Source organism: Cetorhinus maximus, chromosome 4 (genome assembly GCF_964194155.1).
Source record: "Cetorhinus maximus chromosome 4, sCetMax3.hap1.1, whole genome shotgun sequence".
Classification (NCBI taxonomy): Eukaryota; Metazoa; Chordata; class Chondrichthyes; order Lamniformes; family Cetorhinidae; genus Cetorhinus; species Cetorhinus maximus.
The window spans coordinates 30,033,254-30,177,432 of NC_135882.1; the positions used below are offsets into that span (position 1 = coordinate 30,033,254).

Sequence of the window (144,179 nt, forward strand, 5' to 3'; positions counted from 1 at the left end):
ACTGCACCCATGTGCGCCTCACCACATCGTAGCTGCTGACCTTGGATGCCACCTCCTCCCAGGCCTTTCTGGTGAGGTGCGGGGGCCTCCTCCTCCTGATTCTGGGGACAAGGGTTTCCCTCCTGGCTGTAACCTCCTCCAGGAGGGCTGCGAGGTACTCATCCAAGAAATGCGAGGCCGACTGCCCCCAAAACCTGCCCTCCCGCCTCCATGTCCAAATGCAACAGGATCCATTTTCACTACCGCGTCCATCTGTGGCAGCCTTTCAGGGGCGGCCTGGGCCAGTTTTGAATGGGCCTCCAGGTTGGCCATTGGACCCGGAGGACATCAAGACCCTGCCTATGCCCGTCCCTTCTCGCTGATTCTCCAGCCACCTTTCTTGCTGGGTGGGTCTTAATTGACCCACCAGCGTGAAATCCCAGTGCGCTGCTGATCGCAGGCACCATGGAACAGCACAGGGGGGATGGAACAACACAGTGGAGGATAGAATGGCACGGGGAGGGTGGATCAGCGCGGGGTGGGGGAATGGGACAGCACGGGGGAGAGGGGATGGAGAGTGCAGGACGGCAAGCCAGGAGCAAAAACAGGCATATCTAAAAATGAGGTGTCAACCTGGTGAAGCTTTAACACAGGGCAACCTGTGTGCCAAAGAGCATAAGCAGCAAGTGATAGACAGAGCTAAGCAATCTCACAATCAACGGAGCAGATCTAAGCTCTGCAGTCCTGTCACATCCAGTTGTGAATGGTGGTGGATAATTAAACAACTCACTGGAGGAGGAGGCTCCACAAATATCCCCATCCTCAATGATGGAGGAGCCCAGCACATCAGTGCAAAAGATAAGATTGAAGCATTTGCTACGAATTTCAGCCAGAAGTGCCAAGTGGATGATTCACCTCTACTTCCTCCGGAAGTCCCCAGCATCACAGATGCCAGCCTTCGGCCAATTCGATTCACTCCACGTGATATCAAGAAACGGCAGATAGCACTGGATACTGCAAAGGCTATGGACCCTGACAATATTCCGGCAATAGTACTGAAGACTTGTGCTGCAGAACTTTTTGCACCCCTAGCCAAGCTGCTCCAGTACAGCTACAACACTGGCATCTACCTGGCTATTTGGAAAATTGCCCAGGTATGTCCACAAAAAGCAGGACAAATCCAACCCGTCCAATTACCAGCGCATCAGTCTACTCTCCATCATCAGTAAAGTAATGGAAGGGGCCATCAACAGTGCTATCAAGTGGCACTCGCTTAGCAATAACCTGCTCACTGACGCCCAGTTTGGGTTCCACCAGGGACATTCAGCTCCTGACCTCATTACAGCCTTGGTTCAAACATGGACAAAAGAGCTGAACTCCCGAGGTGAGGTGAGAGTGACTGCCCTTGACATCAAGGCAGCATTTGACCTAGTATGGCATCAAATAACTCTAGCAAAACTGGAGTCAGTGGGAATCAGGGAGAAAAATCTTCGCTGCTTGGAGTCATACCTGGCACAAAGGAAGATGGTTGTGGTTGTTGGAGGTCAGTCATCTCAGCTCTAGGACATCACTGCAGGAGTTCCCCAGGGTAGTGTCCTCGGCCCTACCATCTTCAGCTGCTTCATCAATGACCTTCCTTCCATCATAAAGCAGAAGTGGGGATGTTCACTGATGATTGCACAATGTTCAGCACCAATCACGACTCCTCAGATACTGAACCAGTCTATGTCCAAAGTCCTGGACAATATCCAGGCTTTGGATGACAAGTGGCAAGTAACATCTGCACCACACGAGTGTCAGGCAATGACCATCTCCAACAAGAGAGAATCCAACCATCACCCCTTGAAGTTCAAAGGCATTACCATCACTGAATCACCCACTATCAACATCCTGGAGGTTACCATTGACCAGAAACTGAACTAGACTAACCATATAAATACTGTGGCTACAAGAGTAGGCCAAAGCTAGGAATCGTGTGACGAATAACTCACCTCCTGACTCCCCAAAGCCTGAATACCATCTACAAGGCACAAGTTAGGAGTGTGATGGAATATTCCCCATTTGCCTGGATGAGTACAACTCCCACAACCCTCAAGAAGCTGGACACTGTCCAGGACAAAGCAGCCTGGTTAATTGGCACCCCTTCCACAAACATTCACTCCAACCACCACCAATACACAGTAGCAGCAATGTGTACCATCTACAAGATTCACTACAGGAATTCACCAAGGCTCCTTCGACAGTACCTTCCAAACCCATGACCATTACCATAGAAGGACAAAGGCAGCAGACAGATGGGAACACCACCACCTAGAAGTTCCCCTCCAAGCCACTCACCATCCTGACTTGTATCGCTGTTCCTTCACTGTTGCTGGGTCAAAATCCTGGAACTCCCTCCCTAACAGCACTGTGGGTGTACCTACACCACATGGACTGCTGAGGTTCAAGAAGGCAGCTCACCACCACCTTCTCAAGGGCAACTAGGGATTGGCAGTAAATGCTGGCCCAGCCAGTGAAGCCCACATTCCATGAATGAATTAAAAACAAGGAACAGGAAGATGGGGGGAATCCCCCTCTGTGCTGTTACATCCCCTTCCGTGCTGTTTCATCCCCCCACCATGCTCTTCCATCCACCCCGTGCTGTTCCATGCACCCACCCCTCCCGTACTGTTCCATCTGCCCTGTGCTGTTTTGAAGAGCACAGGGGTTATGAAACAGCGCAGCGGCGGATAGAACAGCACGGGGAAGAGAAGGAATGGACAGCACGGGGGGGAATGGAACAGCACGGGGGGAATGGAACAGCACGGGGGAGAATGGAACAGCATGGGAGGGAATGGAACAGCACGGGGGGAATGGAACAGCACGGGGCGGAATGGAACAGCACGGGGGGGAATGGAACACATGGTGGGGGAATGGAACACACGGGGGGGGAATGGAACAAGCACGGGGGGGAATGGAACAGCACGGGGGGGAATGGAACAGCACGGGGGGGGAATGGAACAGCAGGGGGGGATGGACAGCATGGGGGGAATGGAACAGCACGGGGGGGAATGGAACGCACGGGGGGGAATGGAACAGCAGGGGGGATGGACAGCATGGGGGGAATGGAACAGCATGGGGGAGAATAGAACAGCATGGGGGGAATGGAACAGCATGGGGGGGAATGGAACAGCAGGGGGGAATGGAACAGCATGGGGGGAATGGAACAGCATGGGGGAGAATGGAACAGCACGGGGGGAATGGAACAGCACGGGGGAGAATGGAACAGCATGGGGGGAACGGAACAGCATGGGGGGGTGGATAGAACACCATGGGGGGGGAATGGAAGAGCACAGGGGGGATGGAACAGCACGGTGGGGGGTGAAATAGTGTATGAAGGGGTGGAAATGCATGGGGGGTGGGGGTGGACTGGGGTGTTGGAGGGGTGGGGCATGGGGTGGGCCAGCATGGGAGGGAGGAAAGGTGGGTGGGGGGAAACTGTATTGGGAGGGAACCACATGCAGGTGGGGCAGGGGAACGGCATGGGAAGAGGCAGAATGACATGAGCATAGGGAATGACATGAAGGGGGCATGGCATAAGGGGGAAAGAAGGGCATGGGAGGCAGGGGGAACGACACAGGAGAGGGGTAGGAGTAGGAGGATGGTAGGCCTGGGAGTGGATAGTGACATGAATGGGTGCGGGGACGCCATTTTGCGGGGGGAGGATGGCATGGAGTGGGGTGACAGCATGGGAGGGACAGCAATGGAGGGGGAGAAATCATGAGAGGTACGGAATGGGAATGGTATAGGAAGAATGGGTGGGATGAGGCATGCGATGAGAGGGACTGCGTGGGAAGAATGGAATTACATGGGATGGGAATTTAAATAAGTATTGTTGCAATAGAGGTACTAATTGCAACACAAACATTTTGCAGGCCTTTGTCAGTTATACAATAATACATAGCACTTTGTATGGTCTACCTTTTCTGCTGTTATAATAAATGACTTACCATGAATTTTATGAATTATTGAAATATAAGAGCAGATGTGTGGTATTTCTGGTGGCGTGTTGGAAGGTTCACTGTTGCAAATAACTACAGACATGTTGGCATGGGGATAGTATATTGAGCAATATGTTTTGAGTCTTTAGAAAATGAATAAATAGAGGAGAATTCCTATGTGGGTTTTTCTGATCACCTGCCACAACATTTAGCGGAGGATTGGTGAAATCCCTGGAGATTGTGAACACAGCTGTTTTTCTGGGATTCAGCCCTTCTTCTGCTGAGCTACACCAGTGGGTTGGAGAACCCCACCCAAATTCCAGCTAATAATGTTCTCCTTATTAACTAAAGGCACACACATTAATAAATTGGGCCCCTTCATATGCCATAGTTCTATGCATAATTCTTTACATGTAGCAATGGAGATGCTACACTGCCCACCTATTCAGGGTACTAGTTTTATTCCAAGGGCCAGGAAATATATACAATTTAAAGGGGGAAAAAATGTTTCATCTTTACCAAATATTTTTGCAAAGTGTTACAAAAGTATTCTTTTTAAATGAACTTAATCAAATTCAGAACTTTCATTCCAAACCTCTTGGCAAATGTTAATAACAGTAAATCCTTGAAGGATTTGCTGCAATAATAATGATAGCTTTTCTGGTCTTTTTCAAAGCACATAAATAAAAAAAAATACAGCTGACCAAGAGCTATATACTATATTTCACATTTCAATGTTTCATTTTTAAGATATGTAAAACCTTATTGGTGATTTATGCTGGAAGTATATATGTGGGTTTGGGTGGGGTGGGGGGAAGGGTGCTGGAGGTGAGGGCTGGTAGCAAAGGTGAGAAAAGGTGTAGGAAGAGGAAACAGGATTAAGTTTTACCATGGTACTATAACTTGCCAGCACTGTCCATACTCGTTCTTCAAGCAGGTAATCGGGGGTGGTTGGAATGTGGAGTTGAGACCACAATCAGATTAGCCATGAGCTTATTGAATGATGGAGCAGGCTTGAGAAGCTGCTTGATCTACTCCTGCCCCTGTTCGTATGTTAGTATGTAGGAATTATTTTCTGTCCCAAACCTACATGACTATTCTTCATGTTCTGAACCTCATGATTGATTTGAATAATAAAAACTGATTATTTAACAATGAGTGGCATCACAACCACTGGAAAGGCTGGAAGAGATTTGACACCCTGGGATATAAATTTAGCTTAGGGTACAGTGAATCAGATTCACTATCGCCTGTTTTGTGTGAACACTGAAAATTAATTTATATTCTATCATATCCGATTACTGTGATGCCAGCCTTCTGTCTCATGAGATGATGGTTTGTGCTGTAGTGGTCAGCTCTGTATTAAGCAGTACCTGGTGTAGCTCAGGAACTCCACCCTGGCATGGCAGTCCCTGCCTTATTTGTTGCAGAGGAAGACAGTGGGCTGAGAAGGTGTATGATTCACTGCCTCTGTTTTCTATGAGCCCTCTTCTCATCCAGCTGAACTTTTTGTTTCTGCTCACCTCTTCCAATGCCTTTCCTACAGCCACATTCCAGAGGTCACGGCCATCAGCAACTGTCTCTCAGTTGTCAGTATCAATATCCGCCATGTTCATATCTCGCTTGTAGGTGTCCTTGTAGCAGAGATATGGCGCCCAGGAGGTCATGATCCAGTGGCCAGTTCACTGTACAGAAGGTCTTAGTGTATATGGCTGTCATCCATCCAATTAACATGGCTGAGCTAACACAGACATCATTGGCTTAGCAATGAGTGCAAGGTGATGAAATTGGCACACTCCAGGACATCTGTCGGTGACCGGTAAGCAGCAATCAACAAAGCAAACAGAACACCGTAGCCAAATATTGCCAAATCAGCTAAGTATAATTCTGAGATTATTGTATTGAAGTTGTTGATGTTTACCCTACACTCTACACCTTAGCTACTGCAGTGAGTCATGAAGAGGTGATTTTTTTCTTGCCATCGCCCTGATTTGGGGCACTGTCATGACAGCAGAGATCTAGAAATCTGATGGTGACCCTGAAGCAGGTTGGAGTGTCATTAGTGTATATACAGGGGCTTGGGAAGGGTGCTGCACTATCTTCAGGCCTATGGGCATTCTGGGCACCAAGTTTCCACTGCACCCAGTGAAATCAGGTGGGTGCAGGGCAATGATGCTGAGGCTCAGTGGAGGCTTTCTGAGTCTGAAGTTTGTGGGTTTGTGTCCCATTCCAGAGGCATGAACATGTAATGAGGGTAGTATTGAGGAGCGGTTATGCTGGCAGAGATGCTGACTTTTGGATGAGATATTAAACCAAGGCCCCATCTGCCCACTTAGGTGGCAGTAAAAGGTCTCAGCGCTGTTTTGAAGAACAGCAGGGGAATTGTTCCCAGTGTCCTGGCCATCATTTATCTCTCAACTACTAAAACAGGTCATTTTCACATTGCCGCTGTGGGATCTTGCTGTGTATGAATTGGCTGCCTTAAGAGGGGACCTTAAATATATACAAGAGACAAAGTGAAATAGAAAATGGTAATAGGGAGTTTCATTTGATGTTAAATTAGGACTGCTGGACAACATGGCAAAGGCTTTTTAAAAGAACAGGAGTTCTGGATTAGTTTTCCTCTCTAGCCTGAAACCAGCCTGAAACCAACTATGGTGCATCCATTTCCAACTAACTCCCCATTGAACACACATGGCACACAGGATCTTCCTGACCTGTTTTGCTGAATACCACACCATGTGCAGCAGTTAATTCACCGATTTGGCTTGTGATTTATTTAAATTATAAAACAGTTACCTATGCCATTTTAAAGATGATTTTACCTTTTCTTTCATACTGCGGTTTTACCAGCCTTTCAGTGGACAAGACCACGTGGGTGGTTGCCATCATGATGTAATCCACAAACTATAACGTTGAAGTAGTAGTGATGTTTTGAATAGAGGGAATCTTTCACTATGCTCTTTACTGGTGTGTATAGTGCTGACATGATGCTCAGAGGGGGAGAATGTGTGGTAGAGTGGTGTGGTGTACAGTACAGTGCTGACACGCCCTGTTTAGAGTGCGGATGTGTGGCTGGTCTGGAGTAGTGTAGTGTATTTGTCTCACTGGGTGATGTTTTGAATATTGAAGCTTTGCTCTATGCTGTGACGGAGTGGTTTTATGCTCCGCTCAGTGTTACATGGAGGGAACTCTGCTCTGTTGACTGATGAATCAATTGCGTTTATGTAAGTTCAGCATCATGTTACAGGCAGCAGAACCCGCCCCGCTCAGAGTTTAGTAACTTGCTGGAGGCGGTCTCTTCCCTGTTATAAAAGCTAGTAATTTATTTTTAAAAATCTTATGCAACGTCAGCAGTGGTTTTTTTTACATTTACTCTTCCGTAGATACATTGCGAAAAGTGGTAACAGTGCGCAGTTTCTGTAAAGTCTTTTGCCAAAGGATATTTCACTGAAAAGTTAGTGTTTACTCGAGTGAGTATTACTTTTTGCTTGTAAGCTTCTAAATGTGCCTATATTGCCAAATACAAATGCCCAGTTTTGCTTACACTATTGTAGATGGGCGGTTCTTATTGACTTTTATGTAGATTTCTTATTACGTTCATAACAGATGCAGGGCAATAAGGGTGTCTTGATGACCCCAAACTAAAAGTATTTATTTTAAAATTTCATTTCTCTTTTTCGCTTTAATTATGACCCATTTGAGTCACATCTTTTCTGTGCTCTTTCCTCCATCTCCACTCCATTTCCCTCTCCTCCCCTCCGGTCCCTCTGAGGGTTCCGGATTCAAGTCCCATTCCAGAGACTTGAACACAAGTGCGGTAGTGAGGAAGTGCTGGACTATTAGAGGTGCTCTCTTTTGGGTGAAACGTTAAACCAAGACCCTGCTTCTTTCCATGGTGGATATAAAGAACCCATGGCATTATTTTGAGGCAGAGGAGTTATCGCCAGTGTCCTGGCCAATATCACCCTTGATCAATATCACAAAAACTGATTATTTGGTCATTATCGTATTGCTGGCTGTGAGAAAATTGGTTGTCACATTTCCTGCCTTATAACAGTGACTGCACTTCAAAATGACTTAATTGGCTCTTAAACACTTTGGGACATTCTGATGGGCGATATATAAATTCTGATAGCTGCAGAAAAACCAAGACCCCTCTTGGGTGGATGTAAAGCATCATTTGAAAACAACAGATTAGCTCATCTTTATCACATTGTTGTTTGTGGGAACTTGTCGTGCATAAACTGACTACAACAGCGATTACACTTCAAAGGTGCTTCATTGGCTGTAAAGCACTTTAGGACATCCTGAGATTGTGAATGGCATTTTTAAATACATATCTGTCTGTCTGTCCTTCTTTAACCACTTTCAGCCTACAGCTCTCAGATCTCTGCACACCTCCTTTTGTGCAATCCCTGTTTTCTTCAATCTTGGTTTTAGGTCTCATCTGATAGACGGCATCTCCAATAGTGCAGCCCTCCCTCAGTTACAGAGATAGGGAGGGGAAAAGCATGAAGCAATGTGAAATCTATCGTTGCCGGTGTTGCCTTCAATTGCCTGGGCCCTAAGCATTGGAATACCCTCCCTAACCCCTCTACCCTCCTCCTTTAAGAAGCTCCTGGAAACCTATATCTCTGACCAAGCCTTCAACCTGCCTTAATCTTATGTAAATGGGTGTTAAATTTTGTTCACTAACCCCTCCTGTATAATGCCTTGGGACATTTTACAAGGTTAATAGCATTGTGCAAGTGAAAGCTCTTGTGGTACTGCTATGAAAGCTTATTTTCTTTTATTATGCTTTCTTTTGCTTCTAATTTTCCCTTCCGAATCCTTTGTATGTAGGTAGTGTCTATTTATCAGGTTATGGTTCCTTGGCACTGGCTGTACCTCTTTCAAGTTACTATTCTTTGTGTGTGTGAGCCTGGACTGCCAGTAAACCAAATCCATACAAAAATCATATGCACACGGATGGCTCATGCTTGTGAGGAAGATTCCTGGTACTTTATTGGACGCAGATGGTATAGCATGGTTTCCTCTGGTGAGCAAGTTCAATATATTGTGGATCCAACCAGGGATCAGGCTGTTTTGGATCTGGTAATGTGTAATGAGGCAGGTTTAATAAATGATCTGAGTAAAAGATCCCCTTGGAAACAGTGCCCATAACATGGTAGAATTCGGCATTCAGTTTGAGAGTGAGAAACTTGGGTCGGAAACAACTGCACTAAATTTAAATAAGGGTAATTATAAAGGAATTAGGGCTGAGTTGGCTGGAGTGGGCTGGGAAGGGCGTGTAGCAGAAAAGCGGCTGATGAATAATGGCAGTAGTTTAAGAAAATAGTTCATGACTCATAACAAAGTTATATCCCAGTGAGAAAGAAGGATTCTAGGAAGGGGATAAACCAACCACGGTTAACCAAGGAAGTTAAGGATAGTATCAAATTAAAATAAAAAAGCATACCATGTTTCAAAGATTAGTGGTAAGCCAGAGGATTGGGAAAGTTTTAAAAACCAACAAAAGATGACCAAAAAAAATAAAGTGGGAGAAAATAAACTTTGAGGGTAAACTAGCAACTAATATAAAAACGGACAGTAAGAGTTTCATTGAATATATAAAAAGGAAGAGAGAGGCCAAAGTGAACATAGGCCCCTTACAGAATGAGGCTGGGGAAATAATAATGGGAAACCAGGAAATGGTAGAGGAGTTGAATAAATACTTTGCATCAGTCCTCATGGTAGAAGATACTAATAGAATTTCAAAAATACTAAATAATCAAGGGGCAAAAGGGGGGGAGGAAATAATTATAATAATGATCACTAGGGAAACTAATGGGGCTAATGCCTGATAAGTCCCCTGGACCTGATGCATTACATCCTAGGATATTAAAGGGAGTAGCTACAGAGATAGTGGATGCACTGGTAGTAATCTTCCAAGTATCCTTAGATTCTGGAAAAGCTCCAGAGGATTGGAAAATTGTCAATGTAACACACTTATTCAAAAAGGGAGGGAGACAAGAACAGGTAACTTTAGGCCAGTTAGCTTAACATCTGTCATTGGGAAGATGTTAGAGTCTATTATAAAGGATGTAATAGCAGAGTATTTAGAAATACATAATCTAATCAAGCAGAGTCAAATGGCTTCATGAAAGGAAATCATGCCTGACAATTTGATTAGAATTCTTTGAAGAGGTAACAATCAGGATAGATAAAGAGGAACCAGTAGATGTAATATATTTGGATTTCCAAAAGGCCTTTGATAAGGTACCACACATAAGGCTACTTAATAAGATAAGAGCCCATGGTGTTGGGGGTGGTATATTAGCATGGATAGAAGATTGGCTAATAGAAGACAGAAAGTTGGGATAGGGGGCCATTTTCAGGATAGCAACCTGTAACAAGTGGAGTGCCACAGGGATCAGTGCTGGAGACACAATTATTTACAATTTATATTAATGACTTGGATGAGGGAAGTGAATGTACTATCGCCAAGTTTGCAGATGACACAAAAATAGGTGGGAAGACAAGTGACACAAAGAGTCTACAGAGGGATATAGACAGGTTAAGTGAGTGGGCAAAAACTTGGCAGATGGAATATAATTTGGGAAAATATGAGGTTATGCATTTTGGTAGGAAGAATAGAGGAGCTGAATATTATTTAAATGGAGAAAGACTGAAGAAAGCTGTAACACCGAGGGATTTGGGAGTCCTTGTGCATGAATCCCAAAAAGCTAGCATACAAGTTCAACAGGTAATAAGGAAAGCAAATGGAGTGTTGGCCTTTATTTCAAAGGGAATGGAGTATAAAAATAGGGAAGTCTTGCTAAAACTATACAAGGCACTAGTTAGACCACATCTAGAATACTGTGAACAGTTTTGGTCCTCTTATCTAAGGAAAGATGTGCTGGCATTGGAAACAAAGAAGCTTCATTAGGTTGATCCCGGGTATGGAAGGATTTTCTTACGAGGAGCGATTGAGTAGATTGGGCCTGTACTCATTGGAGTTTAGAAGAATGAGACGTGATCTTCTTGAAACATATAAAATTCTTAGGGGGCTTGACAGGGTAGATGCTGAGAGGTTGTTTCCACTTTTGGCAGAGTTTAGGACCAGAGGGCATAATCTCAGAAAAAGAGTCGTCCATTTAAGACAAAGTTGAGGACAAATTTATTCTCACAGAGGGTATTGAATCTGTTGAATTCTTTACCGCAGACGGCTGAAGAGGCTGGGTGGTGAAGTATATTCAAGACTGAGATAGACATTTTTAAATTAGTAAGGGAATCAAGGGTTATGGGGAAAAGGTGGGAAAGTGGAGTTGAGGATTATCAGATCAACCATGCTTTCATTGAATGGCGGAGCAGACTCCTCTGCTCCTACGTCTTCTGGTCACCCTGTTCACAGACAATCTAAAGCCTGCATCAAGGCTTGAAACTGTAAGGTAGAGAGCAGCCATGAAGGTTCCAGTTGAGTAGTGTCATCAGGAGTTGAAATGTGAGGTTAGATCAGTTATGTCTCTTACTAACTCTAACTTCTGTTTAACTTTTAAAGTCTTTTACTTTGAAGCACACCTCTAGGCAGTGGCTTGTCAGCAATGGGTCTGCACATTTCATTTATTTTCCTTCAGTATCTGTGGTCAAGTTCCTCTGGTGATCTGTCCTTCTCTCTCATTGTCTTTGTACAACATATAGATCAATGATAAAAACAAAAAACTACTGCGGATGCTGGAAATCCAAAACAAAAACAGAATTACCTGGAAAAACTCAGCAGGTCTGGCAGCATCGGTGGAGAAGAAAAGAGTCGACGTTTTGAGTCCACATGACCCTTCAACAGAACACTTCTGAACAGAACTGTTCTGTTGAAGGGTCATGTGGACTCGAAACGTCGACTCTTTTCTTCTACACCGATGCTGCCAGACCTGCTGAGTTTTTCCAGGTGATTCTGTTTTTGATGTAGATCAATGATCCTTTTAAGAGACCTTTAATCTTTACAAGAGTCATTTTTTCCCTTCTGCCTGCTGGAGCCAATCTATTATCAAGCTTTCATTTAGAAGTAATGCAAGTACTCAGCTTTGTTATCTTACCAGCACAAAACAGGGTTCCTGGTCTCTCTGTCTCAAACCGCACTTGTGCATTCACCAATCTAGTCACGAAGGAAACCATTGTGATATTAATCAGTGACACAATGAAAACATTGCTAAGGCCACAGAATGGAAAATTCTGTTAATTGTGTGTAGATGTCATTGTTTTCTTCTCAAGTACCAATTTGTACCATTATGTATAACTAATTATACATATATTATTGCTACAAAAGTTGTGTGACTGCTCCCCACTGGATCACAGAATCACAGTGATTTTCTTTTATATTTTCACCTTGTTCCAAATTAAAGCTGATTTTAATTCTTTGTAGTATTCAATTTCAAATGTTTTACTAATGCTTGATCCTGATATCTCACACACCACCGTGCATGTGCCAGCTCCCACACCTTTCCCTCTACATGTCTCTGTCTTGTAGTCACACTCAGCAGGCATTATCATGGGCGGGATGAGAAAATTTGGAGAGTGGCTCTCCAAATTTTTCCATCCCGCCCATGATGATGCCTGCCATTGGCAGGATCGGAAAATCCTGGCCCAGGTCTGGCCTCTCCACATAGATACTACACCACATTTCCCATTTCACTGCTTGTCTAACTTCCTGGAATAACTACAGTTTCTGCATTAATGAACAACAACAATTTCTGATTACAGGATATTGCAGTTCTTTGCTGATTCTAGTTGAATCAAATAAACTTTCAATTTATTGCACTTGCATATTGCTCTATAATCACAGCTCAGGGCTTGCTCCTTTCTCACTTTATTTCCCCCATTACATGATTCCCCTATGAAAATTGCCCTCTTGATAACAAAAGTCAAAACAGAATGCAAATTGCTAAAATCTTCCTCACAGTCAGGGTGTACAGCAGATGACTTGACATAGCACACATCAAGTATGAGGAAACACATGGCCTACAGAGAACCACTATTCACTGCAAGCTAGCATATCAAATTTTCACTTTATTTCCTTAAAGTGAAACCACTTGTACCTAGCTTAGCCTCTTCCTTAATGATATTAATTCATTACTAAAGGGCACCAAACTGCACTTGACAATTACTGTGTGTCAGCTGTGGCTCAGTGGTAGTAATCTGACCTGAGTGTGAAGTTTGTGATCCAAGACTGACATTTTGGTTCACTACTTGGAGGGTGCGGTATAATCGGAAGTGCCATTTTTCAGATGTGATGTTAAATGGAGAGCATAATCTTCCATCTTGTGTGGTTGTAAAAGATCCCCTGGCACTATTTTGAAGAAACCTAGAGGTCATTATCGCATTGCTGTGCACAAATTGGCTGCCAGGTTTCCTATCTTAGAAATGACTACCCTTCAAAATACTTACTTGACTGCAAAGTTGATTGGGATGTTGTGAAAAGTGCTATATAAAAACAAATCTTTCTTCTCTCTATACTACTTTCTCACAACCATTTTAGCATTAAATTAGCAATAACAGAATACCTCAGCATATCTCTCATAACATATCTTGCATATCATACTATCGCAAATCAACAAGTAATAATAAAATGGTATGCAGCATGCAGAGAAATCACATCAGCATGCAAGACGTAAAACAATCTTAAAAGATTGATTAATGCAGTTTGAAACTGGCAGGCCCATCCTAAACTGCAAAGGTTCCCTGACCAAACAATAATTAAGTGCCCTTAACCTGGGTTTATTAATGACAATTAAACATAATGACCTTAAAGTACTACACATTTCCATTGTCCTAAAACAGCATGTAACCTGAATTTCCATGAGCAATGTCAAAGAAGATCCATTAATCACTAATCAAATGCCAGCAGACTAGATTGTGAATGTTGTGGTACTGAAGATGCTTCGGAGAAATGGGAATAGACTCAAACCCCTAGAAAATATATTTGATATTGGTCACAGGGAGCATATCTTTACATAAAGAGTGATCACTTGGAATACACTTCCAAGCCACATGAAAACCTTGGAATCGTTCAAGGGTCAGTTAGATGATATGCTGGGACATTATACAGAAGAATTTACTGATGCCAGTGCCAGCAAATGAATGCTTTACTTGTTCAGATGGTGTTCCTCTTTCTGTATTTAACTGAAGCAGATTAACATCTTCATAAAATAGGAATGTTATATGTACAAATGAGTGAAGTTTTCATCTGACATGCCAGCATTTTTTTATAGGCTTTTGCATTTTCTTTTTGGTTGGCTAGCTAAGATAGTCCAGATGACCTTCATTATCTGTACGCTTTTCATCTGGTTACAACAAGAGGATCATGTTTTCTACTGTACTGATTACCTCTGTATATTGGGTCTCATAGTAAATCAATAAGTTATAGAAACTTTTTTAAAAAACAAGTGACTCCCAACAATTAACTGTGCTGCCAAACCTGCCACAAGATGAAATGAACAAAAATCTTGTGGGGACTACAGCCACAGTCAGTTGATGTAATGCCTTTGCAGTTCTTCATTAACAGTGGACTTTTGGACATAAATTGCACCTGAAGCTGGGTTTGGTGGGGGGGGGGGGGGGGTGGTGATGGGCGGCTATTTTTAGCATAGCTACCTTATTGGAAGCAGTGTTGCTTCTATTTTAAGTAGTATGAATGGGATTAATGAAATGAAGATATATGGGAGGTGAGGATTTCCTCTGGTTACTAGATATTAATGACATCCTTAACATAATAAAGATTTCCTGTATTCCTAAAATGTTTAGAATTTCCCTGGAAGTAGTAATCTGAGATGCAGAGGGATCTAGGTGTCCTAATGCACTCTCTCTCTCAATCCTATATTTCCCTCTCTCTCTTACACTTTCTATACATGATTTTACATGGAATTAGCTATTCTAACTCATACTTCACTGTCTAGATTCATCTTGTCTCAGTGAGGATTCTTAACTCTGATTGGTTGAAGAGCCACGCTGTTGCTTGCCCTACTCACACACGCCATTCCCGCTGGAAGGCATCATGCTGACAATGATCTTCAAATACCATACATTGCCCACAAAAGCTCACAAAGTCTATGAGCATCTGTAAATGTAGTGAGTGGCCGCTGACTGCAAATTCTGGGTCATTAGTTTTACAATTTGAATAATACGTAGACTTTGTTTGCTCAACGTGATGGAGGGACTCATAGTTTGAACAAAGAGCAAAGAACAAAGAAAAGTACAGCACAGGAACAGGCCCTTCGGCCCTCCAAGCCTGCATCGATCATATTGCCCGTCAACTAAAACATTTTGCACTTCCGGGGTCCGTATCCCTCTATTCCCATCCTATTCATGTATTTGTCAAGCTGCCTCTTAAACACCACTATCGTACCTGCTTCCACCACCTCCTCTGGCAGCGAATTCCAGACACTCACTACCCTCTGCGTAAAAAACTTGCCCCGTACATCTCCTCTATAGTTTTCTCCTCTCACCTTAAATCTATGTCCCATAGTAATTGACTCTTCCACCCTGGGAAAAAGCTTCTGACTATCTACTCTGTCCATGCCACTCATAATTTTGTAAACTTCTATCAAGTCGCCCCTCAATCTCCGTCACTCTAGTGAGAACAATCCGAGTTTCTCCAACCTCTCCTCATAGCTAATAACCTCCAGACCAGACAGCATCCTGACAAACCTCCTCTGTACCCTTTCCAATGCCTCCATATCCTTCTGGTAATGTGGCGACCAGTATTGCATGCAATGTTCCAAGTGTGGCCTAACCAAGGTTCTATACAGCTGCAGCATGACTTCCCAGCTTTTATACTCAATACCCCTGCTGATGAAGGCAAGCATGTCATATGCCTTCCTGACTGCCTTATCCCACCTGGGTTGCCACTTTCAGTGACCTGTGGACCTGTACACCCAGATCCCTCTGCCCATCAATGCACTTAAGGGTTCTGCCATTTACTGTATAATTCCTGCCTGTATTAGACTTTCCAAAATGCATTACCTCGCATTTGTCCAGATTAAACTCCATCTGCCATTTCTCCGCCCAAGTCTCCAACCTCTATATCCCGTTGTATCCTTTGACAATCCTCTTCACTATCTGCAACTCCTCCAACCTTAGTGTCGTCTGCAAACTTACTAATTAGTCCAGTTACATTTTCCTCCAAATCATTTACGTATACTACAAACAGCAAAGGTCCCAGCACTGATCCCTGTGGAACACCACTAGTCACAGCTCTCCATTCAGAAAAGCACCCTTCCACTGCTACCCTCTGTCTTCTATGACCAAGCCAATTTTGTATCCATCTTGCCAGCTCACCCCTGATCCCATGTGACTTTACCTTCTGTACCAGTCTGCCATGAGGGACCTTGTCAAAGGCCTTACTGAAATCCATGTATATTATATCCACTGCCCTTCCATCGTCGATCATCTTTGTCACTTCCTTGAAAAACTCGATCAAGTTAGTGAGACACGACCTCCCCTTCACAAAATCATGCTGCCTCTCACTAATACAATTAAAATAATTAAATGTGTGTGAACGGTAGCACTGGAATAGGTATTTATTTCAATAACATCATTATAGATTTTGCTGGAGCAGGTCATCTCACAGCATATCCCATTAGACAGACTTTTAAAAAAATTCATTTGTGGGATGTGGGCTTTGCTGGCTAGGCCAACATTTATTGCCCCTCCCTATTTGCGCTTGAGAATGTGATGGTGAGCTGCTTTCTTGAACCGCTGAAGTCCCTGTAGTGTAGGTACACCCACAGTGCTGTTAGGGAGGGAGTTCCAGGATTTTGGCCTGGCGACAGTGAAGGAACGATGATATATTTCAAAGTCAGGATGGTGACTGGCTTGGAGGGGAGCTTCCAGGTGGTGGTGTTCCCATTTATCTGCTGCCCTTGTCCTTCTAGATAGTAGCAGTCATGGGTTTGGCAGGTGCTGTCCAAGGAGCCTTTGTGAGTTTCTGCAGTGCATCTTGTAGATGGTATGCACGGCTGCCGCTGTGCGTCGGTGGTGGAGGGAGTGAATGTTTGTGGAAGGGGTACCAATCAAGCGGGCTGCTTTGTCCTGGACAGTGTCAAGCTTCTTGAGTGTTATGGGAGCAACACTCATCCAGGCAAGTGGAGGGCATTCCATCACACTCCTGACTTGTGCCTTGTAGATGGTGGACAGGCTTTAGGGAATCAGGAAGTGAGTTACTCATCCCACGATTCCTAGCCTCTGACCTGCCCTTGTAGCCACAGTATTTAGATGGCTAGTCCAGTTCAATTTCTGGTCAATGGTAACCCAAGGGTGTTGATAGTGGGGGATTCAGTGATGGTAATGCCATTGAATGTCAAGGAGTGATGGTTAGATTCTCTCTTGTCCATGCATGTTTAGGTTTTAAAATGTTTTGACCAGAAAGTTGCCGATAAAGGCGCAGTCTGAGCAACAGAGTATCTGGGACCTAGGTCAATAATGGTACAAACAGTGCATCTTCCTAAGCAGTTAGATTTAAGGATTGAGAACTAAATAGAGAAAAGATTGAGAAGGGGGGGAGGGGGTGAATTAAAGTGGGTGAATTCAATGTTAAATCAGTTACAGAAAGAAAGATTAGATTAAGATAAAAGGAGGGAAAAAAACCTGTTGTGGTGAATTTGAAACACATCGGAGACTCCGGGACGTCTTTCAATCGTTTATTCAAGCAAAAGCAGGGAGAGCCTGTTTTAGTCAATCTAATCCAAGTCAATACTCTGCCCTCTGAGTTTTTACATTGTCTTTTATTCATTTAGACCTTCCTTTCGTGACTGAAGATGCATTCTTGGTCACATAGGCTCATAATCTATTGCGATAGGTGCAAAATGTTTCAGATCAACTGTCCCGTTTGCTGTGTATCTTAGCATTCCAGTGACTGACGTCTTGTGTAATCACTGTCACAATCTATCACAATAAGTGCTAAGTGTTGTAGACCAACTGTCTCGTTTTGCTTAGCATTCTAGTGACTGACACCTATCTATAATCTCTGGGTTCACACCTGCTTCAGGCAAGTCTAGTTTTTGCTGTGTCCTTTGTCTAAAATATCCTTATGTCCTTATGTAAAATATCCCAGCAGCCTTTGCTTTACTGATACCTTTTCATGGCTAAAACTCCTATTGCTGTCATGCTATGCTACTGCTATCCTAGGTAGCCTTTGCTAATAAATGACAAAACTCTTAACAATAACGCAAAGGAAAAACACAAAAAACGCAAAAATTTAAATTGTGATATTTATAAAATCTCCTAAAATAGTTCATAGGAATGAAGCTGTATACTTAGTTGTTCACTTTTTAGACAAGAGAAGTTAATTGGCAATCATTAACTATTATCAGGTCATTAAAAGCTTACTTGTCTAATTAATTGCAAGACATACTTCTGTTGTGAGTTTAATGGGCAATTAATTTGCTAGCTTTTTTTCATTTTTGCAAAGCTAATAACACAATTAACCCAGCAACTGTGGTGATTCACAATTCATGCAGTATAATTTCTTTGCTACCAGTTGCTGGCTGACTTACACATCATTAACGGTGTGTACCGTTCATGTGCTGGTATTGTTCCAACAAAATCTAGCCCAGCATTTCCAGCAAGGAAGCCTGATCCCTAAGGACCATGGGTTGGAAATAGGTCTTATAACATTGCTGCTAGTGACTCAGACCTACAGTCCAGAATTCACCTTCAATTTCCACACAAAATATATAGGTAGAAATTTCCTATTCATTTCAATCATATGAATTACGGACTCGAAACGTTAACTGTATTCCTCTCTGCAGATGCTGTCAGACCTGCTGAGTTCTTCCAGGTATTTTTGTTTTTGATATGAATTTCCTTCCCTTTTCTTCCTTCACTGAAAGTGATAGTGTCAAGGGATGGAGGGATGGTTTCACATGATACTATGAGATTATTACCTCATGTCTTAGTTCAAGCATTGTACGCTGGTAGTCTATTCAACCAAGAGAGTGTCACGATCATAGCTGACCCTGTTCTTGCCCGACATATAGATACATTTACTTTCCACTGGATAGAAATCAAGAGTGAGATTAAATTGATTTTTAAAAAAATATCATCCCTTCCCTAGCCTGGCACACAGATCAATTTTAGTACTTCACTATTGACCCAACTAAGATCAACAGCACCGTCCCATTTGGTCTTGATAGCTCAGTATCACAGTATATTTTGTACTAAATCAGTAAGCCATTGTAGGCACTAATATCTACATTTTAAAATATTTTTCTCACCTTCCCCTTTTGCACCCCTTCTGCTTGTGAGTGGATAACAGTGAATTTATTAAGTGAGTAGCAGAGTCATAGAAGTCAGGGATATCCCAAGTTCCATCATTATTCTGCTCTCAGATGATCCTAACCAGTTCAGAGGTAGAAAAACTGGGGATTGGGTCCACCACTGCTGGCTTATGCAGGAGAAGTTCTTGCTGCTGACCACCATCCACCAGCACCTGTTGGAATTGCATGTCAGTGAACACTGGGTGAAGGTAAAACCAAGATTATTGTGCTTAATTAGCTGGGCGTTACTTACCTTCAAAACTTACACGTGAATAATGAATACTCGAAAGAAGCTGCACTTATGGAACCTTACACAACTAGGAGTCAATGCTTTCACAGGGATATCAGAGATAATTTTCAAAGAAAAAATGAGTAGGCAGGCACCCCAGTGGCAGAAAGGATGGAGAGTAACTCACAATTCTGCTAGACAGTGACTTCCAATCCAATATTCCCACCCTGTGGTATGATGTCAGGGTTCTGCACAGTGCCTGTCACATAATTGCATGGCAAAAATGTGCAGTGAATTATGAGAATGAACTATCACTATTTAATAACTTGGGTGGAGCTTCAGCATACTGAACTATTACAATCTATGCCTTAAAATTAATTTATATTTATATTGGTACCTAAAGAAGTCAGAAGAACATGGTAATAGAATAACCACAAATGTTTTTTCTTGTGCATTTCTTTCTTTGCTTCTCATTTAATGAAAATGTTTAATTAGGATTCCCCAATGGCCAAGATGAGCACATGTAAGATGTTTCTTGTGGTCCTTGCCTTGGTTGTCTACAGCGTCACTATGGTTATGAACACTCTTGCAGGGAGAGGATCAGAATCAGGTAAGGAATATCCAAAACTGGCCTGGGTCAACTTTTTGAAGCTAGTGAACACCTGAGCACATAATCCAGATGCATCTGAGGTCACTTAAACCACTTTCATTAGTAAAGTAAAGCATAATGGTCTGGAGCTGCCGGTGGATTGCGCTGGGTTTCTTTGATGCAACCGATGCAAAAGATGGTAGAAATTTAAGTGCAAGTTAGTTCTGCCCAACTCAGGTTTCTGTGACCTTTTGCTCTGGTTTAAAAAAAATTATTGCTGGAAGCAGGCCTTCATCACAAAACTGGCCATGTTTCCAAGGGTAAATTAATCACCATTGAGAGTTTCCACTAATTGTGCTTGATTGCAGATCTTTGAGGAGGCTCCAAAAGTTAAGCTGGAACTTTTGGGTGCAAGGGCACTAATTGATAAATTTTCAAAGGCTTCAGATTATTTTCTTTTAACCTTGAAGAATTTATTTACTTTACTCCAATATATAAGAGATTTGTGCATATTTCAAATCATTTTCAGTGCAATTTAAAGTATTCATTTTTTGTGATAAACCCAACATCAACTGTGTTAACTAAACTTTCTCAAGTTACCTGAGGCAAGGTCCTTTTTACTACAGCCAGATTGGGAACATTTTAACACTACTAAAAGCATAAACTATCTCTTTCCATTATAATATTTCTGTTGGGGTTTTCAAAAAATATATTCGTTCATGGGACGAAGGCATCATTGGCCAGGCTGGCATTTATTGCCCATCCCAAATTGCCTTTGAGAAGTTGGTGATGAGCTGCCTTCCTGAACCGCTGCAGTCCACGTGGTATAAGTACACTCACAATGCTGTTAGGAAGAGAGTTCCAGGATTTTGGCTCAGTGACCTTGAAGGAACAGCGATATATTTCCAAGTCAGGATGGTGAGTGACTTGGAGGGGAACTTCTAGGTGGTGGTGTTCTCATGCACCTATTGCCCTAGTTCTTCTAGGTAGTAGAGGTGGCAGTTTTGGAAGATGCTGTTGCTGCAGTGCATCTTGTAGATGGTACACACTGCTGCCACTGTGCATCAGTGGTGGAGGGAGTGCATGTTTAAGGTGGTGGATGGGGTGCTAATCAAACAGGCTGCTTTGTCCTGGATGGTGTCGAGCTTCTTGAGTTTTGTTGGTGCTACACTCATCCAGGCAAGTGGGGAGTATTCCATCACAGGCTTTGGGAAGTCAGGAAGTGAAGTACTCCCAAAGGTTTCCCAAGCAGTGTGCTGTTCTTATAGCCACAGTGTTCATGTTATTTATGTTGCTAGTCCAGTTAAGTTTCCGGTCAATGGTGACCCTGCCCCCAAACCCCGACTCCCCCCCACCAGCCCCTTAACTCCCCCGCCAGCCCCAAAGAAATTGGTAGGAGATTCAACGATGGTAATGCCATTAAATGCCAAGGTTGGATTCTCTTTTGTTGGCAATAGTCTTTGCCTGGCACTTGTGTAGCACGAATGTTACTTGCTATTTTTTATCCCAAGCCTGGTCTTGCTGCATGGGGTATGAACTGCTTCATTGTCTGAGGAGTTGCAAATGGAACTGAATTTTGTGTAATCATCAGTGAACACCCCCACTTCTGACCTTATGATGGAGGGAAGGTCATTGATGAAGCAACTGAAAATGGTTGGGCCTAGCACACCTCTCTGAAGAATCCTGCAGCAATGTCTTGTGGTTGAGATGTTGGCTTTCAACAATCACAACCACCTTCCTTTGTGCTAGGTATGAGTCCAACCAGCAGAGCGTTTTCCCCCTGATTCCCATTGGCTCCAGTTTTGCTAGTGCTCCTTGATGCCACACTCGGTCAAATGTTGCCTTGATGTCAAGGGCAGTCACTCGCACCTCACCTCGGGAACTTAGCTCTCCAGCCAATATTTGGACCAATGTGGTCTGGAGCCAAGTGCCCCTGGCAGAACCCAAATTGAGCTCTGGTGAGCAGTTACTGCTGAGGAAGTGTACTAATGGTGACAGCTTCCATCACATTGCTGTTGAGTGAAAGTAGATTGATGGGGTGGTAACTGACCAACTGGATTTGTCCCGCTTTTTGAGGAAAGGATATATCAGAGCAATTTTCCACATTTTCCGGTTGATGTCAGTGTTGCAGATGTACTGGGACAATTAGGCCAGGAGTGCGACTAGTTCTGGAGCACAAGTCTTCAGTACTACAGCTGGTATGTTGTTGGTGCCCATAGCCTTTGTTGCCTCCGGTGCATTCAACCGTTTCTGCATAACACATAGATTGAATCAAATTGGTTCAGAAGTCAGGTTTCTGTGATAATAATTGGAGGAGGCCAAGAGGGATCATCTACTTGGCACTTCTGGCTGAAGATGGTTGCAAACCCTTCAGCCTTGATTTGCACTGAAGCACTGGGCTTCCCCACCATTGAGAATGTGATTGTTCATGGAGCCTCCTCCTCTCATTAGTTATGCAATTGTTCACCACTATTCATGACTGAATGTGGCAGAATTGCAGAGCTTGATCTGATCTATCGGTCATGGGATCGCTTAGTTCTGTGTATCGCATGCTGTTTGGCATGCATGTAGTCCTGTGTTGTAGTTTCACTAGGTTGGCACCTGGTGCTGCTCCTGGCATGCTCTCGTGCACTCCCCATTCAACCAGGGCAGGTCTCTATGATGGTAATAGTAGTGTGAGGGATAAGTGGATGATGGGGTTACAAGTTGTGCTGAAATACAATCCTGCTGCTTCTGATGGCCCACAATGCTCAGGGATGCCCTGCTTTTAGATACAAGGTCAGAATCCCATTTAACATGGTGGTAGGGCCACATATCATGATGGCAGGCATCCTCAATGTGAAGGGTCTTTGGTGTGCAGTGGTCATTCCTGCCTATACTTTCAAGGACAAACGTGTCTGCCACACCTAGATTGGTGAGGATGAAATCAAATGGGGCTTTCCCACATGTTAGTTAAGAACTTAAGAAATAGGAACAGGAATAGACCATTTGGCCCCTCGAGCCTGCTCCGCCATTCAATAAGATCATGGTTGATCTTCTTGTGTTTCGATTTCCACATTTCCATCTAACCCTGATAACCTTTAATTCCCTTGCCTAACAAGAATCTATCTACCTCTGCCTTAAAAATATTCAATGACCCTGCCTCCACCACCTTCTGAGGCAGAGAATTCCAAAGTCGCACAACCCTCTGAGAGAAAAAAAAATCTCCTCATCTCTGTCCTAAAAGGGTGACTCTTAATTTTAAAACAGTGCCCCCTAGTTCTAGACTCTCCCACAAGAGGAAACATCCTTTCAACGTCCACCTTGTCAAGGCTATTCAGGATCTTTTATACTTCAATCAAATCACCCCTCACTCTTCTAAACTCCAGTGGTAACAAGCCCAGTCTGTCCAACCTTTCCTCATAAGACAACCCACTCATTCCAGGTATCAATCTAGTAAACCTTCTTTGAACCTCCCCTAATGCATTTACATCCTTCCTTAAATAAGGAGACCAAAACTGCACACACTATTGGATGTACGGGCTCACCAAAGCCACATATAACTGAAGCATAACACCCTTACTTTTATGTTCAATCCCTCTCGTAATAAAGGATAGCATTCCATTAGCCTACTTAATTACTTGCTGTGCCTGCGTACTAACTTTTTGTGACTCACGTACTAGAACACCTAGATCCCTCTGCACCTCAGAATAATGCACCCGTTCTCCATTTAAATAATACTTTGCTTTTTTGTTCTTTCTGCCAAAGTGGACAACTTCACATTTTCCCACATTAAACTCCATTTGCCAGATCTTTGCCCGCTCATTCAACTTATCTATATCCATCTGCACATGTCCTCTTCACAACATACTTTCCTACCTATCTTTGTGTCATCTGCAAATTTAGCTGCCAGGTCTTTACTCTCCTCCTTGTTATTGATATAAATCATTAAAAGTTGAGGCCCCAATACAGACCTCTGTGGGGCTCCACTCGTCACATCCTGCCAACCTGAAAAAGACCATTTATGCATTCTCTGCTTTCTGCCAGCCAGCCTATCTTCTATCCATGCTAATATATTACCTCCTACGCCATGCGCTTTTATTTTCCGTAATAATCTTTGATGTGGCACCTTAGCAAATGCCCTCCGGAAATCCAAACTACAGGCTCCCCTTATCCACTGCGCATGTTACTCCTTCAAAAAACTCCAATAAATTGGTTAAACATGATTTTCCTTTCACAAAACCATGCTGGCTCTTCCCGATTGCTTTGAGTTCTTCTAAGTGCCCAGATATAACCTGCTTAATGATCGATTCTAATAACTTTCCCATGACAGACATCAAGCTAACTGGCCTATAGTTTCATGCCTCCCTCCCTTCTTGAATAGAGCAGTTATATTTGCTACTTTCCAATCTGATGGAATCTTTCCAGAACCTAACGAATTTTGGAAAATTAACACCAGTGCATCGACTACCGCATTAGCCACCTCTTTTAAGACCCTAGGATGTAGTCAATCGGGACCCAGAGACTTGCCAGCCTGCAGCTCCATCGACTGGCTCAGTGCCATTTCCCTAGTGATTTCAATTTCACCAAGTTCCTTTCTCCCATTCACCTCCTGATTTACAGATATTACTGGAATGTTTTTTGTATCCTCTATAGTGAACACAGAAGCAAAATATTTGTTCATTTCTTCCATCATTTCCTTACTATCTACTATTAACTCCCCACTGTCACTCTCTAGAGGACTAACACTCACTTATTCTTTTCCTTTTAAATACCTGTAGAAACTCTTGCTATTCATTTTTACATTTCTAGCTAGCTTCCTCTCATACTCTAATTTCTTTCTCCTGAACAATCTTTTAGTTATTCTCTGCCGTTTTTTATATTCTGACCAATCATCTGTCCTGTCACTCATCTATGCGGAATTGTATGCTTTTTCCTTAAGTTTGATGCTTTCCTTAACATTTGCAGTTAACCTCAGATGGTGGGTCCTCCCCTTAGAGTTTTTCTTTATAGTAGGAATGTACTTATTCTGAATACTCTGAAACATCCCCTTAAATATCTGCCACTTCTTCTCTATTGATCTATCCTCTAGCCTAGTTTCCCACTTCACTTCAGCTTGCTCAGTTTTCATCCCCACATAGTTGCCCTTATTTAAGTTTAAGGTACAAGCCTTAAACCCGCTCTTCTCCCTTTCAAACTGGATGTAAAATTCAATCATATGGTGGTCGCAGCTACCTTGGGGTGCCTTTACTCTGAGGTCATTAATTAATCCTGTCACATTACACAATACTAAGTCTAATATAACCTGCTGTCTGGTCGGTTCTAGAACATGCTGCTCTAAGAAACTATCTCGAAAGCATTCTAAGAACTTCTCATCCAGGCTACTACTGCCAATCTGATTTTCCCAGTTTATGTGTAGATTAAAATCACCCATGATTATTGCCGTCCCTTTATCACAAGCACACAAAATTTTCTCTTGAGTACTTTGTCCTACACTGCTGCTGTTAGAAGGCCTGTAGACCACTCCCACTAATGACTGTTTTCCCCTGCCAATCCTCATCTCCACCCAAACCAATTCTATCTCCTGATCTCCTGAACCAAGGCCATCTCTAACTATTGCACCAATGCCCTCTTTGATTAACAGTGCTACCCATCCACCTTTACCCAGTTTCCTATTCTTCTTGAATGTCATGTACCCTTCAATATTAAGGACCCACCTACTGCAGGCCATATTTATTTGATACCATGAGACTTCTCATGGCCTGGAATCAATGTTGAGGGACTCTTGGGGCCACTCCCTCCTGTTTGTGTACAACTATGCAACCACCTCTGGTGGGCTTGTCCTGCCAGTGGTATAGGACAGACCCAGGGATGCTGATGGAGGAGTTAGAGATTTTGATTGAAAGGTGCTATGAGTATGGCTATGTTAGGCTGTTGCTTGACTATTTTGTGGGACAGCTCTTGCAGTTTTAGCGCAAGTCCCCAGATGTTAATGAGGAGAACTTTGCAAGGTTGACTGGCTGTATTTCTAGCACACCAGGTTCAGGTCACTTATCATCACCATCCTCTCACAGTTCCAATTTTCCATCCGGGCTCAGTTCCAGTTTCCCCAGTCCTCAAACATCTCAACTTGAAAATGCCCTTCATTGTCTATAAAGTCATCTCTGATCATGCCCCCTCTATTTTTGTATATGTTTCAGCTCTACACTAACCTCTAAACCTGCTGTTCCAGCCCCTGCGTATTCCCCCTCCATTGCACCCCCCCCCCCCCCCCCCCCACCCCATTGACAGTGTGCCTTCAGCTGCCTAAGTCTCAATCTCTGGAGTTTCTTCTCTCAACTCCTCTACCTCCACAGCTCACCCTTCCTTCAAACCCAAAACTTTGAGTGACCCTTTGGTTACTCTTCCTAATTACTTTTTTTTAATGACTCAGGATCCATTTTCTTCATGTTGGGCTTTTTTTCCTCTAAATTTAAAGATGCTATATAAATGCAAATTGTTGTTAATGATCATATTCCCGCAATAAGTTAGAGGTAAAGCAATACATGCATATGTTTGTGTTTAATATTGGGATAGTTGCTAACTTTTGGATAAGGGGCACAATCTCAAGCAGTAACTGACCCTGTAGCCACTCTCTCAGTGAATCTGCAATGTGGCCCATCAACATGGGTCAATCGAAGTGTGATGTTTTCATTCACAGGTCAGATGCGTACCTGAGGTATTGCCTTATGCCAGTGAAAGAGAGATGCAATATTATGTATATTTTTAAATCATTTCTCACTTTATCATCTTTAATTCCTCTGTCCATCATAACTTTTTCTGGTCCTTCTTTGTTGTTTATCTTTTCTATCATTTTACTTTTTTATTTCTAATTACCTCTCACTTTTGCAAAAGTTACCTTTATGCATTTTCTCTCCCTTATTTTATTTTCTGGTTTGTCTTCATGGTCTACTTGACTGTGTTTGAAGGAGGTCCCAATGCAGTCTCCTTGGTGGAAAGCAAGTTTAAGTAAAATAATGCGAAGAAATCACCAGCATTCACGTACTAATGAAATCCCATGTCAAAATCTACAGGGCCTCTAGGTTTAATAGACAGCTTTCACTAATCTTTGGATTCTGGGAAAGTACCAACTCCATGAATTTTCTGGTTGGCCTGTGGGGGCAGGCCCCGCTCGCTGACACGTAAAATGAGGCGTGGCGACATCGGGCGTGCGTCCTGACGTCACCGCGCATCATTCCGATCTTCAGTTCAGTGAGCACGCACCAAGTCAGCTGCGCACCCGCCAAACTGTCAAAGGTCTATTAAGGCTATTTAAAAATCACTTGAATCAATTAACAGGGCTGCCCGTCCAAGGTTGGCGGGCAGGCGAAGAGCCCAGGCGGCCTTCGATTTAATATGAAACCTCATCCACGGGCGGGATAAGGTTTCATGAAGGGTTTATAAATTTAGCAAAAATTTTAATTAAAATGCATTGACATGTCCCAGGCCCTGACCCTCCCTCCTACCCCTGCCCGCACAGGGAGCGCTCAGCTCTTCCTGATGCGCGTCACGTTGGGCGGGCCAAAGCAAAATGGCTGCGTGTAGCCGATCGCAGACACGCCCGCCTGCGCCCAGCCCCAAACCGTCTGCCTGAAGGGAAGAAAATTCTCCCCCCTGGGTAGGATTTTATATATCGCAAGGTTTCCTGGCCCCTCGGTGAGAAAGTTGACAATGAACCCACCCCTCGCTCCAGCGGGCTGGCTCGCAGCCAACTAACACTTGGAGGGGCATTAAGTGCCTTAGGGTAAGACTTCTGCCCCCATCGGGGGAGGAAGCTCCATCTCTGAGAGCTGCTGGCCAGCCGAATGGCCAGCAGCTCTCTGATCTCAGCAGTGCCACCAAGAGCAGTGGCCACTGCTGGGACTGCATCTGCCCCAACAATGATTGTTGCCGGAGCCAGATGCAAAGATAACTTGGGGGTGGCATTGGTGGGGTCAGGATAGGAGGCCATGGCAAGGGGAGCGGGGGCCGTGATGCATAGTCTGGGGGTGAAGGGAACCCTGGGGAGCCAGATCTTGGTCAGGGGGGTCCTGAATTGTGCCTAGTAGGTATGTGAGGAACCCCATCCCACACCTTTTCCTGCCAGTACCACCAGGCATGGGACCAGGCAGGCTTCAAACCTGGCTTCCTCTGCCACCCATCATGGGGCAAATTGTGGCAGGGCAGGGAGCAGGCCACTAGAGTGCGTCAATTGACTCAACAGTGGGTGGGTCACCAGGTGCCTGCCCTGGCACGCGTAAAATTGCAATGAGGTCAGGGGTGGGTGGGTAGGGGTTAGGGAATGCCACCCATGGCATTATGCCTAATCTTACGTCTACTGCCCAGCTGTAACCTGCTCCCTGGGGAGCATAAAATTCTTCCCCATAGCATTTTTAGGTGTCTCTTGCTCTCCAGTCAGGTCACAGTCTCAGATTCTTCCAAATCTATGAGATGGTCTACCAGAGCCAGCAATGGTATTCTGGCTCCAAAAAGACCCAAGTCCAAAGTATAAAAAATGTTCTGAATTCCCTTATATAATATTAAGTGAAGCTGATTTTATCTGTTAAAAAGCCCTGAGCATTATTCTGCACCAAGCAGCTCAAGTGTTAGTAACCACAGCAGAGAACAGAAAGCTGAGGGGGGATTTGATAGAGATATTCAAAATCATGAGGGGCCTGGACACAGTAGATAGGGAGAAATTGTTCCCACTCATGAAAGGATGGAGAACGGGAGGGCCCAGATTTAAAGTAATTGGCAAAAGAAGCAAAAGTGACATGCAGAAAGACTTTTTCACTCAGCAAGTGGTTGAGGTCTGGAATGCACTGCCTGAGATTGCGGTGGAGGCAGGCTCAAGAGTCATTCATAAGGGAATTAGACTGTTATCTGAAAAGAAAGAATGTGCAGGAGGGTGGGAGAACAACTTAGGTGAACTGTTTATTTGGAGAGGCAGTGTAGACATGATGGGCCAAAATGCCTCCTTCTGTGCTATAACAATTCTGTGATTTTGTTCCTGTTTTGGCTTAAAATTTCAGTGTTTTGCTTCATATTACAAGACTGCGCTAAGACAGACCTTCAGCCATACAATAATAATATTTGTCAATTTACTAGGCCTCTTTCTTCAGTCCATTGGAAATGTATCAAACAAGTACAGCACTGAAATCACCCCTGCGGGATGGACCTTCTCTATTTGGGGAGTCATTTATATATGGCAAGCTGTATGGCTTCTCTATGTATGCAGTGGATTGTGCCGAAGGTAATACTGTGCTCTAAATAATGTCTCTATTATTGTCTCTATCCTGCTGCATTAAGACCACTCTTTGAATATCATCTCATTTTGTTCAATTTATACCCAAATGAACAGTGATGCATTAGATGGATGTGGAACAATTTTATCTATGAAGTCAGGTTCAGGGAACTATACATGCTATTTTACTTCAGCATAATATAGGCTATCAACTGTACTCAATACAGCCTGACCTGCAACCTCTACCTTCATAAGGAATGAATGGAAGGTCACATAACTGAGATTGAAGGTAAACGGAAATGTTACATTCGTGATGGTGTAAAATCATTTCTCTTGAGGCATAATTGAGGTCCCAGTGACAAAGAGAAGACTTATCTCTTTAAAAAATGGTAAATTCCTAGATGGCCACATTCTACAATTTAATGGGGTTTGGTAGAATATTTTAGGAGTAATTTGCACTGGAATTACCAATTCGATCCATAGCATAAACTTTACCCTACTGTTTCTTTCAAAGTCAAGCATATGGCTGAAAGAACTAGTATCAATAATGGTGAGCATACAACTATTGGATTGCCATGAAAACCCACCTTGTTAATTAATATTCTCTAGGGAAAGAGACCTGCCACTCTTATCTGTTCTGGCCTATATGTGACTCCAGATCTACAGTAATGTGGATGACTGTCAGATAACTGCCCTTTAAATGGCCTAGCAGGTTGTTATGGGCAATTAGAGATGGGCAATAAATGCTAGTCATGCCTATACCACACACAGCCCATGACCGAATAAATAAAACAGCTGCTCATCCATTTATTTTCCTTCTCTTCCATATTAATCATCTTCCTCAAACTGGAAGGAAGGTAAATGAGCTTCTCACCAAATAAACTCATTAGCAAGTAGGATCTGTGCTTCCCTTCAAATGAAAGTGAAATTCCTCTGTTCAATGCAAATATTTCACACTCTGGCTCTGATAAAAATGAAGCCTCTATCTAAAGTTATACTTAATTCAGTCTACATACACAAGGACTGCAAAATTTACCTCCTTACTGCCTGTTTTCTCGGTACTATGAGCGTTGTTTTGGCTCCGAAATGGCATGCACCCTCACATTTCCGGTGAGAGTTGCGCCAGATGCCATTTTGATGAGGTTGTTTGTGTAACACCCAGGGAGCATGCAGAATAGGCAGATCGAGACATCACTAGCATGTAAAGCTGATTTGATGTCAGCACTGCCATTTTGGAGCTAATGCTGTCTCTTAAACACACAGCTGAACACATCTTCAGCAGCTGGAAGAATCACTCAATGGTGCTATCTAAAGTAATCAACTACTATCAAGTTAGCTCTTGATTGATTTCTAGTGGCTATTGCTGCAATTGTAGAAGTGTTTGGTGATTTCTAGAGTTCTTTTAAGTTGCTGAAGACTAAAGGAACCGCCTGAGGAGCAGAAGGAGAAAGAGAAGTTGGAGGGAGGAAGGGAGGAGGCAACCAACATTCTTTTTTGGGTGGGATGTCCACGATCAACTTATTTGGTTACGAAAACACTAAACACAACTCTAATTCCCCAATCACAAACACTCAATACACCTCATCACCTCTCTGTTACTGACTAACACAGCATCCACTTAGCCACAATGCTAAAACAAAAGCCACCACAAAATATACATTCAAAACCAAATATATAAAACAAACACTGCCTTGTGCCTTCCCTTAGTGCCTGTTCCAGTGCCTTTGTCTATTCCTAGTGCACCTGTGTAGTGCTACCCCAGCATGGCTAGTGGAAAGGCTGCCAACTTTCAGTGGAGGATCACAGATAGTCCTGCAGGATGCCCTCGAGCACTTTGCACCACACTCACTGACTTCCCTCTCGTGGGACAAGTTGGTGGTTAACTAAAGGCATCAGGATATAACTAGCAGAGAACGAGCACGGTTGTATGTCCTGCCCCTGATGAGGAGAAGGGTGGTTGTTATCTTTGAAGCAGCCATACATGATGCTGTGGCCAGATTTGGGGCTGAAATAGTCAAAGATGACGGAATCCTCATACGTAATCTTCATTCTCACACCCCACTTCCCCCTCATCTCACAATCTCTTCCAATTTATAAGCTGCAGATGGCAATGTTATGACTGGTCCCCATGCGAGGTCCCCCAATTTGTTAACATTTCGAGTCTGTATGTCTTCACTGCAAGGAACCTGGGTTCTGAAGAAGAGTCATATGGACCCGAAACGTTAACTCTGTTTCTCTCTTCACAGATGCTACCAGACCTGCTGAAATTTTTCATTGTTTTCTGTTTCTATTTCAGATTTCCAGCATCTGCGATATTTTGCTTTTATCTCCCATGGGGACCCCAATTTTGTTATGCTCCCGGTGAGGAGGGATGAGCTGGTTTCCCTTCTTTGTTCAACCCCCTCAGTTGGTCGCAACAAGATTAATTGAAAAGCGATCTCTTTCCCCATGGATACCTTTTCCCAGTCCAGATGTATTTATTTTTTAGAAGGAGCCAATTTAACCAGGCTTTCTTGAATCAAAGAAAGAAGTTTATTAGTTACAAAAATATGAGAAAAATAATAAAAACATAACACATATGCACACAGAGCAGAAATGAGAAGTTAAGGGTTCAAATCAAAGTTAAAAAAGATATACGAATCAGTCTTTGGCTTGATCGTGAGGCATAGATAGTGAAATGATGCAGCCGTTAAGTTGGATGATTCTGGTACAACTGACTTTGGCAGTTTTGCATTTGGTTTGGAGACACTTGGTTCTGCAGGTTAGCTGAAGAAGCTGTCCTGTTTACTTTTTGATTACGGCCTCTGCTTTAAGTGCCTGCACCTCCAGCAACAGAGAGAGAGAGAGAGAGAGAGAGAGAGAGTGTAGGGGTGACTAGTTGGTCTTTTTGTGCTGTCACTGTCACAACACATCAGCACACAGCACTGCCCTGCAACCTATTTTTCCCTGTGTATTTCTGTAAGGGGAAAAAAACCGATGTCTTGCGCCCGGAGTCTGTTTTTCTTGATCTCTGACCATTTTACATGTTTTGAGATATGAATCAAAAGGAGATAGATTTTAGATGACTGCTGAGATGTGGTAATCAGTCTTTTGTCTCTGCCATCACAGGAGATTAAAGTTCAGTCTTTTGCATCTTTCCTACCTCCCTTTTAAGTGTCTTTGCTTGAAGAAGGCCATGATCTTGCGACATTCCATGTTCCCTCAGGACAGCTCTGTCAGTATGACCCACATAAGAATTTTTCCAGAAAGTGGTCACTTTACATTATCAGCCATCTTTTGCTCAGTGTCTTTGCTTACATTTCTTTAAAAACACACAAGTCTTCCTTAAAAAGTTCAATATGCCCGTAAGTAATCCATGGCTGTAATTGGCTTTCCAAAACAGTATAAACATGCATCTCTTACTTACCATCCCTCCCCTCACCACGACAATACTTTGTACCCTTCTCCTTTCAGATATCAACTGCCACTTGGCTAGGCAATGTTGGAAGAGCAAGACATGGCAGAGCAGAAGAAACACAGTCACTCTCAAACCAGTTCAGATACCAAAATGTAAATATTTTAAAGAGTAATTTAGAGGTGGGAACTGCACATGTTGAAGTACAGACCACGAGTAGCCTACAGTCTGGGCAGGGGGCAAGGGTAGCACAAATGCCACTTTGCTGGAAGGTGAGGTCACACACAGTTTCTGCTGCAGAAGACTCAGATGAGGACTTTGATGGGGTGGCATACCAAAGTAAGTTGATGTGTATGCACAGTGATGGTGCATTGCATACAGGCTTTCTGGCAAGTCTGACAATGCCAAGGATCATGGAAGAGTTCAGCACTAACTTGGCCCAGCAATTTGTGCAGAGCTTGAAACCCATCCTTTCGAGTGGAAGTGGTGAAGAACATCATTACCACACTTGCAGAGCCATCTATGATGCATTGCAAGATTGTTTATGCTTCAGCTTCCATTACAACACCAGCAGAAGCCTCACAAAGATTGGATACTGCACTGGAAGCTCAGTTTAAGGTCATGCAAGGCCAACTTGCTGCCATGGAAGCTCAGACTACCCTCACACAAGATAGACTTGTGCCATACAAGCTCAGACTCCTGCCATCATTGTTGTGTCCATCACACTTCCAAGGGGTGTCCAGGGTATCACAGCAATCCAGTGGTTTGTCCAACTGATGCCTCTGGTTAACCGTCAACTTTTCACACAAGAGACATGGAAGTCAGTGAGTGTGATGCAATATGTTTGGATGATGTGGTAGAATAGCTAGCAGTATGTGGAAACTGTTAAATGTGGGTGTGAGGCTTGCAGCAGTGCCAAGTCTGTCAGTCGAGGTGAAGGTATAAATGTTGAGTGTGAGTCGCGATTGATGAACATTGTTGGTAGGTGAGTGATGGGCGTGTGGTATATTGAGTAGGTTTTGAGGCTAGTGGTGCAGTTGGTGGAAGACGGCATTTGAAGATACATTTACTGACCTTGACTACTGGTCTGGGCTCATTGAACTCCTTGTGGCACTGTATTCAGGTCCTTGGAACTAGAGTCCTGGCGTTAATTGTCAGGGCTACCTTCTCCCACTGCCTTCATAAAGTTGCCTCCAATGGAAGGTTACATCTCTCCTCCGTCAAGGCCTCCAGTGCAGCGTCAGAGAAACTTGGAGTACAATCTCTTCCCTGTTGCACCATAATTTGCTTTTCTTTGTTTTTTTTTTTTCGAGTTATCAACAGTCACGGATTGCAACTCCTTTGAGTACAATCACAGTTCTTGGTTTCCAGGAGTGGGACATGAACCCACAACCCTCTGATTCAAAGGCGAGGGTGCTATGAACTGATCCACAGCTCACATAATTTGCTTTTCTTTGTGCTCAGACTCTCTTCCATGATAGTTCCAGCACCTGCTCCGGTTTAAGAAGCGCAGGCTGCCTTTAAGTAGTGCTAAGCCTCCCATAAACCTGGGCTCCCTGCTGACACATGCTCAGCAGTCCATTTAGTGCTGGCTGTACAGCTCAATCATGCAAATTAGCACCAAATTGTTGTGCTGCCTGCATCAGAAGTAATGTGCTAATCACCGATCACAATTCCCGTGCCTGTTTTTGGGGGCTGTCCAATTTAGTTCCCAAGGAGTTTAATATCCAGCAATTAGACCCCCAAGCTAAGCCAAGGCAACTATTTTGAGGATTTGTTTAGCTGTCTCTAAAGCAAAAGGTTGGAAAGAGGAGCTAAGCCACAACCAGTCAACATACCCTTGTGATTAGTTCAGTTATTTGTATGACTGGCTGTTATGTTTAAATTTAGCTGGCAGTTATTGAAATCCATAACTGTTAGGCAGGAAATAGTTATGCGCAATCCAAGGAACAGGGTTGCAACTTTGAGAGTGAGGAGATTGACTGTTAGCACCTGCAGTTGTTAAGAATATCAGAGGGAAAAAAAATAACTGCATGTGTAAAGTGCAACTATAAAATAATAGGTTAGCATATGGATTATGACCATTTAGTTTCCTTTTGATTAATTAATATATAAATAATATATATTATATATATATTATATATATATATTTATGTACTAGGAGGCTGTGTCCTGTGATTTTGCAAGCAATAAGTCGAGACCAAGGCCAGGATTTTCCCCTCGGCGATTTGGGGGCGGGGCCCGCTCGCCGAGGGGAAAATGACGTGGTTTGACATCGGGAGGAACCCTCAACGTCATCCCGGTCCATTTAAATCTTCAGGAAGGTGGGCAGACAGCGAAACCAGCCATTTGAGGCCATTGACAGGCTAATTAAGATAATTAAAGACCTGCCTGTCCAAGCTTAAGTCTGGCGGGCAGGCCAGGAGCCCCAGCGGACTCCAGATTATTCATGAAACTTTCCGTTTTTTAAAAATTTAATAAACTTGATGTGTTTTTTATTAACATGTCCCATCTCATGTGACATTGTCACATGAGGGGACATGTTAATAATTTTAATATTTCTCTATTTTTAGACTTTTCTTACCTGTCAGTAAACTCCCTAAGACTGGACTTTGCCTCAGGGAGCAGTGCACACTTTGACAGATGGGGAATCCCTCCAACCCCTGCACAGGAAGTGCACAGCGCTTCCTGTCAGGCAGGCCGCTGGGCGGGCCTTAATTGGCCCGCCCACTCAAAATGTCGGCCGGCCCCGTTTCAGCGGAGGAGTTCGGCTGCCCGCCTGCCACCGAGCCGGTGGGGCCCGCACGTCATCCAAGGGCAAAGTTCTGCCCCAAATCTAGTCTACACATAGATCAAGAGTAACTATGATTGCTAATGGAAGCTTGCCACACCAACAACACATGAATCCTGTTATTTAATTTTTAAAAATTGGAATTAGAAGTTAAGAAATAACTAAATCAGGGTAATCAGACATGATTCACTCCCCATATTAAAGTCATGCATTCTGTTCTTATTTTTATATAATAATTTGATAATGTGGGCAAAAATGTGTAAAAGACTCAAAACTTGGAAGTATTGTGAACTGTGAGGAGGATGGTGATAAACTTCAAAAGAACATAGACAGGCTGGTAGAATGGATGGACAAATGCCACAGGAAATTTATTGTAGAGAAGTCTGAAGTGATACATTTTGACAGGGAGAATTAGCAGAGGCAATATAAAATAAAGGATGCAATTCTAAAAGGGGTGCAGGAGCAGAGGAACCCGGTGGTATATGTGCAAAATCAGCGTAGGTGGTGAAGCACATTGATAAAACACTTATAAAAGCCCAGGCTCCCATAAGCTTTATTAAATAGGAGCATATATATAAAAACAAGGAAGTTATGATAAACCCGCATAAAATACTGGTTCTGTCTGAACTGGAGTAGTGACCAGTTCGGGGCACCACACCTTAGGAAGGATGTGAAGATATTCGAGAGGGTGCGGAAAAGATTCACAAGAATGGTTGGTACCATTGATGAGGAATTTGGATACTTGGGTAGATTGGAGAAGCGGGGGCTGTTCTCCTTGGAGAGGAGAAGCTTATGAGGAGATTTGATAGAAGTGTTCAAAATTTTGAGGTGTCGGGACTATTCCTGTTGGTGGAAGGACTGAGAATCAGGGGACACAGATTTAAGGTGATTTGCAAAATAAGCAACATTGACATGAGGAAAAACATTTTTAAGCAGTGGGTGTTTAGGATCTGGAATGCAGTGCCTGAGAGTGTGGCAGAGGCAGATTCAATCAAAGCTTTCAAAAGAGAATTGGATAATTATCTGGAGAGTAAAAAATTGCAAGACTATGGGGAAAGGTGGGTGAGTGGAATAGGTGAGATGCTTTTGTGGTGAGCCAGCATGGACATGACAAGACTCCTTCAGTGCTTTAACCATTCTTTGATTCTATGGAAAATTAGGACAATTTGGGAAGGAGAGAGTTAGTTGGAGCATAGGAGCTTCTCTGCATTCGAAGGAACTGTGAGATGCAAAACTGACGCATTATAGATCCATCTTTGGTGGTTGGCACAATTACAATGTGAAAAATTTACATAAGCAGTTTTCATAATTTATATAACAATTATAGGAATGGTTTACAGAGATGATTTGATATATTATAGATATTGATATATATATATATCATTCATATTTGCTTCATCTATCATTTTAATAAATTCATTTGATAGTTAAAGCTCAAATTAGATCTGGTTATGATGCTCTGCTACTTTTTGGAGAGGTGGGAAAGATTCTATGGGGACATAGGATAGTTCTAGAAGTCAACAAAAATACTAAAGAGAAGTTTTCTGTTCATTATCCTAATATGTTACCAAAGCTAGACATCAGGCCTAGTGAAGATATTCTGAAGGCCTTAAGGCTCATCTATCAGAGTGATATAAAATAGAAAAAATGTGCTTTAAAAAGGACCAGAAATGTCCAAAAAGAATAACAATGTCTATTATTAGGGGCTCACCATGTGGTGGGATCTGCAACGCAATCCCAAATTCTACCCCTTTGCTGTATAACATGTATTGTTAAACCATTGAGATGTACATGATACATGTTTGTAAAAAATGAGAGGAAACAGTGAAAGAGACTTTGTAAATTCTTTGGAAACATTGAATCAAGGAAGGAGCCTTCAAAAGTAAGAAACCAGAAATTAAAATGGAGTTTACGGGGTACGTATGTAATGCTGCACCACATAAGGTTGATTTAGGGGCTATAGGTCATGTCAAAAAGTGACTGATGGATTTTGATTGCAGAAATGTTGAGGATTGAGGTATATCAGCACGGGGAGAATTTTCTGTGTGTCAGGCTGGGAGGGGGTGCGGGTGGGCGCGGAGTCGACCGCTGCCTGCCAATTAAGACCTGCCCAACGTGAACCATGGCTCCCGAGGACAGCGGGAGGGAGCAGGCGGCGGTGGGACTACAGTGACCGCCGGGTCCAATGGCGACCCGGTGGCCTGTTTAAAGAGCACACAGGCAGCCTTCCAAAGGCTGGCAACGATGGCACACAGAAGGGTTCCCGAGAGCGTTCTCGGAGATCAGGCCAAGCTGGTCAGCAGGGCACTGTGCCCCTCAATTCTCAGATGAGTGCCTCGCTGCCTTCTTTGAGGAGGTGGCAGCACGGCGTGACATCCTTGTGCTGAGGGACGGGAGGAGGAGGCCCCCCTACATGATGAAACGTGCCCGGGAGGACGTGGCAGAAAGGTTCAGTGCGCACAATGTGGTGTGATGCACCTGGCTTCAGTGCCGCAAGCGTTTCAACAACCTGTTGCGATCGGGCAGGGTGAGTACCGTGTTGGCATGGGTCACTTAGCACAGAAGATAGTTTGGCACCCACCCCCCCCCAACTCTGAATGTAGTACTGCATTGAATCATTCACAGCATGTGGCCTTCACACCATCTCAGCCAGGCAGGCACCAGCGCAGATACTAACACCTCGGTGGAGATTAGATCATCGGCTAGTGTCTCGGTGCACAGTGGTGAGGGCACTTCACACTTGCTTGAGGTGCAGGTGGAGACAGAGAGCGCCCAGGGCGCTGGCAGTCGGAGGACTGCAGGGGACCAGGAACATGCTCAGTCGGTGGCTGATGATGGGCCTCTGGAGTCGTCCCTAAGGCAGCAGATTCTGGATGTCCAGCAGGGTGTGCGGGAGGATCTAGCGGAGATACATGAGGGAATGTGTGCCGTGGTCTCTGTGATGCAGGAGTCCATGCGGAGAATGAGCAATGCAATGACCCTCATGGCCAAGCACAATGCCTCCTCCATGGAGAGAGTGACGACTCTCATGGAGAGGCAGCTCCAGCAGAACAATCAGGGCTTCCTGGGGATGCGCTCGGACCAGCAAGCCCTCACAGCGGCATTGACCTCAGCTGGTCAGTGTCAGTGTGGGAGATGGATTGGGCACCCATTATCCCAGCTAAGTGCCCATCCATCAATGGTGAGCAGGGACATCCAAAGCGACCTCACATTGGCACACAAGCTGCCTGTCCTCTCTGTGGGCTCCTCTCAGGGCACTCCAGATGAGGGCAGCAGCTCCTCCGCCTCTCTGCCAGTGACCGTGGGATCCAATGAGGCTGCAGCGACTGGGGAGATGCCAGCTGTGCCACTGGACGCTCCCTCCCAGGTGGGACCATCACAGGCTCCACGGGCCAGAGGACGCCCGCCAAGGTCATCAAGGCCAACAGGACAGCAGAGTGCGCAGGCTTTCTCGAATGCCTGTGCCAGCAAGGAGGGAGCACCTAGAGGTAGAACCCGAAAACGTAAGCGTAAGGCACCTTAGGCACAACACGGGCTTCTCACTGGTGGTTTTCTGTTGCCCCGGTGTTAGTTGTTATTAGTCGGTGTGCAGCTCAACACCTGTGAATGAAGTTTATTTTCAGTTTTGTTTCGTGAATTCATTAAATGCTTCAGTTGTGAACAAGGCTCAGGGTGTTTCCTTCTGCAGGTGAAGGGGAACCCATGATGTTATGAGTGAATTGTTTGTCATTGAGCTTTATTGACAAGGCACATAGTTAATGTTCCTAACCAGGCAGATGTTGCTCTCAAGTATCAAATATGGAGCCTGCAGCCCTGGCATGTGCTGAAGGTCCATCGGTGGTGGGCTAGCTGAAGGTCCGTTGGATTAAAGCCTCCCGGAGTATGCCCAGGTCAGTATCTACCCCTCAGCGTTCTCCTGTGTGTGCTCATCCTCAGTCTCACTACTCGACTCATCATGTGCAGCCAGAGCATCTGAGTCTACATCTTCTTCCTCCACTACGTGCCCCCCTTTCCAGCACCAGATTGTGGAGAGCGCAGCATGCAACCACTATCATTGACACATGATCTAGGGGGTACTGGAGTGCGCCCCCTGAATGGTCCAGGCATCGGAAGCGCATCTTGAGAAAACTGATGGTTCTCTCTGCCACAGCCCTTGTGGAGGCGTGGCTCCTATTGTACCCCTGCTCAGCCTCTGTTCTTGGATGGCGGAGAGGCGTCATGAGCCACCTTTTGAGGAGATAGCCCTTGTCACCCAGCAGCCATCCATCCAGCCGGGCTGGAGCACTGAAGAGCCTCAGCACCTGGGAGTGTCTGAGGATGTTGGCGTCATGGGAGCTGCCTGGGTACCTTGCACAGACTTGCAGAATCTGCATCCTATGGTCACACACTATCTGCACATTCATGGAGTGGAAGCCCTTCCTGCTGGCAAAGGCACCCGGCTCACCCACTGGCGCCTTGATAGCGACATGTGTGCAGTCTATTGCACCCTGGACACGGGGGAACCCAGCAATCGCTGCAAAGCCTCTGGCTCGCTGTGTCTGGCTTGCCTGGTCCCAACAGTAGTGAATGAAAGTCAATGCACGCCTGAACCTGCTTGACGTGTGGACAGCTGACCGGGATACTCTGCGAAGGTCACCCACCGACCCCTGGAAAGAGCCGGAGGCACAGAAGTTGAGGGCAGCCGGGACCTTCAATGCTACTGGCATGGGGTGCCCACCCACACAGTTGGCGTTGATCTCAGGGCCTAACATCTGACAAATGGAGGTCAACTGTCTCCCTTGAGAGACAGAGCCTCCTTCGGCACTGCACTCAGGCATATTGAGGTCGCTGCTTCGCCACCCGTGTGTCCTGGCAGCAGGATAGTGGTGTTTTCTGTGTCCCCTTCCACCTTGGTCTACCTCTTGGCCCTGCGCCACTTGTGCCTGCGCCTGTCCTCCCAAAGGTGGCTCCCCTGGAGGCTGAATATGGACTCCTGGCCTCCTCGACCTTCTGGCCCTCTTCAGAGGAGGTGCCTCCAGTGGAGAGCACAGCTCCCATTCCCAGGGTAAGGGAAGGCGCCTGAAATTTGCAAGGCCCCAAGAATGATGTTACTCCAGAGTCCTGACCTGAAGCCTGTTATTCCTGTACAAGCAGCTCTGAAGAGATTTGAAGTTCTCCTGTTCACACAAGCAAGGAGCAGTAAGTTTAAAAAGTAAATGTCTAACAAATACCACTCGCAAGCCCACTCACCCCTCCTATCCAGCCCGTGGATGAGGTTTTTAAAAAGTGGCCTACCCGCCTGCCCATTGTGCCTGTGCGACGCTCTGAAGATTGCACGGGCTCCGAAAAATCCCAGTCTATTAATGCCTCAAGGGCCTTAAGTGGCCTGTTAATTAATGGTGGGTGCACATCGGAGCTCATAACGCGCCCGCCCACCGAAATATAGCGATGGCATGCGGTGACGTCAGGATGCACGCCTGACGTCACCACGCGTCATTTTGCGTGTCGGGCCCGCCCCCGCACGCTGTCGTCAAAATTCTGGCCCATAATTCTGGATAGTTTTCCCATATCATCAACTCAATTGTGGAATTGGGTTATAAGTCAATTAATTGAACTTCATTCACAGCTTATTGGGTAAGGAAGTTATTTATTCTTCATAAAATAAATATTTGCCTACATTGCAGCACTGATTGATGTGATAAGATGCTATATAAATGCAATTTATCCCATAATATATAGAGATTTTCCTGTACAAACTAAAACATCATTGTTATTAATATCCAGTTTCTTTTTGATGTTTGTTCACTCAGGAATGCCCTTACATGGATGCCATCTGTACTGTCCTGCCAATTTTATATTGTTTGGATTATAAACAATCTTTTAAACATAGCATGGATTTTCCTTTGGGACAGAGAGTAAGTAACAGAGAGCTACTTCAAATGAATCCAGTAAGATTATCTTGATGGTTCTTGTAGAAAATGCTGTTGCTTGGAATATCGCATAATATGTGAATACTCTACCGAAATGCTAAAACTTATATGGTTACTTTCTTCATCAATTTTAGCAGGGCTCTCAGGAAATAACGCTTACACTTTTAATAAAGCCGTTTGTAGTGCAAAACCTTGCTGTCACTCAAAAGACTTACATTGAGATGGAAGGAGGAAAGAGTACTCCCAGATGGATACCAGTTAGATTAAACAATGATGGAGTCATATTATGGTCCTATAGCAACAGAACCAAGTACAATGTAATTTCTCTCAAGTTATGCATGCAAAAAGCCTGATAGCAAAATGAAGTAATTTATGGTCTGTCCTGTAAAGCAATAGTTCTGTTCAAAGCACAGAGGAACATCTTAAGGTATGGGTACTCCCTGGAAAGTTGACCTCTGCCTTCTTTTTCCATTCTACCCCCACTGAGGAACGGAGAAGAAATACACCCCTAGAAAATTCAGTTTAATCATATGTGATCTACCTATTAGTTATGTTATTCAGAACAATGGATCAGACCCAAGATTGGGCCTAAGGTCTTAATTACTCCATTCCCCGTGAAAAAAATAGTCTCCAATTTGTTTTGTAGTGAAATGCAGGTTGACCTCTGTGCAATCTCCTGTTCCAACACCAAATCATGATCACCGATTTAGTCCGGCAAACTAGCCGATATACAGGAGTAAGACCAATGCAGATAATAAGCATTCCTTTATTTAGCAGATTGAAAACTCAGTGGATTAACTGTGAAAGTGCCAGATCAACACAACTGTGATATCTTGTAGTTGAAATCTGGAATTCTCTGGCCTAAAATGCTATGGATGCTCAGACAATTGGGTGTTTTAAGTTGAACAGCCATAGCCTTATTGTTAGGTAAGGGTAATGACCCAGAAGGAGGAAACAATTCGAACCAGTACTCTGCTATCCCCGTTTTTACTGGTGTTCCACTTTAAGATATACAAGACAAGTTCGGACCAGTATTTTTATTTCCCAGTTTTTACTGTTTTTTCATTCTGGGGAGGGATATTGGATTAAGTTGAGTAAATGGAGTTGAGATAGAGATCAGCCATGTTCTAATTAAATGACAAATATATCCTTCCAGAGGTTTGATGTCCAGAACTGAATCTAATATTTCACATAGTGTCAAACTAAGGACCTGCTTGCAGATTTTCTTTCCCTTTTCCTCTGAAGTCCAAATGTACTAGTATAGCAATCTTTTCTTATCATTGATCTTTAGCCATATTGACTCTGTGTGAATTTTTTTTTATTTACACCAGTTCTCTCTATGGCAGGTGTTACTACCTTCATCATTATAAGCACTTTCTTGCCAATTGTATTCCTCCTGTAAATATTGGCATGTCAATAACACACCTTTATTAATGTACAATTTGACCAGCATCTTGAGGCAGTTAAGAGTTTTTAGAGATTTTAAAGAGATTTTAGGTTCTCCTTGACTTGCTGGTCAGTTTAATATCCTGCAGTTTTGCCTCACACAGTCAGCATCTCCCCCTTAGCCTTCCTGTTATTTTTAAGAACTTTCTGGATTTGTACATCAATTTTCAATTTCGGTTTATAATGTAAGGTACTTTTTCAATGACAAGATAATTAATGCAATGCCAATCAACCTCTCTAGCTCAAAATGCAAACAGTTTAAGCTGTTCAATATTATTCTTGCATGTGATCATGTTGGGATTTTTAAAAATGTCAAATTTTAAATTAATTTTTTTCTTACCTTTCCTTAGTCTCTTTTTTTTCTCTCTTAAACTAATCTTTCTTCCCTTTAATTTATCTTGCTGTATCAGATTCTAATTCACCCTCCTTCTCTCTGTTTCTTTCTCAATTCTTAAGCCTTATTTGTTTTAAGGAGACACACTGTTGGTCCCACCATTCACTGAGGTCCCAGTTGCCCATTGCTCTCACCGCACTGTTACCAGCTCGCAGTAGTGGAAGGTTGCAGTGCAAAAAAATGACAGGCTGAAGGGGACTGGAAAAAGATTAACTAACAGGGTGTGCCATAAGATCCTCCACCCGGAAGGTCTGGCTTAATTTTTGCAGTCAGTTTTTATCAGTGCTATTAAATATATAATAAGTGAAAACAGAAAGTGCTGGAAATACTCAGCAAGTTTGGCAGCATCTGTGAAGTTAACGTTTTGAGTCGTGTGTAATTTTTCTTCAGAACTATGGGGTGGGATTTGGTAGCACTCTTGCCTTGGAGGCAGAAGGTTGTGGGTTCAAATCCCACCCCAGGACTTAAGTACAAAAAAAAGGCTGACGCTCCAGTGCACTGGAAAGTGATCTCTTTCAGGTGAGATGGTGAACTGGGACCCTGCTCTCATAACAATTCACTGAGGAAGAAAAAATTCCCTTTATCTTCCCTCTGGTTCTTTTGCCATTTTTAAAAAACCTGTGTCCTTTGGTTACCAACCCACCTGCCAGTGGGAATAATTTCTCTCTATGTACTCTATGGGCATGTAAACACCTGAAAATTTTGAACATCTTTATTAAATCTCCGTTCTGATGAAGGGTCATCCAATCTCGAAACATCAACTGTGTCCCTCTCCATAGATGCTGTCAGACCTGCTGAGTTTTTCCAGGTATTTTTGTTTTTGTTCTAGATTTCCAGCATCCGCAGTATTTTGCTTTTATTAAATCTCTCTTTGTCTTCCTTAGAGCAGAGAAGGTTAATCTCAACTCTAGTCTCTCCACATAACTGAAGTTTCTCATCCCTAGTAATATTCTAGTAAACATCTTCGACAGGCTTTCCAAGATCTTGGTATCCTTCATAAAGTGCGGTGCCCAGAAATGGACTCAGTACTCAAGCTGAGATCTAACCTTGATTGAGGTAGTAGGTAAACAGAGCTTGTGGAATTTGGCATTATACTGGGGCAGAGTTTTTAGAAAGTATTGTAAAACAGTAGAATCATTGAGAGCAAGCTATTAATATATTTTGCATAATGGGTCTTTTTTAAAAAAAAACATTGTAAATTTTGTTTTCCACTGAATGTCCTTTTCACATACACTTCTAACTCTTCCCTCAATCAGATATTATAATGGCATTGGTTGAAATAGCTTATGCTATTTATAGGCATACTGTTTCAGAAGGTTAATGTTCAAACATATTGATGAGACAGAGAGAGCTGTTTTCTTCTTTCATAAAAGATGAAGTAGGGAAGCTGAAACCCAATTGTGCATAGAAGGGACCTTCTAATAAATGTAGGAGTGTTTCTAGGTAAATTGACAGGATAAATGTGTTCCTGCTCCTAAAAATTGTCAATTATTTGGACTTCCAACCAGCACTGAGTTCCACTAAAGTCAGCCGCTCTCTATATCTAATGTCTGAGCTGAATTTTCTTTTATTTCAGATACATTATCCCTGCATTAATTTTCCTGGCTTTAGTTACGTTCACCAGTTACGTGGTTTTATTCCTTTCCTATCGTGCCCTACATACTCAGCGACCCTGGATGCAAAAGTACCAGAAGGTTGATTTGTGGCTTGTCAGAATACTGGTATGTGTTTACAGAATGTCATAAAACTGTCCCACTTAACATTTCGTAAGATGGAATGGGAAAATATTTATTATTGGTTTAGTGTATCCATGGGGAAATAACAGGTCAGTTTTCACCTGTTTCCACCCAGGGAACATTGATCCCTGGATGCAAAACTGAGGAAGGTTGGGCAGGGGCCTATTATGCCTTTTTGCATTGCACAGGAGCTTCCAGTGGTTGATGGAGAGGAGAAGGAGGGTAGAGCAGGAGAAGAGGTGCCCAATACCTGGAGAAGAGGGTAAGGGTGGTAATAATGTATAAGTTAGGTGGGATCGGCATCATCATGCCCCCTTGCCTCATTTTCCTGGGTCTTTGCTTTTTGGGGACCCAAATGGTGTGGCCCTGCTGATATCAGACCATGCAACACTGACTGTGGACCCTGACTGGAAAATTTGAGGATATCTTGGATCATAACTTGTGTGGTTTAACCAGGTAAGTTTTTTTTTGTTGTCCACAAAGTCAGGAGGATGGGTGTAGGAGGCACTTTACAGAAATATTATAAAGTAAAATTTGAAACTGCCACATAAAGATATTAGGGCAGATGGCTAAAAGCTTGGTCAAAGGGAGGGTGTTAAAGGAGGAAAGAAAGAGGATGCAGCAGAGAGGTGTACAGATTGAATCCCAGAGCTTGGGGCCGAGGCAGCTGAAAGTATGATCACTACCCACCTCCCAATTGCCGGCGGGAGATTGAGGAACAGTTATGTAGGCAGATTTTGGAAAGATGTAAAAGCAATAGGGTTGTTGTGGTGGGTGATTTTAACTTTCCCTATATTGACTGGGAATCACTTAGTGCTAGGGGTTTGGATGGTGCAGAATTTGTAAGGTGCATCCAGGAGGACTTCCTGAGACAATATGTAGATAGTCTGACTAGGGAAGGGGCAATACTGGACCTGGTATTAGGGAATGAACCCGGCCAGGTGGTCAAAGTTTCAGTAGGGGAGCATTTTAGGAAAAGTGACCATAATTCAGTAAGTTTCAAGGTACTGGTGGATAAGGATAACAGGAGTCCTCGGGTTAAGGTGCTTAATTGGGGGAAGGCTAATTATAACAATATTAGGCAGGAACTGAGGAATCTAGACTGGAGGTGGATGTTTGAGGGCAAATCAACAACTGACATGTGGGCGCTTTCAAACGTCAGTTGATAAGAATTCAGGACCGGCAGGTTCCTGCTAGGATGAAGGATAAGTATGGCAAGTTTCAGGAACCTTGGATAACAAAGGATATTGTGAGATTAGTCAAAAAGAAAAGGGAAGCATTCGTAAGGGCTAGACGGCTGGGAACAGATGAAGCCCGTGGAGAATATAAAGAAAGTAGGAAGAAACCTAAGCAAGGAGTCAGGAGGGCTAAAAGGGGTCATGAAAAGTCAGTGGCAACCAGGATTAAGGAAAATCCCAAGGCCTTATATACATATGTAAAAAGCAAGAGGGTAGCCAGGGAAAGGGTAGGCCCACTCAGGGACAGAGGTGGGAATCTGTGTGTGGAGCCAGAAGAAATGGGAGAGATACTAAATGAGTACTTCTCATCAGTATTCACCAAAGAGAAGGACTTAGCAGTCGATTTGTCTAGGGAAGAGTGTATAGATGGCCTGGATCATGTTGAGATCAAAAAAGAGGAGGTGTTAGGCGTCTTGAAGAATATTAAGGTGGATAAGCCCCCAGGGCCAGATGGGATCTACCCCAGAGTACTGAGGGAGGCAAGGGAGGAGATTGCTGGGGCATTGACAGAAATCTTTGTATCCTCACTGGCTATGGGTGAGGTCCCAGAGGACTGGAGAATGGCCAATGTTGTTCCATTGTTTAAGAAGGGTAGCAGGGATAATCCAGGAAATTACAGGCCGGTGAGCCTTATGTCAGTGGTAGGGAAATTATTGGAGAAGATTCTTCGTGACAGGATTTACTACCATTTGGAAGCAAATGGGCATATTAGTGAGAGGCAGCATGGTTTTGTGAAGGGGAGGTCGTGTCTCACTAACTTGATCGAGTTTTTTGAGGAAGTGACAAAGATGATCGATGATGGAAGGGTAGTGGATGTTATCTACACGGATTTCAGTAAGGCCTTTGACAAAGTCCCTCATGGCAGACTGGTACAGAAGGTAAAGTCACATGGGATCAGAGGTGAGCTGGCAAGATGGATATAGAATTGGCTTGGGCATAGAAGACAGAGGGTAGCAGTGGAAGGGTGCTTTTCTGAATGGAGAGCTGTGACTAGTGGTGTTCCGCAGGGATCAGTGCTGGGACCTTTGCTGTTTGTAGTATACGTAAATGATTTGGAGGAAAATGTAACTGGGCTAATTAGTAAGTTTGCAGACAACACTAAGGTTGGAGGAGTTGCAAATAGTGAAGAGGATTGTCAAAGGATACAACGGGATATAGATCGGTTGGAGACTTGGGCGGAGAAATGGCAGATGGAGTTTAATCCGGACAAATGTGAGGTAATGCATTTTGGAAGGTCTAATACAGGTAGGAATTATACAGTAAATGGCAGAACCCTTAAGTGCATCAACGGGCAGAGGGATCTGGATGTACAGGTCCACAGGTCACTGAAAGTGGCAACGCAGGTGGATAAGGTAGTCAGGAAGGCATATGGCATGCTTGCCTTCATTGGCAGGGGTATTGAGTATAAAAGCTGGGAAGTCATACTGCAGCTGTATAGAACCTTGGTTAGGCCACACTTGGAATATTGCATGCAATTCTGGTCACCACATTACCAGAAGGATATGGAGGCATTGGAGAGGGTGCAGAGGAGGTTTACCAGAATGCTGCCTGATCAGGAGGTTATTAGCTATGAGGAGAGGTTGGAGAAACTCAGATTGTTCTCACTAGAGCGACGGAGATTGAGGGGCGACTTGATAGAAGTTTACAAAATTATGAGTGGCATGGACAGAGTAGATAGTCAGAAGCTTTTTCCCAGGGTGGAAGAGTCAATTACTAGGGGACATAGATTTAAGGTGAGAGGAGAAAACTTTAGAGGTGATGTGCGGGGCAAGTTTTTTATGCAGAGGGTAGTGAGTGTCTGGAATTCACTGAGGAGGTGGTGGAAGCAGGTATGATAGTGGTGTTTAAGAGGCAGCTTGACAAATACATGAATAGGATGGGAATAGAGGGATACGGACCCTGGAAGTGCAAAATGTTTTAGTTTGACAGGCAATATGATCGGCGCAGGATTGGAGGGCCGAAGGGCCTGTTCCTGTGCTGTACTTTTCTTTGTTCTAAGAGTGGAACTATTAAAATTGAGGCATTCCAGGGACCAGGGTCAGAGGAACCATTTTTAGGCCTAGGAGCACAGACATGACTGGTGAATGGAAGTTGGTGTGAGTAAGGACCAGGGCAGCAGAATTTTGGATGAACCCCAAGCTTACGGATGACCCCCCTTACTACTGACTGCCAGAGCATTTGAGGGCACAGAGAGTTCACCTGCTTCATATAATGCTGGCAGAAGTCCAATCCACCAGGTGTGGATCACAGGTGCCCACACACTCTGGGATACCGCTGAATCTGGTATTACATGTTTTCAGTGTATACTAAGTAACCCCACCAATCTCCACCTTGGAAAGTTGTAAACTCTGCAGCCTTGGCACCCTTTTTAAGAGGGCTGCAGGTAATTTTTTTAAACAAAGCTGCAATTTCACTGGTCCAACCAAAGGAAAAGGCTAAGATAAAAGCAAAATACTGCAGATGCTGGAAATCTGAAACAAAAACAAAAATAAAAATAGCTGATAAAACTCAGCAAGTCCGACAGCATCTGCGGAGAGGAATATGGTTAACGTTTTGAGTCCGTATGACTCTTCATCAGAAGTAAGGAAAAAAAGTAATGAGATGAAATATAAGCTGGTTGAGGGGGGTGGGACAGGTAGAGCTGGATAGAGGGCCAGTGATGGGTGGAGGCAAAGAAGAGATTGCCAAAGATGTCATAGACAAAAGGACAAAGGGGTGTTGATGGTGGTGATATTAGCTATGGAATGTGCTAATGGTGACATTAAGGGTAGAAAGCAGGACGAGCAAGTGACAGATAGCCCTAGTAGGGGTGGGGTAGAGGGAAGGGATCAAAATGGGCTATCAGGTGGAGATAAAACAATGAATGGAAATACATTTAAAAATAATAGAAATAGGTGGGAAAAGAAAAATATATATATAAAAAATATATAAATTATTGGAAAAAGCGGGATCGGAAAGGAGGTGGAGGAGAGAGTCCTTACAGTAACAATTACTTTTTGTGGCTGCTTTTGCCGAATCGCAGGAGAACCAGGAAAGCAGAATAATATCCTGCGAAGTTAAGCTGTTTCAAGACACAACTGAGCTTTTTGTCAGAGTGCAGATCCTTTTCATGCTTACCAAGCACTTTTAGCAACATAGCAGCCTGGAAATTAACTGTTGACCATACTAGCAGATGAACTCTTAATGTGCTTTTATCATCCTCTATTAAACAAGGGCAAGAATGATCTGAAGTTGTTGAACTCAATTTTAAGTCCAGAAGGCTGCAAAGTGCCTAATTGGAAGATGAGGTGTGTTTCTCCAGTTCGCGTTGAGCTTCACTGGAACATTGCAGCAGGCCAAGGACGGACATGTGGGCATGAGAGCAGGGTGGAGTGTTGAAATGGCAAGCGACAGGGAGGCCCGGGTCATGCTTGCGGACAGACCGAAGGTGTTCCGCAAAGCGGTTTTGTTACTGACTGTAGTGGCCTCTAGAGGTACCTGATCTTCAATCCTGCCAGAGTTACAGTGGGAATGCATCAGAAGGACCAAGGAGTTTTGGGGAATATTTAAGCAAATGAGGGAGGGGTGGGTTAAATCTCAGGATATATAACAATTCTATATTGGAGAGGAGTTAAGAATAGGGAAGGGTAGAAATATCAAAGATATTAAGCAAATATTAAAATATCAAATTGGGGTTTTGTGAGACATGCCTTAGGGCAGTTTTTTTTTTAAAGGAAATGACCATGGGCGGTATCAAAGTGCAGTGTTTTTATATGTGAATGTTCAAAGCATAAAAGCAGGAATCTGGAAGCAGTAGTTAAAATGGGCATGATGGTCTTGACAGAAACTTGGGCCTGGATTTTAGCCTGGAGATAGATGAGGGTGTAGGAGGTGCTATTGTCAGATCAGGAAATCTGGAAAAGCTATTTCCTGAATATGGTGCAGAATTTAATTACAGGGCTGCCCTAAAGCTCTTTCTAAGGGATTTCCACCAACAGCCTTAGTACTTTTGAAGGGAGAAAGTGAAAATTTTTATAGCCTATAAATTACTGCTGAGCACATTTGTATGAAATCCTGCTGTCCACTACTTTAACATGGTCATTAATCTGTTTATTTCAAGTGGGTCATGCCCTTGTTTAATAGAGGATGATAAAAGCACGTTAAGAGTTCATCTGCTAGTATGGTCAACAGTTAATTTCCAGGCTGCTATGTTGCTAAAAGTGCTTGGTAAACATGAAAAGGATCTGCACTCTTGACGAAAAGCTCAGCTGTGTCTTGAAACAGTTTAACTTCGCAGGATATTATTCTGCTTTTCCGATTCTCCTGCGATTCTGCAAAAGCAGCCACAAAAAGTAATTGTTACTGTAAGAATTTACATACTTTACTGAGAAAGGCTGTCTTCCTTACCATTACTGCATTCCATATTTTATAGGTACAGAATGGATTGACAGTTTATGCAACGTGGACAACCATAGCAACACTGATTAATTTCGCCGTTGTACTGACTTACAGTGGAGGTATTACAGTGGAAACGTCTGGTACAGTTTCTCTTTCCATCCTGGCCTTTGAAGTAGTTTTATGGTATGCACGGTTACAATTTTAATAATTATCTGTATCAATTTATCATTTATCAATTATCTGGTAATAACATTTTCATTACGTGGCACTAGGGGCAGCATCCCAGATTTGCGCTATGTGCAGTAGCAGGAGGGGAAAAAGAAGATATTTCCCGCCGGCCGCAATGGTGGGTTTTCATGCCATATCGTCCCAAACGCATCTCATTAATTATGCATTCCCGGGAAACACACTGTATCAATGGCGGGCGGGCTCTCATTCACATGCCACGCCATTATCTCACCGCTTCCTCATGCCGGGCGCCATATTTAAAGTGCAGCCGTGCGCTCACCTCTCAGTGCTTCCAGCCCAGGACTGCTGCACAGAAGACATGGTCCCAAAAGGCAAAAAGACTGCAGCCCCCTTGTTTAATGATGCGTCTCTCAAGTGCCTTTTGGATGTAGTGGAGGCTTGTCGTGATGTCCTGTACGCCACTTTGGCCACAGCAGGGGCAGCACCATCACGAATCCAACATGGGAGGCAGTGGCAGTGGTGGTCAGCACCAATGCCCTGCAAAAGAGGACAGCCACCCAGTGCTGCAACAGGATGAGTGGTCTCATCCATTCTGCCAGGGTAAGTCACTCTTTTCATCACTCTCAACTCACACACACACACTCACAAACACATCACACATCCACAGGGATTTCATACCTCAAGGGACAACACCACTAACTCACACACACCCTCACATCTCCATCAGGCTCATATCCTCTGGAGCTCACATCCTCATCCCGCCCATGTCTCCACTCACCACACAAACATTCCACGCAGTGTCATGCATCCTGCTCACACTCTCGCCATCTGTTTCCATGCAGGAGAAGCTGGCTCACAACAGCAGGGAGAGGTCCCAGACCAGGGGTGGAGTGGCCCACATGAGGCCCCTCACTCACTTTGAGGAGTGTGCCATCGCGTTGACTGTGCCTGCGGGAGTGGTGAGGTCGGCAGCGAAAACCCTCGTGAAGATCCTGCACCACATCATCCCCCTCTCAACGCAAAGCTGAGCGTTCTCTCTCCTGCTTTTGACTCTGCTGCCATGCACTAATTATCTGTTCGGTTCAGAGGGAGCTTTGCCAAGTGACTGACACCCTCAGCCAGTCAGTCTCTCAGCTCCATCCACGTCCTCACCTCCAGCCAAGACGACGACTCCTCCATTGAAGAGTTGGAAATAAGCAGCCTGGAAGACCCATCACAGCGCTTACCCACACCCTCCACCAGCGCAGAGATACACACAACCTCACTGGAACATAGATCTAGAGCAGGCTCGGGTTCACAATCTGGTGGTCACCGCACGGACACGTGTCTGCAGCAGGAGGAAGCAGGTTCAGCCAAACTCCCCGGCACTCGGAGGACTGCTGAGGAAGAAGCATCTGTGAGGTCCGAGTCAGATGACGAGCCTCTGGATTTGGCCTTCCAATTCAGTCTGGAGAATCAGCAGAAGGCGGGGAAACATCACGCAGAGCTGCTGGAAGCCCTCAACAGAATGGCAAGTGAGTCGGAAGAGTGTATCTGCCTGCTCTCTGATGAAGCGGTGCCCACATGTGCAAGTATGGAGGTCTCCCTGGCGAGGATGGCAGACACCATGAAGACCCTGGTCCAGCAGAATGCAGAGATGTGCACAGCCCTGTACCCCATCATGATGGCCATGGGTGAGTTCCTGCAGTGGCGATGCGAGAGGGAAACGAGGTGCCTCGACTTCCTCCAAGGTGTTCCTTCCCCTCAAGGAGTCAGGCCGGGGCCCTGGGGCAACCGAAGGGAGGATGAGCAGCAGCTGGACACCCCTGGGTCATCCACTCAGTAATCTCCCTCCGAGTCCCCTTTGCCTGTGACCCCCTCAACCTCATCCTTGTCACCGCAGAGGGAGCAGCTGGCCCACTGGAGGACAGCCAAAGCAAGCTGGGACCCTCAAGGCCTCGGGTCTCCAGAGGACCCATGCCAAAGACATCAGGGGCAACAGGGCCAGCCACTGCACAAGCTGTCTCCACCCCTGCTGTGGATGTCAGGGCAGCACCTAGAAGTCTAAGACGCTCAATAGTTAAGAAATTCTGGTCAAAGTTGGTTGCACGGGTGAACACATTTTGTCATTTTACAATCTGGAAATATATGTGAATAATGTGTAATGGTGTCCTTCAGCTTCATTGACAGGCTTTGTGAGTGCCCCCACTGCACCCCCACCACTGGCAGTTCAGCTGCACGCAGCTGGCCCACGAGTGATTCTGGAGGGAGAAGTTGTGTGTGACAGGGCTTCTCAGAACCTTGTGCAAGCACTCTCTAACGCACGTGGATCCTTCCCATATCACACTCATCTCAATGTCCTGAGCATTTTCAATGCTGCCTGCTGGGGTTCGCTTTCAGTTGTCCATCTGAGCTGAGCTGCATCTCCACCCACCCACTGATCACACTCCCATGCAGCACTTGATCTCACCCACCTTTCGTTTCACTTTTGATTTAGCAAGCATGGTCCAGCTACATTTTTTCCTACGCTCCCCCGTCCTTTCCCCTCCCCCATTCACCCATTTACTTTCCTCCATCACTGTCAACTCCCCCTGGCATCACCTTACACGTCACTTCCGTGACCTACCATCCACAACCCTTTTCCTTCGAGGATGTCCAGGTGAACATGCACGTTCCTTTCCTTCCTAAAAATCACATCACCATGCACATTAACCTCCCCAACCTCCTCCTTCCCACCCCCAGGGTCCGTGTCTGCCTCTGCATTCCAACCACCGTCACTGTCCCTTCTACCGATACTGTCGAGCCCTTAACCTCCCACCCTACAACCTCACTCTGCCTTCGGTCATTCTTACCACTCCCTCATACCACACCCAACTTCAGTTCGCTCCCCAGGAAGCTACTATGAGTCCTCCCTTGCACATTCCCTGAACATCCACCCCCACCCCCGGACTCCTTCCCCCCTCTGCACATATTCCCCTCTTGAAACTCCTTCCCCCCCACCCCACCCCACCCCCTGCCCCCCCAACAACCTCACCCCACCCCCTCCCACCCCGACACCTTGTCCTCTCCCAGTCGATCCTAGACCTTCCTCTGCCACTGCGCGGTACATTTTTCCTCTCCTAAACACAGCTGAACCTTCCTCTCCACCCTCTCCACCATCATCCGTTGTGAGCAGACCCACAACAGTGACTTTTCGCCTTCCATGAGCTGCTTCACAGCAGAGCCATGTCCATGGGAATCCACCCAGCATGCCATGGACATTCCTCCAATGTGCCGTTGCTATCGGGCTCCAGCATCTCCTGCACCTCAGATGCCCACGATGTGAGCGAGGTCCTGGCGGTAAGTCCCGACTTCTGCACGTCACACTTGTCAAGACATGTTCTGCACTGGTGTGTTTTTTCCTGCAGATGCGAGCAGGCAGTCCAGCGGAGGAGGGGGTGATTCCAGCGGGCTGGCCTTATAATGATATGCAGGTGTGTTATGATGAGGTTCCTGACGCCGGACAGTGGGAAATGCGGCCCGCTCTTAACAGGCAGAGCAGATGATTGCAAACTTGTTTCACGACGTTGTGTAACCGAGTTTTGCCCTTCTTGCCATATTGTCTGTTCACGCTGCCAAATATGCCTGACAGCAGCGGGCAGGGAAAAGCAGAAACCCTAGGATTGCTTTGCAATCTGTGCTGAGTTCACTGATCGCAGTTGGAACACTTTTGGCTCCAGTACCCTCGGACTGGGGAGAGGAAAAATATGTAGGGTTTCTGATAGTTAATTAAATATTCTGGTAAAAATAAGCAGGGTTTCTGATTATTAATTTAATTTTGAGGTTTAAGATGTTTCAAAGACTGTCTTATGCTAGTAAAGAGCTTTCCTGATGGCCTAGTTAGTTATGGAACTGCTGATAAATGTCAGGCACTTAGATCAAAGCCGAGAAAGGTTTTCATTATCATTCCGACCAAAATTTCATAACCTTTGCTGAATTTGCAAAACCGCAAAGTACTTACTGATGACGAAAGCCATTTGGCCCATCTTGATATGTCTATCCAAAACAACCTTTCAATCTTTTCCCATCCCCCATCACTGCAGTTAACTGTTTCTTAAATAATTCCAGGGATTTTGCCTCCACCACTTTGTTCAGAGGTCCATTCCACTCACTGGTCACCCTCCAAATGGAGGAGAACCACCTGATATCTCTCCTAAGATTGCCTTTACTAGCTTTGAACCTTGAACTACTCCCATAGGTTGATTTAAAATAATATTCTAGACTAATTTTTTCCACACCATTTACTATTTTGTATTCATTTATAAGATCGCTTCTTCCAAACTAAGAGCCTAACACATTACTCTTTCAAACTCATAACATCATGGAGCAGTCTCATGGCATTTCTCCATACTTATTCCATTGTTTGAGAGTCTCCCCTGTTTCTTGCCGATGAGAAATGGACACATTATGCAAGATGTGGTCTGACCAGAGCACTGTACAGTTTGGACATGACTTTTTCTGGCTTATATTTTTCTGTCTGGCTCTGTGTAATTCATTATCCTATTAGCTTTGTTGATTGCTGCTCTACATTGACTGGACATGTGGGGCAGTGAGTCCACTAAGATTCCTCAGTCTCTTTCAACTTCGTCCTTAGCTATTTCAACACCATTCATTAAATGTGTATTTTTTCCAATTTTTACGCGCAATATGTCTGCATTAAATGTAATCTGCCACTGTTTAGATATTTACATATTTTGTTCAGTTCACTCTGTAATTTCTGAGATGCCTCTTAATTCCACTGTCCCTCCTAGTTTCTTATAATCCTCAAATTTAACAAATTTGTGTTGAATTCATATTCCAAGTCATTGGTGTATATTAAGGGCAACATTCCCCCCCCCCTCCCCTGTCGTGGAGGGAAGGGTGGGAACGGGCAGGCGGGCTTCCGATCGGCAACCCCGGTTGGGGGCGTGCTGCCATTTTATGTGGGCGGGCCATCAGCATGACATCCGCCAGGAAGTGCTATGTGCTCCCTGTGCGGGCAGGGGGGGGGATTCCCTCAGCCGGCATGCGCACGAAAGAGCGCACAGATCTCCCTGAGGCAAAGTGCTGCCTCAGGGAGATCGGCTCCGATTTAAAACTTTCAATAAAGGTGATTGAAAAATTTCGCTGCCTTGTCCCCTCATGTGACACTGCCACATGAGTGGGGACCTGTCCATAACTTTTATTTAAACATTTAATAAAAACTTAAATACCCTCATGAAACCTCATCCCACCCATGATGAGGTTTCATGTTTTTTCCGAAGCCCGTCTGGGCTCCCGGCCTGCCCGCCAGCCTTAAGGTTGGACGGGCAGGTCCATCAATCATGTTAATTAGTTTTTTAATGGTCTTAATAGGCCGTTAACAGATATGGCAGGTGCGCAGCCGATTCGGCTGCGTGCCCGCCAAACTGAAAACCTAAATGACACGGGGTGACATCAGGACACACGCCCGACGTATCCCCATGTCATTTTATGTGTTGACGAGCGGGCCCCGCCCCCACTCACCGACCGGAAAAACCTGCCCTAAGAGTCATTGGCCCAGCACTGATCCCTCGAGGATAACTCCCAGTGCTTGCCTTCTATCAACCTGACAGTACTCTTTTAGTCAATGCCTGTTGATTTCTATACTTTAGCCTGTATCTTATTGATCACCTAGCTTTGTCCCAGTTGATTTTAGCTGAAGAATCATTTGGAACTGCCCCAAAAGATGGAGAAGAAAATTGACCAGGAATCCTGTTTCCTCCATGTAAGGGCCCTCCATGTAATCCATATAACGTGGATGTTGGAATGAGACTAGCCTAACATCTAGCCCATTGACACTCACTAGGGTCATTTATGAAGAATGGGATGGCACTAAATGGTGAGCTGAACCCATACCACAGATAGAGCCAGTGCCTTCAGCAGATGAGGGAGGGGTGAGGATGGAAGAAAATTGGCAGCTTGCTGATCACTGCATTAAAAAATTCACAGATATTGGATGACAGTTAGAAAAACATTGCACATGCAAGTAACGTGAGCAGTGCTGTGCTGTCCCTTTATTGGAGGGTGCTGTAGAGCTGCAATATAATTCCATATGGCTAGTTCATGCCACCATATGCTAACTACTTATGTCAGATTAACTATAGCATTAATAATATTTTATTTTTTCCTGCAGGTTCAATTTAGAAAATCTTTTGTTTGATAAGTATGTGCGCTACACACTCACAGTCTATCCAGTCATCATTGTAGCATTGTCAGGAGCTTTAGACAAAAATTACAATTCTATATCTCCAACCAGAAACAACATTTATATTGGTAAGTGATATGGACAAAATAAATATTGGTAATATACCAATGGCCTTCAATTCCTTCTGCAAACTGTTTTCATAGGGACTAATGCATCTGCATAAATTTCTGTGTGTGCAATTTCATGTCATTCTGTGGAATTTTATGCCAGTGGGATTTTATGGCCCCACTGAAATCAATGGACTTTTGTAAAATGCTCATTGCATTTTACATCCCGTCCGTCCCCCCACCGTGAGGGGGTCATAAAATTCCACCCATTGACTTGTTGAAGGAATAACTTAAAGTAGCGCATGCAGGAATTTATCGCAGCCAGAATATCCAAGGGCCCTAAAAATAATGTACAGAAGAAGTCAAAGATCATTTTTTTTTGTCAACAATGTGATTTATGTCACGGTGGCAATAGCTGAAATGGAACAACTGTTTAATATTCTCCCCTAGGGTGAATTGTAAAGAGTTGCCCAAGGATCTTAAGAAAATAAAGTTAGTAGTTAGTGATCTGGTGGACATATGTCCCTCAGGTGATTTTATTTCCAATATTAGGCAGAAGACAAGTTTGAAGCTGGCTTTATCTAAACCACAGCAGGTGGTTTTTTTGACCACATTTTGGTCACATTTTGTGACCTTCTTTAAGTCATTAATTTACAGCGCTATCCTGGTATCAACAGGACAAAACCTCGACTGTAACATTTAAGTGTACTCTTCTCTTACGCCCCCCGGGAAAAATACACTTAACTGGTTCAAGCCAAATACTCACTATGAGGGAAGATATATGTTCCACTGTGTGTGATGATTGCACTACATTCAGCACACGGAGGACCTCTTCCTCTGTAGTTAGTACAAACTACAGCTACCAATCAGGTATTTAAATTATTACAGTTTTATTTTTCTGTCTTATTCATATTAGTTAGTCACCCCTTCTTTTTCCAATAAATAGTTCCTCAGTGCTTTTTGTTAGCATAATTCATTACTGGAATATGTCTCATTCATGACATTTCCTGAGTAAGATATGGTATATTCTAAATGCAGTGCCTTCAGAAGTTTTTTTAGACAGCAGCACACAATTGCCTTTTAGTTTATTACAGTCGACAATGATTGCCCGATCACAAAAGCAGACCATAAGAATAGAGGAAATGAGAATTATTTGCAACATAGCACTGAGGGGATGTCCTTTTGATGTTCTTGGGAGGTGAAAAGTGGAAAAACATTCAAGCCCCAATTTTGCATGAACTCAGGCTGCTTCTGGGGCTTCAAGCATGACCATCATGCCTCACATTGTTAGTTGTCAGACACCATGGGCCCAATTTTTGTCTTCTGTTCAGGAACCACAAGTCGCGGCATTTCCCGATGTTATGGTCCTGACTTCTAAAACTCAGCTCACTCAGTGTATGCTGATGGAATTAGCGAGCTCCAGGATCTCGGAGTTGGTAACCTTGCCTTGTCAAAAGAAAAGGAGAGAGAGAGTATGGAGAGGTGGAGGCCCTCTCCAGCAGGAGTTAATTGAAGAACTGTATGCCATATTTGCGGCTGAACATGACACTGTAGTAAAACCAGCAGTGCCAGCTGCATGAAAGTAGTTTGCCTGTAGAGTTAATGCAGCCACTCATCTACCTCGCACCTGGCTCTAGATAAGGAAAAAGCTTACTGGTGCACACACACAAATCAGCCTCTAAGAAGTCAGATGGGATGAACTGTTTGTTTTTAGTATTTGTCTAGTGCAAAAAGAACATAAGAGACAGGAACAGGAGTAGAGCATACAACCCCTCAAGCCTTCTTCACCATTCAGTAAGGTTGTGCCTGATCTACTGTGACCTCAACTCCATAATTTCCCATCCTGCCTTTATTCTAAAATGAAAACATTCCAAGGAAACAAAGAGTTAACATGTCTCCAGAGACCACATGAATAGTGATAGAATTAAAACAATGTTCTTTCTGTAGTTTAATCATTTCTCCTCACTCTACATTGTATTATTCATTGTGCAATTGAAATACAAAGTGTTAACATTGATTATTTCTTTCCTTTCCCAGCTGTGCTGCTGGCCGCTGCCTGCGCAGCCTTTGCAGCACGCGTTGTCATAGTTACTTGGAGACATTTCAAACACCCTCTCCATCAGAATGGAGAGAATTGAGGTTTTTCTGGGAAAGTGATACAAGCAAAACAGAAAAAGGTTCACTTCAAAACACAAAGTCGTACCAGGAAACCCAAGCTGTAACTGCTGAAAGGCAAACACGTTTTAAGGAAAAGTTCAGACAATTATGAAATCATTGTTTATTAAAATTCAAGTGTCCAAAGGTTTGTGCTACTCACCCTGCTATCCATTGCAATGTTGTACTGATGATTCATACTCAGCCAGGCTCCTCACTTTATCCATTATGGCTTGTCCCCACTTCATCCAGTGAAATAGTTTCATCAATAAAAAGGGAGTACCTTAGTTCTGGCAATCAAATAAATTGAAGTTTGAGAACATTTGTACATTTGAGCCTAAATTTTTCTCTAGTTGGTTGATAATACATTGTTAACAGCAACAAATCTGTGTATTTATCTTGGCTGAAAATTTAACCCATTTGATTGCATCCAAACGAATACCTGTGAAATGAAAGCAAAATACTGCAGATGCTGGAAACCTGAAATAAAAGCAGAAAATGCTGGAAATACTCAGTGGGCCTGGCAGCATCTGTGGAGAGAGAACGAGTTTGCATTTCAGTTCAGGGATGTTAACTCTGTTTCTCTCACCATAGACGCTGCCTGCCAGACCTGCTCAGTATTTCCAGCATTTGCTGTTTTTAATATCTATTAATATTGCTTTACTTTTGGCTGGGGTACATTTTTGTGACAGTGGAAACATGTGAGTGAAATAGTTCATCAGGGCTACAAATACGTTTGGAATGATCAATGGTTATAACAACTGCCTTCATCACTACTGAGTTCATTCTGATTTTAAAAAATGTAATAATAAATAAAATCATGAATCCTGGAAAACTGAAGATAAAACAGAAAGTACTGGAAAGATCATAAAACCATAAGACATAGGAGCAGAAGTAGGCCATTCGGCCCATTGAGCCTGCTCCGCCATTCAATGAGATCATGGCTGATCTGATTATCCTCAACTCCACTTTCCTGCCTTTTCCCCATGAACCTTGAAGAATTAAGATTTGCAAACAACATTGCATGAATCAACCTCAATGGCTGGAATTTTTCAGCCCCTCACGCACTTCCGATCCTGCCGATGTGAATGGAGATTCCAATGGCTCGGTGGCACCTGGCAAAAGGCACCACACCAGGGTGCAGGAGGAGATGTCGGAGTTAGAGACATTTGTGCACAGCCCCCTTTGGAGGAGAGGGATTTTGCCACACTGATGACATTAAATGTCAAGGGTTGCTGCTAGCATTCAGCTCTTATTGGGGATGGGCATCTCCTGGAAGGTGTGCCTATGTTAATGGGCACTTATGTGGCAATAGCTCGCCATTACTTGCTGCTGGATTTGTATTCAGATCCGATAGACTGTTTCGGTGAATGGTCTCTTTAATAAGAGGTCCCTGGCGACACCACAAAGTAGGCTTCATAATCCAGTGTACGTTAACAGCAAGCCTTTATTAACAACTCATAACTATGTACATATTTACAGTAGAAGGTACAGGTATGGAGCTGACCCCATTCTAGGTCATAACCTAATTGTATCCATTTCCAGACTGAACCTGGCTCTGGGTCAGGTGTCTTCTTACATCACTGTGTGGGCAGTACTGTACTCAGTCCCACATTAACCCTTTATGTACCATACTTTTTTTTACTACATCTCCCCCCAAGTCTTTATCCCATGGATATAGAGTTACTTTAGTTTACTTCCAAGTATTACATTGCTATAAGTCTTATGTATCAACCTTACTGTTACAACCTTAATGTTAGTCTAATATTTTTGCTATTACAGTATTAACATTCACAACATTTTCACTACCTCATCTCCCCCCTTCAAGTCTTTGAAGTTAGAGGTTCAGGCAGTCTGGAGATCTTATAACCCTTCCACATCTCATTCGCTCTTCTGTCAGGAGAGTGGTAGGCTCTGGTGGTTCTGGCTCATGCTGGCTTGGAGGTTGGACTAGTGTTTTGGCTTGGTTTCATCCATTTCTTCCATTGCTTGATGTTAAACCACACCTGGTCTGGCTGGTTTGGTGGTGCATGGTTGTAGTGACTGTTGGTCGTTTCTTGCAGGATGGATGAAAATGATATTCGTTTACTTGGCTTTTCTTCTCTTCCTTTTTTGTTTAGGCCATCTGGAAGCTGTCTGAGGCTGAGGAAGAGCATTCCTGTGGCAAGAAGACGATTAGGTATCATGCTCACCTCTGCTTGTTGTTGTTGATGGTATGCAACGACTATCAGGTTCCAGCATCCCTTGTGGTTTTGGCACGCTGGTTGGAAGTTGCTGTGTGTGCACAGTGGTTGGTGTGTCAACCGACTGTACCGTCATCATGGTTGGAAGTAAAGGTTCCTCAGACTGTTGGTCCTTCTCTTGTACCACTTCCACTGAAGATGTATTGGTAATCTCGTGTGTGGTATTTTAGTTTGATCACTGGGGACTTTCCAGGACCTATAACAATGATGGGCAAACGTGCTCCACAAAAAGAGAAGAGGAATCACAGGTGAAATATTCTTTAGTCTGAATATTCTTTAGTGTTTGAAGACTCAAGACCATGCTGTTCTGGCCAACTAACAACTGTGGTGGTCTTGATATCTTCTGCTGGCTGGGTAAGATCGATGGCTATGCAGGCATCTCGGCTCAGTAGAGAGAATGGCTGATTGCGGACAATATACATCAGCTCAAACGTTGTTCATCACCATATGTCAGTGGTTCAAGGATCATGCCGAGGACCAGGAATCTGACTTCCCCTGCTCCATACAGTGGAGCGTCTAGTGTTCAAATTCAAAGACCTTGGAGCCTGACAGAACTGTCACGTTGGCACCTGAATCTAATTTAAGATTTGTTAAATGACCATTACCAAGATGTCAGCATCCCTAAAACGAAGAGCTGTTCTCTTTAATCTCACCCAAGAAGAATAACTGTGTGCCTTTTCGACCTTGTGGATAATCTTTGGGATTTGTGCAGCGCTGGGGATTTGAGTTGCACAGTTTACCAAAGTGTCCCTGTCAGTTGCAGTGGAAGCATTGTGCAGTACTCACAGGACACAGATCTCTTCTGTGAGGCGCTTTTCACCACAACGCTGGCAAGGTCACTCTGCTGGGTGGCTCAGGAGTTTCTTTCCCTGGCTTGGGTGGTCCCTGCATTTTAGTGACCCGATAGGGTGGATAGGATAGGGTTGGTTTCTGCCCCATGAAGTATTCTCTCCCCTCAGGATGGTCCTGTGTTGTTCATGTAGCTCAGACAGTCTAGCTAGCTGGATAGCCTTGTCAAGGGTAAGATCATTTTTAGAGGTCAGAGTGAGAATTGTCTGCAACACCCACCACAATTCTATCTCAGGTGAGCTCAGACTTTAAATCGCCATATTCACATCTCTCTGACATCCTATAGAGATCGTTAATGAAGGAATCCACCGATTCCCCAGGGAGCTGGACTCTCCTATCACATTTAGCTTTCTCCAGCATCTTATTGGATCTCAAGTTGAAATAGATGTCGAAAGATTTCAAAACATCATCAAATTTGGCAGATGATGAACAATTGCTTGTCGTGCAATGATGTCATCTGCTCTTGGCCCAAGCAAGTAAAGAAGTGTACTAACTTTTTCTGCCTCTGAGTTTTTTATTGAGACCTGCAGCAGTGCTGTATCTTAAAAATCTTCTCCTCCAAAGATTCCAATTCTGTGACTGGTCTGGGCCATGGGCGAATCCCAGTGGAGCTGGAAGTGTGGAATTGCAATCTGCTGTTGAAGGTTTTAAGAAGTGTGGGTACAGCTTTAAGAGGTTACAGGCTTCCAAGATGGCATTGCCAATTAGTGCTGATAAAAGGATCATCCCGCGCTTGCCCAGATTTTGGCGGGCTTTTCAAAATGGCGGCGGTGTGCTTCTGCATGAAGAATAAGGGACTGTAATGGTGGCATAGGCCTGCTGGCCACAGACTTAATCTATTCAGCGGTATCGCATTACGAGTTGGGACTATTGGAAAAGAACAGCGCGCTCGCTGTTTCCGAACCTGGACAGCCGTGAGGTAGCCGAAGCGGACAGGATTAATTATTAATGATTTTTTTTTTGCCGGATGAGGAGCCACGTGTTGAGACTTGGGCCTGAATTTTACCTTTGGCGGGCGCACGCAATCGGTGGGCCCAGAATCGGCCGGAAAACGGACCGTCGACCACAATCGGCCCCCGACCATGATTTCACATTGGCCTGCCAGCATGCTGAAAAGCTCAGCGCTGCCAGCGTGGGGTGGGAAGAAAGCAGGGGACCATGTCACCGCGGGTGCGGATGAGCGCTGCGATAGAACTCCCTGAGGCAGCCGTCTGCCTTCAGGGAGCTGCAGACTTTCATATGATTAAATGAAAGTTTAAAAAGCTGCAAAAAAAAATGTCCATGCATCACAAACAAGCCCCTGAAAATACACCTCATAAAAATGCTGTCCACAGATATTTATGTTTATTTTATTTCATAACAGAGCTTTCATCCCGTCCTCGGACGAGGTTTGATGAAAAATGTAAAGGCTGCCTGGCTGATTCGCCCGTCCACCAGCTGTATGGTTTGACAGGCCACGAAAAATCGAAGAAACTTGCGCCGTTAATGGGCTTAATTGCCCTCTTAATTGTTAGCGGGCGCACTTCCAACTTTTGCGCGCGCCGGCCGAGCGAAATGTAGCGCGCGGACGCGATGATGTTGGGATGCTTGCATCATCTTGTGTGATTTTACGCCCAGTTGGGTCAGGCCTGCGCCCGCCCATGAGACTTAACATTCTGCCCTTGGAGGCTGGGATCGGGCTTAGTAATGGGTTGTTTTCAAACGGCACTTCTGACTGAATTACTTAAAAGAGGTTTCTCAGGACTAGCTGGCCTAGCAGTAAAAAAACTTACCTCACCCTTGCAGTTGCAAGCATTGCTTGCTGAAGCTGGACTTCCAAGGAGGATGCAATGAAGTCTTCTGTTTGAGTAAAATTTCTACCTTTCTTATTTGCTTCCAGGTTCGTTGTCTCTGGAACTTTTTTCTTTCCGGTGAATTTTCTCAGCATCTGTAGCTTCATTTGGGAGTTAGGTTCAGTGTAGAATCTGTTGAAGGTGTCCTTTTTCTTAGTTTCTCAGCATTGTTGTGAGGATAGGGGATTTAACCCCATGGCTGCCACCATGAAGAGTCCTGTTTTGGACAAGGTAAAATAGGCTTTGTAGTCTGGGTTATGTTAACAACAAGCCTTTATTAATAATTTATAACTATGTACATATTTACAGTAGAGGGTACAGATATGAAGCTGTCTCCATTCTAGGTCTTAACCCAACTGTGTCCATCTCCAAGCTGACGCTGTCTCTGGGTCCGGTGTCTTCTTACATCACTGTGTGAGTGGTACTGTACTCAGTCCCTCATTAACCCTTTATACACCAGACCCTTCTACTACAGCACAAGATCTTCCTCCACCATAGCACAGATGTCTCTAACCATTTCTCTCGAAATTCAAAGCCACTGCCTGTACTACCTAGTGTCCTATGTGTACTATTGTTCAGAAATTGCATGCAAGCCATTTTTCAATATTTAAAAGGAGGTTCTGATCTCTACTTTACACGGAACTGTGAATCTAGTGTAAAAAGGGAAGAGATTCTCTTTTCTCTGGTCCTTTACACCTAATGCATGGGTGCATAATAGGTGCAATAGCCACCAGCCTTCATCTCTATCTTCTCCAATTTAGCCTCCTGCAATGGATCTACAGAGAGTGATGAAACAGGACAGCATTATTTCTTTGTTCAGAGAATGTTATCCTCTGTAATGTGCTGAATGCAGGTTTTGCTTTTGTGCCTGTTTAATCTGATACAAAGCCAGTCCCATTGCACTATGGTAGTATTTTGCAGCATTGTGCAAACTTGGCCCATTTCGTGGGTCAGAGAATAAGACTATTGTTCTGGTGTTGGATAAAGAGGTCCATGATGAAATGGGTCACTGTTACCTTTGGATGAGTGGAGGCTGACTCATTTATATTTTCTTGTTGATTATTTGAGGTCCACAGGTCAGATATTGATGGCACTAGAGTGATACAAAATAACAATTTTTACTTTGTTCTACAAAGGGACTGAGATAAAGGTTCCTACCTTAACATTAAGCTATGTTTCCCCTTCATATGCCAGTTATCCTTCTCTGCATGTTCAGCATTTTCTATTCTTATGTTAACTGCAGATGTAGCTGCTCAAGACTGGATTTGCCACTTTGTCTAGGTGGATCATTTGAAAAATACAAAGGCAATTTTTTTTTTCATTATTCCTTCATGGGATGTGGGCGTCGCTGGCTAGGCCAGCATTTGTTGCCCATCCCTAATTTCCCTTGAACTGAGTGGCTTGCTGGCCCATTTTAGAGGATAGTTAAGGGTCAACCACATTGTTGTCAGTCTTGTGATGAGATTAAGATCTCATGCTATATTTTTCTGAAATAAATGTATGTATATCATCATGGCTAATTCCTAAAATTTAAAAACTGGACAATGACCTTTTAAAATGACTGAAGCTATATCTGGCTGTGACCCTCGAACAATAAGAGCTTTTTGCCAGTATCGTAGAGAAATGCGCCCCATTGTCTCTGAAGAGATGTTAATGATCCCTGGGGCCTGCAGAGACCACATTCAAAGGGAAATATACGAAGCTCATCTCCATTTCATAAGCCAAGCCTGGCCAACCGGCACCAAGTTGCCTGCTAGGACAAAGGACCCTGCAACCCTTCTTTCAAATTCTTGATGGTTGGAACATTAACAATCCCAGGAACCCAGACAAAGGAATATACACCCTTTGTCAAAGCCAAAGTGGAGAGGTGGGAGTCATGTGACATGACCCCTCCCCTAGCTAGCTGGAAGAAACAGTTATACTCTCATGCTGTACTGAAAATCAGTCTGCCATCCTCCATCTCCCAAGCAGCAGCTCAGAAAAGGGGGTCTGTCCATGTTTAAATGCCTGCCTGCCTGCCCCCCCCCCCCCCCCACCACCACCCCAACATCTACAGTGTTTCTGCTAGAACTTCTGTACGATCACCTACAAGATTAATTCACCTCTGCATGCCTATCCCATCGTGGAAGTCACCTCTACTGGAAAATTGAATTATCCAGCATCAGTTTTCAATCTGCAGACCTCTGTGAAGGAATACACCATTGAACTTTCATTCTGGACTCTGAACACATGAAACAATAATTCTTTACACTGTGGTCTTTGTCCTGTAAATCTTTCTTTCTCTATTCCCTCTTTTATTGTATGAGTGAAAAGGAGGCCATGTTGCTACCTTCCTCCCACGTTTGAGTGTATGCAAATAAACTAACCCTCTGAGTTTACCCTTGAGTTTGTTGCAGGGTATTGAATCACACCAAAATTGAGGGGTTGGAAAAATATGCCACTGCTTATAAGGGGGGAAATAAAAATCAAAACATCTTTCTGTTTACAAATGGGTGGTGAGAGGAGAAATCAGGGCTGTTTAAATTAAACCCCTACTGTTCGTAACAATCTGGAGTCACACGTAGGCCAGACCTCGTAAGGCTGACAGATTTCCTTCCCGAAAGGACATTGCTTGTGCAAAGTTGACCCTTGACTTGATGTATTTTAAACGTGGGAAAACTAGGAGACAGCTTGATCATTCCCCCTATGATAGTTTGTTTCTGATATTTACTCTCCCTGTGAGTAATTCATTGTCACCAGCAGAGGAGAAGATACTTAAACCACAGATGCCTATAATCATTAGGAAAAGTAACTTACCATTAATCAACACCATGCAGCAATCCTGAAAATTCCTTCACACGCTCTTTGTCACGATATTTGCTGCACAAATATCACAATTTTTGAATAAGAAGTCTCGGTGGGAGAGAAAATGCTGTCTCTCTGAACATTAATCGCTTCCCTCATCATTTTAAGTAAAAATTGTTCTTACCCCCCAGAGCACTCTTCAGATCTTGATTTCAACACCAATGGTTGATATTGTCCATATTTTAAAAGTGTGCAGTTAACAAGAAAATTGCTTTGCATCCATGAACAAAATGCCAACACTAATGGAATCAATATTTTTAGCAGTAAGTCTTGTGCCATCAATCAAGCAATTAAGCACCTTCCATGAAATGACACTCATGACATTTCCAGGTAGAAAAGTGATCAACAGGTTTGTATGCTTTAAATTAATAAGTTAACTAAATATTCTTTTCAACCAAGTGCTTTCTTTAAGACTTTAAAGATTTTTTTTTGTTGTTTAGGAAGTTTAAACTGTAGTTTATCTTAGGGTCCCATGATCATTATTTACAGCATTTTTATAGGTTTGACAGGAGTAATTTGATTTCTTGGCTGGTAAAAGATGATGCACTGGGAGAGTGGGCAGAAGATGAATGTCCGAGGATTTTTGTGTGAAGTGTGATCCTTCTTATATGTTGACTTAGATATTTCATTATGACAAGTCAGGCCACTCTGAAGTAAAGATTACATATTTGTACAATAGCATACTCTAAAGGTTTTGAGCTTCCTGGCACAGGGAAAATTGGGACACAAGTGCTGGATCCTTCAAACAGAACATAAACTGAAATAAACATATTGGAAAATAAATTATAACTTAAAAGTATGGCAAAGTTAGAGTACATCCACGTGCATGCCCAATTGCAAGGGCAGAGTCAGTCATCCTGTACAAAATGCCTTCTTAATCAGACAGCGAATGGGATGTGATAAGTGACAAAAGCAAATCTTAAAAAAAAAGAAATTTACATATTTCCGCCATGAAATTTGGCAGAGGTCCTGCTGCAACTGATGGGAGACTGGCAAAATGCCTGAAAAATTATCTTTTTCAAAGGTTTACAGTGTTTTTCTGGGGATTCTGGAGTTATGGCATAAGACCATGGAATTTCAGAGCTTCAGGATTTCCATACTTGCATTAGCTCACTGCCATTAGTGTAAGATCAAGAAAGTTCATGTGGCCATTTAATACAGAATGAATAACTGTATTTATCTAGTGTCTGTGTCTTCCCACAGAATGATTGGGTTTGCTCAATGATTGACCAAGCCAGGGTTCAGGTCTGGCATTTGACTAACAGATAGCTCAGCTTGCTAGCTGGTCAAATCATTGTTTTTGTTCTCATGTTGCTCCCACGTTGAAAATGAATTGTAGGGGAAAGAAGACAGAAGAATAAAGCTAGGTTAAAAAATTGAAGGTTTAAAAAGGGGGGGTAATTGTTAGAATGCTTGTTAGAAGAAGAGAATACGATAAAACGAAGGAGAGGTGTCAACCTTGGGTTGGAGCCGAGCACTCTGGCCTCTGATTCAGAAGGTTTAGAGTTTGAGCTCCACCCCAGAGATTTGCTCACATCAGCTGTTACTTCAGTGCAGTACCGAGGGAGCGCTGAGGCGGCATCTTTTTGATGAACTGTTAAATTGAGGACACGGCTGCATTCTAAGCCATAAAAATAGCCCATGGCTATATTCAAAGAAGAGCAGGGGAGTTCTCTCAGTGTCCTAGTCAACGTTTATCCTTCAACCAATGTCACTAAAATAAATTACATAGTCATTTATCTCTGCTTTTTTGTGAGACTTTGCTGTTCAGAAATTAGCCATCACATTTCCCTATATTGCGACAGTGTATACACTTCAAAAGTAAGTCATTATCTGTAAAGACCTTTAAAATGTCCTGATGTCAGTTCTTTCATTATGGTAAATAGGATGGAAAGAAGAAGAGGGAAAAAAAGAGCAAAAGAACCGGGAAAACACTTGTAATAAAAACAGAAAATGCTGGAGAAACTCAGCAGATCTGGCAGCATCTGTGGAGAGAGAAACAAGGGTTAACGTTTCAAGTCCATATGACTTTTCTTCAGATTATTACAGAATCACAGAATTGTTACAGTGTAGAAGGAGGCCATTCGGCCCATTGTGTCTGCACAGATTCCCTGAGCATTTTAACTTAGTGCCAATCTTTTGTCTTTTCCCCGTAACCCTGCACATTGTTTCTATTTAAATAGTCATCCAATGCCCTCTTGAATGCCTCAATTGAACCTGCCTCCACCAAACCTCCAGGCAGTGCATTCCAAACCCTAACTACTCACTGTGTGAAAAAGTTTTTTCTCACCTCGCATTTGCTTCTTTTGCAAAACACTTTAAAATTGTGCCCTTTGGTTCTCGATCTGTTTATGAGCGGGAACAGTTTCTCCCTATCTACTCTGTCCAGATCCCTCATGACTTTGAAAACTTCTATCAAGCCTTCTATTAACCTTCTCCTCTCCAAGGAAAACAGTCCCAACTTCTCCAGTCTTTCCTCATAACTGAAGTGTCTCATCCCTGGAACCCTTCTCGCAAACCTCTTCTGCACTCTCTTCTGCAGAGCTCTGAGGAGGGGTCATAAGGAGGCGAAACGTTAACTCTGTTTCCCTCTTCACAGATGCTGCTAGACTTGCTGAGTTTTTCCAGCGTTTTCTGTTTTTGTTTCAGATTTCCAGCATCCGCAGTATTTTGCTTTTAAAGCTCTGGGGACATGGGTTTAAATCCCACTGTGGCAGCTGATGGAATTTGAATTCAGTTAATAAGCCTGGAATATAAAGCTAGCCTCAGGCATGGTGACTGTGAAACTATCATCAATTGTCATGTTAAAAAATGCCCACATGTTTCACTAATGCCCTTTAGGAAAGGAAATCTGCCATCCTTACCTAGTCTGGCCTACATGAGACTCCAGACCCACGGCAATGTGGCTGACTCTTAAATGGCCTAGCAAGCCATTCAGGGATCAGCAACAAGTGCTGGCCTTGCCAGCGATGCCCGCATCCCATGAAAGAATAAAGGAAAGAACAGAATTAACTGGTTAACCATTTGTTGTTATTTGCATAAGGTTACTGCTGCATTGGCCTTTCATTCTGTAAAGTCCTTTGAGATATTTTGTTATATAACTGCAAACATATTATTATAATCTCTTTCTTTAAAAAATTGATTTGCTTTGTTTCCTGTTATTGCATTCAATGCGTACGATCAATCTCTGTTGAAGTCTGAAATGTTTTACCCTGACTCACATCAGAATAATATTAACATTCTCCTGGGGCAGAAAATGTCTCCTAGTGAAAATTTTTTCATAAAAGTTTATTATATTGACAAAAAAAAGATATTTTGAAATAATCAAGCAACTATTGAGAGCTTTGTCTCTCAGGAAAATTTTACATTTGGGGGAAAAACAGGAAAGCTTAAAATCAGTATCAGCCTTCATCATGTGTCAATGATGATCACCATTTAAAGCTGGAACCTAGTAATGGAACAGTGTCACTATGATAATCTAAATATGTGTTGTGTTCTGTTACCTGCTCAGCTGCTTAAAGTTTGAGAATAAACAAATGAAAAATTGTTCACTGTTATTTGTACTTAGGGGGAGGTGGGGACGTTGTGGTATTGTCACTAGACTGGTAATCCAGAGACCCAGGGTAAAGCTGTGGGGACCTGGGGCAGGATTTTCTGCCTGTCGAGCGGGAGGAGCAGGAGCAGTCGTGAATGGATCCGCGCCGCCATTTTGCGCGGGCGGGCCAATTAAGGCCCGTCCAGCACATTTCCCAACTCCCTTGAATAGCGGGAGTGTGCGGGTTGCAGCAGGCGTGCACAGACCGCCAGGTCCAATGGCGACCCGGCTGTCTGTTTAAAGGAAGGTCTGGCAGCTTTCACGTTGGACCATGTTGGACATTTCTCATACGCTGGGTGGGCAAGCAGATAGTGCCCATGCTTACATCAGCCTGAGTGGTTCATGAGGAGATGGGTTCTCCCCCACACCATGTGTTGCTCTTAGTTGCACATGACTAGTATGGGGACAACCGGCAGGAGATGCAGCTCGGCGCATACTCAGAACTCCAACTATGTCCTATTCACTGTGATGAGGTGGTGGAAGGGGAGCCTCAAGGTGTTGTTGTCAAGAGCCATCTGCTCCCCTCGATGCTGCACGTAGTTGTGCCTTTTTGCTATGGGAGCAAAGACTGTGTTTCCTAAAGTGATGGACGCAGAATGTGTCCAAGGTGGCCGTTGGGAGGGATTGGGAGCAGGTGTACTATCTTTGTGTCACTGATCAGCAGTAGCGGGGAGAGGAGGCACTGGAGGCCTGATATGGGCCACTGTGGTTGGGGTGCGGCATGTGTGTGCAGAGTCCATGTGCAAATTGCCGCAATGCCTCTTGCCTTTGCTGTTTCTTGTCTCTACCCGTGCTTATTCTGCATCTTGCTCTTTCAAGCCGAGGTCTTCTCCCACTGCCTGGGAGGGTGGTGGAGGCGGGTTGCCTCACATCCTTTAACAAGTACCTGGATGAGCACTTGGAAATGACATAACATTCAAGGCTATGGGCCAAGGGCTGGTAAATGGGATTAGGTAGGTAGGTCAGGTGTTTCTCACGTGTCGGTGCAGACTCGATGGGCCGAAGGGCCTCTTCTGCACTGTATAATTCTGTGATTCTGTGAATGTTTTTCAGGAGAAGAATGCTCACAATGCTTCTGAGCATTTGAGGACTGGAGGCGGCCAGGCCCAGCTCCTGGTGTTAAGCCGCTTCGAACAGGAGGCCCTGGAGCTTGAGAGGCGCCATGCGCCCAGGTCAACTGGTGTTGGTGAGGCTGGGGTGGAACAGCCAGGTATTTGAGGCCAATAGTGAAACCCCCTATGTCCTCCCACCATCCATAGCACTGATGATTGTTCGATTTGTTATTGTTGCAACATTGCTCGGTCACAGAGTGATAGAGTCAGAGGTGTGGATCATAGAAAAAGGTCCCTCTGCCCTTTGAAGATGCGCGTGTCAAACACCTTCCTAAGTCACCTTATCCTATTTCCCAGCACTATGCCCATGGCCTTGTATGCCATGACATCGCAACTGCACATCCAAATAATTATTACATGTTAGGAGGGTTTCTGCGTCTACCACCCTTTCAGGCAGTGTGTTCCACATTCCCAACACACTCTGTGTGCAAAAGTTGTGCGTCACTTCACCTGTCAACCTCATGCCCCTTACCTTAAATCTATGCCACCTGGTTATTCATCCCTCCGCCAAGGGGAAAAGTTCATTCCTGTCGACCTTATCTATGCCCCTCATAATGTTATAAACCTCAATAATGTCACCCCTCAATCTCCTCTGCTCCAGGGGAAATAACTCCAGTCTATGCTGTGTCTCCTCATGAGTCAAACTCTCCAGCCCAGCCAATGTCCTGCTCAATGACCTCTGCATTCTCTCCACTCCAATCACATCCCTCCCTTGAAGCACATTTCACAACTACACGCAGAACTATAGCTGTGGCCTCACTATTTGCCACTCCACCAATATTCATGTCTATAGGTTCTGAAAGGTTGAGCGCATAATGAGCCTGGGGGAAAGGGATGAAGTCTGTCACTGTGTGCACACTAACTGATCCACTGTCCTTATTGTTAATTTCAGCATCATCAGAGCCTGGCCACCAGGAGGAATTCTAGATGCCCCTTCTCACACCTGAGGGACCTCAAGTGTCACCTATGTCACACCATTTCTGTGAGGTAGACGCCAGCACAGATACTAGCACCTCGGTGGGCATTGCAACATCGGCTAGTGTCTTGGGTCACAGTGGAGAGGGCACTTCACAATTGCTGGAGGAACTGGCAGAGACAGAGAGTGCCAATGGCGCCAGCAGTCAGGGGACTGCAGGGGGCCAGGCATATGCTCAGTCGGTGCATGATGATGTGCCTCTGGAGTTGCCCGCGACGCAACAGCTGCAGGAAATGCGGCCGGGTGTGCGGGAGCATCTGGGAGTGTTGCATGAGACTTCGCTTTGCTTGGTGTCTGTGGTGCAGGAGTCCACGTGGAGCATCAGTGATGCAATGAGCCTCATGGCAGAGCGTCATGCTTCCTCCATGGAGAGAGTGGCAACTCTCGTGGAGAGGGGCCTCCAGGAGAACAATCAGGTTCTCCGAGGGTTACGCTCAGACCTACAAGCCCTCACAGCGCCAATGGCCACAGCTGGTCATTGCCAATGTGGGAGATGGTGTTGGCTTCAAGCTTCCCAGCACGTTGCCCATCCATCGATGGTGAGCAGGGAGGTCCGGGGCGACCTCATGTCGGCGCAACAGCTGCCTGTCGTATCTGTGGGTTCCTCTCAGGGCGCTCCGGATGAGGGCAACAGCTGCTCCGTCCCTCTCCCAGTTACCACTTCATCCGATGAGGCTACGACGACTGGGGGGATGCCATTTGTGGAACTGGCAGCTCCCTCCCAGGCAGGGCCAGCACAGGCTCCATGGGCCAGAGGACAGCCGCCAAGGTTATCGAGGCCAACAGGACAGCAGAGTCAGCAGGCTGTCTCAGATGCCACTCTGAGCGATGGGGAGGAACCAAGACATAGCACCCGTAAACGTAAGCATAAGACACCTTAGGCACACCACGGGTTTTTCACTGGTGCTTTTGTGTTGGCCCTAGATTAGGGACTTATTATTTGTTTCTGCTTGAATAACGTTTTGTTTTGACTTTGTGAGAACTTCTGATGGTGAAAATTAAAACCTGATGTGTTACCATGGCTGAGGGTGGCTCCTTTGTTCTGCATTTGTATGTTTTACATACATATCATGAGTGTTTGAGTGGATATTGAGGTTTATGTCCAAAGCCCTTAGTTGCAGGTGATGACCTGGCAGATTTAGCACTTAAGTGCCGACTATGGAAGCACCAGGCAAGGCTGGTCCCCCTGATCCATTTGTGTGGAGCTAGCTGAAGGTTTGTTGGATTAAAGTCTCCTGGCTGACCCTGCCTCCTTGGTGTAGTCCCAGGTCAGCGTTTAGCCCCTCAGAATTCCCCTGTGCTTCCTCATCCTCAGAATCAGTGCTGGACTCATCGTGTACAGCCGCATTCACTGCGTCAACGCCTTCATCGTCCACTGTGTCATGCCTTTCCAGCGCAAGATTGTGCAGAGCGTAGCATGCAACCACTATCACTGAGACACGATCTGGGGGGTATTGGAGTGCGCCCACTGAGTGGTCTAGGCATCGGAAGCACATCTTGAGAAGACCGATGGCTCTCTCCACCATAGCCCTTGTGGTGCCATGGTTCCTATTGTACCGCTGCTCAGCTTCAGATATTGGATGGCGGAGAGGCATCATGAACCACCTTCTGAGGGGATAGCCCTTGTCACCCAGCAGCCATCCATCCAGCTGAGCCGGAGCACTGAAGAGTCCCGGCACCTGGGAGTGTCTGAGGATGTAGGCGTCATGGGAGCTGCCTGGGTACCTTGCACAGACTTGCAGAATCAGCATCCTGTTGTCACACACTATCTGCACGTTCATGGAGTGGAAGCCCTTCCTGTTGACGAAGGCACTGGGCTCACCTGCTGGCGCCTTGATGGCCACATGTGTACAGTCTATTGTACCCTGGACACGGGGGAAGCCAGCAATGGCCGCGAAGCCTCTGGCTCGCTGTGCCTGGCTTGCCTGGTCCCAACGTTAGTGGATGAAGGTCAATGCACACCTGAACAGAGCGTCTGTGACCTGCTTGACACAAGTGTGGACATCTGATTGGGAGACACCGCTAAGATCGCCCACCGAGCCCCGAAGGAGCCAGAGGCATAGAAGTGGAGGGCAACTGTGACCTTCAGAGCCACTGACATGGGGTGTCTGCCCACACAGTTAGGAGAGATCTCAGGGCCAATCATCTGACAGATGTAGTTGACTGTCTCCCTTGACAGCTAGAGCCTCCTTTGGCATTGCACCTCAGTCATATTGAGGTAGCCGCTTCTCTGCCTGTATACCCTGGCAGCAGGATAGCGGCGTCTTCTGCGGCCCCTTCCACCTTGGACAACCTCTTGGCCCTGCACCCCTTGTGCCTGTGTACTCCCAAAGGTGGCTCCCCTGGAGGCTAATTGTGCAATCCTGGCCTCCTCCTTATTCTAGCCCTCCCTTCCTCCTCAGAGGAGCTGCCTCCAGTGGACATGTCAGAACCCATACTCAGGCTCAAGGGAGGCCTCCGGAAAGCTGCAGGCCCGATAAAGATTATTGACTGCAGGGTGCTGACCTGAAGGTTCAATGTACACAGAAATTTGCTGGAATTCGTTCTGAACTGCTGCAGATCACACAGGCAAGTTTAAAAAACTTTCTGCAATAAATACTCACAGACCAGATTGACAACCCCACTGAGTCCTCTTATCCCGCCCGTAGATGAGTTTCATTATAAAGTCTCTTACCCGCCTGCCCGTTGCGGCAGTGCACCGAGCCGAAGATCGCACGGGCGCCTGAAAATCGGCATCAGTTGATGAATTAAGGGTCTTAACTAGCCCGTTAATTAATGGCGGGCGCACGTCGAACTTCATTGTGCGCCCACCCAGCGAAATATCGTGATGGTGTGCGGAGACATCGGGACGCTCACCCAATGTCACCGTGCGTCATTTTACGCACTGACATGCGGGGCCCGCCCCCTGCACATCAAGCAGAAAATTCTGCCTCAGGTTTTGAATCCCACCATGGCAGAATTTAAATTCAATAAATATCCAGAATTAAAAGTCAAATGGTGACCATGAAACCATTGTCGATTGTCATAAAAACCCATCTGGTTCACTAATGCCCTTTAGGGAAGGAAATCTGCCGTCCTCACCTAATCTGGCCTACATGTAACTTCAGATCCACAGTCATGTGGTTAACTCTTAAATGCCCTCTGAAATAGCCTAGCAAGCCACTCAGTTGTATCAAACTACTACAAATTCAGTAAAAAGGAATGAAACCGGACGGACCACCCGGCAACAACCTAGGCACCGGAAACGACAACAGCAAACCCAGCCCTGTCAACCCTGCAAAGTCTTCCTTACACCTGGGGGTAAAATTGGGAGAGCTGTCTCCATCGTGTTGTGTGGCACCACCACCATGCTAAATGGGATAGATTTCGAAGAGATCTAGCAACTCAAGACTGGGCATCCTTGAGGCGCTGTGGGCCATCAGCAGCAGCAGAATTGTCCTCAACCACAATCTGTAACCTCATGGCCCAGCATATCCCCCACTCTACCAATACCATCAAGACAGGGGATCAACCCTGGTTCAATGTAGAGTGCAGGAGGGCATGCCAGGTGCAACACCAGGCATACCTAAAAAATGAGGTGTCAACCTGGTGAAGCTACAACACAGGACTACTTGTGTGCCAAACAGCATAAGTAGCAAGTGAGAGACAGAGCCGAGCGATTCCACAACCAATAGATCAGATCTAAGCTCTGCAGTCCTGCCACATCCAGTCATGAATGGTAGTGGACAATTAAACAACTCACTGGAGGAGGAGGCTCCACAAATACCCCCATCCTCAATGATGGAGGAGCCCAGAACATCAGTGCAAGAGATAAGGCTGAAGCATTCACAACAATCTTCAGCCAGAAGTGCTGAGTGGAACTGGATCTCTGGAGTGGATCCTTGAACTCCCTCCCTAACAGCATTGTGGGTGAATCTACACCACAGGGACTACACCGGTTCAAGAAGGCAGCTTACCGCCACCTTCTCAAGAGCAATTAGGGATGGGCAATTAGGGATTGGCCCACATCCTGTGAATGAATAAAAAAAATTCTCTCAATATGTCAAACAGCTAGCAAGGAAAACGTAGCCTTTGACTCAGTGACAAATGAATTATATCTCATATAGTTAATCTGTAGATGGAAAAGTGTGTAATGCCTTAACAGATGTAAATGAGTATGAGTATTCCATTTCATTTTGCAAGCTTTCCACTAATATAAAACCGTCTAGACTATTTTTATGAACCAGTTTATGTCACTTTATTGCAAATGGAAAACTGGCTTGTTTTCCTTAGATTTAAACTTTTGCTGGATTTATTGATTGCAATGTCAAAGTATATTTAATAAATATAACTGAGAGGGCAAAATATTCAAGTGCAGCTTTTCAAATCGAAGTTTTTCCCTCTTTTGTAATAGATTCACATTGCAACCCCTCTCTAGCAAAGGCTAATGGATAGGAAACCTATTCCAGGCTTCTATCATGAAGCCAACTGCTAGGAGCTCCACTAGAATGGATGAGGTACCAGCTGTTTCATTTCTTTACATCTTCTGTGAGTGCGTCCCTGGATCAATGGAAATATGGCCTATTCTCAAGGTTCAAATCACTGATGACAATTTTAACCACTTCCTCCCAGCATAAACAGGACAGAACGGTCAGAAAACGGAAACAAAAACAGAATTACCTGGAAAAACTCAGCAGGTCTGGCAGCATCGGCGGAGAAGAAGAGTTGACGTTTCGAGTCCTCATGACCCTTCAACAGAACTAAGTAAAAATAGGAGAGGGGTGAAATAAAAGGGGTCAGAAAACGGAGTTGGGTACTGACTGCCCCATTTATGCAAAGTCACCATCTGAGACCATCATAGCTAGGGTCCTGGGAAGACCTGCCAAAGCACCTGCCTAATTCAGATCTGGTCCCTGAATGCAGTCTTGAGGTACACATGAGCAGAAACAATGTGCACTGCCAACACTCTGCCTATTTGTACTGCTGTTGAGTAGCCTGGCCAGCAGTTGTTAAAGGCACGGTCCCAAAGCAGCCCAACAATTGTTTTACTTTGACTTTTAGAGGGCCAGGAGACATTTTCCTTTTTATCAATCAACAAGCTGCCTTGGAATTACATGTTTGCATGCACAACTTACCAGCAAATGATGCAAAGCCACAAAATAAAGCCTCATAGCAGTTAAAATGGACAAGTTGCGGGTATGTTCTTGCCGACTGCCTATTAAAGCCATAGAATGATATAGCACAGAAGGAGGCCATTTGGTCCATTGTTGCTATGTCAACCCTTTGGTAGAACTATCCATTTAGTCCCACTCCCCTGCCCTTTCACTATAGCCTTGTAACCTTTCTTTCCCTGAGTGCAATTGAATCTGCTTCTACCACTCTTCAATGCTGTGCATTCCAGATCATAACTCACTGAGTAAAAACTGTTTCCTCTGCCACAGCCAATTCCAAGATCCCCAGTGGGATTAAATTCCAGCCAGGCAGTTTGCTGGCTGCTGTTGGGGTTCCTGCCTCCTGCAGAACAGACGTCCCACCTCTGAGAGCTGCCAGAATGTCAAAGGCTAGCAGCTCTTCAGTAACAGCAGCGCCACTGGGAACAGTAGCAGCTGCTGGTACGCAGTAGGCCCGAGGAGAATGATCGTCACCGGAGCCCCAGAACGCAGGTAAGTGAGGCAAGATCGCCAGAACCAGTCAGGCAGTGCCCGGCGAGGGGGCGGGGGTTTAAAGGGCAGTGAGGGCTTCCAGCTGGGGCAGTCCTTACTGCCACCAGGCTGCTCCTCACCAGGCTGCACGCATGCCCATCCTGGTGAGCTTGCCCATATGGCATGTCCCCAACCCGCTGCTGGTAATTTACCAGTGGCAGCAGGTTGAGGTCTTAAACTGGCTACTTAAGGGCTTCAACTGGCCTCCAAGCGGGAAGGCTGTCCTTGATCCTTCCCACCCTGGACCTAATTGGTGTAGTTGGGATGGCAATGGGCTCTCTACCCCAAGTCAGTGCTAAGAATTTCAAGTGTTACTTATAGGTATTCTTAGATTTCATTTTTCATCCTGCTGGCAATTTAAAGAGGAGTTTTGAGACACATCAGGCAGACTTCACCAAAAGTCTTATCAACATTTATTCCTGAAATACTCTGAGGACTTTACCTAAAAAGATTAGGTGCTGTGCTGTTCTGCCCTAACGGACATCTTATAGCGGTGACAGGGAGAGAGGGTATGCTTGGTCATGGGCAACTTGCCAAGGGATCCCTCTTGGTCTGCAGGAAGAGTGGAAGGAGAACGTGAGGCCAGACAGAGCAGCACCAGCTGATTTGGGAAATTGATACAGAAGGGCATGAGGGTAAAGCAGACAGCTGCCTCCTTTGCAACTTCCTCCTTCTCTGGACCTCCTCCACTAGGACTTACAGTGCCACGTCCAAGATACAGTGTACTCCCTTCCTCAATCACTGAGCCAATCTGAAGTGTGTCAGCCAGCGCACTCCACACTTTCAGTGAAAGTAGGTGCACGGACCCCACATATACTGCTCCACAAAAATTGCATCCAATCTCCACTTGTATGCTAAACCTGCAGGTGTGTGTTTTAACATCTGCAGGCAAAGTCAAGTGATGGTAATCAGCAATTAGGCCAAAAATTAACTTTAAACACCAGGCCTTTGCACAGTGTGTCTTATAACACATCATCCATTTAACACTTGTTTTAAACAAAATAACCGCCTTAATATACAAAACAGGAGTAACAGGACACTCAGAAAGAGCGTAAGGAAGATAAACTAGAAAACAAGCCTATTTAGTGGAAACACTTGTGGAAAAACAATAGATAAGGGAGCATGTATGAATGTTACATACATGGCACTCCATAAAAGATTAGACAGGTTTTCACATTTGATGCTAGTTAGGAGGTAGGAGACAGGTGTCAAAATGTACTCAAAATTACCAGGATGGCAATAATGGTGTCCTTCAGGGATCTATACCAGTGCTTTAGATTTTCACTATATTTATTAATGAGATAGACAAGCCATATATCTAAGTTCACTGCTGACACTAAGTTTGGGGGCACAGTGAATAGTGTGGATGGGAGCAGAAAGTTGCAAAGGGATATTGAAAGATCAGGCAAGAGAATGAAACTGTGGCAGATGTAGTTTGACGTGGGAAAGTCTGAGGTCCAAGTACAAACATCACTAAAAGTTAGTGGACAGCTATATATAAAAAAATTCAAAAGGTAAATGGAATGTTGGCCTTTATCTCAGGAGGGCTGCAATACAAAGGGCTGAAAGTTAGGCCTCATCTGGAGAAATGATCTGTTCTGGGCACCACACCTTCAGAAGGCCTTGAAGGGAGTGCAGTGGAGATTCACCAGAGTGATACTGAGTTAAATGGTTAAATTGTGAGAACAGCTTCCATAGGCTAGGCTTGTAATCTCCTGGATATAGAAAACGAAGGGGTGACTTAATTGAATTGTTTCATATAATTAAAAAATCTAATGGGGTAGATATAAATAAACTATTTCCTCTGCTGGGGAGCCCAGAGCAACAGGGCACAACCTTAAAATTAGAGTTAGGCCAATCAGGTGTGACGTCAGGAAAACAAAAACCTTCACAAAAAGGATTTTGAAAATCTGAAACCGTGGTCCAATTGAATGGTGCAAGAGGCTCAAGAGGTTGAATGGCCTACTCCTGTTCCCTTCCTAGAAAGTGAATAAACGTTTAGATGAAAAGGTGGGTTTTGGCAAGATTTTCAAAGGGGGAGAAGTCTCATGAGAGAATGCAAATGAAAGACCCTACAGATGGAAGAAAGTTCTGCTGGCTATGATGGAGCAGTGGAAGAGTGGGAATCTTCAGAGGCCTAATTCAGGAGATCAAAAGGCGCAGGAGAGAGAAAGGTTGGGTGAAGGTTGCAGGAGTAACGTGGAGAAAGGCCATGGAAGAAATTGATGAGGAGGACAAAGATTTTAAATTTAACATGTTGAGGGAAGAGGGAACCAATGCAGGTTGTAAGGATGAACAAGTGGGCAAGTGGGCCCTAACCTTATACAGGCAGCTACATTTTAGATGAATTAGAGTTTATAAAACACAGGCCTGGATTTTTCCCTTGTCGGGTGCGCGCTATCAGCAGGCCCGGGAGCGGCTGGGAAACGGACTGCCGATCGCAATCGGTCCCCAACCGCGATTTCACGGGGGCTGGCCAATTAACAGCCAGCCAACGTGAAACGCGAGCTGAGAAGCTCAGAACAGGTGGGGTCCAGGAAGAGGGAGGGCACTGACGTCACCGCAGGTACGGGTGAGCGCTTCCAGAGAGTTCCATGAGGGCAGGCAGCTGCCTCAGGGAGCTGTAGACCACAAATAATGAACTGAAGCGCTAAAAAGCTGCAAAAAATGTCCATGCATCACAATCAAGCACCTGAAAGCACATCTCATAAAAGTATTGTCCTCAGATATTTCTTTTTATTTTATTTCCTAACGGAGATTTCATCCCGCCCTTGGATGAGGTTTCATGAAAAATGTAAAGGCCGCCTGGCCAATTGGTCTGTCCGCCAACCATAAGGTTGGATGGGCCACAAAAAGTCTCAGATGATTGCGCCGTTAATGGTCTTAATTGCTCGCTTAATTGTCGGCGGGCACGATTCCGACTTTTGCGGGCGTCTACCAGGCGAAATATTGTGCGAGTGCGCGATGACGTCGGGACGCTCGTCCAACAGCATCTCGCACGATTTTACGCCCAATCAGGCTCGCACCCGGCCACGGGACGTAAAATTCTGCCCATAGACAGCTGGGGTCCAGCGATAAAAGCAGTAAAGTTACCAAGCCCAGAGGCGAAAAGCTTAATTATTCACAATGGGGCAGGATGCATCTGGAGAGAAGACATTGCTTAATTTTGACAAAGGCATCAACTTGATCCATCTTCTTGTTCAAAAGAAGCTACCTTGGTTCTTTAGAAATAAATGCAGAAATCTTCATTTAGTTTTATATTCTTTCTTCTTCTTTCCTCGAACTAACAAAATGGAATTTGAACTCGGGCCTAAAGGAAGCTGAGTATAGAGCCTTAGATCACTTGATCCACCAGAAGACACATATGTGTCTACCTAGTTTTGAACCAGCAACATTTTGCATGTAAAGCGAAAACGGTGATCATTATATTATGACACGTGCACTCAAAGACAGCACTGGGATTTGTCTTCCTCTCCGACTGGGATTTGTCTTCCTCTCCGACTGGGATTTGTTTTGTGGTTCTTCCAGTTAATGGTCAAGTTCTTTACATAGCTGCCACCTGCTGGTGAAAATCCAGAACTACATGGCAGTGAGTGATGCAGCAATGTTGTTTCAATAAGATTAGTATTGATGGAGTAAATATTCAACAGGTTGAAAGCAAATGTTTGCTGATGTAAAGGAAAATGTTCTAGTATTATTTTAAGAAACTAAATATTCATTTCCTTTTGATCATAATTTAGCGTATTAAAGGTAAACAGCCAATTCACGCTGGTTAAAGAGCTTTTTGCTCCCATGCGCATTTCATACACAAATTGTAATTCACGTCATTATTTCATATATTAATTAGTGATAAAGACAGATTCAGGATGAAGGGAATAAAATGATACTGTCTCCCTCTTGCCAAGACACACACAGGATATTGTAATGGCACATTGTATTCACAGAATCACAGAATCTTTACAGTGCAGAATGAGGCCATTCTGCCCATCAAGTCTGCACTGGCTCACTGAAAGAGCATTCTACCCAACCCCACTCCCCTGCCTTATCCCCGTAACCTTACACATTCTTTCTTTTCAAATAACAATCCAATTCCCTTTTAAATATCTCAATTGAACCTGCCTCCATCACCCTTTCAGTAAGTTTGTTCCAGACTCCAGCCGTCCTCTGGGTGAAAAATATTTCCTCACATCACATTTACTCCTTTTGCCCATTTTTTGAATCTGTGCCCTCTAGTTCTTGATGTATTCTTGAGTAGGAACAGTTTCTCACTACTACCCTGTCCATACCCGTCAGGATCTTGAATACCTCTATCAAGTCTCCTCTCAGCCTTCTTTTCTCAAGGTAAACAGTCCCAACCTCTCCAATCTATCCTCATAGCTACAGTTGCTCATCCCTGGAATCATTTTTTAAAATTTCCCTCTGTTTTTATTGTATGGAGTAATGAGCTGAATTATATTTTTTTTGCATGAAATGTGCACTGGAATAAAAGTCTTTAACTAGTGTGAATTGGCCATTTAACCTGAACATGCTAAATTATGATCATTAGGAAATGAATCTATTTTGGGAAGTTTGCCTATGTTAAAGGCAATATATAGATATTAGAATTCAGATAGCCAGACGGTGAAGGGTAGCTATATAAGCATATATAGGATTTCCTTACAAGCCTTTATTTACAGAAACACACATTGCATATCGTGCATCACATCTGAGCACAGGTGAGTCCCCAATTAATACCCACCACATACTGAATACCATCAACACACAATTAATATACAAGTAACAGATTCCCTTCTTTCTTTAAATAAAAACAAAAATTTGAATTTATGTGTACAACCAAAATATCAAAAGAAAATTAATGGTTTCCACACTCTGTACAAAGCATTATATTGAGAGAAAACTCTCCTACAGGACTCCTAACAATTCCTTTGTGCACACAAAGAATAGTTTAGTAAAATGATCTGACAATTGATGGCTTGAATCTACCCATTTAATTTCAAATATTTCCTTTCTCTCCAGTATTTGTTTCAAGCTGGCAAAGTCAATTTATAATCTTTTCTCAATCACACTTTTCACAGAGAGTAGATTAACCCACAATGAATGATTATTTACATAACATTCAATGGTTACACAAGCTTCAGTACTCCCATTGTACAGAACTTCACTTCAATCCCACACCACTGCCTCCACAAATGCCAGTGTTTTAGCAGCCAAAGTATTTTCAATAGCCTTTTTTATTTTCGTAGCTTCCTGAGTTAAACAATAGCATTTCCCGATCTCGCCCGTAAGAAATGTGATGAAACCAGCTGCACTAGAATACCCATCAGAAAGATTGGCATGTGTGGCATCACTAAAAATAACTAGCTTCATGTTCTTTGGGTCACCTAAGGATGGGAACTTGGGGAGGAGACTGCTGTTCACCTCCTTGTGGAATGAGCCTTTGCAAAGAAGGCCTGGAGAGAGATGCAGTGGTTGATGTCGAGGTTCATCCCAAGCAATGCTGTGACACAGGACTCTGTGCTCTATGGGCTGTTCCCAGGGGCACACACCAAGACAAACATAAGCTGCAGCTGGAAGATCATCAACTCGGTGAAAGACGTTCTTTGGTCTGCCAGAAACTTGTTGTCTTCCAGCGCAGAGTTGTTCCCGACCGAGTGTTGCAGACTGGCACATTCCAAGGTCCAGGACTACGTGCTGAGGGACGCACTAAAGCTTGGGGCAGCCGCCACAAAGGTGCAATGGGGAAAGGTTTCTGTCTGAGACCTTTTTGCCATAGTGCACCGAGGGGTTGGGAATTGTATAGACCCCTCGGGATGTACAGCTCACAATGAATGTATGCATTGAATAATAATTGTATTATAATTGTATTGAAGCACCTCAGAGTGCAACATGATGTATGTTGATAACTCCAATGCCATTGCAACTGTCTGACTGTCTGTAATGACCATATTGAAATGATTGCAATATTCATTGATTGCATTAAAGCACCTCGTAATCCATGTGTAAAAGTTGAATCTGATTGCACTGTTTGTGATGGTGATTTAGAAATGTTTTGTAATGTTCTTTCAGATATTTTATGAATAAAGTATAATTTTCCAAAAAAAAGAACACATTAATAAGATTTAATTTTCATAATGTTTTATTGGCCCTTAAAATATCCTCTACTTAAGGTGTTTCATTGAAATACTTATCACAAATACATTAAAATTAGCATCTAGTCTCATCTGAGTGCAGAACCAGTTCAAATGACCAATCAAGTTTTGCAAATGCTCTGTCTCTTTACATATAAGATCAGTCTTCTATGGTGACCTAGTACAATTAGCCGGGACCAGAGTAACACACTCTAAATAGGGTTGTTGATTTAAAGTTATTCTAGATACCCTGCTTAATATCTAAACCAATAGATTTAAATGCCCCACAAGCCTGACTCCCAATTTTACATTCAACTCTAATCTTATTAATAACACATTTCTTGAATTCTGCAGTACCACCCCATGAAAATCATCAACACGCATCATGAAGATACCCGAAATTTTTTCTTTATGGTACAGTAGGGGTTCCCCTTTTCCCTCGGAGACCCTCCCCACACTGAAGCTCATGTCACCACCAATATAATCTGTTCAGATTCATCATTATCTCCAACTTCTTCCTTGGAACTATCTTCTTCATGGCCAGAATATTGACCTCGCCAGGCGGGCATGCGCCCAACCCGAACGAGCGTAAAATGACATAAAATAAAAAGCCCATTAAAGATCAAATTGAATTAAAATTTTCACTGCCTGTCCAACCTTACGGGCAGGCAAAAAGGCCAAGCAGCCTTTGGATTTTTTGCGAAACGTCATCCACGGGTGGGATGAGGTTTCGATCTGTCATTAAAAAAAATTTTTATTTTCAAACTAATTTCTAACATGTTCCTGCTCATGTGACAGAGTCACATGAGGGTACATGTTAACATTTTAAAAATCTTTCTTTTTTATTTTCAGAAATCTTCATCTCCCTGAGGCAGCTCTGTGCCCCAGGGAGCTTTGCCTGTGCGCATCCGTGCGCGTGTGCGAACTTGCAGGCTTGCCCTCCTCCACCCCCCCAACACACAGGCAGCGCTGCAGCTCACGTTTCACGCTGGGCGGGCCTTAATCGGCCCACCAGCATGAAATCACAGTCGTAAACCGATTGCAGGCAGCATTCGGCTTCCAGACCGCTCCCGTTAGCCCCCACCAAGCCTGCCCGACGAGGGCAAAGTTCTGCCCCATGTGTACTTTCAAAAATCCTGTCATAATGATACTTTGAGTCACAATTAAAGCACCCATTAATTTTACCTTGGGCGTTCCTGGAATTCATTGACACATTATTACAGTGTCAATTTTGTCTTTTGCTGATATAACCAGATTTGCTGGATGTGCTTTCATCATCCTTCAGTCCATCTTTAATCCTTCCATTATATTGACACCTGCATCTGTTTCTGGAATATTTTGAAACTTGGTAACCTGATTGAGCCACATAATATTCGTGCCACAGCAGAATGCTTCATTTGTTCCTTAAAGGGAATGATTGTTTCCCCAGGTATTTTTTTAAAGGCAGTAGACATCTGATCCAATAGAGTCTCCTTCTTCAAGAACTGAGCACTAGTTGGGACCCGTTTCATATCAGTTTGAGACCCCTTTGTACAATTTAGTTACTTAAATGCTAATACTGATCTGGGGATTACCAACAAACTTTGTCAGCATTTTGTTTGATTTGTGAAAGTCCATGATTTATTCTCCCGAGAAATGATTGTCCATTTTCCGGGAGTTATCAAATTCTGACCAGGCCAGCACTCTCATCTCGGAGAGAGCTATAAATTTCCAGCCCCCACTCCAGAAGTTGAACACAATTTAGACTGGCATCCCAGTGCACAAAGAGGGACTGCTGCATTATCAGCCATGCCATACTTCACATGAGACCAAAGTCCTATTTCTCATCTCAAATCAAAATTAAAGATCCCATTGCACTGTTCAAGGAAGGGAAAAAAACTTGCCCAATGCCCTGGCCCTCAACCAGCAGTAATTAAAAGAAAAATTTGGGATAAAGTTGAAGTAGTTAAAACGCCTTCTTAACAATACCTTGGGCAAAATTTTTACCTCAGCGGACAGGTGGGCGCCCAACCCACTCGAGCGTGAAAAGATGCGCGTTGACATCGGGTGAGTGTCCCTGCATCAACGTGCATTTGCGCGATATTTCAGTCAGTGGGCGTGCGTGGGAATCAGCAGCACACCCACCGACAATTAAAAGGCCTATTAAGGCCATTAAAGTCTCAATTAACTGACTCTACGGTTGACGGGCAGGCATAAGGGCCAAGCGGCCTTTGCATTTTTGAGGAAACCTCATCCACAGGCGGGATGAGGTTTGCAAAAGCAAATAAAAATAAAATAAACATTTTAAAATTCAATTAATAACATGAGGGGAAATGTTTTATAACATTTTTCAATTCTTTATTATTTTTTCTGAAAGCTCTTCATCTCCCTGAGGCAGCTCTGTGCCTCAGGAAAATTCGCAAGCACGCACTCATGCACATGCGCCAAGTTCTCGCCAGCCCCGCTCGCCCTACTCCTCCCTCCCGCACAGGCAGCGCTGAGAATTGCCGCTTACGTTTCACGCTGGGCAGGCCTTAATTGGCCTGCCAGTGTGAAATCGCTTTCCAGCCTCGATTGGGGGCGGCAGTTGGCTTCACAACTGCCCCTGTCCGCCCCCGCCGAGTCTGCCCGACAAGGGCTAAATTCTGTCCCATGTGTGAAGCTCCTAAAATTAAATCTTTCTGTGAAGCAGTTGACTTTTACAATGCCTGTGGCCTGGGAAGAGGACAGTATGCATGTGTGGAGGGTAGGTGAGGACAGACCTCCACAGTAGAATAGCCTGCAAGAATTCACTGTGTAAGCTCAGAGATAAATAATGACCAACTGGATGAGAAAATGTCAACAGCTGTGAGGATGAACCATTGAAATAGGCTATGCTTGATGCCAATGTCACAAATGGCACAGTCCGACTGCTTCTGCGCCATGTTTACTGTTCTACAGACTCAGCCTGCCATGAGCACATTGCACCAGACTAGCAACAGAACAAGATTCCATGGACCTGACGCTGCTAGATTGAAATTCATTCAGCATCAAAGGAAAAAAAAAAACTTTTGCACCATTTTAATGCAGAAGTAAAGTCAATAATTTAAAATAGCAAACAAGTGAACAGAAAATCTCGGAGACACTCAGGCAGCATCTTGCATTGAATGTCTCCAGAGCTTTCTGTTTCCGAGTTGCAGCACCAGCAATTTTTGTCTTGTCTCTTTTGTGAATTGTTAATGATGGCTCTTTGACAATTGTTTAATATAATAAAAATATTAGGAGGGGGAGCTGGCCTGGTTGTGGTGAGAGTGCAGCTATTGTTTGGTGCCTGTGCTGTTTGATATTGTGAGTGGAAACGTAAATATTTAATCATTTTTCTGCCATTCATCTGTAGCTATAAAATATTAAAAAACTTAAGATGTTAAGACCTGCACATACTTCCTGCCAGCAGAGTGACATCTGCATGGACCAGTACGCATGTGCACATGGCCATATTGCATTGGCAGGAGACACAGTGATTGAAATTACCTAAAATGAAATCACGATGGTGGCCGAAATTTGTCTCAGCGCAAGTGGTTTAAAAAAAATCAAAGAGAACAGTGCGATCTAGAAGTGCTTCAACAATGCAAAATACCTGAGAAGTATTTCATTTATTCCCTCCTCGCCCCCTCACCCCCGCCTCCATTATTTTTTCTATCACTTTTCTCATTGAGGTCATGCTGGGACGTCCTGGTATGTTTCTTATGATGGCTCAACTTCCAGTTAACTGATTCCAAGGTGTGAATTGTTTCTCTCTCACAAACAATATCTCCCTGGTTTAATTTACACATTATCACTGTACAGATGTCAAAGACATGTGCCATGAAGCAAATCCATTCAATGGAATACTTAATTTAGGATTGGCTCGAAGGACAATCTGGAATTGTCTCAGTATACAGCTACAAAGCCGGCAGCATGATTCCCAGGACCAGGAACCTCCAGATCAGTTATAAGCTGGTCCCAATTAAGTTGTTTTGTCATTATTTTCAGCAAAGCCCCTTTGAAGCAATCAGCTAGGAGGAAAATCCCAACAAATGTGTTCTTCATGCAGCTCAGGAAACTAAAATTTTAAAGAAATTATTTATAACTTCATGATCTTATATGTGCTTTTTACAATGAAATTAGAAAAAAGAAATTAAATACTTGCATTTTTATAGCATTTTTCAGCCAATTAAGTGCTTTTGAAGTGTAGTCATGGCTGCAGAAAACACAGCAACCAATTTTGCACACAGTGAACTCCCACAAGTAGCAAAGTGATAATAACCAGATATCTGGCTTGGTGATGTTGATTGCCAGTGGGGAATAACTTCCCTGCTCTTCTTCGAAGTAGTGACATGCGTTCTTTTACATCCACCAGAACAGACAGATGGGGCCTTAGTTTAATATCTCATCTGAAAGAGGGTACCTCCAATTACACAGTACTCCCTCTGTACTACAATGGAGTGTCAGCCTTAACTTTTTTCTCCTCAAGCCCTTGAGTGGGACTTAAACATAGAACCTTGTGAGTCAGAGGCAAGAGTATCAACTGAGCCACTACAGAGGCTCTTCAGAGTGACAAGTATTGCTCATGGATATTCCTTTCCTTGAAATTGAACACACATTTTGTCTGCCCTACAGACGAAAATGGTTCCACTCCCTAAGACGCCTTGGATTACAAATGAGGCCAGTGCCCTGGGGATGACCTTGTCTAAAAAGTGACCACTTCTTTCACTTGTGGCACTTAGGTGTAAACTGGCCAGCAGTTAAAAGGAGCCCTATTCCCTGATTGTTTGATTCAATGTCGACAGCATAATAGACATGCATTTAATTATCATTTATATATGCATTTTCAAAGACTTAACTTTCCCCTAGTGGCTTACAGTTCTCTATAATTCTCTGGAATAAATCCATGAACAGGACTCTAGCACAAGGTATAAGAAGCATACAATAAGGACAGGACTGGCCCATCAAGCAGGTTGTGTCCTGACATGGTGTAACCTATATCCCATCCACCACCAACACCACCCCCCACTCCTCCTCCCCTCCCCTTCAGCCCACAGGGAGCAGGTGAAAGGCTGTATGATGTCCTTGTCAACTACTTTATTTATACTTTAAAAAGGCGGTGTAGGGATATTTATCCGCCTGTCAGGATGACAGCTGTTCATATCAATATTGTGTTTCACTTTTCCTAATTTGTATGTTCTAAGCTAATTTAGGAGCTGGAGTAGGCCACTTTGAGCCTACTCTCCACCATTCAATAATATCTTGGCTGATTTGATTGTAACTTCAACTCCACATTCCTGTCTACCCCGATAGCCTCTCACTCCCTTGCTTGTCAAGAAGCTAACGACCTCTGCCTTAAAAATATCCAAGCTCTCCTTCCACCATCTTTTGAGGGAGAGAGTTCCAAAGACTCACAACCCTCAGAGAAAATAATTCCCTCTATCTCTGTCCCAAATGGGCAACCCCTTATTTTTAAACAATGGCCCCTAGCACTAGATTCTCCCGCAAGAAGAAACATTCTCTCCACATCCACCTTGTCAAGACCCCTCAGGAACTTATATGTTTCAATCAAGTTGCCTCTTACTCTTCTAAACCCCAGCAGATACAAGCCTAACCTGTCCAACCTTTCCTCATAAGACAACCCGCACAATCCAGATATTAGTTTAGTAAACCTGCTCTCAACTGCTTCTAATGCATTTACATCCTTCTTTAAATAAGGAAACCAATACTTCAGATGTGGTCTTGTCGGAAATAAATCAAACCGAGACATCATTTCGTACGTAGAAACCCCATTTTTTTACTTGTGCACAAGGGAGACAGCACAATGAGAGCTACTGTACAGTCTCGTAGCAGAACACACGCAGACTTGTTAAAAGCACTTTTACAGCCAATCAGTAAGTTTCACAACAAACCTATCCGCTTATTTGTATAAGTTAACTGACCAATCCATATTCCAGTAAATTTCCATTTCTCTCACAACAGGTGTTTGGTTACGCAGTGGCTTATCACAACCCTGATTACATTCGGCCTGAGAAAGAACAAAATGGAATGTCTCAGGGCTCATCCTACAACTGTGGTCAGACAAGATTGTATTCTTCTCAAGGTTGTAGTATTTTTCTCTTAGGCCTAGACATACAATTCATCTTCTCATTAACCCTTCCAGCACCAAATGGGCTCCCTGCAGTTGCCTAGGCCACCACACTTTCACCAGTGCCACGGACATCTGAAGTATAAAGTCTCTACTTCTGTATTCAATTCCTTCACAATAAATAATAACATTCTATTAGCTTTCTAATTACTTGCTGCACCTGCATACTAGCCTTTAGCGATTCCTGCACTCAGACTCCTAGAGCCCTCTGTATCTCAGAGCTCTGCAATCTCTCACCATTCAGATAATCAGGTAATTAGGAAGAATCTTTTCAGTAATTGAAGAATAAGGAGATAGAGATGAATTATTTGGCGTGACAGAAGAAGCTAAGAGATCTGATGAATATATAATCAATATACCAAGAGCTGGATCCGGTACTTGAAAGCAAGCCAAAAGTGGGGCAGCTGCAGTTCATTTATAATAATTACAGGATCTACAATGATAAAGCAGAATGGGACAACTTCAAACCACAAAAAGAATGAAATTCTTGATGGGAAGATTCAGCAATGGAATCTTGCTATCGGTTGTACAAACTCAAACAGATTCAAGGACCCATGACTCAGTGATACAGTGATGCATTACAAATGTTTATTGATATTTTGAATGTGCATTGAAAATTTGGGCTGAATTTCTGCCTTTTAGGCCCACTCAAAGCAGGACGGGTTGTTGGAGGCAAGTGACCAGCTGATTTTCTTTTCTGAGGAATGGGCTTTGCCTTGGCTCTCTTTAGCTCAGCCACAGCAGTAGCATCCCACTTTGGTGTTTCCCAACCACAGAGCTGGCGTGATGACGACTTGGGCCGGTCAATAGAAGGATTTCCAGTTAAAGGAATCCTGACAGGGATCAGAGTGGCTGAATTCGAATTATTTGTTGAAGTCTTAAGAATCACAGGAATGGAAAGTAACACGTGGGAAGACACCCCTCAGTTCTCTAACAGTCTTTCCTGGAGATCCTGCTGTGGGCTATGAGCATCTGCAGAGAAGTGCAGTTTCCACACGGATGAGAGGAGGAGGCTAGCCTTTCAAGGCAAGCAGGCGGGAATGGAAGTGAACAACAAGATTGTGGTCCCTCGCACCTGGGTACAATGCTGCAAGAGGTTCGGTTACCTCACTAGGGTTGGAACAGTGGGTGGCATCACACTTTGAGATGCCATTCTCACACTCTGACTTCCACAGCATACACCTGCACAACACTCCTCAGACTAACGCATCTTGCAGCTCTGCTTATTGCCCTGTCTCCAGGCACCTCCTCACATCCCAATGTGAACTACCAACACTGACTCTCACGCTCGTCTTATTGCCAACTCACAGCACCCTTCACAGTCACCCTCCATAAATGTTGTCATTCCTTCCTCTCCACACAATCCATTTCTAACACTCATAACTCTCTGCTTTCTCTCCTTGCAGCAGAGCAGAGAACTCCAGAGAGCCGGATGGGGGAGGGGTGACCCTTCAGTAAAAGCCACCCTGGCTGCAAAGGAACAGGAGGACCATGGAGATTAGCAGGATGGCAGAGTACATGGCTATTGGTGATGAGGTGATGGGTGTCCCATTTTATACCTGGTTGTTAGGGGAAATAAAGGGATACAGTAATTATTAGGGGGAATATAGGAGTACAGTAAGAACTTATTGAAAGGGAATGAATTACTTAAAATCTCCAAGCACATTAGCAGTTAAAGGTTACCAGATGAACCTTGCACAGCCTTAAGGGCCTGCAAACAATAGAAAGACCTTGGAGCCAGACTGTAGTCAGAGGATGGCAATAACAGCTAAGATTAAGTGTGCTCTTCAACAGATGGTAAGGTCTCTGCTTGGGTGAAAACAAATAGGGATGTAGTTGTTACCAGAGATGTCTTGTAATATAAACCTATATGTTGACGAGATCGGAATCTGGAAACTGTTCTTTTACGTGACCAATAATGTATAAATATGGTGAACACTTGTAGTTTAGCAGAGTACTGTCTCAAGCTGTATTGACATGGTGCCCTCCTTGCAATTGCTCGAATAAACGATCGAAACCTGTACCTGAGTCTCCTCAACACTGGTGATATAATTAGAAATCACACAGGCACATAACAATTACTAATCTCCCTTTGCTGTCAACACTATCTGAAATATCAACATCTGCACAATGATGACTTTTTACCCTTTCCCTATGTCACTTCAAATTTGCATCCTTCATCTTCCACAGGTAAATCAAGTGTGACACAATAGCTGGAGCAGCAGGAGGACAAGGAATCCACAGAAGAGGTCACACAACCTGATGATGCCTCAGAGTTCTCATGCCCAACCTCCACCACCTCAGAAACACACACTTCATTGGGGTATGAGGGAGAAAGGGGTTGTCACATATTAAGTTGCAATTCAAGGTGAGCAGCAGCAGGTGCTGGAGGCAGGGACAGCACAAGAGTCCCTGCCAGAGAGTGCAGAGCCTTCCAAATTACTCATCTGAATGCAGATGCTGAGCTTCAGGGGTGGGGAGGCAGGTGCAGGTGTGCCTCCATGAAGTGGACTATTCTGGAACATCTGGGAGTGCAGTGGATCAGCAAATTTGTGCTATAGGGCTTCAAACACCCTGACTGTTGACCTGCTATGTGTGGTACAGCTGCCCCCCTTGGACACAAAGGACAAGTCCACTATAATGACAGACCCTGCCCTAAAGGCTGGAGCCTGGCTCTTTCAGGCACCTCCTTTCCCCTGAGCCAAATGTGCCACTGCTTTGCTATACTGCTGTTCAAGGACATGAGCACAAGCCCCATCCTCTTGCCAGCCCAACCACTGCGCCACTTGAGGACCCAAGCACCACACTCCCCACCCCTGCCCGGTCCTTTTCCCTATCTACCCCCGGTAACATCCTCTGTGCTGCTTTTTAAAAAATTTATTCATGGGATGTGGGCTTTGCTGGCTGGGCCAGCATTTATTGCCCATCCCTAATTGCCCTTGAGAAGGTGGTGGTGAGCTGCCTTCTAGAACTGCTGCAGTCCATGTGGTGTAGGTACACCCACAGTGCTGTTAGGAAGGGAGATCCAGGATTTTGACCCAGTGACAGTGAAGGAACAGCGATATATTTCCACGTCAGGACGGTAAGTGACTTGGAGGGGAACTTCCAGGTGGTGGTGTTCCCATCTATCTGCTGCCCTTGGCCTTCTAGATGGTAGCGGTCGTGGGTTTGGAAGGTGCTGTCTAAGGAGCCTTGGTGAATTCCTGCAGTGCATCTTGTAGATGGTACTCACTGCTGCTACTGTGTGTCAGTGGTGGAGTAAGTGAATGTTTGTGAAAAGGGTGCCAATTAAGCAGGCTGCTCTGTCCTGGATGTGTCAAGCTTCTTGAGTGTTGTTGGAGCTGCACTCATCCAGGCAAGTGGAGAGTATTTCATCACACTCCTGATTTGTGCCTTGTGGACAGATTTTGGGGAGACAGGAAGTGAGTTGCTCACCACAGGATTCTTAGCTTCTTAGCTGCTCTTCTAACCACAGAATTTATATGGCTAGTTCAGTTCAGCTTCTGGTCAATAGTAACCCCCAGGATGTTGATAGTGAAGGATTCAGTGATGGTAATGCCATTGAATGTCAAGGGGTGATGATTGGATTTTCTTTTGTTAGAGATGGTCATTGCCTGACACTTGTGTGGCATAAATGTTACTTGCCACTTGTCAGCCCAAGCCTGGATATTGTCCGGGTCTTGCTGCATTTGGGCACGGACTGTTTCAGTATCTGAGGAGTCGCGACTGGTACTGAACATTGTGCAATCATCAGCGAACATCTCCACTTCTGACCTGATAATGGAAGGAAGGTCATTGATGAAGCAGCTGAAAATGGTTTGGCCTCGGACACTACCCTGAGGAACTCCTGCAGTGATGTCCTGGAACTGAGATGATTGACCTCCAACAACCACAACCATCTTCCTTTGTGCCAGTGGAGAGTTTTTTACCCTGATTCGCATTGACTCCCATTTTGCTAAGGATCCTTGATGCCACACTCGGTCAAACATTGTCTTGATGTCAAGGGCAGTCACTCTCACCTGACCTCTGGAATTCAGCTGTTTTGTCCATGTTTGTTACACTAGAACAGGAGGAGGCCCCATTCAGCCCCCTCCTCCAGCCTGTTACACAGGAACAGGAGGAGGCCCATTCAGCCCCCTTCGAGCCTGTTACACTATATAGGTTATAATGAGGTCAGGAGCTGAGTGACCCTGGCAGAACCCAAACTTAGCATCAGTGAGCAGGTTATTACTAAGCAAGTGCTGCTTGATGGCACTGTTGATGACCCCTTCCATCACTTTACTGATGATGGAGAGTAGACTGATGGGGCAGTAATTGGCCAGGTTGAATTTGTCTTTTTTGTGTACAGGACATACCTGGACAATTTTCCACATTACCAGGTAGATGCTAATGTTGTAGCTAGCTAGGAACAGCTTGGCTAGGGGTGCGGCAAGTTCTGGAGCACAAGTCTACAGCACTATTGCCGGAATACTGTCAGGGACCTTTGCAGTACCTAGTGCTGTTAGCTATTTTTGATATCACGTGGAGTGAATTGAATTGGCTGAAGACTGGCAACTGTTATGCTGGGGAGCTCCTGAGGAGGCTGAGATGGATCATCCAACCAGCACTTCTGGCTGAAGATCGTTGCAGATGCTTCAGCCTTAACTTTTGTACTGATGTGCTGGGCTCCCTCCATCATTGAGGATGGGGATATTTGTGGAACCTCCTCGTCCAGTGAGTTGTTTAATTGTCCACCACCATTCACAATGGGATGTGTTAGGACTGTAGAGGTTCAATCTGATCCATTTGTTGTGGAATCGCTTTGTTCTGTCTATCACTTGCTGCATCTGTTGTTTGGCACACAAGTAGTCCTGTGTTGTAGCTTCACTAGGTTGACACCTCATTTTTAGGTATGCCTGGTGCTGCTCCTGGCATGCGCTCCTGCACTCTTCATTGAACCAGGGTTGATCCCCTGTCTTGATGGTAATGGTAGAGTGGGGGATATGCCGGGCCATGAGGTTACAGATTGTGGTTGAGGACAATTCTGCTGCTGCTGATGACCCACACGCTTCGTGGATGTCCCGCCTTGAGTTGCTAGATCTGTTCGAAATCTATCCATTTAGCACGGTGGTAGTGCCACACAACACGTTGAGGCCCCTGCACTGGCCAGATAAGGCAGGCACACTTGGGATGCCCTCATAGCTGCTAGATTTGTGGAGGTTATGATGACATGCAGTGAGGAGACACCATAGATCTTCACATTGCGAATGTTTGGCTCCTGTCTGGCTGATGGCAGCGCACATACTCTCTGTGATAAGGCTCCTGTCAAGGAGATGCAGCAAATGCCCATAGTCCCTACATTCCAGGAGGATGATGATGACATGCAGTGGGGACACTCCATAGATCCCCACACAGCTTATGCGAATTTCTCACTCCTGTCTGGCAGATGGCACCTCACTTACGCTCTGTAATCAGGGTCATATCATGGAAATGCAGTGGGGGAACTTTAACATCTCCTGATCCTATGGTTTCCTTCATGAGCTGAACCCTTCAGGACTATCGCCGGACACAGGTGCTGATGAGATGGGTGTGGGTGGCAGCCACAACTCAAAGGTGCTGTGGGCACACAGGGAGAATGATGGAACTCGGTGCCACCTGCTCAGGACATTCTGGCAGCAATGATAAGCCCCATCGAGGTACAGGCATGACTAATGTGACCAGTGACAGTGAAGGCATACCAGCAGTGTGCTGGGAAGGTTACACAAAGCACAGGGTTGAGGCCCTGACTGAGGCACCTGCCTTCATCTTGTGCAGGGACCAAGGTTTCACATCTGAGTGACACGAGCACTGCTCATCAAAACAAGGAGCCATAGGCAGGGAGACATTCTTGGGAGTTTATTAACAAAGTCACATTATGTACAAGCGATTAACTCCCATGCCAGGTTGTTCAACTGCACCTTCTTAGGACTTTGTTGCAAAAATCCAGAGAATGCTAGTCGAATTCTTCTGGGACAAAAGATTGCACTGGGTCGCTGCTGAGGTTCTGAGTCTCCCGCTTAGGGAGGGCGGTCAGGCGCTAGTGTGCCTACGCACACAGGTGGCGACTTTCCGTCTTCAGACCCTACAGCGATACCTTTACGTCGAGCCTCCTCCGAGATGATGTGCCCTGGCGACGTATTTCTTCAGCCAGGTGCACGGCCTGAATTATGACGTGCAGCTCCTGTTTATAGAGCAGAGGGGCCTTGGTGGCTCCTTACAGGCGTTGCCCGTCTTTTACCAGGACCTGATCAAAGTCGAACGTGGTCGCCTCGCGACACAGCTCTCCCCCGTCAGGAGTGGCGGCTATCGTCAGAGAGCCGCTGCTCAGGAATCCGCCCCTCCGTCCTTTTCAGTGGCTGGCGGAGAGGAGGGCTGTGGCTGCCGGGGTGACCAGGATCGGGGACGTGCTGGGTGGTGGAGGACTGGGCTGGATACTCCCGCAGGAGTTGGCGCGTTGCGCGTCTGTGAATGCCCAGATCACAGCCGATGCCATCCAAGACCTAAGGACGGTCATGCTCGAACCCGATGTCATTTTAGGTCTCGAGGTGGCCCTGGTGCGCGGTGGTCTTCCGGCTGAACGTTCCCCTGTTCGGATGGAATTCCACATTGGCACCAAGCCCCGAACCATCCCTCGGGTGCCGGTGCCCCGCAATAATATGAGCCGCCTCGGGGACATGCCCTCCGTGCCATTTAGCACGGCGCGGAGGAGCTTTCTGTATGGACTGCTGCTGCACACCTTCCATTATCTCGCCCTCGTCCGCCGCCAGGACACGCGTGCCTTGTTGCCGTCCGGCGGCGGAGGCGCCCGATGGGAGGCCCTCTACGGAGGTGTCCTCCTGCTTTCTATCGGGGACCTGGGTTGGAGGGTGTTGCACGCAGCAGTCCCCCACAATCGTAAAATGTGTAGGTTCATGGACTTCCAGGACACCTGCCTTTTTTGTGGTCTTGTGGAGTCCGTGGACCTTACATACATAGTGTGTGGTAGGCTGCACTCCCTTTTTAGTTATTTAAAAAACCTTTTATTACTGTTTTGTTTTCACTTCAGTCCCATGCTCCTGATCTACGGACACCCGGTGTGGAGGGGGGCCGGGAAGGAGGAGGACCTCCTTGTGAACCTGCTCCTGGGCCTGGCCAAGTTGGCCATTAACAGGTCCAGGCAGCGGGCGATCGAAGGGGGAGTCCCGCCCGATTGTTTGTCCCTCTTCCGCGGCTAAGTTCGCGGCCGGGCGTCCCTGGAGGGGGAGCACGCAGTGTCTGCCGACACCCTCGAGGCCTTCCATGCCTTGTGAGCACCACGGGAACTGGGGTGTTTTATCGACCCCTTTAACCACATTTTGGTTTAATGTTTGTAACTTTCTTTTAAACTTTGTCCTTGGTTTATCAGCTGACCTGACTTCGGGGCTGTGCTTGTTTTATCCCTTATTTTGTTAATTTAGTTTAATTGTTTAGCTCCAAAAGAGTTACACCTTCTTAACCTCCCTCATTCTGCTGCTACATCTTGGTTCTCCCTCGCCATCCACAGCGGAGGTGGAGGCAGCCTGCTGACTGCCACACCCTGTCTGTGAGCAACTTGTCAGCTGTCCTCTGGAGGGCTGAGACCTGGAAGGTCCCGGCCTGCTTTCGGGCTCCTGCTGTGCGGCAGTGGCACCCTCCTCCGCCTGTGGAGCTGAAGCTGCTGGAGGTCACCAGAAGAGGGGATTCAGATGGGCCGGATATTCCCGGAGTCACCTGGTGGATGGTTTTGGGGTGTGCCCCAGCTGATTCTCCTCTCTATGGGTGCCTGAGGACCCCTGGGTGACTCCTTCAGAAGGGGAAGCTAGAGTGAGATCGAGCTGCCCCGCACCCCTCTTGCGTTGACATTGTTGGAGGCCAACTATGGCACAGGCGATGGAGTTCAGCCCGTACAACAGCGCAGGGCCAATGTCCTGGACCAAGGTCTCCATAGCCACCACCATCGTACCAGCGTTGACCTCAGTACGTCGGCATGTTGGCACTATTACCTCAGACTGAAGGCAGACAGACTCCTCAATCGTGCCTTGCACTCTGAGGGGTGCAGAAGACATCCCTTCCTGATGTTCCCGAGCTTGCCTTTGCAACTCCAGCACCTGAGGTATGACCGAGTCCAGAGGCTCATCATCTGACTCAGGCTCAGCAAATTTCTTGTCCCCGGCAGCCCTCCGAGTGCCGGAAACCTGGGATGCCCGTCTCCGCCTGCTGTGAATCAGACAGTGAGATGTGCTCACCAGATTGTGACCCCAAGGCTACTTTAAAGTTTGGTCCCACTGGGGTGTGTGTCTCTGCGCTGGTGGAGGGTGTATCCTAGTATCCATATCTGGGGTCAAGCCTGTGATGACTTTTGGCCAAACCTATATTTAGCATTGGTGAGTATGAGACTTGATGGCACTATTGATAACTTCGATCATTTTGTTCATAATTTAAAGAAGTTTGATAGAGCTGCAATTGGCGAGGTTAGCTCTATTCCCTTGATTTATGGAAAGGATAAACCTAGGCAATTTTTCACTTTGCAGATAAATACCATAGTTACACTGGAAGCACTTAGCAATAGGATGTTGTCAGGAACCCTAAACTCTGCCATATATGTATATTAAGCCTTTTAAAAAATATAACATGCAACTAATTAATTCTGAAGAGTCACACAGGCTCAATGTTTCTCTTTCCGCGGATGCTACCAGACCTGCTGAGCTTTTCCTGTTCTTATTTCAGAATTTCAGCATCTGTAGTATTTGCTTTTATTTATGCAATGAATTAAGTTGGCTGGACATTGAGACCTTGCAGTGCTGTGTGTCATGCACACAAGACAAAGTATCATTTTTTTTGAGGTTTACCAGGATGCTGCATGGTCTGGAGGTTATTAGCTATGAGGAGAGGTTGGAGAAACTCGGATTGTTCTCACTAGAGTGACGGAGATTGAGGGCAACTTGATAGAAGTTTACAAAATTATGAGTGGCATGGACAGAGTAGATAGTCAGAAGCTTTTTCCCAGGGTGGAAGAGTCCATTACTAAGGGACATAGATTTAAGGTGAGAGGAGAAAACTATAAAGGAGATGTGCGGGGCAAGTTTTTTTACGCAGAGGGTAGTAAGTGTCTGGAATTCGCTGCCAGAGGTGGTGGTGGAAGCAGGTATGATAGTGGTGTTTAAGAGGCAGCTTGACAAATACATGAATAATGGGAATAGAGGGATACGGACCCCGGAAGTGCAAAATGTCTTAGTTTGATGGGCAATATGATCGGCACAGGCTTGGGTGGGCTGAAGGGCCTGTTCCTGTGCTGTACTTTTCTTTGTTCTTTATCACAGGAGGTAAGGATAAAAAGAGCACAGGTGACAGGGACCTGAGAGATATTGGAACGTCATAAGGAAGACCCAGCCACTGAGGACAATTGGTTTAATGGTCCGTCTAGGTCAGGAAATCACAATTTGTTGATTCAACTGCATCCGTGGGTCAAGCCCCTTGTCATCTTGTCTTGCAAAATGTTCTCCATCATATCATTGCTTGCACCCACTCAACTTTTGGCAGATCGGAGTATTCACTTTATAGGCGCTTCATCACTCCCCATTTATCTATCCATTGTTGCCACTAACAATTCATGTGTAACGTGGTACATCTGTTTTGTAGTCATCATCACCAACTGCACTGCATCCATTGGGCAAATGCCTGCCTGACTATAACACATAGGTCTGTTTTCTCACCAGTTATAGAAATGAAAATGCAAGGGAGAGGACTGGAGGTGACACGTCACAAATAATCCAGCTAAATGATGGAGAGGAGGTGGCACTGGAGATCAGTGGTACATTTACATCCCTCTCAGTCACTGATGGAGAGACAGGGAGCTTGCAGGCAGCTGCTGACAGAATTACAAATATCTCTGGTGCACATATGCTGACTATTTCATCAGTGACCGAGTAATGAGAAGACAAAGTATGGAGTTGTGAAGATTGTGACTTTGCCACAACAAAATCATATGAATTTCTTTTGTTTACCAGGGCCTTCACACATACAGCAAGTGTCACAGGACATCCTTGAGGGTAATTGCTCAAAGAACCTCATTCCTTTGAAGAGTGCATTGTCACAGAACATCCAGCCATGCTCTAGCACAGATACACACACTTGACTGTGTCCACTTACAGTTAGTTGGGATTTTGCCTGGTGATTCACAGAATGCTAGGAGTACCAACAGGGCCATGTGCATACTTTACAATAGCAGAGAGGAGAACAGAGGAGTCACTAAGCTCCAATGAGGGAATTTACACATTGGAATTTGAAATAGAAACTACAACTTGTTAATGTAACCTACTGCAATGAGAATTGTCAATGTGTATATGAGTATGTTACAATCTCAGCCAGTTTCTTCTAGGTTTTAAGTCTATCTCATAGGAATTCTCTTAATTTAGCAGTAATTGTCATGTTCAGCTGGATTTGTATAGAGCTAAAACTGTCAGTCTGCATCTAATGAAGGCTCTCTGAAGTGAAAATTGCTGTTACCAGCACAGATTCCCACCTATAGCTTCAAAACAAATGAATTCCTCTCCCCATTCTGCCACTACACAAAAAAAAATGTAGATGTGCCCTGTTACATTACTAAAATATTGTTTCCGTTTCAAAGCCCAGAGTGTAAATTCCTCCATTGGACTTCAAAGATTACCTGAGCCATTTATGAAGGGAAGGTCCTGGATTTAATTTCCAGTCTCTACTGAGGCTGGGCGAGAACAGGGCTCATTCATGATGATTCTTCCTGTTTCATAGTCAAATAGCGTGTCAACATTCACCATCAACTCTTGCATATGAATAATGGCTACTTAAGGAACCTTCCTTAAGCTGGAGGCTGCTCATGGAGAAGAAACCCTGAAAAGCTTGGCAAAGAGAAGAAATTTGGAAAACAAAGCACAATCTGAACTGTTTTATGCTCAAAATTCTAATCTAACTTTGGTCAACAAAAGGTGAGAAAGTGCTTTGGATGTACTATTTATCTGTATGTATTTATTTGTAAAAATGAAGTACATGATTTCATTACTATATTGAAAAATACACTTGTCAGCAGATACGATTATATACAATACAGATTTATATTAGTTGTTCAGAATTGTTTCTCTTTGCACATCTGGGATCTTCACACAAAAGGCACAGTGAATCAAATAATACAAAGGCACTCCCAAAACGTCAAAAACCTCAGCAATTCACCAAGAAACTTACTGATGGGAACAGCCTCATTATGATAAATCGGATGGGAAATAATTCTTGCACCTGGCCCATTCTGGAGACAATTCTCTCAGTTAAATACAGTCATGTGAAATCTATGCTAGATTACTAACCCCTACCCTATCTCATTGACATTTTGAAGGAAACATTTTCCAACCACGGAAAGACAAGTGCTAGACCATCTATGACGAAGTCAGTATTATTCTCTTTACACAGAGTGGTGAGGATGTGGAACTCACTGCAACAATGAATGGTTAAAAATGATAGCACTGTCACATTTAAGGAGAGGCTTGATGCATACATTGGAGGGAAGGGAATTGAGGGATTTTAGAGGGAGGGCAGGAAGAGGTAATTTGAATGGAAGTTGATTCACGTGGAGTACAAATACTGAGATAGACCAAATGAGCCAGTTTCTGGGCTGCAGATATGATGTAATTCTGTGTAATTCTTCAAGGGAACTGCCCATATGAACCGTAACAATTTTCACATTTTGAACTAATTTATAATAGGTTGTAATCAACATGAAATAGTGCCAACGTCTCTTCTATACATAGTGTTTACTGATCGGCTGCATAAAGGCGATATAGGAGGGCCACAGTCAAGCCGGCTATTGCTGGGACTATCCAACTGGACCACCAACTGCAAGAAAAGAACAGCCACAGGATCAAAAACATCATAGTATGAGAGCCACTTTTATTTATTAACTTACAAACGTTTGGTTAGCGTACCTTTAAGCAAAAACAACCATGACAAACAAACCCATTGGTTCATGATCAAATGCTACCGAACTCTAGCATAAAAGAAAGCATTTACAAAATTGATACAACTGAGGGGAAATTCCCCCGCCCCCAACCTTCCTCAGGTTCATTCCAGGGTCTGCTTGGAGTTAACTGGTCTCAACCATAAAAAGTGGTTAGGACAGGTGTGGGGAAGGAAAAAGAGGTGGCGGTGGGAATGCTGCAAGAACATAAACTCCTGTGAATGAAATGAACTCAAACTGTTGGAATTTACCAAGAAAAAAAAATAGCAAAACAAAAATTTAGATGGAAAACACTGAAAAAAATTGAACTTAAAATGACCAGAATGGAGTAAAATATAGGTGGTGAATTAGACACAGCCATCAGGTCATCTCTAATTTAATAAAGATGCTTGTTAGATTATGATTCATAAATACGAACGAGGACAGAAAGCACTGTCGTGAAAATTGACCAACACTATACTTCAAACTTCATCTACTATTCGAAAGTCAATGCTACAATATGCTTTACGAAAGAATGACATCAACTCCATTGAAAAAAAGGATAATTGTTTACAGACAATTTTGTACCTTGATTCAGGCTCCAATATGACAACAGCTGGCTCCTATAATAGAAAGACCAACACGTTATCTCGTGAATATGAAAAGTCTCAAATCAGGGAGATTTGATCTGCAGGCAAAAAATGAAAGCTAACATGCAGGAAGTTACCAGCTGCACTAGCTTTTACCCATGTAGTTGCCCCGATTACATTTCAGGGGTTTTTATCTGATTTACTGCAAAATTCTAGTTGCTATATATACACCATATAGGGGTTCAGTAGTGTAATGATTAGGTTCCTGGATCAGTAACCCAAAAGGCCAGAAATAATAACCTGGAGAACTCAAATTCAATTCCACCTTGGCAGATGGGAATTTAATTTCAGTTTTTAAAGTCTGGAAATAAAATCTAGCACGAGTGATCATAAACCTGTTGTATTGTAAAAACCCAACAGATGCATTAATATCCTTTAGGAAAGGAAATCTACTGCCCTACATCTACATGTGACTCCAGACCCACACCAATGTGGTTTACTCTTAGCTGCCCTATGGAGTGGCCAGACGACTCAGTACTAAAGCACTACTCCGTGGTTCATCACTTCCTCAGGGTAGCGAAGGATGGGAAATAAATGCTCCTCATGCCTACATCCCGAAACGATTAAAAAAAATTGTACTGGCTGTGATTCACGCACAAGATATTCCTTACTTTTCAATCTATTTGGCTTTATTCCTACCACCCCCTCCCCAACCCACCAAAAGCTTTAACTGCAGAAACAGGAGACTAATTCCATTTACACCAAGGAGGCATTGCAACAGTGATTACACTTGCACCAATGCTGTAAACTGCATTTAATGTATATAGAGTGCAGTAGGGGACTGGTGTTAAGGAGAACAGAGCAGGAGCCCAGCACTACAGAGTGGAATAAGTTGCCTGGACTTTTGACCTCATGCCACTCCCTCCCTAACAGCACTGTGGGTTACCTACAGCACATGCACTGCAGTTGTTCAAGTTGGGGGCTCACCCACCAACTTCTCAGGGGCAATTAGGGATAGGCAACAAATGTTGGCCTGGTCAATGATGCCTTCATCCCATGAAAGAATGTAAAAAAAAAAATCAGCAGATCTGGGGAGGGTGCAGAATCTGAAATAAAAGCAGAAAATGCTAGAAATACTCAGCGAGGGTGGTGGGGGGGGTGGGGGGGGATAAAGAGCAGAGATGGCAACAGAGCGTGCCCACAGAGGCATGGTCATTTATCAGAACTGGGGAAAGTTAGAAATGTAGTAGGTTTGAGCAAGTAAAAGAGGGAAAACAATGAAAGGAAACATTTGTGATAGGGTGGAGGTCAGGAGAAATTAAAATGATAAAAAGGTTTCACAGTGCAAGACCAATGGGGGGTGCTAATTACAGGCAGCTCAAAGTTTCCTCTTCTGACCATTACAGTTGGCTCCAAAGCTTGTTGCAACAAGTCTCAGCCCCACATCAGTACAACTCCCTGGTACAGTCCAGGAAGCTCACATTCCACATTTGGATAGCATCTACATTCCAAAGCTAATTCCAAAGTAGATGCAACTTCTGTCCTGCCGGAAACGTGCTATGATCTGTCGTCTCTATGGAGGCGCTTTCTTTGGAAGGCTACCTGCGGAATGCTTTTTATCTACCCTTCAATTATATTGATTTTAAAGCAAACAGAAATATCAAGTAGCAAGATTCAAAATATATTTTTATATTAGGTAGTATACTTGCTCGGTGGCTGCTACTTGCTCTACATTGGGATCCTGTGAGCAGGCAGACAGCAATCATGAATATACTTCTCAAACATGGAATACAACGTAATTTTGAATGAGCTCCCTTGAAATCTGTCAACTGCTTGCAAGATATCAAATTAGATTTTAACACATGGCTACTGATCGTGTTTAACAAAAATAGAAATAACCCTGTTGTAATAGAAACAAGATCACCTTACCTTTGGCTTCTCAAAAGCAGCTCTATCATCCTGGAATTAGAAAAATAAAACAAGTGAATGTTAAAACTTGATTTTGAGAGTCCAATAGCCTTGCCTTAAAGGTTTCACATCAAAAGTTGCCTATTGAACCATGGTTTAAACCTGTATCATCTGAGTCCTATACCTACCTCTCCATTTCACACTGATTGTTAGAAACTGGTATATTCACATACCTAATAATATAGCTGAGCTCCTGAAGATCATTCAGCAAGCCCCGATTTATTTCCTATAAATGGCCTGGACTTAGAATTTAAAGGGTCATTTCATCAAAATTTGCAGACCACACTAAAACAAGAAGCTGTGATAGCTTTAGGAGGACAAACAAATTAGTAGATTGGGCGGATGGATGTAAAAAGAAATTTAATGCAGAGAAATGTGAGGTGATAAGACACTTTGAGAGGAATAATTAGAAGGCAGTAAATTATATACAAAATGAAAAACTAAAGCAGGTCAGGAAAACCATTTTCATTAGTTAGTGAATCAGCAACTGGACAACATTAATTTAAGGTCAAAACCATAAGAAGGGAGGGTGAGGGTAGGAGAATAAGATTTTTTGAAGCTGAAAATTATTAGGACAGTTAATGCCCTACCAGAAGCAGGAGTGGAAGCAGAAGTCATAATAGCTTTTCAAAGGCTGAAATGGTTAAATATTTTAAAAAGGAAATGAATAAATGAGTATGAGAGTACATAAACAAGAGAATGGAAGTAAGGAGTAGGTTCTTTTGAAGAGTCTGCACAGGTATGAAGGGTCAGATGATGTCTTTTTCTGTTGTATAATTCTATGACATGATGTTGAAAATAGTCAGAAACAAAAAACATTGTTCAAAGGAAAAGCAACAATGTTAAACTTAAGCCGCAGTACAATTTTTTAAAGTTGTATCCATTCTGTTGCATCAATGAATAAAATACATGCAGACTAATTATTTGTTTTTACTCAGTGACACACATTTTAACAGAATTGCAGGAAACGATTTGCCTCTCTCCACATCGATCACTGCTTTCTCAATACAATGGCTCTTGGACCCATGAAATTGCCCTTGAAGAACATTAGAATCAGTTGTCAAGATTAACAAAGCAAACTATCACTTGAAATATTGGCTAATAATTCCAGCCTCCATCAACTCAGTAATGTCATTGAGCATCCCAATAGTTAAGTTGCAATCAGCAAAAAAACACAAGCCAAGTGGTGGCAGAACACACTCTGGGAGACAAGCAACTGAACAGAAAAGTGACTCCCAGCTTCCAGTCACTTGCCATTCTAATTCTCCAAAAACCTTTGACCTCAGACTCCTATGCTGTTGCAGAGAAACTCAATACGTGTTTGAGGAACATCTTATCTTTCGATTAGGCACCTTAAAACCTTCTGGTGCCAATTTGAGTTCAACAACTTCAGCTCATAACTGCTGCATTTCTTTTTTTTGGAGGGCAGGTGCTGGCAATGTTTCTGCTGTTGTCATTTGCACCTCCTCTGCGTCCATCTTTTGTTTCTTTATCGTTCCATTCCTAACGCTCTTATCATTGCACCATCCTTTTTGTCATTTAATCATTCATACAGACTGTCCGTTTTATTCCTTCATCTAGCCCCCCCTACCCCGCCCCCTTATTTCTGTACTTGCTCACAAACTGTTAAATTGCTAACTTCTTCCAATTCTGATGAAAATAATCAAACTGAAAGGTTGGCACAGATCTTCCTGTCACCGGATTGACGTACATCGGACACACCTCCCCAGAAGTGCTATGGAACCCCTCGGATGTCCCAATGCAACGACTCCATGGGAATTGTCTAGGAAGTTTGAACTTCTGATGAGCAATTCCCATGCTCCCTGGGACCCTCCAAAAGTCTGAGTTAGAGTCAGAGACTTTGGACAGTTCTGACTTACCTGGATAGTTATGCAGGAAATGTTACACAGAAAAATCCTAGTCTAACTCCTGGGTAACTATACAACTGACCTCCCAATCACTCACTGACCTCCCCCAACCCTACACCGGACCCAACCCCTCCCCTAATGCCCCGACCCAACCTGACCACCCGACTCCTTATCGACAAGACTAGCCCCCACCAGGCGACTCTCCTCCCACCCCCCTCCCCACCCCAACTAGGCGACGCTCCTTCCACCAGGGTCCCCGACCGGATCCAACCTGACTTCACAACTGAACTCCCCCCTCCTGACCCCTCGACCTGACCCATCCCCCAACCCCACGACCTGACCTCACCACCCTATCCAGCTGCCATCCTACCCACATTGCTTCTCTCCGCAGTTTTGAAAGAAGCTTTGGGACATTTAAACCCTACTTACCAGAATATGGCAGCTAGTGCTGTAAAAAAAAGGGTAGGATCAAGGGGTTCCGATTCTGATCGGAAGATTCTGGCCATTAACTCACTCCCTGAACTGCTGAATGTTTCCAGCATTTTCCATTTTCACTTTGGATGATAATGGAACCTAATGAGGGCAGTCCCACCCAGTTAGAAAATGGAGCAGTGTTACAGAAGGACGGTATGGTCAACCATGTTAATGGCTACCAACTGGTTGAGAAAGATGAGGACAGATAGTGCACCACAGCCAGTCACATATGTCATTTGTGACTTCAATCTGGGCTGTTTCAATGTTGCGGAAGTGGTGGGAACATGTTTGGAGAGATTCTAACATGAAGTTGTGAGAACACATGAATGAATGCTCTGCTAGGCGAAATTTAATTAAGAGAGAGATTTTCAGAGGGTCCCTCCACCATGCTTCTTTTCCACAATAATAAAGCGTTGCAGATGCTGGAAACCTGAAATAAAACAGGAAACACTGGAAATACTCAGCAGTTCAGGCACTCTCTGTGGAGAGAGAAACAGAGATAATGTTTCAGGTTAGTGACCTTTCGTCAGAACCAAAAGCACTAAGTTGAAACATTAGGTGGAGTTATTGGTGGTGGCACGAGGCCCTTCCACCTGCTGGAAAATGAGTAGCAACCTCACCATGGCCATTTCTGGGAGTGCCGATGGGAGTTGAGCAGGCACCTACCTGGTTAGTGTTGGGGTTCCCGGCTCCTGTAAGGGGAACATCCCCCAGGAAATTCTGCTGTAAGATTGGCGTCCTGCATCCGAGAGCTGCCATCCAATCAGAGGCTGGCAGCTCTCCTGTACCAGCAGCACTACCACCAGGAATGATGCCACCACCAGTGTGGCCTACACCATGAATTATCACTGCAGCCTCTGGAAAAGGGGTTTGCCGGGGCCAGACAAGAATACCCCGGCTAGTTTAGCTGGTTGTGGGGGGGTGGGGGGGTTGATTTAAAAAGGTGGGGATCTTACTCTGACTTCCTCTGTTCCCACTGGCAGGTGCCTCCGTCAAGTGTTGCCCTGGTAGTAAGTCCCATGGCGTGGCTCCCACCCACCTCTGGTTAAATATCAGTGGTGACAAGTGGAGGCCATCGAGTCTTCCTTAAGGTGGTCACTTAAGGGCCTCAATTGGCCTTTGAGTATGAAGGTAATCCTCTAGCCTTCCCACCCAGGTCTAAATTGGAAGGAGCTGGGATCTCCATCCTGCATCCCTCCACCCGAGCATACGGCACCCCCGATCCTCCAGGGGGGCACTAAATTCCACCTGTTAACTCTACTTATCTCCCCACAGATGCTGCTAGACCTCCTGAGAATTTCCTTCATTTTCCATTTTTATTTTGCTTCTCCCCCCCAGCCTTATATTCTCTCTGGCACCTCTCACTCACTTAATCATTGGTTGTATGATTAACATCAGTAATCTCAGCCCTATTGCAAATCTCTCCATCTTATCACTTCTTGTACCACTTTTAAATCCTTTCTTAAACCAATTTTTAAACTTATGCTTTGGCAGTTTATGTCCATTTCACCCCTATCTTGGTGCATTTTTATAATAAAGGAATTATATAAATGCACGTTGTTCCATTACTGTCCTTGAATTATGAAGTTATACCAGCAAATAACCTAATTTTAATAGCACACATTCCAAGAGTTGACAGGAGTGAGGAATAGAATCAATAGTTGATGTTGTCTTGGTGGATGAAGATCCTGTTCTGAAATTGAACCACAAGATCTGAAAACCAGCAAGGTTTGGAATGGAAGGGCAATAGTGACAGGGGATTCCATAGTCAGGGGATCAGACAGGCATTTCTGCAGCAGTAAATGTGACTTCAGGACGGACAGTGTGTTGTCTCCCTGGTCCCAGGGGCAAGGATGTGATGGAGCGGCTGCAGGACATGCTTCAGGGGGAGGGGGATCAGTCAGAAGTTGTGGTCCACATTGGTACCAACGACATAGGTAGGAGGAGGGGAAGGAGGCCCTGAAAGCAGATTTTAGGGAGTTAGGAAGGAAATTATAAAGCAGGACGTCAAGAGCAGTAATCTCAGGATTACTCCCAGTGCTATGTGCTAGTGAGCATACAAATAGGAGGATTGATCGATTAAATACTTGGCTGGAGAACTGGTATAGGAGGGAGGGCATCAGGTTTCTGAGGCATTGGGACCGATCCTGGGGCAGGTGGGACCTGTACAAGCTGGACGGGTTACATATTACCATGACTGGGATTGATATACCTGCAGGGAGATTTGCTAGTGCTGTTGGGGTGGATTTAAACTAGCTTGTCAGGAGGGCAGGAACCTGAGGGGTGGCGTCAAATTGGAAGGAAGTAAAGCAGGTAACAGGCAGTAGTAGTGAGACTAGAAGGCAGGAGAAACAAAGCAGAGTATTGGGTATGCTTCGAATGCAGAATGATGTCAAAAAGACAAAGTTAAGGGCACTCTACCTGAATGTGCACGGCATTTGCAATAAGGCAGATGGTATAAAGGCAATAGAGGTAAATGGGTATGATATAATGGCCATTACGGAAACATGGCTGCATGGTAACCAAGGCTGTGAACTGAATATTCAAGGGTATTTGATGTTTAGGAAGGACAGACAAGAAGGGAAAGGAGGCGGAGTTAAGCTGATAATAGGGGATGGGATCAGTGCATTAGAAAGGGAGGATCTCAGGTTGGAAGAACAATGTGTGGAATCTGTTTGGGTGGAGCTAAGAAATAGCAAAGGGCAGCAGACATTGGTTGAAGTGGTTTATAGGCCACCAAATAGTAATGGTAATATGGGGCATGGTATTAATCAGGAGATGAGAGAAGCATGTAGCATGGGCAATACAGTAATCGTGGGTGACTTCAATCTGCATCTAGACTGGGTAAACCAATTGAGCACTAATGCTGTGGAAGACGAGCTTCTGGAGTGTGTTAGGGATGGTTTTCTAGAGCTGTATGTTGAGGAGCCGACTAGAGGACAGGCTATGTTAGATCTAGTATTATGTAATGAAAAAGGGCTAATTAATAATCTTGTTGCAAAAGAACCTTTGGGGATGAGTGACCACAATATGATTGAATTTTACATTATGTTTGAAAGTGAGGTAGTTCACTCTGAAGCAAAGGCGTTAAAGTTGAATAAAGGAAATCATTCAGGCATGAGGGGCAAATTAGCTGAGGTGGATTAGGAAGATACATTAAAAGGTATGACTGTACATAGGCAATGGATAGTTTTCAAAGAACTATTACACAGCTTACATTCCTATACATTCCTTCAAAGTGTAAAAACCCAAAAACCGTCAGTCAACTGTGGCTGACAAAAAGGAAGTTAAGGATTGTATAAGATTAAAAGAAAAGGCTTATAAAGTTGCCAGAAGTAGTAGTAAACCTTAGGGTTGGGAGATTTTTATAATACAGCAAAGGAAGACCAAGAAGCTGGTAAAGAAAAAACAAGAATAGAATATGAATACAATCTAGCAAAAAACATAAAAACGGACTGTAAAAGCTTCTATAGGTTTGTCAGATGGAAGCGTTTGGCTAATACAAATGTGGGTCCATTAAAGGCTAAATGATTACTTTGTCGGTTTTCACTGAGGAAGATACAGGAAATCTCTGAGATTTAGAGATCCAAGGGGCGAGGGAGAATGAGGAGTTGAAGGAAATTAGTACAAGTAAGAAGGTTGTATTGGAGAAATTAAGGGGCTGAAAGTTGATAAGTTCTCGGGACCTGATATTCTGCATCCCAGAGCGTTGAAAGAGGTTACTATAGAGATAGTGGCTGCATTGGTGATAATTTTCCAAAATTTTATAGATTCTGGAATTGTTCCTGAAGATTGGAAGGTAGCAAATGTCACCCCACTATTTAAGAAGGGAGGGAGGAAGAAAACAGGGAGTTTTTATTTTTATTCGTTCACGGGATGTGGGCTTCGCTGGCTGGGCCAACATTTTTATTGCCAATTCCTAGTTGGCCTTAAGGTGGTAGTGAGCTGCCTTCTTGAATCACTGCAGTCCATGTGGTGTAGGTACACACAGTGCTGTTAGAAAGGGAGGTCCAGGATTTTGACCCAGCGACAGCGAAGGAACAGCGATATATTTCCAAGTCAGGATGGCAAGTTACTTGGAGGGGGAACCTCCAGGTGGTGGTGTTCCTATCTATCTGCTGCCCTTGTCCTTCTAGGTGATAGTAGTCGTGGGTTTGGAAGGTGCTGTCCAAGGAGCCTTGGTGAATTCCTGCAGTGTATCTTGTAGATGGTATCACACTCTTGACTTGTGCCTTGTACATGGTAAACAGGCTTTGGGGAGTCAGGAGGCGAGTTACTCGTCACACGATTCCTAGCCTCTGAGCTGCTCTTGTAGCCACAGTATTTATATGGCTAGTCCAGTTCAGTTTCTGGTCAATGGTAACCTCCATTGATAGTGGGGGATTCAGTGATGGTAACACCATTGAACATTATGGGGCAATGGTTGGATTCTCCCTTATTGGAGATGGTCACTGCCTGACAGTTGTGTGGCATGAATGTTACTTGCCACTTGTCAGCCCAAGCCAGGATATTGTCCAGGTTTTGCTGCATTTGGACATGAACTGTTTCAGCATCTGAGGAGCTGCGAATGGTGCTGAACATTGTGCAATCATCAGTGAACATCCCCACTTCTGACCTTACGATGGAAGGAAGGTCATTGATGAAGCAACTGAAGATGGTTGGGCCTAGGACACCACCCTGGGGAACTCTTGCAGTGATGTCCTGGGGCTGAGTTGGCTGACCTCCAATAACCACAACCATCTTCCTTTGTGCTAGGTATGACTCCGACCAGAGGGTTTTCCCCCTGATTCCCATTGACTCCAGTTTTGCTAGGGCTAATTGATGCCACATTTGGTCAAATGCGGCCTTGATGTCAAGGGCAGTCACTCAAACCTCACCTCGGGTGTCCAGCTCTTTTGTCCATGTTTGAACCAAGGCTGTAATGAGGTCAGAAGTTGTGACGGAACCCTAACTGGGCATCAGCAAGCAGGTTATTGCTAAGCAAGTGCCGCTTGATAGCACTGTTGATGACTCCTCCGATTACTTTACTGATAATGGAGAGTAGACTGATGGGGCGGTAATTGGCCGGGTTGGATTTGTCCTGCTTTTTGTATACAGGACATACCTGGGCAATTTTCCACATAGCCGGGTAGATGCCAGTGTTGTCGCTGTACTGGAACAGCTTGGCTAGGGGTACGGCAAGTTCTGGAGCACAAGTCTTCAGTACATTGCCGGAATATTGTCAGGGCCCACAGCCTTTGCAGTATCCAGTGCTTTCAACTGTTTCTTGGTATCACTTGGAGTGAATCAAATTGGCTGAAGACTGGCATCTATGATGCTGGGGACCTCCAGAGGAGGCCAAGATGGATCATCCGCTTGGCACTTCTGGCTGAAGCAAATGTTTCAGCCTTATCTTTTGCACTGCTGTATTGGGCTCCTCCATATTGAGAATGGGGATATTTGTGCAGCCTCCTCCTCCAGTGAGTTGTTTAATTGTCCACCACCATTCACAACTGGATGTGGCAGGACTGCAAAGCTTAGATCTGATCCGTTGGTTGTGGGATCGCTTAGCTCTGTCTATCGCTTGCTGCTTATGCTGTTTGGCACGCAAGTAGTCCTGTGTTATAGCTTCACCAGGTTGACACCTCATTTTTAGGTATGCCTAGTACTGCTCCTGGCATGCCCTCCTGCATTCTTCATTGAACCAGGGTTGACTCCCTGGCTTGACGGTAATAGTAGAGTCGGGGATATGCTGGTTCAAGTACAATTCTACTCTTGCTGATGACCCACAGCACCTTCTGAATGCCCAGTCTTGAGGCGTTAGATCTGTTTGAAATCTATCCCATTTAGTACGGTGGTAGTGTCACACAACACAATGTGAAGGCAGGACTTTGTCTCCACAATGACTGTGCAGTGGTCACTCCTACCGATACTGTCATGGACAAATGCATCTGCAGCAGGCAGGTTGGTGGGGATGAGGTCAAGTATGTTTTTCCTTCTTGTTCGTTCCCTCACCACCTGCTAGACCCAGTCTAGCAGCTATGTCATTTAGGACTGGGCCAGCTCAGTAGTGGTGCTACTGAGCCACTCTTGGTGATGGACATTGAAGTCCCCCACCCAGAACACGTTGTGTGTCCTTGCCACCCTCATTGCTTCCTCCAAGTGATGTTCAACATGGAGCAGTACTGATTCATCAGCTGAGGGAGGGCGGTACGTGGTAATCAGGAGGTTTCCTTGCCCATGTTTGACCTGATGCCATGAGATTTCATGGGGTCCGGAGTCGATGTTGAGGATTCCCAGGGCAACACCCTCCCGTCTGTATACCACTATGCTTACCTCTGCTGGGATGGTGATGGAGGAGTCTGGGACATTATCTGTAAGGTATGATTCCTTGAGGATGACTATGTCAGGCTGTTGCTTGACTACTCTGAGGCACCTGGGTCTGTGGCAGGTGGTGAGGGAACCAACAAGAGGGGAAAACATACTTGACCTCATCCCCACCAACCGCTGCACAGTCATTGTGGAGACAAAGTCCCGCTTTCACATTGTGTTGTGTGACACTACCACCGTACTAAATGGGATAGATTTCAAACAAATCTAACGCCTCAAGACTGGGCATTCAGAAGGCGCCTTGGGTCATCAGCAACAGTAGAATTGTACTCGAACCAGATGTTAATAAGGAGGACTTGCAGGGTTGACAGGGCATTGTCCTAGGTCGATGCCAGGTGGTCCATCTGCTTTCTGTGGTTTTGTAGTGGTTTGTTACAATGGAGTGGCTTGCTAGGCCATTTCAGAGGGCAGTTAAGTCAACTACATCGCTGAGTCTGGAGTCACATGTAGGCCAGATCAGGTAAGGACAGCAGGTTTTCTTTCCTAAAGGACATTAGTGAACCAGATGGGTTTTAACAACAATCAACAATGGTTTCATGGTCATCATCAGACATTTAATTGCAGACTTTTTATTGAATTTGAATTCCACCATCTGCCATGGTGGGTCCCCAAACCATTACGCTGGGTCTCTGGATTACTAGTCCAGCAACAATACCACTATGCCATCACCTCTCCTTACAGACCTATTAGCCTTGCATTAGTTGTAGGCAAATACTAGGATCTGTTATAAAGGATGTGATAAATGGGTACTTGGGATAATCATGATCTGATTGGGCATAGTCAGCATGAAATTGTAAAATGGAAAATTATGTTTGACGAACTTGGAGCTTTTTGAGGATGTTACTAACAAAATTGATAAAGGAGAGCCAACGGACATATTATACTTGGATCTTCAGGAGGCTTTGATAAAGTACCCAACATGAGGTTCATTAGCAAAATATAAGCACTGGGATAGGAGGAAATATACTGGCACGGATTAAGGATTAGCCAACAGGCAGAAAACCAAGTAGGAATAAACAAGTCATTCTCATGTTGGCAGGCTGTGACTAGCGGGGTACCGCAGGGATCAGTACTTGAGCCCCAGCTGTTCACTATATATATATATATATATATATATATCAATGATTTGGATGTGGGGACCAAATGAAATATTTCCAAGTTCAAGGATGATACAAAGCTAGGTGGGAATGTGTTGTGAGGAAGATGTAAAGTGGCTACAGGAGGATCTGGACAGACTTATTGAGTGGGCAAGAACATGGCAGATGGAATATAAATGTGGAAAAAATGTGAGGTTATCCATTTGGTAGAAAGAACAGGTGCAGAATATTTCCTAAATGGTAAGAATTAGAAAGTGTAGATGTACAAAGGGACCTGGGTGCCCTTGTCCATAAGTCACTGAAAGCTAACATGCAGGTGCAGTAGGCAATTAGGAAGGCTAATGGAATGTTAGCCTTTATCACAAGAGGATTTGAGTACAGGAGTAGTGAAGTCTTGATTCAATTGTATAGAAGCTTGGTTAGACTGCACCTGGAGTAGTGTGCGCAGTTTTGGTCCACCTACCTCAAAAAAGAATATTATTGCCATAGATGGAGTGCAATGAAGGTTCACCAGACTTGTTCTGGGGATGGCGGGACTGTCTTATGAAGAGAGATTGGGCAAACTGGGCCTGTATTGTCCATGGCTGACAAGGGAAGTCAGGGACAACATAAAAACTAAAGAGAAAGCATACAATGCGGCGAAGAGCAATGGGAAACCAGGGGATTGGGAAGCCTACAAAGACCAACAGAGGACAACTACAAAAGAAATAAGGAGGGAGAAGATTAAATATGAGGGTAAACTAGTCAGTAATATAAAAGAAGATTGCAAGAGTTTTTTTAGATATATAAAGGGTAAGAGAGAGGCAAAAGTGGACATTGGGCCGCTGGAAAATGACGCTGGAGTAGTAGTGGGGAACAAAGAAATGGCGGAGGAACTGAATAGGTACTTTGCGTCAGTCTTCACAGTGGAAGACATGAGTGACATCCCCAAAGTTCAAGAGAGTCAAGGGGCAGAGATGAGTATGGTGGCCATTACCAAGGAGAAGGTGCTAGGAAAACTGAAAGGTCTGAAGGTGGATAAATCACCTGGACCAGATGGATTGCACCCCAGAGTTCTGAAGGAGATAGCTGAAGAGATAGTGGAGAAGTTAGTGGTGATCTTTCAGGAATCACTGGAGTCAGGGAGGGTCCCAGAGGACTGGAAAATCGCTAATGTAACCCCCCTGTTTAAGAAGGGAGTGAGGCAAAAGATGGGAAATTACAGACTGATTAGCCTGACCTCGGTCGTTGGTAAGATTTTAGAGTCCATTATTAAGGATGAGATTTCAGAATACATGGAAGTACATGGTAAATCGGGCAAAGTCAGCATGATTTCATCAAGGGGAGGTCATGCCTGACAAATCTGTTAGAATTCTTTGAGGAGGTAATGAGTAGGTTAGACAAAGGAGAGCCAATGGATGTTATCTACTTGGACTTCCAGAAGGCCTTTGACAAGGTGCCGCACAGGAGGCTGCTCAGTAAGATAAGAGCCCATGGTGTTAGAGGCAAGGTACTACCATGGATAGAAGATTGGCTGTCTGGCAGGAGGCAGAGAGTGGGGATAAGGGGGTCCTTCTCAGGATGGCGGCTGGTGACTAGTGGAGTTCCGCAGGGGTCAGTGTTGAGACCACAACTTTTCACTTTATACATTAATGATCTAGATGAAGGAACTGAGGGCATCCTGGCTAAGTTTGCAGATGATACAAAGATAGGTGGAGGGACAGGTAGTATTGAGGAGGCGGGGAGGCTGCAGAAGGATTTGGACAGGTTAGGAGAATGGGCAAAGAAGTGGCAGATGGAATACAACGTGGGGAAGTGAGAGGTCATGCACTTTGGTAGGAAGAAGAGGCATAGACTATTTTCTAAATGGGGAGAGAATTCAGAAGTCTGGAGTGCAAAGGGACTTGGGAGTCCTAGTCCAGGATTCTCTTGAGGTTAACTTGCAGGTTGAGTCGGTAGTTAGGAAGGCAAATGCAATGTTGGCATTTATTTCGAGAGGACTAGAAGATAAAAGCAGGGATGTGCTGCTGAGGCTTTATAAGGCTCTGGTCAGACCACATTCAGAATATTGTGAGCAATTTTGGGCCCCGTATCTCAGGAAGGATGTGCTGGCCCTGGAGAGGGTCCAGAGGAGGTTCACGAGAATGATCCCAGGAATGAAAGGCTTAACATATGAGGAACGTTTGAGGACTCTGGGTCTATACTCGATGGAGTTTAGAAGGATGAGGGGGGATCTGATTGAAACTTACAGAATACTGAAAGTCCTGGATAGAGTGGACGTGGGGAAGATGTTTCCATTAGTAGGAGAGACTAGGACCCGAGGGCACAGCCTCAGAGTAAAGGGAAGAACTTTTAGAACAGAGATGAGGAGAAACTTCTTTAGCCAGAGAGTGGTGAATCTATGGAATTCATTGCCACAGAAGGCTGTGGAGGCCAGGTCATTGAGTGTATTTAAGACTGAGATAGATAGGTTCTTGATTGGTAAGGGGATCAAAGGTTACGGGGAGAAGGCGGGAGAATGGGGTTGAGAAACTTATAAGCCACGATTGAATGGCGGAGCAGACTCGATGGGCCGAATGGCCTAATTTCTGCTCCTATGTCTTATGGTCTTCTCTAGAGTTTCTAAGAATGAGAGGTGATCTTATTGAAACCTACAAAATGCTTAAAGGAATAGACAGGGTAGGTGCAGGTAAGATGTTTCCCCTGGCTGGGAGTCTAGAACCAGGGGACACAATGTCAAAATAAGGGGGAAGTCACTTAGGACTGAGGTGAGGAGAAATTTCTTTACTCAGTTGTGAATCTTTGGAATTCTCTACCTCAGAGGGCCGTGGAAGCTCAGTCATTGAGTATATTTAAAGGTAGTGATTGATAGATTTCTGATTAACAATAACGTAGAGGGTTATAGAGATAGTGTGGGTAAAAGGCTGTGGAAGAATAAAATACATCTACAGGACAACTAAGGGTTAAACAGTTAAAACCGTAGTGGAATACTACAGCACAGTTCCCTCTTTTGTTCTAGCAGGTACACCTGCAGCTGCCAGCTAATTGAGCAGGAAAGGAGAAAAGGAGTATCTTAAACAAGCTTCCTAGAATCCTTGAGACAAGGCTAGGATGTCTGCCCCCAACACAAAGAGACAGGATCAAGCAATGGTCATCTGTTCTCTAGAGTGTACACCCCCTAGCACTAAAGATAAGGTCAAGCATGGTTATCTATTCTCTGTCTCACTTTTTTATTACCAGATGGGCTTCCCCCAATATCCTGCATAGTCATAAATTAGAATAGACTAATTGTGTGTTGCATGCCAAAGACAATGATTCTCAATGTAATTAATTATTGAAGGTTAGACAGTCTTACCAACTTCAAGCTCTTTGATATGTACGACTTTTACTATAAATGTGTACACTCTGATGCTTCCTCAGAGTGCCGGCTAGCTCCATTGTACGCTGCTGGGCTCTCCATGATATCATGATTCAATAAAGACTTCCGAGACAAACCTCCTGGGTCTGAGTGTTCACTCCGTTTTCCGCGACAAAGGCATTGAAGTGTTCGATCAGCCATGATCATATTGAATGGCAGAGCAGGCTCGATGGGCTAAATGGCCTTCTCCAGCCCCTATGTTCCTATTGCCAGCACAGAAGGAGGCCATTCGGTCCATTGTATCTACACCGGCTCTCCAAATGAGCATTATGACCTAGTGCCATTACCCTGCCTTTTCCCTCTACCCCTGCACACTGTTTCTACTCAAATAATCATCTAATGCCCGCTTGAATGCCTCGGTAGAACATGCCTCTACCACACTTCCAAGCAGTAATTTCAGACCCGAGCTACTGGTTGTGTGAAAAAGTTCTCTCACGTCACATTTGCTTCTTTTGCAAATCACTTTAAATCTGTGCCCTCGCATTATTGATCCTTTTACGAGCAGGAACAGCTTCTCCCTATCTACTCTGTCCAGCCCCCTCATGATTTTGAACATCTCCATCAAATCTCTTCTTAGGCACCTTCTCACCAAGAAGAGAATCCCAACCTCTCATAACAGAAGTTTCTCATCCCTGGAACCATTCTTGTAAACCTCTTCTGCAGTCTCTCTAATGTGTTTACATCCTTCCTATAATGTGGCACCCAGAACTGTACACAATACTCCAGCTGAGGTTTAACGGGTGTCTCATAAATTCAGCATAACCTCCCTGCTCTTGTACACTATGCCCCTATTAATAAAGCCCAGGACACTATATGCTTTATTAACTGCTCTCTTCACCTGTCCTGCCGCCTTCAATGATCAATGCACATATACACCCAGGTCTTTCTGCTCCTGCACCACCTTCAAAATTTCGCCCCTTATTTTATATTGCCTGTCCATGTTCTTCCTACCAAAATATATCACCTCTTACTTCTCCACATTGAACATCTCCCAGCTATATGCCCACTCCACCAACTCGTCTACGTCCTCTTGATGTTCCACATCATCCTCCTCGCAGTTCCACACTCCCAAGCTTTGCATCATCTGCAAACTTTGAAATTGTCCCCTGCGCACCAAGATCTAGATCATTAATAAATATCAGGAAAAGCAAGGGCCCCAATACCGACCCCTGGGGAACTCCACTACAAGCCTTCCTCCAGCCTGAAAAATATCCATTGACCATTACTCTTTGCTTCCTATTTTTCAGTCAAATTTGTATCCATGTTGCTACTGTCCCTTTTATTACATGAGCAATAACTTTTCTCTCAAGTCTGTTGTGTGGCACTGTATCAATTACCTTTTTGAAAGTCCATGTACAAGACATCAACAGCATTACCCTCACCAGCCTTTTCTGTTACCTCTTCAAAAAACTCCAGCAAGTTAGTTAAACACGATTTCCCCTTTAGAAATCCATGCTGGCTCTTCGTTATCAACCCACATTTTGCCATGCGACTACTAATTCTACTCCAAATAATTGTTTCTGGAATCTTGCCCACTACTGAAGTTAGCTGATTGCTCTAATTGCTGGGCTTATCCTTACAACCTTTTTTGAACAAGGGCGTAATGTTTGCAATTCTCCAGTCCGCTGGGACCACCCGAGTCTAGGGAAGACTGAAAGATTATGGCCAGTGCCCCTGCAATTTCTAATCTCACTTCCTTCAATATCCTTGGAAGCATCTCATCTGGTCCCGTGCCTTGTCAACTTTAAGTATCGATCGTCTGTTCAACACTTCCTCCATATCAATTTTGAACACTTCTAGTGACAGAGTTTCCTCGTCTGTCACCATGGCCTGATTAGCATCTACCTCCTTAGTAAAGTGGATGCAAAGTATTCATTTAATCCCTCAACCATGGCTCCTTCATCCATGTGTAAATTCCTTTTTAGATCTCTAATTGGCCTTACTCCTTCCTTTTACCATCCTTTTACTATTTATATGCCTATAGGAAGACTTTAGGATTCCACTTTATGTTAGCTGCCAGTCTTTTCTCAATTCCCCTTTGCTCCTCTAATATGCTTATTCACCTTCCCTCTGAACCTTCTGTATTCCTCTTGGTTCTCAGTTGTATTTTCTACCTGACGCCTGTCATTGGCGCACTTTTTCTTCTTTATTTTAATTTCTATCTCCCTTTTCATCTAGGGAGCTCTGGATTTGTTTGCCCTACCTTTCCCTTTCGATGGAATATACCTTGCCTGGGCCTGAATCAATTCTTCTTTGAAAGCAGCCCATTGTTCAGCTACAGTTTTTCCTGGCAATCTTTCATTCCAGTCTATCTGGCCCTGCTCCATTTTTGCCCCATTGAAGTCGGCTCTCGTCCAGTTAATTATTCTAACTCTGGATTGCCCATTGTCCTTTTCTATCATCATCCTAAAATGTGCAATACAATGAGCACTGTCTCCTAAATGTTCTCCTATGACACTTGATCTACTTGGCCCACCTCCTTTCCAAGAACCAGATCCAACAGTGCGTCTTTTCTTGTTAGACTGGACACATACTGTTGTAGAAAATTCTCCTGAACACAATCTAGGAACTTCTGCCCCTTTCCACCCTTTACACTACCACTGTCCCAGTCTACATTCGGGTAATTAAAGTCCCCCATTATAACTACTCTATAATGCTTGCATCTCTAATTTCCCTTCAGATTTGTTCTTCTACGTCTTTCTCACGTAATCTGAGGTACTTTGAATCTTTAATGTTTTGCCTTTACATATAAAAAAATGCAGAAATTGGACAATTGTTAATGAATATAATTACAGGTTAAACTGAAAATGTTTAAGAAGGATGCCACATGCACTATTTAAGGAAACGGTTAATTAGGCTGCAGCCTGTGTGACTGATGCAAGCTTGGTACTTTAGGCTGAAAAACAATAGCTGACATATACCCTTGGTGACTGAAACTCACACCTAGGATTTGTCTAACATTACAACATGGTAACACTGTAAAGGCCAGGAAGCTATTCCCTGGCTGAATGCCGCCAGTCAGGAGTGGTGCTGGCACAGAATAGTGCTTGCAAAATTGAAAGGCCACATACCTTGAGTTTCTATTCAACTGAATTAATGAATGGAAAATCAAAGACGCAGGCTGGTGATTAGCGATTCTTGTAGGTATCATTCCACACTGGGAGCGTCCAATCACAGAATCATCCATTATAAATTGGAGAAGTTGTATAATTATCTGGGCAGACTGTTATAGTCAGGTTTCATCACCCTACCATATTTAAAAACTTTTCTAAATGCTTTCATGAAAGCAAAAAGGAACAAGGTTGATCTCAAGTATAAATGGGGTAGGTTACAATAAAAGGTTAGAAAAGTTTAAACAGGAAAAAAAATAAAGGGGTTAGAGGGAGACCTCTTTGAAGTATAGTCTGACTCCCTGACCTTCCACATATCTTGCCACTGACAGTCAAAAGAGAAGTAGCAATAATCAAATACAACCAGGAACCCTAACAAACACAGAACTATATATTAATGAAGATGTTCAGAAGCTCTAAAGATGCTGCTTTAAGTCCAGGAATTCCTTCTGCTTAGCAGTCAGGTCTCAAAACTTCAGAACTCTAACCTAAAAACAAGTACTGGTGCATGGAGTAAACAGGGTCAAGAATCAGGGCCTGATCACAGATCCCACGAATAAAGCACCTAGCTTCACAAGACATGGGTCACTAAACAGCATCAGAACTTCACATAGGTGCTGCAACCACATGCTACACAAATGGAAGGTGACAGAGAGCTCTATGAGTGACTGTGGACAAACTGTGAAAACTATGAACCATTACTTGCTGAGATTAGTCCCCAAGGAATGGCATCCGCAGTGTCAGCCACAGTTCATTGGTAGAGCTCTTGCCTCGGTCAGCAGGTTGTGGGTTAGGCTGACACTCCAGTGCACAGAATGGAGCACTGTTGGACGTGCCATTTCTCAGATGAAATATTAAACTGAGGCTCCTTCTTCCCTCTTAGAAGAATGTAAAAGAGTTCAGTGTCATGGCCAATATTTATCCCTTAAACATCATCAGTAAAAAAACAGATTATTAGATCACTATCACATTGTTCTTTGTGGAACTTTGCTGTGCACAAATGGCTGCCAAGTTGCCTACATTACAACAATTGTTACACATCAGAAGTACTTCATTGGATGCAAAGCACTCTGAGATGTTCAAGTCGTGGAAGGCTCTATATAAATTCAAATCCTTTTATTTACCAGAGAACATGGAGTGAATAATGAACTTGGAAGTTATTAGTTATTTTTCAAGCTGCCATATGGAAGACAATTGAAGTACAGATCTCACCATTTTCAACAGGGGCAATTGTGTGAATGAGGTTTGCTGATTAAATATAAAAACCAGTAATGTAGTGCTCTTGCTACAGGCATATGTAGAAAGAGGTTCCACCAAAGATGTTTTCCTTAGCCAAGCTCTCTGCTGAAAGAGTGCTTCGCACCATCCAGTTTGCCATTGTAACAAGTCTCAAGGTTCAAAACAGCAGCTGGTCATTTCTATTAAAAGTGAATTGGCTCAGCAATAAACAGAATGAAGCAATCAAATTACAGGTGCAGAACTCTATCGCTGTAAATATTCAAAGCGTGAGGTTGCCCAAAGCACCACTCCATTCTTGTTGGCACTTTGACCATCAGGACATACTTGTTACAAGGCAACTTTGTTACAAGGCAGCCCAACACAGTGAATGAACCTTAGTGCCAGACCATAGGTCTAATCAAGGACCCAACTCCACAGAACCAACTTCATCCTGGCAACTGGAGGACAATCATTTAAACTTCACTATCAAGAGCACGCTGTTTGCGCCAGAAATAAACCAAACAATGAAAATGCTATAACTAGAATTGGTATTAATGCAAACTGCCAAATGGTATCAGGTTTTGGCTCGGTTTTGGGCAACTGCCCATTTTAAATATTGCCCTTTTCCATGGTGGAGATTGTACATAAAATATCAAATGGTATGAATAGGGTAAACCCAGATTATTTCTTCATAAATACACCAAGAATATAAAACTTAACATAAATAAAGATTAGCAGAAAGTAAATTTAGAACAGACATCAGGAAAAAAAAACTCCTCTACTCAATGATAAATAGAATTAACTAGGCAAGCTGTGTAAGAGGAGCACAAATAATGGAATTATTCAAAGTGAGATGGCAAAATAAGAAAAACTCTCATTTGTGTCTTTGCTATTTCCAGTTTCCAATATTCATCTGGGTGGATTCCCATCAATTCCCCTCCATAAATCAGCTCATTCAAACCTCTGCTGTCCATATTTTGTCACATCAGGTCTCACTCGCTCATCACATCTACCCTCACTGAGCTACATGGGCTCATAGTCCCACAATTCCTCATATTTAAATTCTTCTAGTTTTGCTGTAATTTTTTCCAGTTTGACAACCCAATTCCCAAGCTCTCTATTCTTCCATCTCTGGCCCCCTGTGCATCCTGCCGACCTTTGCCCCACCATTAGTGCTTTTTCCTCCAGGTCAACATTCCCTCCAAGCTGTGGGGAGCCGAAACTATGCAACAGTCCAGGGCTCACTGCACAGGGGACAAACAGGCCCTGAAAAGCAACAGACCCTTTCAGATGTGTACATGTACAGCCACATGCCAATCTTTAAAGGGACTGCACTGTGCAACAAACAGGCACGCACAATGAAGGAAAATTAGAGTATTAGAACATTGTTTCAGGTCTTTTGTAGTACATTTTTTCTTTGGCGATTCCTTCCCTAAGCGTCTCCGCCTATACTTCCCACTGCTTCCTTAAGGTCCTCCTTAAAGTTCACCTCTGACCAAGCTTTGTCATTCCTCCTAATTTCTGTGTCTCACCCTGGCTTGACATTAGATGTGTTCATCTTCAAGCCTCTGAAGTGCCTTTGGACATTCTTCTACTTTAAAAGTGCTACATAAATTTTGCCATCACGTCTCCAATTTCTTTTTACAGAAGTGCTACAAATGTAACAGAGGTTACAGGACTCACGGGATGAAGTTCTCCTATGAGGTATTTTTTGGTCATTTCTCGTGCATCAGTAGAATGTCCAACATCATCGAAGGCTTCTGAAGCGTTGCCTCCTGCTTGCTCCTTCAGCACTTCTTCGCCACCTGGATGCTGCAAGACAAAAAAAAAGGTTCAAGGTTGACAATTTAAATCGAAGAGTGAGCAGTGTTATTTACTCATGCACTTGCATTCAAAGATGTAAAATGAGCATTCACCTCCCTCCTAACCTTAAAAACTCAGAAGCCATCTTTCTTATATTTGGAGCACTCCATATACTCCTCGTTTTTTTTTTAAATAGTCTGTTGAGATGACTGGACAGATCACACAACTACAGGCGACAAAGTGATCATGAACTGTTGATTGATCCTTTAACTTGAGATATTCTTGACTTGCTTTTTCCTGGATTCACGTTAAATTTCTGTCACATTGGTAGAATGCCACTGCTTATCCATCCCAATCTTAGCCTTTTGTAATACTTCCAATTTGATGCTCCTTAAAGCGCTCCAGTGGAACTGCTCTTTGTTAGTCAATTGCAATATTTAATATTATACCACCTTTTGGAGGGGGGGGGAGGATGGGAGGATCTAGTTGCCATGGTCCACGTTGGAACCAATGACATAGGTAAAACCAGGAATGATATTCTGCTCAGAGAGTTTGAAGAGTTAAGGTTGAAATTAAAACACAGAATCTCAAAGGTAATAATCCCTAGGTTGTTACCCGAGCCACATGCCAATTGGCATCAGGTCAAACAGATTAGAGAAATTAAATGCGTAACTCAAAGATTAGCGTGGGAAGAAGGGGTTTCAATTTATGGGCCAGTGACACTGGCACCAAGGAAAGAGGGAGCTGTTCTGCTGGGCTCCACTTAAACTGGACCGGGGTCAGTTTATCAAAGAATAGTAGTATGTCTGAGGGTTTCTTAAAAACCTGTAAAGGGTGACCAAAAAATTGACAAAGAAGAAAATAGAATGACAGTAAACTGGCTGATAATATAAAAACAGATTGCAAGAGCTTCTATCAGTATATAAAAAGGAGAATGGGTAAAAGTAAACATTGGTCCATTAGAGGTAGGATAAATCATGGGAAATAAGGAAATGGCAGAGACATTGAACAAATATTGTATGTGTGTCTTCACAGTAGAAGTCACAAGTTACATACCAGAAACAGATAACCAAGGGGCTAATAAGGGTGAGGCGGTTTCTCTACTAATAACCTTAGAAGTATTGGAGAAGTTTACAAGACTAAAACCCAACAAATCCCCAGCACCTGATGACCTACAACCTAGGGTTCTAAAAGAGCTAGCTGCAGAGAGTTAGTGGAATCACTCATTATATATTTCCAAAATTCTTTAGATTCTAGAGTGGTCCCAGCAGATTGAAAATGTAACACTGCTATTCAAGAAAGGATGGAGAGAGAAAACAACTACAAACCAGTTAGTTTGACATCAGTCACAGAATATGCTGACATCTTTTATTAAGGAATTAACAATGGATTTTAAAAAAATCATAGTATGATCAGATTGAGTCAACATGGTTTTACATGAGGAAATAAAATTGTCAAACATAATTTTGGGTTTTTGAGGATGTAACTAGTGTGGCAGATAAGGGAGAACAAGTAAAAGCTTGGATTTTTCTTCAATAAGGTTCTAGACAAAATGTTAACATGCAAGTTATAGGCTCATGGAATTGTGTAATATATTATATTTGTATGGATGGAGGATCAGTAAATGGACAGGATGCAGACAGTAGGGATGAAGGGGGCATTAAGTTGACAGACTGTAACTTGTGGAGTGCCAGAAGTATATAGCTGAGGCCTCAGCTATTTACAATCTATGTCAATGACTTAGATGAAGAGACAGAGAAATGTATCCACATTACGAAGCTAAGTGGGAATGTAAGACGGACACAAAGAGGCTGCAGAGGTATACAGCCAGATAAAGGGAATGGGCAACAAGGTGGCAGATTGAGTATAACGTGTGTAAGTTAAGGTTATTCACTTTGGTAATAAGAATAGAAAAGCAGAATAACCTTTAAAGGCATGGAACTACTACATGTTGATATTCAGAGATACTTAGGTGTACTCATACAGGAAACGTAGCAAGGTAGCATGCAACTGCAGCAAGTAATTAGGAAGGTAAATGACATGTGGCCTTTTTTGCAAGGGGATTAAAGTAGAAGAATAAGGAAGTTTTGTTACAATTGTACAAGGCTTTGGTGAAACCATACTTGGAGCACCGTGTGCAGTTTTGATCACCATATTTAAGCAAAGATATAATTGCATTGGAGGCACTACAGAGAAGGTTCACTAGATTGTTTCCCATTTCCACTTCCCTAACATCACCCTTCTTTACCTGTCTCAGCTCATCTGCTGCTAAAACCCTCATCCATGCCTTCAATACCTCTAGACTCGACTATTCCTTGTTGGTCTCCCACATTCCACCCCCTGTAAACTTGAGGTCACTCAAAACTCTGCTGCCCGCATCTTAACTCGGAGTGAGAATCATTCCCTTATCACCCCTGTGCTTGCTGATTTACACTGGCTCCTGGTCAAGAAATGTCATGATTTTAAAATGCTCACCCTTGTTTTCAAATTCTTCCCTGGCCTTGCCCCTCCCCCATCTCTAATCTCCAACCCCACATCCCTCCAAGATATCTGCATTCCTCCAATTCTGGCCTCTTCTGCATTCCAATCATAATCCCTCCCCCACTGGTGGCTGTGTCTTCAGTTGCGTAGGACCCAAGCTCTAGAATTCCCTCCCACCTTCTCTTTGCCTCTCTACCACACTTGTCCCCTTTAAAGCATTCCTTTGACCAAGCTTTTGGTCATCTGACCTAATATCTCCTTATGTGGCCTGGTGTCATACTTTGTTTTACAATGCTTTGTGAAGCACCTTAGGACATTTCATTACTTTAAAAGGCACTATAGAAATATTAATTGATGTTGTTGTTGAATGAGAGGGTTGACCTCTGATGAGAGGCTGTGCAAACTGGCCCCATATTCTATGGTGTTTAGAAGAATGAGAGGTGATTGCTTTGAAATATACAAGACTCTGAAGGGGTGTGAAAGCAAAGACACTGGAAGGTTGTTTTCCTTAGCAGGGGGAAAATCAAGAACGTGGAGCTTAACCTCAGGATAAGGGGTCAATCACTTAAGACTGAGATAAGGAAAAATCTCTTCACAAAGGGTTGTGACTCTTTGGAAAGATCTTTGGAATTCTCTACCCCAATGATTGTGGATGCTCCACTGTTGAGTATATTTAAAACTGCAATAAATAGATGTTTTGATCTCTCAGGGAATCAAGTGGTAGAGGGAGCGGGCAGGAAAGTGGAATTGAAGCTGAAGATCAGTCAACATCATATCAAATGGTGGAGCAGGCCCAATGGGGCCTATGGTCTACTCCTGCTCCTTACGTTCTTGTTCGTGTTGTTCTTATGCAAAAAGGAAGATTTTACAAAATCTTTACTACTGGATGAACTGCGCATGTGGGCCAAGCTAATTTGGAAATGTACTTTAAAACAAAATAATACACAGTCACTTTTGGCTTGAACCAAAGATTGCTAAGTTCTACAAAATTGGGCTTGTTTAGGCTGAGTGGAAATATTGACCAGTCTGTATATGCTTCCTACAACTGAGGTATTCCAACATGCTGATAGTTAGCGGGGCCCTTGTCAGTCTTATGCAGCATACTTGCAGTGTTATTTTTGACTCATCATCTGATTGTGATAATCATGAGGTACAGGATTGCCACAAAAACATACAGCTTTCAGTACAATCTACAGGAACGCATTATAGTTGAAAGGAATTATTCCAAATCACAATCGATTTAAATCAAAAACAAAAAGAGGCAGGAAATACATTAGTCCAAACAATGGATCACAAAAGACAAAATAGGCTCCGTAGCAATTGCAACCTGTGAACAAAATATTTTTGCAAATGGGCCTATATATTTAGCCTGCATGCCAGTAAACCAGATTTTATATAAGGGAAAAAGGCTATAAGAATGCTTCTTAAATTTAGACCTAAAACAAGATACAAACCCTGCTCCAATATATTTTCTGTTTTGCTCATAACTAGAAACTTAAGAGTGAGATATTGGTTAGTGCTAACCTACTGTTGTAGGGTGTTGGATATGGTTTGGTAAGTCTTAATGAAGTCTTCATAGTCTTAAGCAGGTTAACTGCAAGTATTTATTAACTACAACAACTGTGTACATGTGTACAGTAAAGGGCTCAAGCCAGGAGCTGCCTAAGTGCTTGCTTGTGCACATGGCTCTGTCCAATACTACACTGCCCCTAGATGCAGGTTATGTGTTCTATCACAGCACTGTGTGGGTGGTACTGTACTCTGTCTCATGTTAACCTTATATGTGCCAGACCCTAAAACTATTTCTACCAATACGAACAGTGCACAGAGCATGATCCCTGCAATGGAACAGGTAGGCTCAACTGATCCAAGTTTGACTTGCGCGCTACTTGTCGACATGCAGTTGGCAGACAGGATGCAAATTTCGGGTTGCAGCACTGCTGACAGCTGCCCTCAGGAACATCCTGCTAGGGTGTAGAAAGGGAGGGAAACAAACATATGAGGTCCGGTATTGGTCTTTGGAACTGCTGTGGAGCTAGTGGGAGAACTCCCAATCCTCCAGATTTCACATTCAGATAATTAAATATTTCTTTTTAAACTTGCCTTTTTGGTGGAAGCTGCCAGCAGTCCCTTTAAGAACTGCTGGTTCAGCTGCAGGTAGACAGTTACCCTGAACCCATAAAGTGTGGCCACAGCTGAGTTCAAGGTAGCCCAACTTCAGGTCAGGACCCTGAAAGAGTCACTCAGTCTCCTATTTGTATGTGCAAAAGCCCAGTCTGTTCCAAGTAGTGGCCTTGTACACTTGGACTAATATAGCTGCTGTACGTGCAGTCTGTTATATTGTCCATTTAGGTGCCTGTTTTATGCCCAGAAAATGACTGCAGCGTCAAAAAATTTCAAAGTCTAAATCTGTCAGTGAAACTTAGACTGTCTTCCATTGGGAAGAAAGTAACAAGTTTTACAGGTAAAACAGATGAGTTAAGGGTGAGGATTGACATGTGGAATTGTGATATAATAGCCAACACTGAGACGTGGTTGAGGGAGGGGCAGGATTGGCAGCTCAACATTCCGGGATATAGAATCTTCAGGCGAGACAGGGGAGGGGGTAAAAGAGGAGGAGGAGGCATTGCATTATTAGTTAAGGAGTCAGTTACTGCAGTAAAGAGAGATGATATCTTGGAGGGGGCATCGGATGAAGTTTTGTGGGTAGAGCTTAGGAATAAAAAAGGGGCAGCCACATTGTTAGGTGTTTATTATAGACCCCCAGATGGTCAGCAGGAAATTGAGGAGCAAATGTGCACAATTTGCAGAGGTGTGTAAAAACAATAACAATAGGGTAATTATATTAGGTGGTTTCAACTTTCCCAACTTTAAGTTGTTGGAGCTTGCGTTCCTCAGCACCTGAAAGGAAGAGGAAAAGTTTCTTGTTAAGGTGTCGGATGAGACAAAGAATAAAATGAAACTGGGGACAAGGACAGCTTTGAGATAGGATAAGTTGGTGCTGCTGGATGGTGAGGTTGAGTGTGTTCATATGGCAGCGCATGGCACTGAGTGTGGATCTCAGGATGCGGCGAGAACAGCAGTCCGAGGAGCGTTGTATGTCCCGGAGATACCTGTAATCCTGGGTGGATTCAAAATATGAGGGATGGAACTTCAGTTGGAATCCTTTTGTCCATCTCTCCTTTGCCTCCACCTATCGCTGACCTTCTATCCAGCTTCACCTGCTCCACCCCCATTAAACTGTATAAATTTCATCACATTTCTACTTCTCTTTAGCTCTGAAGAAGGGTCATGTGGATGTGAAACGTTATCGCTGTTTCTCTCTCCACAGATGTTGTCAGGCCTCCTGAGTTTTTCCAGCATTTTCTGTTGTTTTTATTACAAAAGCATCTGTGACTGGGAGGAGAAATAGAATTTTACAAAAAAGGGGAAAAGTTCAAAATAAGAGCAAGGAAGAAAGTATCAGAGATAAAGTGAGAAACATTTATAAAAACACTTGCAGGAGATATTTGGATTTGTTCCATTTATTTTTCTTATCTGTTTATTTTATCACCTCAATTTCTCCCCTTCCTATCCTCTCCTGCTCGTGCTGAATCAAGCAATCCTTCAGTACCTCACTCTGGTACCCATCGAGGGTCAGCATCAGGTGTCATGTCAACCTAAATAACTGAACAAAGCAACTTCAAAAACAGCTGGCACTGCACCATACAAGCTAATTACTCAAGGACGAACCCCATTTTGCCTCACTTGGATATACACATGTTACAAGTGGACACAAGCAGTCACGCAGACATTGGCACTTCAGCTCTAGACACACTCAACATTCCATTGCCCAAATAAAATGCAAACAAGTAGAAAATGGTGGAAACCCAAAACAGAACTTGCAGAGGGAAACGACAGGTCAATGCCCAGGAATTTCCTTGGACATTTCTAAACTGGAAAACATAGGAGAGAATTTTCTCCCCGTCGGGGGAGCTGAGCAGGAGCGGACGTGGGTGGGCGCGCAGCCGATCGCCGCCATTTTACGTGGGCGGGCTAATTGAGGCCCACCAGCGTGAAGCACACCCAGAAGTGCTGAGCGCTCCTTGTGCGGGCGGGGGAGAGGAGGCCGAATCGGGGCCTGCGCTCTTTCATTTTCAAAAATTCAATAGAAGATTTTTAAAAATTATTCAGACATATCCCCTCATGTGATAGTGTCACATGAGCTGGGACATGTCTATGAATTTTATTAAAAATTATTAAAATTTAAAAACCTTCATGAAACCTCATCCCGCCCGTGGATGAGGTTTCATGATAAATGTGAAGGCTGCCTGGGCTCGTCGCCTGCCCGCCAACCTTAAGGTTGGACGGGCAGCTCTATTAATTCTTTTAATGGATATTTAAGTGGCCTTAATAGGCCTTTGATAGTTCGGTGGACGCGCAGCCAACTCTGGTGCGCGCCCGCTGAAGAGAAGAGCGGAACGACACGGTGACGCCGGGACGCATGCCGGACCTCACCGCACTTCTTTTTACTCATCGGCAAGCGGGCCCCGCCCCCACACGCCGACCAGAAGATTCATAGGCCATAGAAAGACAGAGGGGCCAACCATCCAATAATTTACATTAAAAATGGCATGGTTAATTTTAAATACTTATACTCTACAATTTAAATTGCTTAATCTTAAAGACAAAGGAAAAAGTGAAGTGATATTGGATTTTCTGATTCCAAACAGACAAAAATCACATCATTTCCATCAACTGTCACCCCCCTGTTCAACTTGTCTCACCCCAGTCACAGAGGTACTCTATCTCTTCTAGACGCTGTCAGCGATACAACACCCCATCCAACTCCTCCTGTTTACAGAGATGCAAAGGTGGCGGGGGTTGGGGGGAAGTTTTCGAATCCACACTTTGTGACTGTCTGGGGTGGGGAGGGTTTAAAGGAAAAAAAAAATCAGTAAATACGTTAAATGCAACCTACCACAAGCACGCTTGCTTTTAATTTAATTGGCATCTGCCAGAACCCGCTCCATGATTATAACATTTAAAAGCCACTATTTCAAAGCAGTGCTATGCTAGGTTATTGATAAACATTGCCTACATATACATAACACAATCAACTTTAGAGCTGTTCTCTAGGGCATAGTGGTGCTCATCATAAGTGATCCAAATGACTTGTATTCAGGTGCGTCCAAACACCTGGATGGTATATCTTTCACATTTGCCCTCACAGGTCCTTCTCTATCTTTCCAAAGGCAGACCCAGAACAAACTATAGCGAAACAAGGCCAGACACAAATTGTAAGGCTGCTTTATTTCGCATTCAGCTAGCTGAGCATACAAAGCAGTTTGTAAACAGGTCATTTGTCTTCACCTAAAAAGTACCTCCCTCCCATCACCGGATCCTCTTCACGTTTCTCAGGCTCCCCGTTTTGCAAAAATTGACTTCAAAATTCTCCAGCTCATTTCCAGATTCCCCCTCGTCACACCCTTTATCTCCCTGACTGTCCTCAAATCTCATTGCCCGCATGTAATTTGTTACCCCATTGTTCCCCTATCATTGGTGGCAGACTGTTTTTAGCCACCATGTTTTTGGCCTTCTGATGATCCCTCCAAATCTTGTTTCTTTCTCCCTCAATGCTTTAAACATTTACTCAAAACCCTTCTATTCTCTGCATAAATAAAAAGGAAGCAGTTAAAAAAATGTTAAAAAACCCCTGAACCGGCACAAATAAGATACTTCCGCAAATCAATTTTAAACATTCTTTGAAACGAAGAGGGTACAACCCATACAAATGAAATTCAAAGCAATTAAAGCTCAATGATTCAAGCTTGGTTACTTCAAAAATTGGCAGCTCAAAGCAAATTTGTGGAAAGATTTATCACTTTTGCAAAAGCATTTAAACATCTTTTAGAGCTCAAGTAAACAAATGAAAGGAAGGGTAATAAACAAATACAAACCATTTCAGCTAATGAAGTACATAGCTAATCTGAAAATCTAGATAAACTTTGGATAAAGGGTAGGTCGTAACTATCAAAAATAACATGCCTTCAAAACGTGAGACCTAGGACTTGGAACAACTCAGTTGAAATCTAAAGCACCCAGATTAAACAAGTTCAAAGTCCTACTTATGGAATGTTTAACTCAAGGACTCAGCATTTCAAAATCAGTGACAAACATTAGCTTTTCTGGTATTCTACATTATACTAAGGCAAACACAAACAACAGAACTGGATCCAAATAAAATCCTTCAACAATCAATAATGATCTTAAAATAATTTAAAGCATCAAAAGAGCCTCAAACCCATTACCCACAAGAACTGGCTTTTGAGACTACAGGAGGCTGCTCTGAACATAGCCAAACACAACATGACTGATATGCTATTCCCCTCCCCTTCCCTCCCTCCGTCAAATAATCTCTTGAGAGAAGGAGAGAAAAAAACCAGGCCAAAGAGGGAAAGAATACTCTGGAAAGTTCCTCTTCAAAACACAAGTGATCAAAAGCAGTCCAGCTGACCACATGGATGACGTATTCACTATAACCCCTGACCTTCCCCTCTCCGATGCTGAACGTTCAGTGCTCAACAAAGGACTTAGTTTCATACCCTTACGCCCTCATCTCAATGAATTTCGGGCTCGGCACGATACTGAACTCTTCTTCCGCCGTCTTCGTCTCCGTGCTCACTTCTTTGGGCAGGAGTCCTCTCCCCGTTCAACGGATCCTTTTACCCACCTCCAATATTCTCCCTCCACCTGGACCCCTCCCTCTGGATTCTTACCTTCTCTTGTTCTTTTCATTGAGAACTGTCGGTGTGACATTAGTCGTCTCAATCTCTCTGCTCCTCTCACCTATTCTAATCTGTCTCTCTCTGAACTTACTGCACTCCGTTCTCTCAGGTCCAACCCCAACATTGTCATCAAACCCGCTGACAAGGGTGGTGCTGTCGTTGTCTGGCACTGACCTCTACCTCGCGGAGGCTAAGCGTCAACTCGCAGACACTTCCTCCTACCTCTCCCTGGACCATGACCCCACCACTGAACATCAAGCCATTGTTTCCAGGACTGTCACTGACCTCATCTCCTCTGGAGATCTTCCTCCCACAGCTTCCAACCTGATAGTCGCCCAACCTTGGACGGCCCGCTTCTACCTCCTACCCAAAATCCACAAACAGAACTATCCCGGCAGACCGATCGTGTCAGCCTGTTCCTGCCCCATGGAACTCATTTCTCATTATCTTGACTCCCTTCTCTCCCCACTTGTCCAGTCCCTTCCCACCTACATCCGTGATTCTTCTGACATCTTACGTCACATCAACAATTTCCAGTTCCCTGGCCCCAACCGCTTCCTCTTCACCATGGATGTCCAATCCCTCTACACCTCCATCCCCCACCAGGATGGTCTGAGGGCCCTTAGCTTCTTCCTCGAACAGAGGCCCGAACAATCCCCATCCACCACTACTCTCCTCCATCTGGCTGAACTTGTTCTCACACTGAACAATTTCTCCTTTAACTCCTCTCACTTCCTCCAAATAAAAGGTGTGGCTATGGGTACCCACATGGGCCCCAGCTATGCCTGTCTCTTTATGGGGTATGTGGAACATTCCTTGTTCCAGTCCTACTCCGGCCCCCTACGACAACTCTTTCTCCGGTACATCGATGATTACTTCGGTGCTGCTTCATGCTCTCGTCGGGACCTGGAAAAATTTATTAATTTTGCTTCCAATCTCCACCCCTCCATCATTTTCACATGGTCCATCTCTGACACTTCCCTTCCCTTCCTTGACCTCTCTGTCTCAATTTATGGTGATAGACTGTCCACCAATATCCATTATAAGCCTACCGACTCCCACAGCTACCTCGACTACAGCTCCTCACACCCCGCTTCCTGTAAGGACTCCATCCCATTCTCTCAGTTCCTTCGCCTCCGTCGCATCTGTTCTGATGATGCTACCTTCAAAAACAGTTCCTCTGACATGTCCTCCTTCTTCCTTAACTGAGGTTTTCCACCCACGGTCGTTGACAGGGCCCTCAACCGTGTCCGGCCCATCTCCCGCGCATCCGCCCCCATGCCTTCTCCTCCCTCCCAGAAACATGTTAGGGTCCCCTTGTCCTCACTTATCACCCCACCAGCCTCCGCATTCAAAGGATCATCCTCCGCCATTTCCGCCAACTCCAGCAGATTGCCACCACCAAACACATCTTCCCTTCACCCCCCCTGGCGGCATTCCCGTAGGGATCGTTCCCTCTGGGACACCCTAGTCCACTCCTCCATCACCCCCTACTCCTCAACCCCCACCTATGGCACCTCCCCATGCCCACGCAAAAGATGCAACACCTGCACCTTTACTTCCTCTCTCCTCACCGTCCAAGGGCCCAAACACTCCTTTCAAGTGAAGCAGCATTTCACTTGCATTTCCCCTAACTTAGCCTACTGCATTCGTTGCTCCCAATACAGTCTCTTCCACATTGGAGAGACCAAACGTAAACTGGGTGACCGCTTTGCAGAACACCTGCGGTCTGTCCGCAAGAAAGACCCAAACCTCCCTGTCACTTGCCATTTTAACACTCCACCCTGCTCTCTTGCCCACATGTCTGTCCTTGGCTTGCTGCATTGTTCCAGTGAAGCCCAACGCAAACTGGAGGAACAGCACCTCATCTTCCAACTAGGCACTTTACAGTCTTCCGCACTGAATATTGAATTCAACAACTTTAGATCTTGAACTCCCTCCTCCATCCCCACTCCCTTTCCGTTTCTTCCCCCTTCCTTTTGTTTTTTCCAATAATTTATATAGATTTTTCTTTTCCCAACTATTTCCATTATTTTTAAATCTATACCTTTTATGCCCTGTTAGTCTTTCCACCCCACCCCCACTAGAGCTGTACCTTGAGTGTCCTGCCATCCATTCTTAATTAGCACATTCTCTTAGATAATATCACCACCTTCAACACCTCTTTGTTCTTTTGTCTGTGACATCTTTTGATTATCTGCTCCTATCACTGCTTGCTTGTCCCTACAACCACACCCCCCCACAACTTCTCTCCCCCCACCACCCCTCCCACCTTAAACCAGCTTATATTTTACCCCTCTCCTAATATTACTCAGTTCTGTTGAAGGGTCATGAGGACTCGAAACGTCAACTCTTTTCTTCTCCGCCGATGCTGCCAGACCTGCTGAGTTTTTCCAGGTAATTCTGTTTTTGTTTCACATGGATGACGCGCTATCTATAAAGCTACTTGTCTTTTACATGATGTAAGCTCTGCCCAGTCAAGCATCCTCTTGAAGGCATGCAGAGAATTAACACAGCCAGCAATTTATTCCAGAGGCTCTCTGGAAACAAACACAATATACATGTATCCTGACTCTTAAAATTTAAACTTGCATCACCTGATTCTGCCCAATCTATTGAATTTGAATAATCTACCAATGGGGTCACTTTCCAGCCGTTGAAATATTTTAGAGCACTAAATCTACGCTGCTCTGAACTAAATAGGCCCAGATCCTTAAGCCCAAGTAGTTAAGGTTCCTTAAACTAAGAATAATCCTCATAGGTCTCCTTTGGACTTTTTGCATGATCACCATATCCTCCATAAGGACCAAAACTAGCACAGTGCTCCAAACCGACCAGCAAACTGTAGAATATCAAAATACTGTCCTCAAATTTATACCAGAGGGTCTATTAATAGAACACAATACACAGCTAATTTGAGCTACAGTTTCTTTACATTGCTCATGAACCTTCAGTGATCTGTGAATAGTGACACCAAGATTTTTTCCTCTCCCAACTCCGAGTATCGTTCCCTACAAAAGATACCTGTATTCTGTGTTGGTGCTGCCTGCATGCAGGACACTACATTTCTCTAAGCTAAATGCCATCTCTTGGTTTTGCTTATGGCTGTTTATGTCTCCCTCATTTGCATGTGGTTTATACTGGAAAATAAAAAAACAATATTTTAAATTGTATACACAAAAACAGCTGTGTAATATCCTTAGAAATCATATCCCACTCTACCAACTTTAAAATAAGGTCAATTCACTTATGAATTCTTCTAAAAGCTAGTTATTTCCTTTTCTCTGACCCCTAGTTTCTTTCTTGCTTTCACAGTAATAATCCACATTGGAAGTATAAATCTGAACACAGGCGGGTCAAGACCAGGGCACTACATTCATTTAAGAAGTGTTCAAATGTTGCAGTGGGAAGATAGTAGGATTGGTATTCTGGAAGAATGAGGTCTCATCGCCTCAGACATTATCATCTGAGGCCATTTTGCGTAATTCAAATCTGCAGAATGTGGATCCAGTCTATCTGGAGATTCATGCAGGTACTGGATTTGATCAGCAGTTTAAACAAACGAAGCCCCATCCATGAGTATAACTGCATGGACATAATCTGGAATAGGATGTGACTGACCATGGATCAAAACATTAGAAAAAAGCTAGAAACATAACCAGCTATTAAAATATATTTTAAAATTATTTTAAATTTGCTGGAGCGCAGCATAAGGGCCTATATCATGATTTTATAAGATGAGAACACAACTGGTTCTTCAAAACTGACTAAACCAGCATGACACAGCTCCTGCTCCCCTGTACACTGCATCTGGAATAAGGAAAGAAACATTATTAATTTTTGACCTAAAGGGGTTTGAACTTCTGTCTAAAGCATTGTGATAAAGTGTGAAGTGAGTAAAAGCCATTGAATCGAGTCTATTTAACTAATCAAATTCAATTTGAGCTTGTACAGACTTTCCAAATTTACTTGTTCTCCAAATGGAAGCCAAGAATAGAAAAGTCTAGCACTTTCTGATCTATAGGGCAGTAAAATGAGGGAGGGGGAATGAATCTATTATTTAACCCTTACAAGCATAGGATGGTAAAATAGGAAATACTCACCCACATTACTCATTTTTCAAAATATACATACCCTATCAAACAGTATCTGAACAAAGATGACAATAAAAACATAGTTCAAAGTTTTTGCATTACTATATTATGGCGATGCATCATATGAAGATGCATGCAATTACAAAAATAATGATGAAAACCATGAAATGGAAATGAAAAAAAAAATTTGGGCAGTCAGATTTTTTTGGTCACATTATATACAGATCTGACTCTATGCAACTTGACATAGGAACTTATTTAAAGGCACTATGTTAAAAAAAGCTCCTCATAAGACTAGTCTTACTAATACAAACTAAAAAGTTCAGCTATATTCACATGGTGAATTAAAGTTTTAAATTCCAGAAAATTTTCCATGATTGCCCGTCAGGTATTGATACTTATGGAGCTTTGGACACTCTCCTGAAAGTTGGCAAATTTTGACACAGAAAATGTCAGACATATCTTTCTGTCTTAGATACAAAGGAGGAGCAGGCCAGTCAGCCCCTTGAGCCTGCTCTGTCATTTAACTCGATCATGGCTGATCTTCTACCTCAACACCATCTTCCTTCACTATCCCCATATCCCTGGATGTCAGTGGTATCTAGAAATCTATTGACCTCTGCTATGAACATACTTAGTAACTGAACTTCACACCCACTGGGGTAGAGAATTCCAAAGACTTACCAACCTCTGACTGAAGAAATTCTTCCTCATCTTGGTCTAAATGACCTACCTCTTATTCTGAGACTGTGTCCCCAGGTTCTAGACCCCCAACCAGAGTAAATATCCTTCCTGCATTCACCTGTTGAGCCCTGTAAGAATTTTGTATACTTTAATAAGATCACCTCTGATTCTTCTAAACTCTAGAGAATACAGGCACAGTCTCTTCATTATTTCCTCATATGACAATCCTGCCATCCCAGGGATTAGTTTGGTGAACTTTTGTTGCACTCCCTCTCTGGCCATTATATCCTTACTTAGGAAAGGAGACCAAAACTGCACATAATACAACAAGTATAGTCTCTATACAACTGCAGCAAGACTTCCTCGCTCCTGTATTCAAATCCCCTTGCAATAAAGGCTAACATACCATTTGCCTTCCCAACTGTTTGTTGCACGTACATGTTAGCTTTCAGTGACTTATGAACAAGAATACCCAGGTCCCTTTGGACATATCACTTCCCAATCTCTCCCCATTTAAGAAATACTCTGCATTTCTGTTTTTCCTACCAAAGTGGATAACTTCACATTTTTCCACACTATATTCCATGCCACACATTTCAAACAACTCTGGTCTCTTAATTCAATTCCAGGGCTGAAGTGGAATTTAAACTGAGGTCATCCATGAGGTTTTGCACATTTCTGGAATATTTTTCATCCTGCTCATGCATAGGCTATTTGGCAGATCAGCCAAGATGAGCACTGACAACCTCCAAATGTTGTTCTGTTCTACCCTTCCACTAGAAGATAGAGATTTAAAAGAAAATATTTTTTCAGGCCCACAATATATACATCCATCAACACAAAGATCACCAGCAACGACAACATACTGGACTTTGCTGCACTTTCAAAGAAGTTATCGAAGCTGGATAAAAGAAATGTTCTTCTCAGATGACACACTGATTCTTCACCAAATTTGAGGTCACCTTTTAGATTTTATCCACTTTTCTTCAGCAGCTCCCTGCGCACGTTTTCAAAACAATTACAAAGATCTTGAATCATTGTCAATGGAAAACTCATAACTCCTTAAATTGGTATAAAGAAATGAATGAGAGAACCTCAGCATTAAACTTTATCACGTAACCAGAAGCAATCTCACCTCTTGAGTCAGAAGGTTGTGGATTAAAATCCTACTCCAGAAGCTTGAGCACAAAATGAAGGCTGGCACACTAGTGCAGAATTGAGAAAGTGCTGCACTGTTGGAGGTACTGTCTTTTGGATTAGATATTAAATTAATGAGACTATTCAAAGAAGAGCAGGGGAGTTCTCCCCAGTGTCCTGACCAATATTTACTCCTCAAACAACATCACCAAAACAGATTATCTGACCATGTATCTCATGGTGTTTCTGACACATTGCTGTGTGCAAATTGGCTGCCAGATTTCCCTACACTTTAAAAAGTGCATAATTGGCTATAAAGCATTTTGGGACATCTATACTTAAATAGAATTATTTCCCTTTATTATACTAGATGCAGCATGTACTAAATGCAAATTGCATCATTCTGCAAAATTGGAGTTGTGTTATTTTAAGGCCCAAAGTCTAAAGGCAAGGTAAACAAAGGATTTGGGCATTCTGAGGTTCAGATCTATGCACACTGATGTGTTGCACTGCTTTTAAATACACAATGAATTGGTAGGTAAATAGCAGAAACTACTTCCACTTGTTTGTAGTGTCTCTAACACTGAAAAAAAGGCATAAAAACAAAAAACTGTGGATGCTGGAAATCCAAAACAAAAACAGAAATACCTGGAAAAACTCAACAGGTCTGGCAGCATCGGCGGAGAAGAGCAAAGTTGACGTTTCGAGTCCTCATGACCCTTCAACAGAACAGGTTCTGTTGAAGGGTCATGAGGACTCGAAACGTCAACTTTGCTCTCCTCCACTGAAAAAAAGGCCCAAGGCACTTCATCTATGTGCAATCAGATAAAGATCGACACCAAGCTAAAGCAGGAGCTATTAGGAAAGGTGGTCAACAAAAGAGGTAGGTACTGGGGATTGTATCGAGGGAGAAGAGAGTGGTGGAGAAGCAAAAAGATTTATGAAGGGAATTTCAGAGCTTAGGACCTAGACAGCTAAAGACCACAGTTACCAATGGTGGGGTAAAAGAACTGAGGCAATCGCGAGGCCAAATATGGTATCACTAAAATGCAGAAAGTGCTCTTCCAATAAGGACGTAGACAATCTTTCAGGACTGCTTAAGCAGTTACCGTTTAAGTTATCCTGAAACCATTATCAGAAAAATGCTACTTTTTTGTTTAAAAAGAGTTCCATTTGATAAAACATACCAAGTTTCCCAAAACATCCAGCTTGAGTGTACTTTATGAAAATTGAACCATCCACCAATTCCCATATCTATGCATGCAAAAAAAAAGTGCCACTGAGTGCATGTATTGTTGGATAAGAAGTCTAAATGTTTATTTTTATTTTATACAAATCTAATTTAATTTGTAGTTGGCAATAAATTGAAAGCTATTTGTCAATAAACTGAAAACTAATGCTTAAATTCTGCAGTTGCCAGTCTTAAATAGGGTTTTTTCAAGGGTTCCAGTGAAAGAGCAGCTTAATTAAAAACCAGCTGAAATTGGATCCTCATTAAGTGACTCAGCTAGGGTTTTTGTGTTAGGGGCCAACTTAGTGCAACTTACAAAAGAGTGTCTGAGTTGAGCGCATCGGGAAGTTAAGAGGTGTTTAGTCGCTTTTGCCTAAACATTTCCAGCCTCCAGGAATTGATTCTTGCTCTGCTACAGGAGAAGAAGCTGGTCATTTAGTGAGTATCTGGTAAGTGATTAAGGTTTATTCTATTCGAGAGGTGAACGGGAGAGGATAAAAGGCGCCAATCGAGAGGCCTGCCTGCAGTGAGAACAGCGGTGGAGTGACGTCATGAACCACAATGTGACACAAGTGCAGGGAAAGTAGCTGATTGGTGAGTATTCCTAGTCTTTAAAATAAAAGTAGAAGTAAGGTCTTTAGTTTGCATTTAGCTTTTTTTCTTAAAAATAGCTTAAGTATAAGATTGATACTGGTGTAAAAAATATAATTGAATAAAATATGATAGTGATGGCAGGACGGGTGATGTGTTGCTGCTGCAGCATGTCGATATTGCTGGACACCAAGGTGATCCAGAGCAAACACATCTGTAGCAAGTGTTTGCAGCTCAAGGAGCTTCAGATCAGAGTTGAGGAGCTGGAATCCGAGCTGCAGACATTGCACCACATCAAGGAAGGGGAAACCTGGACACTTTGCTCCAGGAGGTGGTCACATCCCTCAGATTAGGTCATTCAAATTTGGCCTGTGATCAGGGACAGGAGAGTGTGACTGCAGGTGAGGCAGATATAGGGACCCTGTGGGTAGCGTTCAAGAAGCCTTGGCCCCTGCAATTGTCCAACATTTATGAAGTTCTTGCTGGGGACTGTAGGGAGGATGAGTGAACTGACCACGGCACCGTGGTACAGGGAGCCATTCAAGTGGGAGGAGGAAATAGGATCATAGTGGTGGTAGGGTACAGTATAATTAGGGGAACAGATACCGTTCTCTGCAGCCGTGAGCGTGAAGCCCACAGGCTGTGTTGCCTGCCCGGTGCCAGGTTTAAGGAGATCTGCTTGGGGCTGGAGAGGAAATTGGAGTGGGAGGGGAAGGGAGGGATCCAGTTGTCGTTGTGGTCCATGTTGGTACCAACAACATAGATAGGACCAGAAAGGAGGTTCTGCTGAAAGAATTTGAACAGCAAGGAGCTAAATTAAAACCTCCAAGGTAATAATCTCAGGATTACTACCTGAGCCGCTGCAAACTGGCATAGGGTAAATAAAGGAGGAGTTGAATGCATGGCTCAAAGATTAGTGTGGCAGGAATGAGTTTCAGTTCATGGGGCACTGGCATCAGTACTGGGGTAGAAGGGAGCTGTTCCGGTGGGACAGGCTTCACTTGAACCATGCTGGGACCAGTGTCCTAGCAAATCAAATAACTAGGGCTGCAGAGAGGGTTTTAAACTAAATACAGGGGGATAAGAGGGTTCTGGAAAATGGATTTGTAGGCTTACAAAGCAAAAGGATATGGCAGCATTGCAGGGCAGCTATTTAGGTAATGTTACCCAGAGTGGGAAAGGAAGAGACAGAGTGTACAAACATAAAAAAAAGTAGCAAACAGGGTGATAGGGGGTAAAAATGGTCAAAAGGCAAAATTAATGGCTTTTTACTTAAATGCAAGTAATATTTGGAACAAAATAAATGAATTAACGGCACAAATAGAGGTTAATGGGTATGATCTTATAGCCATTACAGAGACATGGTTACAAGGAGATCAAAGCAGGGAACTAAGGGGTATGTGACTTTTTGAAAGGACAGATAGGAAGGAAAAGGTGGTGGGGTAGCTTTATTAGTACGAGATGGAATAAGTACAAGAGCAAGAAATGATCTTGGATTGGAAGATGTAGAATCCATATGGGTAGAGGTGAGAAATAATAAGGGGAAGACGACATTGGTGGGAGTAGTCTATAAGCCCCCTAACAGTAGTTATACTGTAGGACAGATAATAAATCAGGAGATAATGAAGGCATGTAAAAAAGGCAGTGCATTAATCATGGGTGACTTTAATCTTCATGTAGATTGGTAAAATCAAATTGGCAGAGTTAGCCATGAGGAAGAGTTCATTGAGTGCAATGGGACAGTTTCCTAGAACAATATGTTGTGGATCCAACCAGGGATCAGGCTATTTTGGGTCTGGTAATGTGTAATAAGGCAGGTTTATTAAATGATCTCAGAGTAAAAGATCCCCTAGGAAACAGTGACCATAACACAGTAGAATTCAGCATTCAGTTTGAGAGTGAGAAACTTGGGTCGGAAGCAACTGTGCTAAGTTTAAAGAAGGGTAATTACAAAGGAATGAGGGCAGAGTTGGCTGGAGAGAACTGGGAAAGAGGTTTAGCAGAAAAGACAGTTGATAAACAATGGCAGATGTTTAAGAAAATGGTTCATAGCTCACAAGATATATCCCAGTGAGGAAGAAGGATTCTAGGAAGAGGATAAACCAACCATGGAAGTTAAGGATAGTATCTAATTAAAATACGATGTGGCAAAGGTTAGCGGTAAGCCAGAGGATTGCGAAAGTTTTGAAAAAACACCAAAAGATGACCAAAAAAATAAAGAGGGAGAAAATAAACTTTGGGGATAAACTATCAAGTAATATAAAAACTGACAGTAAGAGCTTCTTTAAACATAAAAAGAAAGAGAGAGGCCAAAGTGTACATAGGGCCCTTAGAGAATGAGGCTGGGGAAATAATAATGGGAAACCAGGAAATGGCAGAGGAATTGAATAATACTTTGCATCAGTCTTCATGGTAGAAGACACTAATAGCATCCCAAAAAATACTGAATAATCAAGGGACAAAGCAGGGGGTGCGGGGAGGAGGAAATAAATACAATAACTATCACTCGAGAAGGTGTTCTAGGGAAACTAATGGGGCTAAAGGCTGATAAGTCCCCTAGACCTGACGGGTTGCATCCTATGATATTAAAGGAAGTAGCTACAGAGATAGTGGATGCACTGGTAGCAATCTTCCAAGAATCCTTAGATTCTGGAAAAGTCCCAAAGGATTGGAAAACTGCCAATGTAAGACCCTTATTCAAAAAGGGACGGAGACAAAAAAAACTATAGG

General features: G+C 44.0%; 2 protein-coding genes and 1 long non-coding RNA gene across 5 annotated transcripts in view; 1 reads left to right on the plus strand and 2 right to left on the minus strand.

Annotated features, from left to right (window-relative positions):
* Positions 1–7,234: 7,234 nt before the first annotated feature.
* Positions 7,235–70,520, plus strand: LOC144679553 (uncharacterized). Of its 3 annotated transcripts, XM_078540049.1 has the most exons (9): positions 7,235–7,432; positions 19,322–19,458; positions 19,974–20,088; positions 29,173–29,317; positions 41,283–41,387; positions 44,819–44,963; positions 50,628–50,776; positions 56,934–57,073; positions 59,090–70,520. In XM_078540049.1, exons 2-9 carry the CDS (start codon positions 19,381–19,383, stop codon positions 59,188–59,190), a joined length of 978 nt encoding a protein of 325 aa, XP_078396175.1. In that variant the 5' UTR covers positions 7,235–7,432; positions 19,322–19,380; the 3' UTR covers positions 59,191–70,520. The 3 variants fall into 3 exon arrangements, with proteins under 3 accessions (XP_078396175.1, XP_078396177.1, XP_078396176.1); XM_078540051.1 differs by lacking the exon at positions 19,322–19,458 and having other exon boundaries at positions 7,241–7,416; XM_078540050.1 differs by lacking the exon at positions 19,322–19,458 and having other exon boundaries at positions 7,246–7,432.
* A 31,072-nt stretch (positions 70,521–101,592) lies between these two features.
* cyb5a (cytochrome b5 type A (microsomal)) overlaps positions 101,593–144,179 on the minus strand; it is a 46,888-nt gene continuing 4,301 nt past the window's right edge. The window contains exons 2-5 of the mRNA XM_078540058.1: positions 124,345–124,473; positions 105,090–105,119; positions 103,159–103,193; positions 101,593–102,470 (exon numbers count right to left, since the gene is read on the minus strand). Coding sequence (XP_078396184.1) covers positions 102,389–102,470; positions 103,159–103,193; positions 105,090–105,119; positions 124,345–124,473 — 276 coding nt within the window. The 3' untranslated portion in view covers positions 101,593–102,388. The remainder of the gene's footprint in view (positions 102,471–103,158; positions 103,194–105,089; positions 105,120–124,344; positions 124,474–144,179) is intronic.
* Positions 136,163–144,179, minus strand: part of LOC144679557 (uncharacterized) — an 11,579-nt gene continuing 3,562 nt past the window's right edge. The window contains exon 3 of the long non-coding RNA XR_013576367.1: positions 136,163–136,252. This is a non-coding gene — a long non-coding RNA (uncharacterized LOC144679557). The remainder of the gene's footprint in view (positions 136,253–144,179) is intronic.

Coding starts and splice junctions, on each gene's coding strand:
- LOC144679553 (XM_078540049.1), top strand. CDS start 19,381: ATGCAGGAGAAGTTCTTGCTGCTGACCACCATCCACCAGCACCTGTTG. Junction 44,964..50,627: donor TGTGGCTTGTCAGAATACTG/GTATGTGTTTAC, acceptor CATATTTTATAG/GTACAGAATGGATTGACAGT. Junction 57,074..59,089: donor CAGAAACAACATTTATATTG/GTAAGTGATATG, acceptor TTCCTTTCCCAG/CTGTGCTGCTGGCCGCTGCC.